The 144,179-nt window shown below is 40.7% G+C and overlaps 1 protein-coding gene across 1 annotated transcript; it reads right to left on the bottom strand.

The window, feature by feature from the left end:
* Nucleotides 1–33,314: 33,314 nt before the first annotated feature.
* Nucleotides 33,315–87,417, bottom strand: LOC126336738 (hemolymph lipopolysaccharide-binding protein-like). The gene is made up of 5 exons (XM_050000734.1): nt 87,309–87,417; nt 64,310–64,473; nt 64,100–64,235; nt 53,667–53,921; nt 33,315–33,810 (listed from the first exon to the last, which is right to left on the bottom strand). Exons 1-5 carry the CDS (start codon nt 87,400–87,402, stop codon nt 33,638–33,640), a joined length of 822 nt encoding a protein of 273 aa, XP_049856691.1. The 5' UTR covers nt 87,403–87,417; the 3' UTR covers nt 33,315–33,637.
* Nucleotides 87,418–144,179: the final 56,762 nt, after the last annotated feature.

The raw sequence follows: 144,179 nt of genomic DNA, 5'->3' as shown, positions 1-144,179 counted from the left end.
AGGTTGTACTAAAACAAAGTTAATCATGGATAATTAAATCATAGCGACAGGATGGTTCAGTTGCAATAACATTAAATATTAGTATGTTTATTCAAACAGATTAGAACAACAAAAGTTCAAGAATTTATAAAACAAAAAATTGAAGACAGAATTAATAAACAAGTTTATAGTTTTATTGAAAAAATTAAAAGAGACTATTCTATCAGTATAATCTAAAGATAATTCAGTTGTGTTTGGTGACATCACTGTAGAAAATCAAATTATTGTTAGAAATTATTTTACTAGAGGTAGACATAACGGTATAGATTGCTTTTACATAGCTCAAAAATCTTCAGAAATACCAAAATCACTAGTAAGAGACAATTTAAATTTTTAGTATATTCGCACAAGATGATTTAAACCATATTTACCATGATTTTTTTCATGGATATTTAAAGTTTGATAATTTTAAAAAAAGTGTAGTAAATGCAGCAATGATGAACTTGGTTTTTTCACAATAGATATGTCCAGAGAACCAAATGAATATGTTTGGTAATAACATACAACATTTCTTAACAATGTAAACAATAAACATTAACATTAACATTAAACAGAAACATTAACTTTAACATTAAACAGAAACATTAACTTTAATATTAACATTAATATTAAACAAAAACATTAACTTTAACATTAAATTTAACTTTAACAGGAATATTAACTTTCATATTTTCTTTAACATTAAACATAAACATTATTATACATAAACATAAACTTAAACCTGAACATAAACATGAAGATTAACATTGAACATAAACATTTATACAAACATTGAAAGTTAAACATTTAACATTAGGAATTACATATAAACAGTAACATTGAACATAAACATAAATATAAACATAAACATAATTAATGTTTTTTTCATTAATAAATGTTTGCAAAATATGATGAAGAAGTTGTTAAACCAGCTAAACAAAAGGGAAACAAATTTGAGAATTAAAAGAAAAATTTTAGATTTGGAATAAGATACCAAGAACAGAATATGGAAAACATAAAAAGGAAGATTAACCTGTTATTGATGCTATTGAAAAAGTAAAAGAAGGTAGTGGAAGTTTAGGTGACATTGTTTTAAAAGCAACTAAAAAAATATGTTGAAAAACAAATCAATCCATAAAGTCATCATGTAGAAGATTTTTGAGATGTAACACAAATTAAATCATTAAAAGATTGGTTTGATGATATTTCGTGGAATATATGACTACACATTAAGAGAAACAGAAACTAAAGACATATTAAATTAATACCAATAAGAAAAAGAAAGCGAAAAGGTGAATGAAACTACAAAGATAAATGGTAGTTAAAGAATGTTAAAGTCTATAAATCAAGTGAAGTTAATGTATTTGGTGTAAAACCTATTGGTATGTTTAAATATGTTGGTAATTTCCCTGTTGAATTCAATGGTGATAAATCGACAATTGATAAAAAAACATGTGAAGGTACAGACAGATTAATAGAACTTTTAATTTAAAAAAACATATTACTATAAAATATTTAAATGAAATGTTCGATGTTGAAGAATTATCAAATTATAGAGATATATTATTAAACGCAGGGGCGTTATATCCTGATAATAACCCAAATAAAATAAGATCAAATATAGGTAATAAACATGAATATTTAATTAAATCAACTGTTGATTATTTTTTTCCATAGTTAATAATACAAAGTACAGGATGACTCTTCAGAAGTAAGTTCTCCTGAAAAAATAGGTAAATGTTTAGTTAAAAAATATACATATAAAGGAATCAAATATATTTGAATGAATGATGTTAGACCATAAATTTATTGTTGAGAAGCAATTCTTGGTGAAGAACTAGAAATAAGAGTTATCATGATGAAAAAGTTAGTAATGCACAAATGTTAACAAACGATTTTAGTGATTTTATACTAGAATGCACAAGGAATTTCATATTTAATTAGATTTGTGAATAATCTCCTAAATACATTTTGGAATAGTGAAATATATGGAAGAGGATTAGTAAACATTTTAACTAGCAATTTACTATATGAAATCCATCTTCCAGGTTATACATTTTATGGTCCAGAAGAGAGATTAGTTAAAGGTCATAGAGGTAAAAATACATTAGATGAAGCTTGTAAAAAACATGATATTGCTTACAGAGGTAACAAAGATTTAGAAAGAAGACATATAGCTGATAAAGAACTATAGTTATCTACATAAGAAAGTATGTATCCTAATGAAGCTTCATTTGGTCAAAAAGTTGCAGCAACAGCTGTTAGAAAAATTATGTATGGAAAATGAAAAATAGTTATGGGAATTAATGTTGAATACAATGGTTGGGGATTATAAGAATTAAATATAATTTTTAAGCCCTATAAAAAACTCCACAAATTTTTAAACTAAATAAAATATCTTTATAAAATTTTTAACTATATAAAATTATTAGCTCTATAAATAAAAAATCTATTTAAGAAATTAATTATTAATATCTATATGAAACGTTTTATAAATTTTTAATGTCTATAAATAATTAATTACATAAAAATCTTAACAAAATTTTTAAATATATACCAACTCTATAAAATATTAAACTATATAACTTTTTAACTATACAAAAAGTTTTTAACATTTTAATCTATATAAGAAATCTTTATAATTTTTTTCCAAATCTTTATTAACATAAATATTAAGGTAACTATACAAATAATTATATTATGTTACCTAACAAGAAAACTAAAACAGAGTCAATTAAATTAAAGTTAATAATCAACAATGAAATGCAACTGAATCATTTTAACTGAACCACAAAAACGTAAGAAGCAGAAGAAACGGGTGAATATTGACCTATTGCTTTAGATATTCGTCTTGAAAAAAATTAAATATATGGTAAACACATCTAGAAGGTGGATTTCATTCACTATTATCAGCTGGATGACCATGTTTAACATTTGGTTCATTAGCTGTAGGAATTGCAAATGCAATATTAAACAAACAGAAAAATGATGAATAATTTGAAGAACAAAAAAACTTATAAATGTAGAGAACAGCAGGTAATAGAATACAGCAAACAAAAAGGACTCAAAATTTAATAGGCAGTTATCTTAATGGATTAAGTAACTTTGATATAGAGAAACGTACTACACAATTAAAAATTAAACACTTTTGTGGTGTATACATGATTCATGAAATACTAAAAAAACACTAAAAACTGAATGTGGTATAGTAAATTTAGATACATCTGATAATCTTGGTACTGATTAGACTTGGTGGTAACATACCAAAACAATTTGATAACTATTTAGGAAAAAATGAACTATACTATAATACAGAAAGAATACATAACTTTGAAGAACTAATATGTGGTCACTTATGTTTATTTGTTTTAAAATTGCTTTCTGAGAATTAGAACAGACACATCTCTCTAAACAATATACTGAAGTACTTAATACACTTAAAATCAATTCAGAGACAATTCAAAATATTATTAATCAACTTCAATCACTAATAGAGTCACAGAAAACTAATTTAATTAAACAATTTCGAAAAAGAATTTAACGCTATTTAAAAAATAACTAAGTGTGATATTGGTTTTAAAAATTGTAGACTTGTTAATGTAAATGACCCAAAAGGTGTAGTTACAAAAATACTTAGAAAAGAAATATGTTACATAACAAGAATACACAACAAAACTAAGTAATTATGATACTCCAAAGGAGTTTGATGAACAAATAAAACAGAGTAATGAAAGTTTTAAACAAAATTTAAGAAGCATAGTGACATAATTCAAGATTTACTTTACTAAAAAAAGGAAATGTTGTTTCAGCTTGTTTCTAAAAACACAGATTTAACTCCATACTTAGAACCATTAAGTAAACTTATACCAAAAATAAATGATATACAAATTTTTGAATTTACTTTTATAACACATGGTGAACAAAAAATTCATTATTCCGGTTACAGATTTGTTTTTTAAAAGTACTGGTTGCTCAAAAACTTTAAAAGAAGAAAGGTAAACAATTTTATTTTAAACGGTTGCAGTTTGGATATTTCACACAACAATTGGAAAAATAAAGATAAACTAATTTACAAGGAATTGATTACTATTCAGTTTTACCAAACAATTAGTTTACAGATAAATTAATTTAACAATCAATTAGTTTTTCACCAGTTACTTTTTTAATGAAATATGTTGGGTATTTAGTTTAACAATCCATTGGTTTGACAATAAATTAGTTTAGCAATATATTAGTTTTTAACAATTAGTTTTAGAAAAGGATTTGTTTACTATTGAATTTAACAATCAATCAATTTAACAATCAATTAGTTTAACAACCAATTAATTATTAAACGATTAGTTTTTTAAATGAGCTACTTTACTATTTACTATCGACTTTAGTACTCAAATAGTTTACTATTTACTGTAACAATCAATTAGCGTACTATTTATTTTAACAAACCATTAGTGTATTATTTTGTTTAAAAATCATTTTATTTTTAAATAATTCTTTCTTTTAAATGAAAACGAATACTATTTAGCTTAAGAATCAATTGGTTTTCAAACAATAGGTTTTTAATAGAATAGGATCACTTTTTAGTTTAGCATTAAAATTGTTTTTATTTGGTATAACAATAACTTAGGTTAACATATAATTAGTTGTTGTACAATTAGTTTTTAAACAAATATTATTTAAGATTTCAATTAAGTAATATATAATTCTGCTTTTTATCTAAAGTAGTTATTAATTTCCTTTCATTTGTACCTGGAGCGAGTTTTTCTTCAGGAGCTAATGGTAAGTCGTTATGTAAATCATGTAATTCTTTAGGATGGTCTAAATCTACTTCAGATATATTACCAGTTTCAATATTGTTTGAAATTACACTTATTTTTGTACAATTATATTATTCGGTTCATCCCATTGAAAACCATTTGGTAAATATTATTTTATACATAACCATATAGGTTGTTAGGATCTACATATGTTATATAATATGATATATCTTAATTATTAAAATCTTTTAAATACTTATTATTTGCTTTTACAGTTCTTTAACAAGATTGTGAAATTCCTCCTCTTATTTCTCTTCTGTTAGATGAATGTAATAAATATATATTATTTCAAGTAATTTTCAACATTGCATCCCAAGATAAATCTGGTGCTTAAAATACCAAGTAGGATGTAGATCATAAGATTGTGTATCTGTTTTTCTGAATTTTTCAAAACATCTCTTAACAATATTACATCATTTTTTCAATACAAATCACCAAGATTTTTCATATTGAATTTTTCCCAAAATTATTTTTGCATTGTGTAATCTTCATCAGTTATGTTACAATCACTTAATTTATAGTAAAATTTTTCTTTGTTGGTACCTGAGTTTCTACACATTTTTCCTAACAGTCCATGGAATCATATGGAGAAACACCTTTCCTAATCACTACATTAAATAATGCTGGAGGAAAGTACTATTTAATATTTTCTAACTGATTTTTCTTTAAATTTGTTGAAAGTTTATCTAGTAAAGACGCCATAGATCTAAACATATCAATGAATATCATTTTTAAATGTTTTGTACATTTACCAAAACTAATGTATTTCGTTTCATTACATGGTATTAGTTCTATTCCTTCTTTATCATAAACTTGTTCATTTACAAAACGATTTGAATCGTAACTACATAAATTATTTGAGTAGCAACAAAATCGGTTTGTAATTCCATATTAAAATAATTGTGCAATGGAGTAATGTATTTTTCAGTTACATGATCATGATGACGAACCTTTTTATTACTTTTTGTATAATGATATTTACACAATGTACAAACTTGAGAATTGTTATATATTTTGTTTTCTTCAAATGTAACTGGTTTCATTTCTTCAGTTTTAGAATAAATTTTCCCAATTTCTACTACTTCTATTTCTGTAGACTCAATAAATTTTTTTATGACGATTTGGTCAACAACAGGATATTTATACTTTCCATATGTCTATGTAATGTAGTAACAAAATCCACTAGGTGCATGTTTTTGATATTTCATTGTGTATGGTTCTTTTAGATTTGATTCACAATTGTTCATATTTAAAATTAAACTTACAAAATCAGTATAAATTGCAAATGGAACTCTTGTGTATATTGATAATATTTAAAATATTAGTTGTTAGAGCACTTGCCTGCGAAAGGCAAAGATCCCAAGTTCGAGTCTCGTCGAGCACACAGTTTTAATCTGCCAGGAAGTTTCATATCAGCGCACACTCCGCTGCAGAGTGAAAATCTCATTCTGGAAACATCCCCCAGGCTGTGGCTAAGCCATGTCTCTGCAATATCCTTTCTTTCAGGAGTGCTAGTTCTGCAAGGTTCGCAGGACAACTTCTGTAAAGTTTGGAAGGTAGGAGCCGAGGTACTGGCAGAAGTAAACCTATGAGTGAGTACCGGCCGTGAGACGTGCTACGGTAGCTCAGTAGGTAGAGCACTTGTCTGCGAAAGGCAAAGGTCTAGAATTCGAGTCTCGGTCGTGCACAAAGTCTTAATCTGCCAGGAAGTTTCACACTCCAGATTGGTTTTCCAGCAGCTTAACCCAAAGCCTCCAACCTGTTTCCAAAGTCTTCCCAAGATTTCTTTTTGGATGCTGCAATTATCTGTTTGGATTTGTTTCTTTCTTCAACATAACTTTCTCTGTCTACCTGAGTTCTAGTATATTGCCATTTTTGATATGCCTTCGTTTTCCTTTTATAGGCTGCCTTTACTGTGTCATTCCACCAAGCTGTTTGCTTCATCCTACCTTTACACACTACTGTTCAAATACATTCTTTACCCACTTCTAGTACTGTGTATCTGCGCCCTTTCCATGCCTTTTCCAATGACTGTAATTGACTATATTTAACTAACTCTTACCTTTCTGAGACCAGTGTTACGTACTTGTGCCTGATTTCCTCATCCTGAAGTTTCTCCACTCCTCTCCTCCTACATATGGACCTTGACCTCCTGCACTCTCGGCCTCAAAGCACCAATGTCACTGCAGATTAAACAGGGATCAGTGTCATCGAAGAATCCCCTGTATACACATGTGTCCCTTACAGCCTTTCTGAATTCCTGATCTGTTATTATGTAGTCAATGATAGATCTGGTTCCCCTGCCTTCCCAAATATACCGGTGAATGTTCTTATGTTTAAAAAAGGAGTTTGTGATTACTACGCCTATACTGGCACAGAAGTCCAAGTGTTGTTTCCGGCTCCTGTTGGCCTCCATATCCTCTCCATATGTACCAATAACCTTTTCATACACTTCTATACGATTTCCAATCCAGGCATTAAAATCACACTGGAACAACAGATCAAATAGTCTTCATGGATTTAAATTTTTTTTGTTATACTCCAGTCAAGAAATGGTTAGGATCAAGTAAATCTATACTATATTCAAAATTTATAATTTGTAATCCGTTTTCAAACGCTTTTTCAAGTAAGTAAACCTTAATTGTATTTCTGTTTCTTGGTTCCTCAAACAAATCATTAAAAAATGGAAATAATACTTCTTTAATAGTTCTAGTTTTAGGTTTTCACAATATATCTGTAGAAAATTTAAATATTGTTTTTAATGGTTTATCTTATTTAGTTAGAGAAACGACAGCAATATTATAATAAGGTAACTGTTTCCAAAGATTGTTACTTACTTCATGTGTAGAATTTCTAGCAATATTTGGATGATTGTCTCTTACTTCAGAAGTACAATTTCTAACAATAATTGAAAAACATTTAATAATAAATGTAATTAACTCAGCTTTGCATAAATTTGAATAGATTATAAATTATTTATTTTACATAATTCGACAACACTTGCAACAGTTAATTGCTATAGTTCAGTTGCAAAGTATGTTTCCATTTTGCTCTTTTATTTATAAAAGAAAGTCATTAGGTTAGTAAAAAAATTTTTAATACTACAGATAATTATTTAATAGATGGATAAGGAAAAATTATTTAATAGATAATTAATCAAAAACAGAATAAGTTTATTATTTAGTTTCATAATTACTTCTTAGACAATGGTAAATTAGTTTTTAGAAGGAATAGTTTGCTATTTAATTTAACAATCAATTAGGTTTTTACACATAGTTTTCAAACAATTAGTTTTAATTATTTCTGGAAAGTAAAATTATCAGTTGGTGAAAGTTTAGATTTCACAGGAGACTCATGTTGAACATTTCCAATTTATATATAAAATATTTATTAGATTTCTTAAAAGTAAATTTTTATAGTTTTTACAGTTTAAATATATAATAATCACCATATTATGCTGCTTCATCTTGATCATCAAACAATTCAATTATGTTATTTAATTTAACTGTTTCTGGTGTTTTATTTTTAATAATAATTCTATGAAATGTACAATTTTCTTTTTCCCTTAACAATTTATACAAAATATGATTACAATTTGTTTAAACAAACTGACTTTTATATTCATTAATTAATAAAAAGGGCAATCAAGGTCTTCAGCTTGGTTAGTTAGTTTATAAGTATCTTTTGTTTTAGCTTGCGCTTTGTTTTGGTTATCCATTTATAAGAAATAATTTTTATTGTTTGTGTAAATAATAAAAAAGTAAAATTTTCAATGTATCATTTATTTATTAGTTCAAAATTACAAATTAGTAAAAATATCTTGAATAAAAACTACAAATAACAATTTTTTTCTGTAGGAATGGAAACTACCTTATTCAAGAACTTCAACAATATAGCATTTTTGAAGAAATTAATAAAGAAAGTGAGCTAGAGATAAATGTTTTATGTAATATTACGAACTGTGAATGTTTAAATACCAGATATGGAGACCAACTCTGTCTAGAGCTCAATAAAGATTTTAAGATTTTTTTAAAATAATTTACTTTTGTTTGTAAATACATTTGAATTATTTACTTACATTCACAATTTGATTTTTTAAAATATATTAGTTTTTATTAACTAATAAAATTTATTTATTTACTTACATTCACAATCTATTTTTTAATTGATTTACTTTGTTAACCAATAAATTTTAATTAATTTACTTATGTTCACAATAAGATTTTTAAAAACAAATACTTTTGTTAACTAATATATTTTAATTAATTTAGTTATGTTCACAATGTGATTTCTTTAAAATGATGTACTTCGTTAGCTAGTACATTTAATTTATTTACTTACATTCACATTGAAAATTTTTTAAAAATAACTTACTGTTGTTAACTAATATGTGTTATTGTGTTACAATCATGTTTAAATGCAATAATTAAGTTAGAAATCAGTTGGTTATTGGAAAAATGGTTATTTATTTAACATTATAAAATCGGTTTAGTTAATTAAATATACCGAATTTTAAAAAATGTGTTGTTTTAGTTATGAAATACAGAATTTATTTTAAAGTTGTCCTGTTGGCCTAGAAACGGTAAAAAAAACTGCTGCTACATCAATACAGCTGGTTGTAAGCTATTTCGCCACCCACAGAGAGAAAGCCGAACCTGAGCACTTGTGAAGAAACAGAGCGCCATTCAATATTTCAGCGTGTAAAATGACCCATCATGAGGAGACCAAAAAGCAAGCTTTCACATTGGAGGTCCTATGCCAGATTTCTCAGTAAGGAGCCGTCTGATGGACACTGAATTGGAAGCTTTGTACTTTTAGTCCATTGTGGGAATAATGTTACAAATACAATTGCTGCAGGCTAGAAACACAAATATTGTTATTAGTGGACAAAGATTTTCAGTGGAAAGTCTCACTAAGAGGAGTCGTGGCAAGTGGTAGAACACTTCCCCACGAAAGGCCAATGTCCCGACTTCGACTATCATTCTGGCACACAGTTGTAATCTGGTTTATGACTGTCATTATGTCCGATTATGCTGACTGCCTATTGCCTCATGACTGTTCGTGAGAGGGCCTCAGACTATTTCCTAGCCTGAGAAGCTCCCATGCGCAGTCAAAAATGTTCAAACGTGTGTGAAATCGTATTGGACTTCACTGTTAAGCTCATCAGTCCCTAAGCTTGCACACTACTTAACCTAAATTATCTTAAGGACGAACACACACATCCATACCCAAGGGAGGACTCGAACCTCTGCTGGGATCAGCCACACAGTCCATGACTGCAGAGCTTTAGACCACTCTGCTAATCCTGCATGGCCATGTGCAATCCAAAAGTATCCTCCTCTTAGAGTAATAGTTCCCTTTGTGTAGTGCACCCCTGACACACCAAGCTGCTTCTATAATTCTGCAACCTACATCGCAATTGGCGAAATCTACAGACAATACCGTCACAGGATAGACAGAGCCTTATTTTGAGACCCTCCAATCCGCTCCAAGAGGATGGACCCCAGTCAATTCTGGAAACGTTGCTGCAAATTGTTGACTCAACTTGCACCCCACATGCTAGTTCATCAGCCTTCATCACGTCCACCTGCTGTGCATTTGAACTGAGGGAGGCCTCAGAACGCAAGCAAACGACGTCATTGGTGAGTATATGAGGTACAACTTTCAAACGACTGCACCTTGCTCACTTGGTAGCTCCTTTCAGATCCTGCTCCACATCTCAATGACATTCTCTAGAAGACATAGAGAGCCGCAATGCTGAAACGGGTGCCACAACACACCTAACACTAGAGCTACTTCTGTCTCATAAATAGTAATTAGCCCCTATTATAGTAATCCTCTGTATTAGCTTCACAAAACCTCTTATTTCCTACAGATATGATAACTTGGATTATCTTTTTGAAACCTAAATCATATATTATACTGAGTAGTGTAAGAGCTCTGCAGCACGTATTTCCCACTGAGTCTCAAATAGTGTGCATTTTTGGTCGTGGAGACAAAACAGTGACCTTACTCTGTGCATGTTGTCCTTTGGCAGAGCACGTGAGTTTCCTCTTAGTGACGATGGAATGATCGGGACTAAAACCATTTTATATGTAGTGGATGCAGTGCATCTGTTTCTGTCTAATCCAGACAGTCGGTTACTTTCGACAGTCAGTCAACCTCATATTCTACACTAAGTCATAGCTACTCCTCAACTACTGATTGCTTCAGAAAGAGGGAACTAACCAACGAGCAGTAGGTCACCACAGTGGTATTATCCTCGGATTCGTCATACTCATATAGGTACAGTAGGGAGGAAGGAAGCCATGACTGGTGCCTTAATTTATTTTGCATGCACCCCACATAATAAGACTCGTATTCGCTACGTTTCTGATCTGTGTTGGCAAGTGGCGGCGTCATTTTGCTTTGACCTGTGTATTGCAGTATTCCACTTCTCGTTATGGTTCAAAAGGAATCGCTGATTTAGCTTTCTTATTAATGAGGCACCAGTAGTTGCTTTTCTATATCAAAGACGACCTGGTGCGAGTTTTTTGCTGTCTTAACCACTATGTGTCGCAGCCATCTCATAGACATGCTCCTGCCTGCTGCTGCTATTGTTGCCGTACTTTCCATGGTTGTTGTATAGCTCATGATAGTGTGGCAACAGCTTTGACTACTGCGGCGCCAGAGAGGGCATCTGGTCCTAACGTCACATAAAACATGTTTTGATAAACTCTAACTAAAACAAACTGGGCAAAACCTGAGTACAATAGAGCCCTTCATTGAGCTGGGATGAACACATTCGAAAAGAAGAAGAAGACCTATGGAACGTATCCTGAAAAGGGGTGAGTCAGACAAAACCAGGTCCCATAAATTAAAATTGCTATAAAAACGTATCTATTACCAATCGATCAACAAACCATAGTTATCTACGTTTCTGACTTATTTGTTATCAAGAAGTTATTACGTTCTTACTTTAAAAGTAACACACAATTTTTTAAAATTTTTTCGTTCAGCAGGTGCAAAAACCCAGTTTTACCCCATGGGTTGCGTAAAATCAAATATCCATTTAAATCAATACAAAGCAATGTATACTAGTGAAAACTTTTATTGAAAACCTTTCAACTCAATACAAATTCGAAATTGTCAATAAATGTAATACTTTACACACCCACAAGTTCAATTACTAAATATTTCAGCCTAAAACACACTCCTGGAAATTGAAATAAGAACACCGTGAATTCATTGTCCCAGGAAGGGGAAACTTTATTGACACATTCCTGGGGTCAGATATATCACATGATCACACTGACAAAACCACAGGCACATAGACACAGGCAACAGAGCATGCACAATGTCGGCACTAGTACAGTGTATATCTACCTTTCGCAGCAATGCAGGCTGCTATTCTCCCATGGATACGATCGTAGAGATGCTGGATGTAGTCCTGTGGAATGGCTTGCCATGCCATTTCCACCTGGCGCCTCAGTTGGACCAGCGTTCGTGCTGGACGTGTAGACCGCGTGAGACGACGCTTCATCCAGTCCCAAACATGCTCAATGGGGGACAGATCCGGAGATCTTGCTGGCCAGGGTAGTTGACTTACACCTTCTAGAGCACGTTGGGTGGCACGGGATACATGCGGACGTGCATTATCCTGTTGGAACAGCAAGTTCCCTTGCCGGTCTAGGAATGGTAGAACGATGGGTTCGATGACGGTTTGGATGTACCGTGCACTATTCAGTGTCCCCTCGACGATCACCAGAGGTGTACGGCCAGTGTAGGAGATCGCTCCCCACACCATGATGCCGGGTGTTGGCCCTGTGTGCCTCGGTCGTATGCAGTCCTGATTGTGGCGTTCACCCGCACGGCGCCAAACACGCATACGACCATCATTGGCACCAAGGCAGAAGCGACTCTCATCGCTGAAGACGACACTTCTCCATTAGTCCTTCAATTCACGCCTGTCGCGACACCACTGGAGGCGGGTTGCACGATGTTGGAGCGTGAGAGGAAGACGGCCTCACGGTGTGCTGGACCGTAGCCCAGCTTCATGGAGACGGTTGCGAATGGTCCTCGCCGATACCCCAGGAGCAACAGTGTCCCTAATTTGCTGGGACGTGGCAGTGCGGTCCCCTACGGCACTGCGTAGGATCCTACGGTTTTGGCGTGCATCCGTGCGTCGCTGCGGTCCGGTCCCAGGTCGACGGGCACGTGCACCTTCCGTCGACCACTGGCGACAACATCGATGTACTGTGGAGACCTCACGCCCCACGTGTTGAGCAATTCGGCGGTACGTCCACCCGGCCTCCCGCATGCCCACTATACGCCCTCGCTTAAAGTCCATCAACTGCACATATGGTTCACGTCCACGCTGTCGCGGCATGCTACCAGTGTTAAAGACTGCGATGGAGCTCCGTATGCCACGGCAAACTGGCTGACACTGACGGCGGCGGTGCACAAATGCTGCGCAGCTAGGGCCATTCGACGGCCAACACCGCGGTTCCTGGTGTGTCCGCTGTGCCGTGCGTGTGATCATTGCTTGTACAGCCCTCTCGCAGTGTCCGGAGCAAGTATGGTGGGTCTGACACACTGGTGTCAATGTGTTCTTTTTTCCATTTCCAGGAGTGTACTTAAGAAATCAATTAGGCCAATTTTACTTTATAAGTTAAATTGTTCATTTTGTAATATTATAAAATAAACATAATTGGAATATTTAAAAAATCTTCAAGTTTAATTATTAATTTTGATGTACTGAACAAATTTTGCAAACAAAACTTAGCCCTAATCAGCTACAAACAGAAGTCACAAACAAATGTGTCATCCTCTTGTTCGGTGTTGGAGCACGCCTCATATACCCAACTATGACAGGAAATACACTTAATCCATCCTTCTTTCGAACGAGACTGTACATGCAACTCGCTGCAAAATATGCAAGCTTCCTTAGGGTTGCATCCGTCTGATGAGCTGGAACTCTCATCAAACATCTTCTTTGATTTTTTCGCCAGGCTACATGTTGATGAGATTGATTACTTCTCCACATACATTATCATTTTGGAACCACTGCCTCTCTGAATTTTGTTTTAGGTCTACTAATAGATATAGGCCTACTAGGGTTGAAAATGTTCTTTTAATTTTTTTTCTTCTCGCTCTTGTCCCCTTTCCTGACCTTTGTGTGCTGAAGAAGTGAGTATTGCTTTTTTACCTTTTTTCATATTGGTCTGTTGGTTCTCGCCTCCAAATTTAGCTTTGGAGGAGGCAATAATAGCTTAGGAGACATGGATGGAAACGATGACACTCCTGAACGTGCAGCAACTTGTATATCCTTTGGGTTTTGCTGAGGAATTTCTAGTTGGCTGCCATCAGCCTCTGCTACTGTGAGCTGTTCAGTGAGTGCTTCTGGAATCTCTTCTGCTTCTAGGGATTGAGGTGCCTTCGGCGTTTCTATCTCAGTTTCGCCAGCCTCTACAGAGGTTTGCAAAAGTTGGTGAGGCACATCTGGAAGAGGCGCAAACAGATAATCTGGGAAAATATGCCTGTTAAAGGGCTGTATACCAGTCCTTTCAAAGCCTGACTGAGCGGTGAACTTGTAAAAGCACCTTTGAATAGTTTTCCTATTTCTCAAATAGTTACTGGTCTACCATGGTTTGAAATCATCCACTGTCTGATCTCTTGGTCGTAGTATGTGGTGAAGGGGGCCATGAAAGAAACATAGAGGTGTTGAAGACGGTGGGCTGTGTGGGGAAGGCACAAAAGAATTACGTTATGTTGCCTTGCTAATTCAATTAAATCGATACTCTTAGTATGTGAGATGTGACTATCCAATATTAGGAGGACGGGTTTTTCTTATGAAGGATTTTCAAAATGTACAAACCGCTGAATGCATATCAAAAACAAATCTTTGTTTATCCTGCAACTCTCATGGTAAGCTGCGAACGCTTCAGGTGGTGCGTCGTCCTTCAGAAGGGGTTTTCCCTTTTTCTGGGGTATACAGTCATCGGTGGCATGATGTTTCGGGATGTACTCATGTGTATTTCAGCTGTGAATAAAAACACTACACTCAGCTGAAGAGATAAAGCCAACTCGGTTTTTACTCTTAAGGGCTAAAACTATGGATAGTTTGTTGGGCACTGTCAAAATAGACGTTTCCTCATCATTGTATATCCCTGTTGGTTTCATTTTATGCTAAGTAAAAATTGATTCCAATAGATCAAAGAAAGATTTTGCAACTACCCTATTGAATCCCTGCACTCTAAACAAAGAAGTTTTTTTCTGGATTCCTCGAAGACAATTGTGGATGTCATTTCAAGGAACTATACATCCACTCTTTTCCAGCCCTTTTTCTCAACTGGTTAAAAGTGTTGGGTATCTCATTTTTTCCGCAAGCTCAAATGCAAGTCTACGAAGGTCATGTACAGTGACTCCAAACAAGGTTTCTTCAAGAAAAAGTATGTTGTTAACTGGCTCTCTTTCTTGTTCTTGGGAAAAAACTGTTTTGAACCTGCCCAGTGCTTTTACCGCTAATTCCTCCGAAGACAGCTGTTGAAGACGAACTTTCTTCACTCTATCCTTTAGTGTTGACTGTGGAGCACCAAATAATCTAGCAGCTTTCTTGAAACTCATTCTTTTAGTTAAAACCTCCTCAGTTGTTGCAGTCATGAATTACAAGCTCGAGCTCTGTCTCTGCATCTTCCTCTGATAACTCCTGGGTATTGCTGACTGACAAACAAAACAATTTTTTTTTTAACCAGTTGAAGAATACAAGTGTATTGTTTAGGTTAGGTAGGCAAAACTGCCTCAGTCAAGCAGTTTTTCAATGTTTCTTTAAGAATTCGAACATGTTTCGAGAACCTGTAGGCCTACAGATGACAGTTTTTCTAAACATTACGCTTATTTGTTCAAGAAGTAGTGTTAAAAAGCTTGAAAGAAATTATAACCTAAATTAAACAGTTAAATGAATGGAATTCAATTACATAACACTTCAATTGCGTATTATTTCAATTACATATGCACTTAAATTATTTACATAGCCTTCATAGTGCAAATATAACCGAACAGGCCTTATGTACCTATCGTGCATCTATTGAAGAGAATGGGCCTATATTTTTATTCTTATGTTTTTTTTAATTTATATTATCATGACCAGTAATAACAACAATCACTTAGCTAAGTGTTCTTTCCATACAACATGTTTTAACTGCTATTTCGTAATCAAAAACATAATGTTGTATTACTTCTGAGGTGTGGGGCAAAACTGGGTACCACATAGCTAGTAAAACTGGGTACCCTTGTGAAGTGCCAGGGTGGAGAAGAGTTTGTGTCTCTTTAGTTCTGACGAATTTTGCAAGAGAACGAGACATGCACTTAAACCCCTCCTTACATACCATCTAGTTAACTATGCAAACACGAGAATGAAGGGTAATGATGGTCAACCCTGCTAGTTGGTAAAATAAGGAGTGTTCACTCACAATAATTTAAAAAAAATCGTAATCTACTCAGAGGAAAAGAGAACTTTATCATAATAAACAACAGGAAATTGGATCCTGCATATATCTACTCGCACACAATGATATGTGGCTTATATATTACCGTGAGATTTATTATACATCGGAACATAAAGGCACATGATTATCGATACAGACAGTAGGTTAAATGATAGGGTATTCTGTACTATTATGCGAATAAGAGTTGCCTCGAGAACAAGGGCTCCTACTCTCTGTGATGCAGTAGCTTGATGATAATGGCTGGAGGTCCTATCAATCAAATATTACTCTCTCGACTATATTGCAGCATCGCGATTAGTAGTGAGAGCTCACTTGGGATCACATGCAGAAACAAGAAAGGGGGACTTGTGGCAAAGCGAGCCCGTGTGCTACTGAGGACTTCAGTATAAAATTGATAGGTCCTACAATGCCGGAGCCGCAGAATACATTACCAATCCTGAAATTTGTAGCAGGTCGTCGGTAGGCAGCTTTCTGATGTAGGTGCCAACTTCTGCTGTGCAGGAACTCTGTTTCAACCCCTGGCCTCGAAGGTTGTCCGAGAATTCTAAGTTCTGTCGAAAAGAGGTGCGACTAAGTCGCAAGACCATCCGATTCTGACGAAGATCAGATCCCAAATACCTGTGCCTGCACAACGCAAGAGTGAAGCCAACATTGCTCAACTCCCTACCATTCTCTAAAACCGCGAATCAGCATTCAATTCTGATTCCAGAATTCCCTCACACTGTCTCAGAACATCATTCGCGCCAACAGCGACCGTTCCCTCCAATTTCCTGCAGGGCTTTATGACGTCAACACGCCTCAGTTTAAGTTGACCAATCATGCCCTAGCTATTCAGCTGAGGGCACTGAACTTGCCGTTTGACCGGCTACCAAAACAACTTGCCTAGACCACCGGCCATCCGCCGCCATACAGTCGCAACCAGTAGGGCACGGTCCACAAGTATTCTGAGAATCAAGAGGACAGTGCAGTCAGTCAGTGCCAGGAGTCTTCGTTCCGGATGCCATGGAACAGTAAACACATAAACTGCATCGACACTCAGACATCTCGCAGGTCGATTCGCCCTGCATAAAATAGGCGAAACTCGACCGACGTCAGTTATTACGCCAGGCGCTTAAGTGCAGCCCCCAACCGGAAACGCAGTGTGCCACATAGTCCAATGCTCGCTTCGCACGGGCCACCCAGGGAAGTAACCCAACATGCATAGGAATCAAGTGGAAAGTATTTTGAGCTCTCAGTACAAGTACTCTCATTACAATGACCATATTAGGTCTGTTACCGCTGTGCAATGACATAGAACATTAATAAAATCCATGAAAATGAGGGGTGACATGCAAAAGAGCGCAAGGAACCTTTCGAACCTCTGTCACTTTAGATTATCTTTGATAGTGTTAGACTCACTTGACAGAGGTAGTGTGTCTATGACTCAAAGAGTCTAAACAGTTTCCAAAATATCACAACAAATTGGCAGATTAAATTTGAAATTGATAATAAAATGAAAGGTAGAATTTTTCTTATGACTTTGACAACATCAGATTGACGAATAAGTCACACCCAGCACAGATTTACCCTCAGGGAGCCCACTGTAATTCATGGACATACTCACACAGTCATACAAATGTTGAACACACCCCAAAAAATGGTTCAAATGGCTCTGAGCACTATGGGACTCATCTGCTGTGGGCATCAGTCACCTAGAACTTAGAACTACTTAAACCTAACTAAACTAAGGACATCACACACGTCCATGCCCGAGGCAGGATTCGAACCTGCGACCATAGCAGTCGCACGGTTCCAGACTGCGTGCCTAGAACCGCGAAACCACCGCGGCCGGCAACACACCCCAGAAGGCCAAGTTCGAAGCTGCAATAAAATGTTGACCTATGGGATCTGCAAGTTTCTCATTAAGGAAACATTTAAGAATTAGCTACCAGTGCCCAACTCAAACACACACATACTTCTGTATGAAGCCAAGAAGACAAACAATATTTCTATGCTTTGTGGTTGGAACAATTAACCACACTCACGCCGTTTCCCTGAATAGAAAGGATGATAATTTATCACAGTGATTGATTGACTGATAGTCCATTCACAACTAACCATAATTGCAACCGAAGATATACTGCTCACGTACACAAACAAAAATGTGTCACTGTGGCATTTTATTGTGCATATCATTTTGTAACCATTGGCATATACATAAGAAATTTGTAAACATAGTGACAATTGACAGGCAACAACATAAGTGAGATAGAGAGATATAGTGTACACAAAAGAAACAGAAATTTTGTAAGTATACCTGTGTGATGATAGATTATGTAACATAGTGTGCATCACAAAGAAGAACTTGTTCCAAAATGACTTGGTGATAGGGAACCAGGATACCTTGAACACGAACATTTATATTAAAAAAAGGAAACTAGAAGCTATAAAACAAAACAATATACACATTGTCGAAATTGTATTTCCAATTTCTAGTCTCTGAAATAAAGTTTGAGAGGCAAAAAAATACAATGTTTTCATTAGGGGCACGAATTTTACTATGTTCAGTCAGTTGTCTGAGCGAAAAAAAATTAACCATAACATCCTTCACACGCTAACATCACACAACGAATCACTCAACACATCCTTCCCTCTTTTCATAGGTGCTGTAAGTCGACAGTAAGCTCTTAGGGTTGTAGGACAGCCTATTGTTGACTTGCAGTACTGTGCGGTATGATAGCAAGCACGTGTACAGGCTCTGATTGCCATTGAGGACTGCAAGATTCGAGACACATCCATGGACAGGTAATTGGCTGTCCGAAGACAGTAACACTTGGTCTTATCTAGACCAAAAAACTGCAGTACAGGATACTACTCTGAGAGTAGCTGCAACACTCATGGAGTCATCTGATGGAGGTTGATCGATAAACGTGGCCAATTGCTCGGAATTGCTCTCTGTGGGCGATTATCTCATCAGATAATCACGACAAACTGCACTCAGATAACACCCAGCATAGAACTGCTTTATGCATGCAGTCCGGCCTATTACAGTGAGTTATGCGAACTCGTGTTGGAACTGCAAACGGCGTCCGTCATAAGTGCTTCCTGCCGCCATTGTTAGAGCATACTCTCAACGTCGGGCACCTCTTCCGCAGTGGAATCCCCATTTCTGCGTCACCGCTGAGTGGCACCGTGCTGTCTCCCCGACCAGCCGCTAACGAGTTCGCCTATCCCGGTGGGATTCCGATGGTTATGTCCGCCCTCAGCTGACCCAGAGCTGTCCGCCATGTGAGCCGCCACCTTACTTTCACTGGGCTGAGAACGTAGGTGGCTCCCGCCCATGAGCCCTAGCATAGAGGGGGGGGGGGGGGGGTGTCATGACTGACCGCTGCCTCCCTCAGATTTCTCCCTGCCGCTTGGGACCATTTACTCCACACCGACAACCTTTTAGTGTCAATTCTCGTCCAGCAGTCACTCGTTGTTCCCAGAACCTGCAAAATACTTAAATCCTTTTATAAAGTGTGCCTGCCCAAAACTTTTTACAAATACAGCATTAAAAATTTGTCTCTGATAGCACTTTGTACATTCAATAAAAAATTAATAGAAATGAATACTTACTTGAATAAAACTATTACACTAACTCAATGTAAAAAAATGGCTCTGAGCACTATGCGACTTGAATTCTGAGGTCATCAGTCGGCTAGCGGTCGCTCGGTTCCAGACTGTAGCGCCTAGATCCGCACGGCCACTCCGGCCGGCCAATGTAAAAGGTCTTATACTCTGCTGACAATAATTACCGTAGTATTACATATAAAGAATAGTGACTTCACCTATGGGCCCATTGTTAGTACTAATGTGTGTGTGTGTGTGTGTGTGTGTGTGTGTGTGTGTGTGTTTGTGTGTGTGTGTGTGTGTGTGAGAGAGAGAGAGTGTGTGTGCGCGCGTGTGTGTGTGTGTGTAGTTATTGATTCATTAAGATAAAGAAAAGCTGAAGTCCGCACCCATATCCCTAAACCACCAATGTAATCCCAACTATAGCCTACTCATCACTGGAGCATACTCACAACTACGGATGACAAAAAAATGGCTCTGAGCACTATGGGACTCAACTGCTGTGGTCATCAGTCCCCTAGAACTTAGAACTACTTAAATCTATCTAACCTAATGACATCACACACATCCATGCCCGAGGCAGGATTCGAACCTGCGACCGTAGCAGTTGCACGGTTCCGTACTGCGCGCCTAGAACCGCGAGACCACCGCGGCCGGCACGGATGACAATTTAAATTTGCTAGCTACGCTATCTACAGGGGCCACTGCACATCCCTCGCTGTCTCTGATGCCAGAGGCCTCGAATGGACCCTGAAACTGCTCAAGACATGGCGGCGGCACACATACACAATGAATACATATTAGATGAGATAAACTCATCTGCAATTGCAGTAGTAATGGAAATTAATAAAAACACTACATGTAACTTATCGGCTACACCCGTTTACAATACATACGCCCCCGTCATGCCCCCTGAGACAACTCGATGGATGTTGCCGTCTCTGGCGTGGCCTATACGATGATCGGACGCTGCTCATCTGGATGTAGTGAAACTTACGTTGGAAAATTTACACACAAAAACACACGGAAGACTTCGCAAGTTACAATGCGAAGACTCTACCTCTGTAAATAAGTTCTTATAAATATCATACTTTTGGACTACTCTTGTGTGCTAGATCTCACACTAAGACACCAGTTACCGGACTTGTTGAGGAATTCCATACCTTCTGCATTACACCGCTCATACGATAAATACCGACGACCGTACACGTTCAGAGACGTGACGTACCATCGTACGAGACACTCTCCACACTCCAGAAAGGTTACGCCCAGCATCAGCGGCATGGGTGGGCACAGTTGCCACCTTTGTATATCCACCTCCGAATCCTAAGACTATGGTGCAACGCGCTGTGGCGTGCCCAACACGCCAACGAAAGGAACAAACGAAGCCTCACTCAAAAAAGGTGCAACACTGCAATTGTGTGCCCACTACGCCAGTCACAAATACCGCGAAAACAAACAAATGGTGCGAAGCTGTAAGGCGTGCCCAGAACACTGTCGATGTGCAGCCAGTAACTCTTCCTCAACAAAGACACAGTAATAGGTGTGGCGTAAAGACAAAACACACATGAAGATCGAGTCTGTGTTACCACTGACTCGAAAGAGTGGTGGCACCCCAATGAACGGAACCATCTACATCTGCAGCTACATGGATACTCTGCAAATCACATTGAAGTGCCTGGCAGAGGGTTCATCGAACCACCTTCGCAATTCTCAGTTATTCCAGTCTCGTATATCACGCTGAAAGAACGAACACCTATGTCATCCCATACGAGCTCTGATTTCCCTTATTTTGTCGTGGTGATCGTTCCTCCCTATGTAGGTCGGTGTCAACAAAATATTTCGCATTCGGAGGAGGAATTTGGTGATTGGAATGTCATGAGAAGATACCGTCGCAAGGAAAGACGCCTTTCTTTTAATGATGTCCAGCCCAAATTCTGTAACATCTCTGTGACACTCTCTCCCACATTTCGCGATAATACAAAACATGTTGCCTTACATTGAACTTTTTCGATGTACTCCGTCAGTCCTATCTGGTAAGAATTCCTCACTGCGCAGCAGTATTCTAAAATAGGACGGACAAGCATAGCGTAGGTAATCTCATTAGTAGGTCTGTTACATTTTCTAAGTGTCCTGCCAATAAAACGCAGTCATTAGTTAGCCATCCCCATCCATGTGTTCCTTCCAATTGTTCGTAACTGTAATACCTAGATATTTAGTTGAATTTACGGCTTTTTCATTAGACTGATTTATCGTGTAACCGGAGTTTAACGAGATCCTTTTGAGCACTCATGTGGATGACCTCACACTTTTCGTTATTTAGGGTCAACTGCCACTTTTCGCACCATTCAACTACTTTTTTCTAAATCGTTTTGAAGTTAGTTTTTATCTTCTGACGACTTTATTAGTCGATAAACGACAGCGTCATCTGCAAACAACCGAAGACGGCTGCTCAGACTGTCCAGTTACTACCAACTGTGACCTCTCTGACAGAAAATCACAAATCCAGTCACATAACTGAAACGATATTCCGTAAGCACGCAATTTCACTACTAGCCGCTTGTGTGGTGCAGTGTCAAAAGCCTTCTTGATATCCAGAAATACCGAACGATCCGAAATCCCTTATCAATAGCACTCAACACTTCACGTGAATAAAGAGCTAGTTCTGTTTCACAGGAACTAAGTTTTCTAAACCCATGTTGACTGTGTGTCAATTGACCGTTTTCTTCGAGGTAATTTATAATGTTCGAACACAATATACGTCCCAAAATCCTGCTGCCTATCGACGTTAACGATATGAGCCTGTAATATAATGGATTACTCTTACTACCTTTCTTGAATATTGGTGTGACCTGTGCCGCTTTCCAGTCTTTGTGTACGGATCTTTCGTCGAGCGAACGGTTGTATATGATTGTTAAGTATGGAGCTAATGCATCAGCATACTCAAAAAGGAACCTAACTGGTAGACAATCTGGACGAGAACACTTGCTTTGATTAAGTGATTTAAGTTGCTTCACTACTCTGAGGATATTTACTTCTACGTTACATATGTTGGCAGCTGTTCCCGATTTGAATTCTGGAATATTTACTTCGTCTTCTTTGGTGAAGGCATTTCGCAAGGCTGTATTTAGTAACTCTTCTTTGGCAGCAATGTCCTCGATAGTATCTCCATGGCTATCGCGCAGAGATGGCCTTGATTGTTTCTTGCTACTAACATACTTCACATGCGACCAAAATCTTTTTGCATTTTCTGATAGGTTTCCAGACATAGTTTCGTGGTGGAAACTGTTATAAGCATTTCGCATTGAAGTCGGCGCTAAGTTTCGAGCTTCTGTAAAAGATCATCATTCTTGAGGATTTTTAGTCTGTTTAAATTTGGCATGTTTGTTTCGTTGTTTCTGCAACAGTTTCTAACGTGTTTTGTGTTCCAAGGAGGATCAGCTCTGTCGTTTGTTAATTTATTTGGTAGAAATCTCTCAATTGCTGCCGATACTGTTTATTTGAATTGAAGCCACATCTGGTCTACACTTATATTATTAATTTGGACTGAGAGGAGATTGTCTCTCAAGGAGGCGTCAACTAAATTTTTGTCTGCTTTTTTGAATAGGTATATTTTTCGCTTATTTTTCGAGGATTTATGGATTACGATATTCAATCTAGCTACGACAACCCTTTGTTCTCTAATACCTGAATCGGTTTTGATGCTCGTTATTAAATCAGGATTATTTGTTGCCAATAGATCAAGTGTGTTTACGCAAACCTTTACTATTCGCTTGGGCTCATGAACTAACTGCTCGAAATTATTTTCCGTGAATGTTTTTAGCACAATTTCGGGTGATATTTTATGCGTACCTCCGGAATTAAACATGCATTTTCGCCAACACATCGAGGGTAAATTAAAGTCACCATCAACTATTATCGTATGAAACCAAACTTTTCTTTGAACCTTTCAGCAACTGTATCATCTGAACTGGGAGGTCGGTAAAAGGATCCAAGTATTATTTTATTCCGGTTGTCAACAATGACCTCTGCGCATACTAATTCACAGGAAGTATCTACTTCAATTTCGCGACAAGTTAAACTACTTCTAACAGGAACAAACACGCCACCGCCAATCGTGTTTAGTCTATCCTTTCGGAACACCGTCAAGTTCTTCGCAAAAATTACGACTGAGCTTATATGCGGCTTTAGCCAGCTTTCAGTGCCTATAACGATTTGAGCATCAGTGCTTTCTATTAGCACTTGGAGCTGTGGTACTTTCCCAACACAGCTACGACAATTTACAACTGTATCTACGTTCTTCCTGTGTTCAGCCTGCTCCCTTTGTGACTGAAGCCCTTCTTGTGCTTTCCCGAGACCGTCTAACCTAAAAAACCGCCCAGTCCATGCCATATAGTCCTTGCTACCCCTGTAGCCGCCTCCTGCTATAGTGGACATCTGACCTATTCAGCGGAACCCGAAACCCAACCATCCGTTGGCGCAGTGGAGGAAACCGCAGCCTACACGGTCGCAGAACCGTCTAGCCTCTGATTCAGACCCTCCACTCGGTTCTGTATCAGAGGTCCGAATCGGTCCTGTTGACTATGCTGCAAATGGTCAGCTCTGCTTTCATCTTGCAAGCAAGACTGGCAGCCTTTATTACTTTTGTTAGCCGCTCGAAACCAGACGGAATCTCTTCTGATGCAAAGTAACACACATCATTGGTACCGACGTGAGCAACCACCCTGTGCTCTTCATGACATCCGGGAGGACCCTCTCCATATCTGGAATGACTCGACCCGGTATGCACACGGAGTGCACATTTGTTATCTTACTCTCCTTGCCAGGCAAGTCCCAAAGGGGCCCCATAACGCGCCCAACGTTGGAGCTCCCAACTACCAATAATCCGAGCCTCTGTGATTGCCCGGATCTTGCAGGCTGAGTGGTTCCCTCTGAAACACAACAGGCGACAGCATCTGGCTCAGCGACAGTGTCAACCACAGACAGCACCTGAAACCTGTTTGCAGTGTCAACCACAGACAGCACCTTAAACCTGTTTGTCAGACAAACTGGGGAGGCCTTACGTGTGGCCGTCTGGGAAGTATTTCGCCGCCTGCTTCGCCCTGGGGCGACCTCCCACTCGACCACAGATGAGGGATCAGCCTCAGTGTGAGCAGTAACTGGGTTGGCCACCAGTGGGGACCGATCGGAGGACTCAGACGTGCTGGACATCTGTTGGATCCCCACAACCAGCCGACAACAGTGGTGCCCATCCACTGCAGTTTCCAAATGTGTAACCGAAGCCATCACAGCCTGAAGCTGAGAGCGAAGTGTCACTGACTTGGCTCGCATCTGCACATGACAATCGCAGTCCCTGTCCATACTAAAGACCGTGGAAAACTAAACTACGCAGATAAACGGACTATTGGCCCGTGCTGCGCAACACTACTGTAGACCCTGAAGGAAATGCAGGAACTGTGTCAAATAATATGCACATATTGAAAAACCTAACTACCGAAGCACTGAGGTGAAACTAAATAATTCGCCCCTGATTAGGAAACTGTAATATGTCACAAAATCGGTTTATTTTTCAACGCAAACGAGAACGCGAGAACTGTGGGTATTAAATATTAAATTTACACGCAGAAACTAAAGAATCTGAACTATTAAAGCACACACATGATATAATAAAATTCGCTCCTTTTTAGGAACTCGTAAATGTCGCAAAAGCCGTTACTTCCCTGTTGCTGTGTCTGTCTCGGTCGGCTACTACAGCCTGTCTGAAAGTCTGGAAAAGTGAGTTAGACCGACACTTCGCCTTCAGAGTTAACCATTATCGCGCAAGATCATATGTCGCTTCGTAGCCCCTTCAAGTTACACGTTATACAATATAAATAAAATTAAATTATCACACCTAATGTCCAACATGTGCACAACATAAAGATGTTTTCTAGCCCAGCCTTTTTCCTTTTGTTTCACACACAAGATTTATTCCGCTAACGGCTTGATGTGGGACATGTGGTGAGTACCCATGGATTTCTTGCCCTTCAGTGTCTGCAGTTATTACGTGTTCTAGTGGGCGATTCTTTTAACCCTATAGGGCCCATTGTACAGTAAGAAAAACGTTTGGCATTTCTGTTTATTCGAAATCCGAAAAGATTTCACCAACACTTTTTTCTCTATAGAAAAACTGCATTTGCGCGCTCCTTACATTTCAACATATGCACAAGGCTCTGTTCGAGTATTTGTGTGGATTTTCCGTGAGCTGAATCCGCACGGTCCTGGCTTCAATCTCGCTCTTCATTTCTGTTTCAGTTATTGGAACTCGGGATAGGACCACATATTTCGATTGACTCATCCCAACCTTCGTCTGAATCTCTGCGCATCCAGTTCGTGTCGTCCCGAATTTTGTCTCCCATAGTCCTCCCTCCCAGATGTTCCACCACGTTCGTTTCTCCTGTCATTGTTGATGCTATTGCGCGGTGCTCCACGAAAGTCACCATTGTAATGGTTATATTACCCTTTCCTTCAATCATGCGCTGTTTCTTTTTCAAAAATTAACTCCAACTCTCGTAGAAGGCTTTCGAAGGTTCCAATATTCAATACGTACTTTCCTACAACCGCTTGCTGGTAGCTGCTTGGCAGTTTCGCGAAACAGAACTTAATTATTTCATCTTCACTAAGTGGTACATCAAGAAACTGATTCTTTTTAATTAAAGCCTCAAAGAGCTGCGTGGGGCTGTTGTATCCTGACGGCTCCAGATTTGGACACAAAATTATTTCTTGTTTTATTCGGTCTTGTATTTAGCGCGATCAATACGTACCGAGAAACGCGTCGGCGAATTCTTGGTTTCTTCGACATGTACCCGCAACACCGCACATTTCCTCAGCTGCCGTGCCCTCGATGTGCCCGCAGATAAATATTAATTTTGCTGTCAATGGCCAAGATACTGGTAGCGTGTTACAAAATTGTGACAGCCAAATTTTTGGGTGAAGCGAGCCTCCATTATCCCGGAAATTATGAAATTTGAAGACCGATAAAGAGTGTTTGTAATCTAACTCTGATCCCTCTTTAACGTTTCTATTGGTTCTAGTATCACAACCGCCCGTCTGTTCGACGCGAGTTGACATCATCCGGTGCATACGGTGACCACAGAGTCCTGCCCCGTAATGATACTGGAACTGAGCGTCAGTTGTTCCGATCGGGCTGTCATTTTGCGTCCGTTCGCTCCCTAGGCTGTAGTGCGCGCTTGGTTGTCCACTATGACCAAAATGGTACAGAAACAGAGGGTGACAGACTGAAGGCCGAAATACTAAACGTCTTTTTCCAAAGCTGTTTCACAGAGGAAGACTGCACTGTAGTAAAATGGTACATATCGAAATAGACGACAGAGGGACGGAGCAAAAATTAAAATGGCTCAAAAGAGGAAAGGCCGCTGGACCTGATGGGATACCAGTTCGATTTTACACAGAGTACGCGAAGGAACTTGCCCCCTTCTTGCAGCGGTGTACCGTAGGTCTCTAGAAGAGCGTACCGTTCCAAAGGGTTAGAAAAGGGCAAAGATCATCCCCGTTTTCAAGAAGGGGCGTCGAACAGATGTGCAGAACTATAGACCTATATCTCTATCGTCTATCAGTTGTAGAATTTTGGAACACGTATTATGTTCGAGTATAATGACTTACCTGGAGACTATAAATCTACTCTGTAGGAATCAGCATGGGTTTCCAAAAAGGCGACCGCGTGAAATCCAGCTCGCGCTATTCGTACACGAGACTCAGAGGGCCATAGACACGGGTTCACAGGTAGATGCCTTGTTTCTTGACTTCCGCACGACGTTCGTTACAGTTACCCACAGTCGTTTAATGAACAAAGTAAGAGCAACTGTGTGATTGGATTGAAAAGTTCCTGGATAAATGAACGCAGGATGTCACTCTCAATGGAGAGAAGTATTCTGAAGTAAGAATGATTTCAGGTGTGCCGCAGGGGAGTGTCGTAGGTCCGTTGCTATTCACAATATACATAAATGACCTTGTGGTGGATGACATCGGAAGTTCACTGAGGCTTTTTGCGGATGATGCTGCAGTATATCGAGAGGTTGTAACAATGGAAAACTGTACTGAAATGCAGAAAGATCTGCAGCAAATTGGCGCATGGTGCAGGGAATGGCAATTGAATCTCAATGTGTGCTGCCAATACTCAGAAAGAAAGATCCCTTATCATTTAGCAACAATATAGCAGGTCAGCAACTGGAAGCAGTTAATTCCATAAATTATCTGGGAGTACGCATTAGGAGTGAGTGAAAATGGAATGATCATACAAAGTTGATCGTCGGTAAAGCAGATGCCAGACTGAGTTTCATTGGAAGAATCCTAAGGAAATGCAATCCGAAAACAAAGGAAGTAAATTACAGTACACTCGTTCGCCCACTGCTTGAATACTGCTCAGAAGTGTGGGATCCGTACCAGATAGGGTTGATAGAAGAGACAGAGTAGATCCAACGGAGAACAGCGCGCTTCGTTACAGGATCATTTAGTAATCGCGAAAGCGTTACGGAGATGACAGATAAACTCCAGTGGAAGACTCTGCAGGAGAGTCGCTCAGTAACTCGGTACGGGCTTTTGTTGAAATTTCGAGAACATACCTTCACCAAGGAGTCCAGCAGTATATTGCTCCCTCTTACGTATATCTCGCGAAGAGACCGTGAGGATAAAATCAGAGAGATTAGAGCCCACACATAGGCATACCGACAATCCTTCCTTCCACGAACAATACGAGACTGGAATAGAAGGGACAACCGATAGACGTACTCAAAGTACCCTCCGCCACACACCGTCAGGTGGCTTGCGGAGTATGGATGTAGATACCTTGCGCTGAGCCGGTGCACGCTGGGCCGCCGTCCGGCGCCACACTTTCATGTCCGCCAGTCGTCGCTTTTGGACGCCATGTGCCATTTTGTACTCGGCGTTCCAGGCGTGCTACACGTTTTTCTACGCTTTCGCATCTTTGCGTGGTATCTGCAACGCGTTCTTCAACGCTTTCCATTATTTTCGTAGTACTCGCAAGTGCTTCCTTCCCCTGAGCTTGTATCATATCAGTTCCTACCACATTGACGTGTCCAACTCGACGAATGATTCTTTCCCGGTTACTTGCGATTTTTGCCAGTTTTTTGGCGCAAGCTGCTTCTACTCTTGCTAACTCTGTATCCTTCTTGGCTTCAACGGGACTTTTCTTCGCCTCGACAATCGTCTTACCGACCACAGCTGTTTCACTCTTGACTTCGTTCACAACCGCAGGTACCTTGTTCTCTACTTCGTCCATTCTCCTTTCTAGGTTATGCTTTATGTCCTTTACCGCTCTCAAAATCCCTAGTAAGTACTTCTTCGGCTGACTATGCCCGTCTTCAAGAATTGGTGATTTTACTCTAGACACTTAAGCACTGTTATATTGTCGTGGCCGAATTTTCCTCGGTGTGTTCTTATATATATATATATATATATATATATATATATATATATATATATATATATATATATATATATATATAAGATCCTCCACATGTCTATTCACTTCTACCTCCATTTCTTTCTCACTCATTTCACTGCTCATATCCTCCTGCTCTCGGTCTGCTTCCGATTCGCGTCTATTGTCTGTGTTCCACACCTCCCGTCCCGTAGGAAAACTCAACATTTCATCTGGCAACTACCTTGATCCTGCTCCAACGTGTGCAGTCTACTTATTTGAGATGCTTTCGACAACAGTCGCGCCCCGCTATGAGTGAACATTCATTCACGGAACTTCATCAACAACAAAAAATGTAACAGCCAACACCGTGTTACTAGAGGAGACCGAAAGGCACGCGATTTAGCTCACGCAGGCTGTCGTGAGGTCTGGAACAGGACAAGGAAATTAGAATTTAGAAAAACGCACGTAGCTGGTGGAATACTTAACTTTAATCCATTAATGACGAACGTCGGTCTTGACGGTACATGATTCATAATATCAATAGTAACTAACAATGGCGCCTTGCTAGGTCGTAGCAAATGACGTAGCTGAAGGCTATGCTAAACTATCGTCTTGGCAAATGAGAGCGTATTTTGTCAGTGAACCATCGCTAGCAAAGTCGATTGTACAACTGGGGCGAGTGCTAGGAAGTCTCTCTAGACCTGCCGTGTGTCGGCGCTCGGTCTGCAATCATTGATAGTGGCGACACGCGGGGCGGACGTATACTACCGTACCGCTGCCGATTTAAAGGCTACCACCTAGCAAGTGTGGTGTCTGGCGGTGACACCACAAAAACCACATACAACCTTTGACCAAAAAGGTCCTATAGTCCACTCATAGTACTAAAAAAATTGAATTTAACCTAAAACTGTCGGTAAGACAACCCCTCCAAAATAATTTCAACGCTGAAGCAACGCTGTCAGTTTCAACGGAACGTGATGTGGTACATCACCCACTTCACACAAAAAGGAAACAACATGAAATTACAAAATAAATAAACAAAATCAATGGCTACTACATGCACGCCGCAAAATGTTTCTAACGCGAATTCTAATCACAGTAAAGAAAATTAGTTGTGATGTTTTTCTATAATCAGAAAAGTTATCGTTCAAGTTCTGACAGCGTCTCAGCGGTTACAGGAAATAACCGAGGCAAGGGTCGCCGTATTATGCGAGGTGTCGCGGAGGAGAAGAGTTGTATCTCTTTAATTCTTACGAATTTGACATGAGAACGAGACATACCCTCGACCCCCTCCTTACCTGCCACCTAATTAATTATGCGCACTTCGGTAACAACGGGAAATGATTGTGGACCCTGCTAGTTGGTAAAATAAGGAGTGCACACTCACAATATTTTAATAAAAATCGTAATCTACTCAGAAGAAAAGAGAAATTTATCATAATAAACAACAGGAAATCGGATTCTGCATATATCTACAAAATGATATGTGGCTTAAATATTGCAATGAGATTTATTACACATCAGAACATAAAGACACATGATTATCGACACAGACAGTAGGTTAAATGATAGGGTATTCTGTACTACTATGCGAATTAGAGTTGGCTCGAGAACAAGGGCTCCTACTCTCTGTGAGGCAATAGCTTGACGATAATGACTGGAGGTCCTAATCAATCAAGTATTACTCTCTCGACTATATTGCAGTATCGCGACTAGTAGTCAGAGCTCACGTGAAACAAGCGAGGTGGACTTGTGGCAAAGCGAGCCCGCGTGCTACTCAGGACTTCAGTATAAAATTAATAGGACCTACAATGCCGGAGCCGCAAAATACCTTATCAATCCAGAAATTTGTAGCAAGCCGTCGGTAAGCAGCTTTCTGATGATGAAGGCCTAGACTTTAGGTGTGCATTAACTCTGTTTCAAGCCCTAGCGTCGAAGGTTGTCCGAGAATTCTGAATTATGCCGAACAAAGGTGCGACTAAGTCGCAAGACCGTCCGACTCCGACGAAGATCGGATCCCGAATACCTGCGCCCGAACAACGCAAGAGTGAAGCCAGCATTGCTCAACTCCCTACCATCATCAAAAAGCGCGAATCAGCATTCAGTTCTGATTCCCAAATTTCCCCTCACTGTCTCAGATCACTATTCGCGCCAATAGCGACCTTTGGCTCCAATTTCGAGCAGGCCTGAGTTTAAGTTGACCAATCACGCCTCTGCTATTCAGCCGAAGGCACAGAAATTGCCGTTTGAACGGCTATGCAAACAACATGCCTATACCACTGGCCGTCTGGCGCCAGACAGTCGCACCCAGCAGGGCACAGTCCACAAGTGTTCTGAGAATCAAGAGGACACTGCAGTCAATTGTGGCAGGAGTCTTCGTTTCAGACTCACCGGAATGGTAAACACATAAACTGCAGCGACACTCAGATGTCTCGCAGGTCGTTACGCACTGCATAAAATAGGCGAAACTCGACTGACGGCAGTCGTTCCGCCAGGCGCTTAAGCCCATTGTACGACCCTCTCAGTATTCAGAGATATGTAGCCCCCAACCGGAAGCGCAATGTGCCGCGTCCTCCGTTGCTCGCCTCACACAGGCCACCCAAGGAAGTAACCCAACATGCATAGCAATCAAGTGAAAAGTATTTTGAGCTCTCAGTACTAATACTCTCATCACAATAACCATATTCGGTCTGATACCACCGTGCAATATCATAGAACATCAATAAAATTGATGAAATTAAGAGGTGACATGCATAGCAATCAAGTGAAAAGTATTTTGAGCTCTCAGTACTAATACTCTCATCACAATAACCATATTCGGTCTGATACCACCGTGCAATATCATAGAACATCAATAAAATTGATGAAATTAAGAGGTGACATGCAAAAGATGGCATGGAAGCTCTCACCCTGTTCTGACCCATCCTCAGATACCCGGTTTGACCCAACAGCGACTTGATGACTTGAAAATGGAGTCACCAGCTGCAGGAGTATGAAAAGAACGTCGAAATATGCAATTAAATATACGTAATCAAGATATGCACTTACCTCTATCTTTAGACAATGTTATACTGCTTCAGACTCATTAAACAAACAGAACAAAATTGAAAAATTTACAGCTTAATACTTTAAAAATTCAAAAAAAAGTAAGAAAACGTGCTTCTCTGCTGATGTTGTTCTCTCCAACTGCATGAAATGGCTGCCGCTATTAGTACCAGTGTTCAACCGCTAGACAGAAGCACCCGTCACAAAATTTGCGAGGTACCCGGTTCGACCCTCCTACCCAGTTTTTTTTCGGTTCTCCGCTACACGAGCTCATGTGATTACATCTGCAAGCACCGAGATGGACGAAGTAGCTCAGATAACGACCGCCTATCGCGCGCGATTGCTTTATTGTGTTAGCATTTGTAGAATTTTTACCAGGTGTAAGCAAATAGCTTTCTCTCGCTATCTATACTTCAGTGAAAAAGATAAATATTTTCTTCCTGTGTGTGACAGACTGCATTAAACAAGATATTGCCGCTACATTCCACTTTAGAGACATTCAGTAGCAATTTCAGAATTATTCTGACTGTAGAGATCTAGGTTTTCTAATATTATGCAAAGCGCATGCTGAGTTGGAATAGTCGCCGTCTTCTTTACTACTTTCACACCGCAGACACTAATGATACTTGGTAGGAATCCAGTCTAACATCAATTCCCGTACACATATTTCAAATTGCGAGTGTTTGTAGTTATTGGCACACAGAATTATTACCAATGTATAAAAACAAACAAAAAACATGACAATGCATTTTTTCTATGCGTTATTGGAGGATTAATTGTACTGGCTGATAGCAAGAATGTGAGTTATAGTACACGCTGCCAACTCATCCACTGAAACGAACGCTTTAATAACGTAAATTTGCCTTGTTTTGACATTCTAAGTAGAGTTTGAATACGTAGATAATGAAAGAATAAACATGGGAATAAAACTTTTAATCTAACATGGGAGGTAAATACACCCAAATGTCAATTTAAAACATGAGAGTTTTGATACAAATTATAGTGATAACGAATGCAGGTTCCACACACGTTATCATTGGCTCCTTACAGGAATAATTAATGCCAACAGAAATAAAAAACATTTTTATTTTATATTTTGCGTTGTAACTTCTTCCTATTGGTGAAAAAAGAAATCTGACTCGCTGTTTGTTTCCTCCATAATTTGCAACCGGTCACAGTTGTCGAAGTTTCACCATTTCACCGCTGACGGCAGAATACGAAAGAGTGAGTCCCTAGAAGCACTAGAGACTCTGCTCGCACACAAATAGCCTCTCCGCGTTGCAACTGACGTCGTTGATGGTTCCGTCGTTGTAAATAGTCCCACAGTCCTCGCCTTCTGGAGAATCGGGGAGCTCTACGTTATTAGGCTCACCTTTTTTCCAGTTTACGTGGCCACTCGATCTCAAAGGATGACCTGGAGCACAGAAAATAATCACTTCATTCATGTACAATGTACTATGTGGTTAAATGTTAAAATTGAGCAGTCAGGAAAAAAACTCTTATGTCTGGTTATAACAACACAACTCTGTGGATGATCATACAGTCTGTTTGAAGAAGAACTACCTAGTTTTAATGTGTCCTAGAATCTGTACAAAGTGTCTGTGGTGTTTGATTCATCATCTCTCCAAGTTTGGCTCCACTGCAGTTGGCAGGCCTGCTTGACCTTGACATGGAACCAGTTCTGTTTCTTTCCACTGTTCCTTCAGTCCAGTCCAGGCTTGCGTGCAGTGCAGTGCAAAGCAACTCAGCAACAATGTGTACGTTGAGTCTACAATTCATCTCAGTGGAACAGTTAATCGTCATAACTGCAGAATTTGGGGGGGGGGGGGGGGGCAGAGCATCCACATCAAGTTATTCTGCATCATCTCTCCCAAAGTTAATATCTGGTGCTGTTTGGTGGAAGATCATGTGATTGGTCCTTTAATTTTTGTAGAAAAAACAGTGAACAGGGACGTTTACTGTGACATGTTGACAGAGAATGTCTTTCCCTAAATGGTCTATATTGAGGTGGAAAAGGGGCTTGTGTTTTCCCAACAAGATGGCACCTCGCCTCATTACAGTAACCATGTGTGTGCAGCTATTGACACTCGCTTTCCAGGAAGGTGGATAGGCAGGCCTGACCCAATACCTCTTCCACGACGGAGCCCAGACTTAACCCCACTGGACTTTTTCTTTTGCGTCCATACAAAAAATGTTGTGTACAGTGAAAAGGTCAGAGACATCAATCATTTACAGGAAAGAAACGGCCGTTGGGACAGTTACACATGAAATTTGGTAAATACGTGGCGAGAACTGGAATATCCTCTCAATGTGTGCAGGGCAACAAATGGATCCCAGGTTGAAGTCTACTAACATTTAAAAAAAACTTGAAGGAATACTCTTTCATGATACTCACTGACGAATTTTTTCATTAACTTCCCCATTAAATTTATACTTAAAACTAGAGAGTTCTTTTACAAACATCCTGTAATGTTCTACGTGTTTTACGAAGTTTGTTTTATTAGTTCTGCTGAATATTATTCTTGTAAATATGTTGTCAAGTTACAAAGGCCATTTGTTACTTAAGAAAGAGAATACGCATGGAGTGTTGACATTTTGTAATTAGACACGGTGGTCCAGTCAGGGAAAAGGTATTGTCAATAAGTATAATAAAGTGTAAATGCATTATCGTTGAACGTGCGAGCGCGCCAAGAAAGTAGCAGTTCGGAGTCACAAGGAGACCGTTGTTGTCGTTGGTTGTGTGTATTCGTCGGTGTGGCTATGCAAAAGTGCGGAGATAAAAAGTCTGTTTCCGAGGCGCAGAGCAGCGAAAACTGAAATGGTTGTTGTGGCGGATGTTTAATATGGACAAGCTATGTGCATGGCATTTATTGGGCACAGTACAAATGCAGCAAGAGTAATTCACATAACGTCAAGTGTGGGCCCTTGTTATTGGCTAATGTATGGCAAGAAGATCAACCTGTGTCCCATTTTACCGCTAAATGATGCAGCTCGACAATTCAAAATCATGAAGTGAAGTAACATCTAGACTTTTTATAACTAAAATTGTAATAGGCTGGCCAGCATAGTCGGAAGTTTATTGCTTAAATAACATTGTTTTCTTGCATATTGTCATGTAAATAGTTTTCCTTAGTCCTTAGCCAAGTATAATGCATCGCATCCCTTTGTACGAACCGAGATAATCAGAAAATGAACTGAAAATGAAGTGAACATTAATTTATTAGATTATCGAAACGTAATTTTTCCAGCTTTTTGACAATTATGTAATAATGTAATCTTGGGCTGCAGTACGAATAACGTTACAATAGAATAATGCAAAAGCCAGTATTAATTGATTTGCTAAAAATAGAGGAATTTTCCCCATAAAAAATTGATAGCATGGACACTGAATTTCACTGTCAAAGCACAGTCTCTAATTTATAGCTTGCGGCATAATTTATAACTTTTATTGCAGAGAAATATGGAGTAACTGCTAGGTAAATGGCAGTCCTTACCAATGAGTAAATTCAAATAATCTTTCTGCTTGCTACAGTTACGACAGTGAGTATTATGGTGAGTAAAATTAAAATTTTCTGTCCACATCCAGTAAACAATCTGATTTAATTCAGCCTAGAAAATTAATATATGTTGTATGTTTTTGCTATTTGATTATTATTTGTCTACTGTGACATGTGTGGCGTGAAGTACTCTAAATATTGCATTAGGTAATGTTCCTACGTCATGACGCCAATAACTGTTCTTACATAACATTCCTTACGAGTACAAAGTTCAGTTTCAGTTTAATTGTTCTCGTTCCAGTGAGGAACTGGAGATCTTTGGTTATTTTTTATTAATGACATTCTTTGAGAACTTTTTCCCAAATTTTCCACTAACTATGTTAATTAAAAATTAGTTTACTCCATAAAAATATATAAAGTTAACCGAACTTTGCTTGTAATCGTAATTCCTGAAGTACTGAGCAGTGGCGATTCGTTTATAACTTCATCAGCTTCAGTCGATGTCGCATTGTTCTTTGGAGTAGATGCCTTTTCCCCAAAGATGAAATGAAATGAAATGTCGCCCAGCTAGGACCTCTCGCCCGGTAGACCATTCGCCTGGTGCAAATCTCTGTCCCAGCCCAGAATCGAACCCGGGCCCCTTTGCATAATATTCCGTCGCACTGATCACTCAGCTACCGGGGCGCACACAGTGTGGTAATGTGCAGCTGGATAGGTGAAATCCTCTGGATTCAGTATGCTGCCGCATGATAGGACAGTGTAGGTGTGAGTATTCTGATTGTACCAAAACTACTGTCAAGTGCTTTTTGTGGTGTACCAAATGCAATTTGACATTTTGATTTTGAATCTACGAATACAGCCAGTACATTGTTGGTGTCCTAGTAATAAGTTATGGGGTCTTATGCTTGTCTGCATTTTCATAGCCATTCCTCCAACACCAACCTCAAACAAAATCTTTGTCGGTCCATTATGGTCGGAGGACATCGGCTGGTATATAGTTTTCGATTCAAAAAACTTCACCAAAAGCCGCATATTTCGCTTTATTTTATTTTATATCTCAAATGCTACCAGTTTCGGCAGGTCAATATTGACATCTTGAGGCCCCTGCATAACAAGGGGTATACCTGTGGTGATATAAGGGTATACATTTCAAGTTTACAAATGACAGGTATTCATAATAGCTCTTAAACTTGAAAATAATGGAAATAATAACTTAAAGTCCTTTCTGTGTGTACATCCAGCGCAAATATGCTGAAACATTTGTATATATTGGTAATAGCATTAAACCAAACCTCTCTTTATATGTAGGACAATAGATAAAAACATGTGTACACATTTGTTATTCATAAAACTATTTTACGTGACAGATGTACTATGGATCATGTAAAATCATTAAAATGATCAGCACTAGACAGCATACATTCAAGAGCTCCATACAAACAAAACACTTCATTCTTTTAAATAATGATAAGGGACCTCCTAGTGTATATGAGACCCAATAATTCATTTAAAGTAAAATGTGACATAATAATATATGAATTACAATAGTTCGCATATTTACAGCCTAGGCAATATCACAGATGGTAAGACAAGTAGTTGTCACAGTATCAAAAACAACTTAACACAAAACCCAATGAAAATCAACATGTTAAGGGAAAATAGCATGCATAGCGAACAGCACGATTAACTACAATTATTTATTCTTTTATTTTATTTACCTTCTATTCCTATCCGTATCCACATACCTTATCGCTACATAACTTGTTAGTCTTAGTATTTAGATGGTTTCTCATCTACAGATAGGTCAAGTTAGGAATGCTTTATCCTCCCAGTGATATCTTCATGGACTCGCCCTGCTTAAGGAGGATTGGCTTTCTTAGTTATTTAGTTCACTGTGGTAATGCCAACCTGTTCTGAGATATAAATTAAACCAATCATATATTTTACTGCGAGTTACTGTAAAACTTAGGCCACCAGTTATTTTTCAATATCTGTAGTGTTCGCTATGCATGCTATTTTCACATTTAGAAACCAGATTTGTTCTGAATCACCTAAATTAAGTCGACTACAGTCACTTACCATTGCCTGTTAATGTTCACCTCATACTCTGTTTTCAAAAAGCTACCCATTTCACCCAACTGCTCCTTCACGTCCTTTGCTGTGTGTGAGATAATGACAGTAACATTGGGAAAGGTCAGAACTGTAATTCCCTCTCCAAATATTTCCTTACTTGCCCTTATTGCTTGCTCAAAGTGCATGTTGTGTTCCATTAGGGAAAATGCTATAACCTTGACTCACTCTTTCTCCACCGTTGATGAGGTTGACGACCTTCGACTCTTATAACTGCAGTCTGATTTGTGTGCAAGTTGCAAACAACCTGTTATCATTGGTGCCTTCAGAATTTCAAAGAATGTATTTCTATCAACATTGTCAAAAGCTGTCCCTAAATCTACAAACGCTGTAATCGTGATCTCCCTGACGTCGGTTAAGCCCAGTATTTTTTTTCATTTTTATGTAAATAATTCGTGTCAATATATTGCAAGTGTTATACAGCGGAAATGTATTACGGACGAATGTAGCGTGTTTTCAGTGTCCTCTCTAACCAGTCAAAAGCCAAAGCAAGACAGGCCAGTATTCCGTGTCGCAATCAAAACGATAAAGAGGCAGAAAGCTGACATTGTGGAAAGCAGAACAAAACCGCAAAAAATTGCCTCACTTTGCGCTAGTGAGACGCCCAAGTTGTAAACTCAATAGCATGACCTCAGCAAAGAGAAGATGTCATTCATTCTAACAGCACAGTTTGATTTAGCAAGAAAAATGTGGTGTCACAAGAACTCTGATATAGTGGAAAGGAAACAATCAGAAGCCCAGAAAGCCATTCTCGTGAAATAGAGGGATGGTCAAGACTAGTGGTGAACTCAGAAAAGTAGTCCACATTTGGTCGTCGCAAGGTAGGCATATTGTCATTGCCTCAGACGAGCAGTAATACACAGGCTTCCAAGACTTGGCATCTTTTCGTTGCAGTATACCAGCTACTAGGCCGAGCCTGTGATATGCTGCTAGCATTCGCCAAGATGGCTTCGGTCTTCGAAACTGCTACCTATTTGGTCTGCTGCTCTCATTATGTTAATTGAGGCTGATGAGGGGAGAAAGGAAAGGGAAGGGAAGGAACTAATAATATCAGCTGCATCGAAACAGACACCAAGCACTCATATCATTGATTCACCTCGATGGGCAATGAATCCACCAACTGCAGTGCAGGTGCACAATTAAGTTCGATTTCCTGTGGGAATCTCAAAGTAGTGAGCATGGAGTATGTGGATGGGGACTGCGAATACCTGGTGCTGGTTGAGAATGAGGGTCTGCTGGGGAGGGAGGCGACTCTGACCAATGCATTACATACTAAGTCCGGAAGGTGCAGTGGTTGACGCAACTGCCAACTAAGGAGAATGTCCCGGGTTCGAGTCACGACATGGCACAGATTTTCACTCATCGCTGCTGATTCCACATGATGTCCCGAGGCAGCTGATACCATTAGTTCCTTCCCTTTCTCTTCCTTTCTCACCGCTCCAGCCTCAATTTGCATAACATGTATCACAGCTGCAGATTCCGTGTGGTGTCTGTTCTCACAGAAATCTAGGAAAGAACAGACACTACACATTCATACTCCTCTCGCACTCGCTTGCTGTGAGTTGTCGAACTCACAACCACTGATGAGAGGACTAGGAGAATTCTGCCTGAAGCCTCTTGAGCCACAATGTTGGTGTTTGCCACACAGACCATTTGTCGCATTACATGGAAATGAATGAGATAGATGTAACAGTGGAAAATTGAAGAACGGAAATGCAACGGGAACAGACAATATGAATGCCGAATTGCTTAAATACGGAGGTCTTTAACTGAAGGAGCGCATGCTTCCTCTCATTAACCTGCATTGGACAACGGTTAAGGTACCGTAGAGTAGAATATGGCCAAAACATTCTCGATATTCAAGAAAGACAACAGAAGCGACGCAAATAATTACAGAGGAACTGAATTTGTTAATATAGGCTACAGAATTTGTATCAGTATCATAAATAACAAACTGTGCCATACTGGTGATACAGTTTTAGTAGAAAAAGAGAATGGTTCTAGGAAAGGACGATCCTGCACTGATGGTATTTTTATTAAAAAACAATGGGTAGAGAAAAAGAAAAAAAAATTAGATTACAGATACCACATAGCATTTTTGGATTATGCAAAAGCTGTGGCAGATTATGGAAACAAGAGTCTTACCATCTAATTACAGCTGCTAAAGCAAAGATGTTAAAATTATAATCGAAAATGAAGATAACTTGCCTCTACAGTTAACAACAACACAGGGAATTATGTGGACTGTCTGCAATTCTACTAAACTTCTGCATGAACGACCTGGTCAGAGCTTGGAAACAAAGCATAACCTATGGCATTAAAATAATCGGAGAGAAATATTTTAATATCCTAACGGATGAACAACGTCCGAATGGTTCAAATGGCTCTGAGCATTATTAGACTTAACATCTGAGGTCATCAGTCCCCTAGAACTTAGAACTCCTTAAACCTAGCTAACGTAAGGACATCACACACACCCATGCCCGAGGCGGGATTCGAACCTGTGACTGTAGCGGTCACGCGGTTCCGAACTGGAGCGCCTAGAACCGCTCTGCCCCCGAGACCGGCCCAACGTCCGAATACTGCGTCATGAAGGAAGTGGCCGACCTAGAGATACGCCATAACTAGCGGATCGACAATCGTCAGGGAAATACTCATAGCCCACGATTTATCATTATTACCGATCCAACGTGCAACAGATGCTTGAGTGTCCACAGTGGCCGTTAGTAGGTAGCTCACAGAAACGGGGCTGAGATCATGGCGCCCCTTGCACCACTTCTTTGCACCAACACCCCTATTACAGTGGTATCGGACAAATTTGGCCTGTAATCTCACTGACTGGCGTAGTCCTGTCTTCGATGAAGAGTTCCACTTCGAACTGAGCCCCAATGACCAGCGAAGAAATTTCTGGAGACATCCCAGGTAGCGGTGGAACAAAACCTGACTCGCCCACCATACGATCCGAAAACAGGGGTTGTGGTCTGATGTGTCGCTTCATTTCATAGCAGGAGCCCATTTGGTTCTCATACACTGCATCTTTACAGCGGAGCGTTACGTCGACGACATTCTACGCTCCATTTTGTTATTCTTCATGTCAGGCCATCCTGGGATTACATTTCAGTAAGATAATGCCCACATACACAGAGGTTATACTGCTTATGTTCGTGCTTGCCAAACAATACTTCGGACTGCAAGGTCATCGCATCTTTCGCTAATTGAGAAAGAATAGATCGTAATGTGCGGTGTCATTCAGCCAGCTCGAGATTTTGACGACCTAAGGCGCCGAATGGTCAGAATTCTTCACGATATCCCTCAGTAGGACATCCAACAACTCTGTCAATGAATGGAAAGCCGAATAACCGCTTGCATAAGGGCCACGGATGGACCAACTCGTTACCTGATATCGATTTCCGTCCCATTCGGATAAATCCTTCGTTGTGTGTCACTTTTTTTTGTCTTAGCTTGTTAAGGGGAATAATTCGATCTGTTGCGGAGCTCACGAGTTAATTATCATCGAAATTATCCAATCAGACTGTTGCACGTGCGAGTTCAAGCAGCCCGCCAGAGGTGTTGCCAGGGGCCCTGTTCTGTATCGTTCATATCGATCGGTGTAGTTGGGTTGATTCGATAGTGACGTCATTTTCGGTTCTTTATCGAAATATCGTATTCAGTAAGCTTCTGAGACCTGTTATCGAACGGTCCCCCCCAATTGTACCGATAGGTTTTGGATTTCGGTATGGCCCTGTCGATCGGTGAGCTATGGTTTATGAGCACCTATAATTTGTTATTTTAAACATATGTAGCGGTTTTAGCTTTGGATTTAGTGATTCTGTTACTAAAGAAACTCCAGAGGACGCATCCAGTTGGAAAGTTAGTTCATAACAGACTATTTTCCTTTGTTAGAAATATGGTTGGGTTAGTTTGTTACTGTGAATAATTACATCCAAAAAGAAAACGTTTTCGGTCAATATTCTCTCAAAATACGTGTTATTTTAGTGCAAATAAGTGTTTAAAGATCATTAAATAGCAAGAAATCGGCTCTGCTTACGTATATTACATGAGTGTGAACTGACGTTACTAGTGACTTTGTGTACTTTTACCCACAAATGGTTTAGTTAGTGACTATCGAAACGTGTTTACAACTCTCAAGTAGCAATGGAAAGAAATTATGTGAAGCCTGATATTAGAAACCTTCCAAACTATTACGCATTTCTGACTTACGTAGCATCGTTTGGCAACGGTGAGCCTACGTTCCTTCACAATAGTAGACGAATTCAGCCATGCGTATCTGTTGTCTAGCATAGGGAAGTGGATGGCGCGCGGGACTGCTACATGTAATGACATGGGTTCGCGCACGGATGAATGCAAATTGTTTTTTTCCTCTCCATATATGCAACACGTTCTGGGACATTGTTATAGTTGTTAGTTAATATTTTTCTGTAATATTACTTACATGTAAGAGCGCACTTTCTCAGTAATGTTTTAGTGATTTCTGTGTGTTTAAAATACGAAATATGGAACTGTTGGAGATGAAATCGCTGTGAGTGAAACAACCGACAGTGACCTTTATATTTTTTCTTGTCAGAAATAATTCACTATATTTTTCCGAATATGTAGCGATTTCAGAGTATGCGGTTAGACAGAAATAATAAGAGCACAACTTAAATTACTAGGAATGTAACTAGCAGGAGTCATCTTCATAATCTTGCTTGTCATAAGTTTTTATCTGCAATCGACTCTTCAACAACAGTAAACAGATATGAAAGATCTCCGCCGTAATATTTTTAGACTGTAGCACCATATACGGAACATTTTCATTCTTGAGATGCATGTTATAAACTTCGGTGAACTGCAGGAGGTCTCGAAAACCGGTTTTTTTCAGTTTTGTCTTTAAGACCGAAATCTTTGACGTATCATATAGGGAAATAGGCTACTTAATTATTTGGATCTCTAGGAGCGAGTTATAACCACATTCTTTTTATCTTCTTATTCTTTGAAACTTCAATCAATTTTTCGGGTGTTTTTATAGATGTATCAGTGCAATGTGGTACTACACACTATTCCTAACGCATTTTCCGAAAAGTAAAATCCAAAACACGATGTCAGTGTGAATGAGAATAAGATGACGTAATGCGGAATATACAACAATGTGCAGAATATAGTCAAAAACACTAACGTTGTTATGCATGCATGGAAACATGCTGTCAGGGAAACTGTAAAAATTTCTATGCATTTCAGCTGAGAATCATTTTCGTCCGACATTTCCGCTGGTATTTTAGCAACACTTCGTACCCCCAAAACCCAAGTTCGATACTGCGAAGAATAGTGCGCCTGTGTCATCTGCTAGCCGCGTTTTGTTCGTGGCACTGTGAGAGCTACAGTGCGCATGCGCGGATCTGCGGCCGCTTGCTTTTGATTGGCTTGCGCGACGCGAACCGACAACAGCGCTTCGGTTCTCTAGACCCGAACGCTATCGCTACCGAAATGCATAATGAATAAAGATGGGACTCTAATTCGAGTACTAGACTGGTCAGTGCTCTTGAGTACCTAAACGATCGGCACAGTGGCCGAAAAATACAGAATAGGCACCCAGATGTGTTCTTCGTTTGATTTCGTAAAACCGAACAACTGGGCCATACTGGAAATGGGAAGGCAACAAGGGTAGAAAGTGAACCAAAAGCTCAGCAGTCTCGTGCACTATCATCTGCGCCACAGGTTCCCAACATGGGGGTAATTAACCATGAGGGGTAAAACGAGAATTTCTGAGGGACAAATAAACCCTGAGGGGAAAAACGAGAATTTGTGAGGGACAAATAAGAAGTGTTCAACTGAGTTTCGGCCATGAAACTAAATCCTTAAAAACCATGTCTGTTATTTCTAATTGTGAGACTGTAATTGTGATTAGATAAGTTACTAAAAATCCCTTTTTCTAAATACTAGCATTAACACGTAGCACAATGTGGAGGGGATTAAGGCTTGTGGAACGAATTTATGAACAAAATTTTACTCATTGAGTCCATTCACAACATACATAAATCTTACAATGCATTTCAGACAGTAAAATGTAAACTTATACACCACAGCATAATATTAATACGTGAACAAGAAAATTAAAATACCAATTTTAATATTAATGACACAAGCAGGACAATGAGACTTAAATAATTTGAAAGATATTGTGACACAGAAGTGTACCAAAAAAAATGTGTTTAGTTTCCTTTTAAGAGCGATAAAGGGAAGCAGATGGTTTCGTATTCATAACTCTGTCATGCATTAAAATTTCCAATACGTGAGCATCGAAAATTTAGGTACTACCAACTTCTGCCCTGCATAATGATCACTTGCTACTATAGAAATGATACCCGAAACGACGTTTCGTGAAATCGTATTCTAGGGACATTCATGTTCACATGGTTCATTTGCATTAACACACACATACAGGGCAGCCGCAACTCAACAGCAACTGGGTCGATTTTATTTATTTATTTATTTATTTAACCTGATCAGATTAGGGCCACCAGGCCCTCTCTTACATCGGACCAGTGTTCCACACATGCAGCATTTCACACATCAGAGTTACATCATGACCATAGTTTAAATGAGAATATTAGCTTACTCTAGTGACAATATGAATAAAGAGTAGTGACTAAGACCTAATAAAGTAAATGCGGCAGTATTTTTACAACAGGTGCTATACATACAGATTATGATAAAAGCAATAATAATAACAGTAAAAAAATCAAAAAATAATGACAAACATGAGAAGGATTTGCAATAGTAATGAAGGTTTGTGCAGATGTGTGTAAAGTAGATGTTTACTAGTTTAGCGTGTTTTGGGGAATGGAGATTTAAGGAGGGGGAAAGAGGGAAGTCATGAGGTGAAGTGCATTCATATACAGAGGAAGGCATTACTGTTGCTTAAGTAGATACGTCATTAACTGTTTTTTGAAGCTGGACATGCTTTTAAGTTCTCTAACACAACGAGGGAGGTTATTCCAGAGTCGGATTCCCGCTACTGTAAAGGACTTGGAGAAGGTGACTGAGCGATGCAGTGGAACGGAGACGATTTTATTATAATGGGAATTTGTGTTTCTGTCATGTTGTTCCGACATGAGCGTTAGGGACGAGGAGAGATATGAGGGACGGTTTACATTTATAAGGTAGTAGATGAGACAGAGTGTATGGAAATCTCTGCGTTTGTCTGCACGCAGCCAGGACAATTTTGCATATGCTGGTGAAATGTGATCAAAAAGTTGAACGTCACAAATATATCGGACACAGGCATTCATGACCAGTTCTAGACGTCGGGAATTTTCCTGAGAGAGGTCTTGTAGGATAATATCGCTGTAGTCAATGACTGGGAGTATAAGCGTTTGTACTAATTTCTTTTTCAGATCGAAAGGGAAGAGTTGTTTTATATTTTTGTAGGACATGAAGGGATGCTGATGCTTTTTTGCACACTGCAGATACGTGCTCTGTCCAATTTAGATTTTCATCTATTATTAGTCCCAAACTCTTTGCTGAGGGAGAGAAGTTAATATTTGTTCCATTTAGGATAAGAGGTGGTACGGATTCCCGATGTTTTGGGCTAATGAGCTTAGAGTGACCAACAAGTACCGCTTGGGTTTTAGATGGGTTTAGTTTTAGACCTATGTCCTGTGCCCATTTTGACAGTGCATCGAGGTCAGTATTGAAATTTTCAATAGCTTTCTTGAGATTGCTTGGTTTCGTACTTAGATACAACTGAAGGTCATCAGCATACATATGGTATTTGCAATAGGTCAGAACCGATGACACATCGTTGACATACAGAGAGAAGAGTATAGGACCTAATACTGAGCCTTGGGGAACGCCTGACACTACCTGCCGCCATTGTGATTTTGTATTCCCAGATAGGACGTGTTGACGACGAGACGTCATGTATGAGCGAAACCATTGCAGTGCACTTCGTGAGAAATTTAGGCCGCTAAGTTTGGCCAGTAAGATGTCGAAGTCGACAGTATCAAATGCTTTTGATGGTGCTATCTGCAGTGAAAATCAGAATGTTGTTAACGAAGTCTGTAAATTACGTTATATTTAGGCGTCGTTATTTTACTTACTTCTCTGTATGTGTAGCTTTGCGGTCATTTGCCGCCTTTACCAGAAAATGTTGAGTAAGGTCCTGATATTTAATTTCTTCTTTTTGAACAATTACGACTTCCACGTTCACTTATTATATGGAAACAGTATTTATGCCTAGAAGGAGAAAGTTGAAGGGTTGGACTGAAAGATAAAGAGCCATAGAAATTTTTTGTGTAGATGAAGTAACAGGAATAATGTCGGCAGTGATAATTATAATGCTATTGTTATTTTCAAAGATATATTTAAATGTTCACTCAATGTAATTGTAAACAATTTTTACGGTTATAAATGTGGCTCGATGAATTTACAGTGCGGTATTTTGTACAGCGAAACAATTCACATCTGAGGTTACTTTAAGCGATACAGTGTCATTCCAATTGTGTTGTCATAAGTTAAAAGTTAATTTGCCACTGTTGAAACAAATTTATTTTTCAACTCACTTTATCAAAGACTCACTTGAAATGCTCCAAAAGTTAAAGACAAATCAAAGAATTATTTCAATATTCGTAACTACAATGCAGCATTTTTTATGGTCTGTTCTAAGCCTAAAAATGCAGAAGTAGTTTTACATGCAGTATATCATATTCAAGCTACGCAAGAATTATTTTATCATTGATCAGGTCCAGTGACTTCCAGTACTATCGTTCTCCATGTTACGGCCAGTTATATTATTTCGACATTGACACTCTTCATTCACCCTTTCTTAGTCTTTCTTCATAGCGTTCATGTAAGAACTAAAGTTTTGCATGTGTTCAGGTGAGAACTAAGAATTCACGTGAATAAATTTCAGTTTGTTAAGCAAAGATATTGAACGAACGGTACTCGACAAACACAATACGTCGAATTTCGACCACAGGTGGTATTTCTTTTTCTTTTGGGGGGAGGGGGGGTACTCAGTCTTCTGACTGGTTTGATGGGGCCCGTCTCTAATTCTTCTCCTGTGGCAGCCTCATCATATCAGAGTAGTGCTTGCATCCCACGTTCTCAATTATTTGTGGATGTATTCCAATCTCTGCTTTCTTCTACAGTTATTGCCCTCTACAGTTACCTCTAGTACCATGGAATTCGTTCCTTGCTGTCTTAACAGTTGTCCTAACATCCTGTACCTTCTCCTTATCAGTGTTTTCCACATGTTCCTTTATTCTCCGTTTCTGCACAGAACCTCCTCATTCTTTTCCTTATCAGTCCACTTAATTTTCAACATTATCTGTAACACTCAGGATAAGAATGTCATCAGCAAGTATTATCATTGATATCATTTCACCTTGAATTTCAATTTCACTCCTGAACCTTTGTTTTTATTTCCATCATTGCTTCTTCGACGTCTATATTGAACAGTAGAGGTGAAAGACTACATCCCTGCCTTACATTGTTTTTAATCCGAACACTTCGTTTGTGGTCACGCACTCTTATTATTCCCTCTTGGGTCTTATTCATATTGTATATTACCCATCTGTCCCTGTAGCTTAACCTTATTTCGGACATATTGCACCATTTTACGTTGCCGAACGACAAATCCTATGAATATGTCATGATTTTCCTTTAGTCTTGCTTCCATTATCAACCGTAACGTCAAAATTGCCTCTCTGGTGTCTTTACCTTTCCTAAAACGAAACTGATCGTCTTATAACACATCATCAGTTTACTTTTATATTCTTCTGTATATTAATCTCGGAAGTAACTTGGATGCATGAACTATTAAGCTGATTGTGTGATAATTCTCGCATTGTTGGCTCCTTCAGAAGTCGAAATTGTGTGGATAATAATTTTCTGAAAGTCAAATAGTATGTCGTGAGACATACATTTTGCGCACCGACGTGAATAGTCGATTTGTTACCAATTCCCAGAATGGTTTTAGAAATTCTGATGGAATGTTAGGTCCCTTCTGCCTTATTGATCTAAAGTACTCGAAAGCTCTTTTTAATACTGATTCTAATACTGGATACCCTATAGCTTCTAAATAGACTAATCAATCTTTGTTGACTTGTGTTTCTGTATTCCTAAATTTCCGTGAACATTTTTGTACTTCCTTCTATCCTACATTAACTGGAGTACGTCTGTTACCCATAGTTCCTTCACAGTTATCATCTTGGTACCATTGTTTTTCTGTCTAAGGGGATACAAGTATACTAAAATATATCATTAAAATGCCGTGTCTGAGTTGTATACATTTCCACCAGAAATTGCTTCATTATTTACTTCACAACACAAATCAAATTAATTGGCACTGCAACGCAACAGTAACTATGTAATGGCTACTCACTGCTGTAGGGCCTGCACTGTATTATTATTATTTCTTTCCTTTCTCAGACGTTATGTCTGGTTAAAAATGCAAAGTTATACAGACGTTGATCAAGCGTGACATCCTTTTAACTGTACGGTATATGTTACATTGCATTTAGGAACTTTCGGGTAAATGAAGATGTATCAATAATTACATATACACTCCTGGAAATGGAAAAAAGAACACATTGACACCGGTGTGTCAGACTCACCATACTTGCTCCGGACACTGCGATACGGCAGTACAAGCAATGATCACACGCACGGCACAGCGGACACACCAGGAACCGCGGTGTTGGCCGTCGAATGGCGCTAGCTGCGCAGCATTTGTGCACCGCCGCCGTCAGTGTCAGCCAGTTTGCCGTGGCATACGGAGCTCCATCGCAGTCTTTAACACTGGTAGCATGCCGCGACAGCGTGGACGTGAACCGTGTGTGCAGTTGACGGACTTTGAGCGAGGGCGTATAGTGGGCATGCGGGAGGCCGGGTGGACGTCCCGCCGAATTGCTCAACACGTGGGGCGTGAGGTCACCACAGTACATCGATGTTGTCGCCAGTGGTCGGCGGAAGGTGCACGTGCCTGTCGACCTGGGACCGGACCGCAGCGACGCACGGATGCACGCCAAGACCGTAGGATCCTACGCAGTGCCGTAGGGGACCGCACCGCCACTTCCCAGCAAATTAGGGACACTGTTCCTCCTGGGGTATCGGCTAGGACCATTCGCAACCGTCTCCATGAAGCTGGGCTTCGGTCCCGCACACCGTTAGTCCGTCTTCCGCTCACGCCCCAACATCGTGCAGCCCGCCTCCAGTGGTGTCGCGACAGGCATGAATGGCGGGACGAATGGAGACGTCTTCAGCGATGAGAGTCGCTTCTGCCTTGGTGCCAATGATGGTCGTATGCGTGTTTGGCGCCGTGCAGGTGAGCGCCACAGTCAGGACTGCATACGACCGAGGCACACAGGGCCAACACCCGGCATCATGGTGTGGGGAGCGATCTCCTACACTGGCCGTACACCTCTGGTGATCGTCGAGGGGACACTGAATAGTACACGGTACATCCAAACCGTCATCGAACCCATCGTTCTACCATTCCTAGACCGGCAAGGGAACTTGCTGTTCCAACAGGACAATGCACGTCCGCATGTATCCCGTGCCACCCAACGTGCTCTAGAAGGTGTAAGTCAACTACCCTGGCCAGCAAGATCTTCGGGTCTGTCCCCCATTGAGCATGTTTGGGACTGGATGAAGCGTCGTCTCACGCGGTCTGCACGTCCAGCACGAACGCTGATCCAACTGAGGCGCCAGGTGGAAATGGCATAGCAAGCCGTTCCACAGGACTACATCCAGCATGTCTACGATCGTCTCCATGGGAGAATAGCAGCCTGCATTGCTGCGAAAGGTGGATATACACTGTACTAGTGCCGACATTGTGCATGCTCTGTTGCCTGTGTCTATGTGCCTGTGGTTCTGTCAGTGTGATCATGTGATGTATCTGACCCCAGGAATGTGTCAATAAAGTTTCCCCTTCCTGGGACAATGAATTCAAGGTGTTCTTATTTCAATTTCCAGGAGTGTATATATATACGTTTAGATGTAGCTGTATTTCGTTGATGTACTGGTGGATATTGTGTGGTATGACTCCTGTAGTTGATAGTATAATTGGTATAATGTCAACTTTATCCTGATGCTACAAGTCCTTGACTTCCTCAGCCAGTTGGATGGATTTTTCAATTTTTTCTCCTGTTTTCCTCTGTATATTTGTCGTATTGGGTATGGATATTTGTTGTTAATTTCTTCTTTTTATTGTTATGTGGTGTTGTTTTCTCTGTTATATATTCGTTCTGTTCCAGTATAATTTGTATTCATCATTCTCCAGTACATTTTGTGGTGCATTCTTGTATGTGGGAACGTGTTTTTTATTAGTTTATGTTGTATGGCAAGTTGTTGATGTATTATTTTTGCTACATTGTCATGTCTTCTGGTGTATTCTGTATTTGCTAGTATTGCACATCCACTTGTGATGTGATCTACTGTTTCTATTTGTTGTTTGCAAAGTCTACATTTATCTGTTGTGATATTGGGATCTTTAATAATATGCTTGCTATAATATCTGGTGTTTATTGTTTGATCCTGTATTTCAATAATGAATCATTCCATCTCACTGTATATATTGCCTTTTCTCAGCCATGTGTTGGATGCATCTTGATCGATGAGTTCCTGTGTTCGATGATACAGGTGCTTGCCATGTAGTGTTTTCTTTCTCCAATTTACTTTCTTTGTATCTGTTGATGTTATGTGATCTAAAGGGTTGTACAAATGGTTATGAAATTATAATGGTGTAGACGATGTATTTATATGAGTGATTGCTTTGTGTATTTTGCTAGTTTCTGCTCGTTCTATAAAGAATTTTGTTAAATTGTCCACCTGTCCATAATGTAGGTTTTTTATGTCGATAAATCCCCTTCCTCCTTCCTTTCTGCTTAATGTGAATCTTTATGTTGCTGAATGCATGTGATGTATTCTATATTTGTGGCATTGTGATCTTGTAACTGTACTGAGTGCTTCTAGTTCTTTGTTACTCCATTTTACTGCTCCAAATGAATAGGTCAGTATTGGTATAGCATAAGTATTTATAGTTTTTCTTTTGTTTCTTGCTGTCAATTCTGTTTTCAGTGTTTTTGTTAGTCTTTTTCTATATTTTTCTTTTAGTTCTTCTTTAATATTTGTATTATCTATTCCTATTTTTTGCCTGTATCGTAGATATTTATAGGCATCTGTTTTTTCCATCGCTTCTATGCAGTCGCTGTGGTTATCCAATAAGTAATCTTCTTGTTTCTGTTTGTATTCACCATACATGTCTGTTCTGTTGCGCCGGGTTTGACCATATGTTGCTCCAGTAGTGTCCCATGTCAGTTATGTTTGGTGGATTGTCTGTTTTAAAGTGTGTGTTATCTATTGTCTGATAAAATTTCTTTTGGTTTGTGTTGAATGTTTGGTTTTGTTTCCTTCTATTTTCACTCTTTTTTTGTCTCTTCTAAGTCGTTTGGCCAATGCTTGTAATTTCTGCTACTTTTCAGCTAATTGTTCTATCGCTTCTTGTTGTGAGATTTTACCTAACCTTTTTCGTTTTTTGAGTGATATTTCATTTCTTATAAATTGTTTCAGCTGTCCAATGTCTTTTCTCAGTTTTTCTGTTCTGATCTGTAGTCTGTGTTGCGATGCTGGTTTTGAGCGTTTGTTCTGTGTTGGTTGGTTCTGATCTCTGCCTAGTGTGTATATTTAGTGTAGTGAGTGCTTCTATATAAACCAGTAGTTGTAACTCTTCCAAAGTTGTATTTTCATTTATTTTGTAGTGTATGATTGTGTTAATAGTTGTTATTGTTGTTTCGACTTGTGGGTTATTTGGGGTCTATGCAAGAATGGTCAAATGTCTGTATTTGTGTCTTTGTGTTCTATATATGTCAGCTGAAATTTTTCTTTTATATCTAACATGTGTGTCACTTTGTGTTCTATTTGTGCTTTTCTGGTGGTTGTCTTAAGATTTCGTTTTCCTCTGATTGTTTAATTGATGCGTGTTGTTCTTTGTTTGTTTGCACTGGTATGTTCGAGCCCATTACTGTATTTTCTTCTTCTTCTGATTGCACATTATTTTGTTCCAGTATTTGTTGTACTTGTTGTTTGATGTTTTCTAATTCTGGCTGGGGTATCCTGTTATTTTAGATTATTACACAGATCTGATCAGCCAGTCGTTGCACTGTTAAGAATTTTAATTCTGGGTATATGGTAATAAATGTTGTGTATACTTGTGATCTGTATGCAGCTGTGTTGGTACCAAGTTTGTTGCTTGGTAATAAGAGAACATGAGGTGTCCGCTAACTTCATCTGACCATCTCATCCTCTGTCTTTGTTTTCCTTCTAGAGTGGTTGCAGGAAGCATATCCTGCAAAACACCACTATCTGGATTTAAATCACTTTCCGTGTGGCTAGCAATGTCGTTATCATTGTGGACGGGCTTAGGGTTCAAGCGTTGATCACAACCATGACAGCGCTTGTCCGAGGCTTCATTAGTTCTCTCCTGAACCAACTGATCACACTAAAAGTGGGGTTACGCCTATTAGTGGTTTAATGTGTTCGTCACCTGGCAGAACATACCGGAGGCCTATTCTTTTACCGGGCATCCACGGGTTTTATTATTATTATTATTATTATTATTATTATTAGCGACACTCACAGCCTGAAATTGCCCAATTTCTGCCAATTCAGAAGTAAGGAGTCCAGCGATCAAGGAAGAAGTTTAGTGCACATATTTTAAATTGGTTTACTTTAAATGGGGGCGGGTGGTGGCTGAAGCAAGAGTTGGTAGAGAGCGAAGGGAGTGTTAACTTCCTTTTCCGAGATGGATTTCTAGGTAACAATTGCTATGCGCAGTAAACTATTTCATCAATCTTTAAAAAAGTGATATTAGATACTGTATAAGAAGTACCAACTGTCTCTTTCACTCATTAGTTCATACAATAATGAACATCAACAAACACTAAATATCATTTATCCTTTATCGTTTGCAATTGAACTGTTCAAAGTAAGGTTAGTTAGTGCTAATGTTGGTGGTTGATAGTGGTGATGGTATGGTAGGGAGATGGATGTACTAGCTAATATCTGACTGCACTAAGAGCTAACGCTTGAGAAAAATTGAGAACCACTGATGTACGCAATCAGAACAACTTACATTAATTTTATCTGGCAGGCCGCTTGAATTTGCTCGTAAAATGGCCTTCTTGGCTGACTTCAGAGCCAACTCGGAAACGGCGCAACGTATCGAATTTTTTTCTTAACAATAGCCTCTCAGCCCAATTTTCTGTGCAACACCCAAACGAGCTTTCTGTACTGTTTCTGACCATCCTGTCTGATGAAAGAGAAAATTAGAAGTCCTGATGTTTGGATGCTTCCTGAGGCTGTACGAACCACACCTGAAGCCACCAATAGGACGTCAACCCCTAATAATCACTCCTGCTGTGTTCGCCATACGCTTAGCTACTCCAAGTATTATTAGCAGAAGAAAGAATGCCGTGGAAGGAGAGAGTAGAAATTTGCTCAAATATTGGCCCTACTTTGGAAATTGAGTACGAAAAACTGACTAATGTCTTGTGTGAGTTTCGCTTTGCTTCATGTTAGAGTACTGACATACGAATCTTCCCAACGAGCCTCAATTTGTCACTTACATATGAGTGATACTTACCCAAGACTGTGAGGTATTGCCCTTCCTTGAACATATCGTGGAAACCGATGAAAGCATCGAATCTGTTTTTCGAGTGAGCTCTCATCACTTCCCGTATAGCATTTTCTTCCGCTTCAGAGTTCACGACGGCGAGGTGCGCTCCTTCCTTTGCGCATGTTCTCCGAGCATTTTCCCAGTTCGTTTGCAAAGTGTGCAGCTTGTAGTATCCAACATTTGGAAAGAATTTGTAGTCGGCACCAACACGGGCAGGTGGTTCTGTCCGTGATATACCAAATATTACATCAGGTCCATGAAACAACAGCGAAAATAAAGCTAAACATACATATATATAGGTGAACAACAGGCTAGAACAGTAACAGTGTGCAGTCTTGTAGGTAGGCCAGAGAATGCTGCTATCGAATAACTCTGCGATGTGGCTAATTAAATTAATATACAGTGTGATCAGAAACTGTCTGCAAAGCTTGTAAGGATGTTGCAGGGCAGGTTTCGCTGACAAGTAATTGTTAATCAAATGTTTCCATACGTTTTGCTGGTAATGAGTCAGCACTAAATTTGTTCAATCAGTCCACTGTGCGCTCAAATTCATTCAGCCCTCCGGATCAGAGTTGTAGAACTGTGGTAGGCTACAGTAGATTAGCATAAGTAAACGTAGACCTCGACGGTTTTCATAGTAGCTTTGGTCGGTTAATGTGTCCGTTCGAAGTGTTGCATACCTATTGGGCGTTAACTCATAACGCTCGCTTTCCGTGTGCATGCGATCAGTGCCTTAGTAGAGTCCCCAAGAAAGCGGAAGCGGTGAATCGTCTAAAAACTGACTGAGGATATGTAAAGAGCTGCTTAATCTATGGTACATCTTTGCTACATAGTTATCCTCCTGTTTCTTACTTTAAAATGTTTAATTCAGATTTCTTTCGAAATTTGTTGATCTCTGCCGTCAAACAGAGGGAAGTTGTGGTAAAAATTTAAAAAACGCAGATATATCATATCGCGCTAGGATACGCCCTTTCGTAAAAAAAGGTAATATAGTGAAAAAAGCGCAAAAGAAAGCAGTATCAAACATCGCTTCAGTACTTCGTCGATTTTACATAAACCATGTTTCTGTTATTCATAAAGAAATTTCACATTTATCAATAACAACGGCAAACTATTGCCTTTGATCATGATGGAGAACATTCTATTGAGTACAAAAGAACAATAATTATTTATATATAGCTTACATTTCTGCATGTAAACTGTACTTGCATCAAAAGTAGTATGATTTGTTACGTAAAAACACATAAGTTACACGATCAACCAATTTATATTGCTTATAAAAGGAAATTTTTTGTTCTGTAAGGATCTGAAATACAAAATGTACTAACACTACACAATGTGCTATTCTAATTTCGTGCAAAACTAACAACAAAACAAACAAGAAAAACAAAGAAAAGTTGTCCCTCTGGTTTCTCTCTTACACACTTATTTTTCTTTTCCTACCAATTCTGCCAATACTATTGGCAATCGTACAATTTACTACTCCATTTACGCACTCCACCAAAAGCATCATACCTTAGATCTGCTATAGCGCAACTCTACGCCAGTTACAACAAGCGACAAATGCTCTCATTGCCTACATGATAGCGCACGAGAGTCCTCAGCTTTTAGCTCAGGTTCGTTCCATACTACCGTCCTATGACCAGTTTCTGCGTCCCTCACTTGTTCGGTTTTAGGAACCTGAATGAAGAACATGTTTGGCGACACTGTCTCTGGTGGGCCGTTTGAATCTGCTCATCTAACGGCCTGACTGCCTGACTACAATGGAATTAAGTACGGAACGGCGCAACATATCGATATCCTTTTCTTAATAATTATTTCTCAATAGAGAATACACTGCAGCGCTGTCACAAGCTCTTCAGATTGTTTCAGACCAGCCTGTAAAGGATGGTACGGTTGGAAAAATGATAAAACTCAATATTGAGCGGAAGATATAAATGCTCATCAAATATAACAAAAAATAGTTAATATGCTCGTGTAAAAGTTGACAGTATTTATATATCTTCATTAATATAACACTAAGCATGTAAGTGATTACTTTGCGTGAGAATATTACCTGCAAGGTACACTCATTCCATATACTCCACCCAGGTGTAGAGGCACATAATCAGTACAAACATTATGCCTCAGCGAGACGGTGTATGTAGATTTTATTGCGTTTGCCGTGCTCATAGAGAACCAAGACCTTGTTTAAATACACGGAGATCGGCATAGCTCAATGAAATGGTCATAGAATTAGCCTTCAGTCCTTCTTCCTGTTTTTTTTTTAATTTGACTACAGTGCAATATTTTCAGACAGAACAATGTGATATTTGTTAAAACACTGAATGTGTTAATTAAACTTTCCCAATTTAATTAATTTTCCCAATTTAATTAAACTCCGCCCCCCCTCCCCCATGAACCATGGACCTTGCCGTTGGTGGGGAGGCTTGAGTGCCTCAGCGATACAGATTGCCGTACCGTAGGTGCAACCACAACGGAGGGGTATCTGTTGAGAGGCCAGACAAACGTGTGGTTACTGAAGAGGGGCAACAGCCTTTTCAGTAGTTGCAAGGGCAACAGTCTGGATGATTGACTGATCTGTCCTTGTAACAATAACCAAAACGGCCTTGCTGTGTTGGTACTGCGAACGGCTGAAAGCAAGGGGAAACTACGGCCGTAATTTTTCCTGAGGGCATGCAGCTTTACAGTGTGATTAAATGATGATGGCGTCCTCTTCAGTAAAATATTCCGGAGGTAAAATAGTCCCCCATTCGGATCTCCAGGCGGGGACTACTCAAGAGGACGTCGTTATCAGGAGAAAAAAAACTGGCATTCTACGGATCGGAGCGTGGAATGTCAGAACCCTTATTCGGGCAGATAGGTTAGAAAATTTAGAAAGGGAAATGGATAGGTTAAGGTTACATATAGTGGGAATTAGTGAAGTTCGATTGCAGAAGGCACAAGACTTTTGGTCAGGTGACTACAGGTTTATAAACACAAAATCAAATAGGGGTAATGCAAGAATAGGTTTAATAATGAATAGGAAAATAGGAATGTGGGTAAGCTACTGCAAACAGCATAGTGAACGCATTATTGTGGCCAAGATAGATACGAAGCCCACACCTACTACAGTAGTACAAGTTTATATGCCAACTAGCTCTGCAAATGACGAAGAAATTTAAAAAATGTATGATGAAATAAAAGAAATTATTCAGATAGTGAAGGGGGACGAAAATTTAATAGTCATGGGTGCCTGGAATTCGATTGGAGGAAAAGGGAGAGAAGGCAACGTAGTAGGTGACTATGGATTTGGGCTAAGAAATGAAAGAGGAAGCCGCCTGGTAGAATTTTGCACAGAGCACAACTTAATCATAGCTAACACTTGGTTTAAGAATCATGAAAGAAGGCTCTATACATGGAAAAACCCTGGAGATACTAAAAGGTATCAGATAGATCATATAATGGTAAGACAGAGATTTAGGAACCAGGTTGTAAATTGTAAGACATTTCCAGGGGCAGATGTGGACTCGGACCACAATCTGTTGGTTATGACCTGCAGATTAAAACTGAAGAAACTGCAAAAAGGTGGCTATTTAAGGAGATGGGACCTGGATAAACTGAAAGAACCAGAAGTTGTACAGAGTTTCAGGGAGAGCATAAGGGAACAATTGACAGGAATGGGGGAAATAAATACAGTAGAAGAAGAATGGGTAGCTTTAAGGGATGAAGTAGTGAAGGCAGCAGACGGTCAAGTAGGTAAAAAGACGAGGGCTAGTAGAAATCCTTGGGTAATAGAAGAAATATTGAATTTAATTGATGAAAGGAGAAAGTATAAAAATGCAGTAAATGAAGGAGGCAAAACGGAATACAAACGTTTCAAAAATGAGATCGACAGGAAGTGCAAAATGGCTAAGCAATGATGGCTAGAGGACAAATGTAAGGATGTAGAGGCTTATCTCACTAGGGGCAAGATAGATACTGCCTACAGGAAAATTAAAGAGACCTTTGGAGATAAGAGAACCACTTGTATGAACATCAAGAGCTCAGATGGAAACCCAGTGCTAAGCAAAGAAGGGAAAGCAGAAAGGTGGAAGGAGTATATAGAGGGTCTATACAAGGCCGATGTACTTGAGGACAATATTATGGAAATGGAAGAGGATGTAGATGAAGATGAAATGGGAGATACGATACTGCGTGAGGAGTTTGACAGAGCACTGAAAGACCTGAGTCGAAACAAGGCCTCCGGAGTAGACAACATTCCATTGGAACTACTGACGGTCTTGGGAGAGCCAGTCCTGACAAAACTCTACCATCTGGCGTGCAAGATGAATGAAACAGGCGAAATACCCTCAGACTTCAAGAGGAATATAATAATTCCAATCCCAAAGAAAGCAGGTGTTGACAGATGTGAAAATTACCGAACAATCAGTTTAACAAGACATAGCTGCAAAATACTAACACGAATTCTTTACAGACGAATGGAAAAACTAGTAGAAGCCGACCTCGGGGAAGATCAGTTGGGATTCCGTAGAAATACTGGAACACGTGAGGCAATACTGACCTTAGGAATTATCTTAGAAGCTAGATTAAGGAAGGGCAAACCTACGATTCTAGCATTTGTAGACTTAGAGAAAGCCTTTGACAATGTTGACTGGAATACTCTCTTTCAAATTCTGAAGGTGGCAAGGGTACAATAAAGGGAGCGAAATGCTATTTACAATGTGTACAGAAACCAGATGGCTGTTATAAGAGTCGAGGGGCATGAAATGGAAGCAGTGTTTGGGAAGGGAGTGAGACAGTGTTGTAAACTCTCCCCGATGTTATTCAATCTGTATATTGAGCAAGCAATAAAGGAAACAAAAGAAAAATTTGGAGTAGTTATTAAAATCCATGGAGAAGAAATAAAAACTTTGAAGTTCGCCGATGATATTGTAATTCTGTCAGAGACAGCAAAGGACTTGGAAGAGCAGTTGAATGGAATGGACAGTGTTTTGAAAGTAGGATATAAGATGAACGTCAACGAAAGCAAAACGAGGATAATGGAATGTAGTCGAATTAAGTCGGGTGATGCTGAGGGAATTAGATTAGGAAACGAGACACTTACAGTAGTAAAGGAGTTTTGCTATTTGGGGAGCAAAATAACTGATGATGGTCGAAGTAGAGAGGATATAAAATGTAGACTGGCAATGGCAAGGAAAGCGTTTCTGAAGAAGAGAAATTTGTTAACAACGAGTATAGATTTAAGTGTCAGGAAGTCATTTCTGAAAGTATTTGTATGGAGTGTAGCCATGTATGGAAGTGAGATATCGACGAAAAATAGTTTAGACAAGAAGAGAATAGAAGGTTTCGAAATGTGGTGCTACAGAAGAATGCTGAAGATTAGGTGGGTATATCACATAACTAATGAGGAAGTATTGAATAGTATTGGGGAGAAGAGAAGTTTGTGGCACAACTTGGCCAGAAGAAAGGATCGGTTGGTATGACATGTTCTGAGGCATCAAGGGATCACCTATTTAGTATTGGAGAGTAGCGTGGACGGTAAAAATCGTAGAGGGAGACCAAGAGATGTATACAGTAAGCAGATTCAGAAGTATGTAGGTTGCAGTAGGTACTGGGAGATGAAGAAGCTTGCGCAAAATAGAGTAGCATGGAGAGCTGCATCAAACCAGTCTCAGGACTGAAGACCACATCAACAACAACATAACAGCATATAATTCCTCCATTATTACACTCCAAAACGTAAGGTAAAAAGGATTATAGTCGTTCCTGAAGTTAATCATCAGTAGACAGAGAAGTGGAAGAGAACTGAATACTTGATGTAGCAGGCGAAGTAACTATGTATCATTTCTGTCTCTCTCTTCTCGCTGATCTCATAGAAGAAGACCGAAACACAACTAAAATATTATCACCGTCTCCACACTATATAGTAGTTCTCTGACACGTACTGCGCAAAGTACTGTCAAGCATGATGTGTCCCATTTGGTGCAGCACTGCTGTTCCCATGAACACTTTTCTATTCATTTGGTGCAGAAAATTCATTCTCCCCTAGTTACGTTTTGATAATCGGAGAGATAATCAATAATTATAAACACTACTGGGAAATGCAGTTGGATTCACTTAGTTTTTTGCTGTATTGTTCCCCTATCTGACTGTTTTTCGCGTCTGGATTAAAATAGTGGAAATAGTAATACAACCAGTTGAAAGTTTCTTGACACTGTGAAACTATTCTGAGAAACTCGTCTAGAATTTTCGTTTAGTCAACATGAAGGATGTCACCTTTGTTATGTAAATCTTTCTCAGTCGAGTATTTCCGTCATCCTTTTACAGGTGCTGACCTTTCCTTATTCATATAGTGTCAGATGCGCCATAGACTTTTCCACTTCAGTGGTCCAATATTAATTTTTGCACCAACTTCACGTAATCAGCTGTCATGTAAGCTTTGTACTCCCATTCAACTTGTCCCTCTTACACAAATCTGTAGCACTTTGCCATTATGAAGTAGAAGATAACAATCACGTCTTCACCAACAGGAGAGAAATATCATCTGGCGACAAATTAAAAATAACAGAAGTATACGAAGACGCGGTTTTACAGTTTATTCATTCAACAAAATTACTAGAACACTACTACTTAAGTAAAAGCATATTCGTCGCAGAAAAGTTGGCTCTTTCGTCACGTACTTTCACTACAAGTGCAACATAAATACATCGTAATATTTCATAATGTGAATATAATTTTGGCGTCGATTGGAGAAATTTTTACTCTGTTGTTTCATGAGAGCTATTTTGGAAGTACATTTACCTTTTTTATGAACTACACTACTTGAATACTGGCTAAAAAGAAACGAGCAACCAAGTCACTAGTTTCTCAGCTACTTGTACCAACCCAAAACTACGAATTTTTCTTTTTTAAAAAAAGCCTAGGAATATGTAGAGATTGTTGGACCGCTGACTTTCAACATTCATATCCTTCGAAAACTCCTCAGTAATGAGAAACATTTAAGACATCCGTTTGCATCTTTACGTTTGTTTATTTGTTTATTTAAGGGATTACATTTCACTCTGCATGAGGTACTATTATCGTTAGTCAATGTGAGACACCGCAGCTGTGGAAGAAAAATGTGAAATTGCGTGTAAAAGTTAAGGACGAAAGTAACTTGCGCCATGTGCCACTGCCAAGCATCATAACTCTGTGAAATTTGGACCATACATAGGAAGAACTGTGCAGCATAGAACAAAGGAACTGAAATAAATTCGGAATGAGAGGAACAAAAAAGACACTTCCATTCCAAGACAATATTTACAATGAAGCCATCACGATCTGTGATGGGTTCCTGTACATTACAAAACGCGTTTGTAGTCACCATGTACGGCAAAGCAAGCTCTGCATCGTGTTTCCATGCTGGGAACAAGGTTGTTAAGGTCTTCTTACGGTATGACGTTGCATTACTCCATCAGTGCGGATGACAACTGCGTTTTGACAACTGCGGGGTGATCGTGATGCAAGTTTACGTGCCACAGCAGTACGTCACCTGTCGCCTTTAACACCTGCCTCATCAGGTTAAAGTCGGGGGAACGTGCAGGTCAGTCTACCCGCCAAATATCATTTCGCGCCAAGAGCTTCTTCACCTGCGCTGTCGACGCAGTCGCGAATTGTCATCCACAAACATGAAGTCAGGACCGAATGCATTGGTGGAAAAATGCACACGGCGTAGGAATTCAGGGTAACGTTTACCGGTGAATGTACCGCGTTCAAAAAAGTGGAGATCAATGCGTCCTTCAGATACTATGCCTCCCCACACAATAGCACTCCGACCATCAACAGTATCGTGTTCAAATGTGTGAATTCTTAAGAGATTAAACTGCTTAGGTCATCAGTCCCTAGACTTACATACTACTTAAACTAAGTTAAATTAACCTATGCTAAGAACAACAAACACACCCATGCCCGAGGGAGGACTCGAACCTCCTGCGGGAGGAGTAGAGTAAATATCGTGTTAGACAGCTGTCCTAGGTGCCTTACATCCCCTCATATGCCAAGAGGTGAGAATACGTAATGCAATCAGGAACTGATTTACATGTCTTATGATACCTGGAGATGGTAAGAGCACTGAAACGTGGCGGTGAACTACAGACACGGAAGAAAATCGCAACACCAAGAAGACGCTGTGCGACGTAGACGAAATGTCCATTCCAGTTTCGGGCCACTCGGGCTAGTAGCGCCACTACCACGGTGAAAATAAGTTTCTTTTGAATACACGCGGTAACCGCTGTGAGCGTGTATTACCTTTGAGACTGCATGTGATGAAACTTCCTGGCAGATTAAAACTGTGTGCCCGACCGAGACTCGAACTCGGGACCTTTGCCTTTCGCGGGCAAGTGCTCCACCATCTGAGCTACCGAAGCACGACTCACGCCCGGTACTCACAGCTTTACTTCTGCCACTATCTCGTCTCCTACCTCGGTCGGGCACACAGTTTTCATCTGCCAGGAAGTTTCATATCAGCGCACACTCCGCTGCAGAGTGAAAATCTCATTCTGCATGTGATGAGATAATGTTAGTCAAGAACGCCTTGAAGACGACAAACACGTCATTATTTATTTGATCGAGGCCGTGTAATAGGGCTACGAGAAGACGGGTGTTTCATTTACGATACTGCAGAAAGACGTGGCAGTAATGTAGCCACTGTACAAGATTGCTGGCAGCGGTGGTCACGAGAATGTACTGTCGTAAGAGACTGTGCTCCGAACGGCTACGTGGCACTACCGAGAAGGAAGATCGTCGTGTTCAGTGTATGCCACTGATGCGTAGTACTACATTTGGAGCGGGAATTAGAAAAGCAAGTGGCACCACAGTGACACAACGAACTGTTACGAACCGGTTACTTCAAGGACAGCTCAGAGCCCAGCACCCAGAAGTATCCATTCCACTGACCCCACTAACATCAGTGGTTTAAGCCAGAGCTCATTGGCAGGGTAACATCTGCAGTGTTTTCCGATAAAAGCTGGTTCTGCCTCGATGGGAGAGACGGCTGTGTGTTGGTTAGAAGGAGGCTAGTTGATGGCCTGGAACCAAGCTGTCTGCATCCTAGACACATTGGATCTACATCTGGTAGACTGGGATGCGATTTCGTATGGCAGCAGGAGCAGTCCCGTGGTTATTCCACACATCTGGCCGCAAATATGTACGTCCTTCTATTGATTCGATCTGTCGTTCTGCCATTCATGAACGACATTCCCAATAGGATAAAGCTCGCCCACATACCACTGTTGTAGCCCAAAAAGCTCTACAGAACATCAACATCTTGGCTTGACCTGCTCGATCAATAGATTTGTCTGCAATCGACCACATATGGGACATCATCGGACGAAAACTCCAGCTGTCATCCACAAACAGCTCTAACCGTCCCTATGTTAGTGTAGTGTCCGCCCCCGGTAGCTGAGTCGTCAGCGCAAAAGAATGTCAATCCTAAGGGACCGGGTCAATGCCCGGCTGGGTCGGAGATTTTCCCCGCTCAGGGACTGGGTGCTTTGTTGTCCTAATCACCATCACGTCATTCCCATCGACGCGCAAGTAGCCGAAATGGCTTCAAATCGAAAGACTTGCACCCGGCGAATGGTCTACCCGGGGGGAGGCCCTAGTCACTTGACTTATCCAATTTATTGGCCTAGCCACTGCAATAGATGTAGAACTCCATCCCATATACTGGCATCCGGCACCTGTTTACATGCTAGCATTCAAAATTCGGCGCTTACTCCGGTTATTAATGTACCAGCATTTGAAATTTGCATTGGCTTATCTTGACTTTACATTAATCTGTGATCTTCCAGTGTTGATCACTTAAATATGTTATGCAGATAAATGTATTTCTCTGCTTTAAATACTTTTTGGTCTTGAAATTTTTTTTCATCAGCGTATTAAGTTTTTAGAAGGAACAAAGTTTCCTTTTTACACGCATTCGCCGAAGAGGTCGTCAGAGATGGTGCAGAAATTGTGATTCCGGTGTAGAAGGAAGGAAAGCGGCCCTCCCCTTGAATGAAACCAACCCGGAGTTTGCTTCAGACGATTCAGAAAAAGCACAGGCGCCGGTTTGAATCGCAGTCTTCCTGAATACGTGTAAGCAAGAAGTGCGAATAAGACGGTGATGAGCATGGGATGAAATGGAAACCAAAAACGTCAACGAGTAGCACAAGTATTACTCACTACAGTGCTACAGAGCAAGGAAAGAAGCAGCAACAGAAACGAGATAAGTATGCATGAAAGTATTTCAGGATTTCAGGGTAAGTCTTTGATTCTCATCGAAACAAAATTTTCCTCCGTTTATTGGTCTTCGTTGGCACTCGGAGGTGAAGCTACACTTCACTAAAACGAAAATTTGAGGGAACTCGGAAACCCCTTTGGTGATATTTAATACTGACCTACAACAGTGAAAACTGTCGTCAGCTTTTCGACGTCACCACAGCTTTGACGGGTAATGCCGATGTAGTAATGAAGTGGCCTTGGCTCAAACCGCAGCTCGCTGATATCTCGTCTACTTTTGCGGATGAGAGTCGCCTGTAACAGACCACACAACTGATGAGTTTCTCTAGTGTGAAGGTAGTGTTAGCGACAGAGGAGTCTACACCCACCTTGGTAATCCAGTGGCCCGTAAGGTTGCGCAAGCTGCTCGTCCAGAGGCTAACACCGCTTGCAGAGGACGACACACAGTTGTCTGCGAGGAGCTCTCGAGGCGATGCCATAATGAGAAGTGCCACCGGAAGCTGCCAAATGCATTCCCAGACCATATTGCCCACTACAAAATCAGAAAGAACACACTTCGAAGTACCCTGGCACGATACAGAGGTCGATTCGAAAGCACGATGCCTGACAAAATACTTGAAACATGGTCGAATGTCATTGTAACTGTATGTGTACGCTCCATCGTCGGGTGTGTAAAATGTTGCAATTCACTGCGACACATTGAATGGTCAGAAGAACACATAAATGATGTTCGTGTTGTGTGTTCTAACCAGCCTTGGTAGGGTACACACTGAACTGACAAAATTCATGGGATGCCTCCTTTTGCCTGACACAGTGCAGCAACGTGACATGGCGTGGAGTCAACAAATCTCAGGAAGCCATGCTGCCTCTATAGCCATCCATAATTGCCTGTGCAGGGTTTTGTGAACGAACTGACGTTCCGATTATGTTCCATAAATGATATATGGGATTTATCTTGGGCGATCGGTGGCATGGCGCATTGTCACCAGGAGAACTTCCATCGCTGTTTGGGTACATCACTTCCATGAATATCTGAAAATGGTCTCTAAGCATCCGAACATCCAGAGGACCCAGACCATTCCATACACACACAGCCAGCACCATTGTCGAACCACCACCAAGCCTGACAGTGCCTTGTTGTCAATTGCGGTCCATGGCTTCATTGAGGTTCGCGAGTTTCGAACCTTACAACCAGTTCTGTAGGTAATGTCGTGCTGTTGGTAATGTCGTGCTGTAGGTAATGTCGTGCTGTTATAAAAGGCACTCACGTCGGTCGTTTGTTGCCATATCCCGTTAACGCCAAATTTCTCCGCATTGTCCATACGGATATGTTATTCGTACGTCCCACAATGAACTGTGCGGTTATTTCACGCAGTTTTGCTTGTCAAAAATGTTCAAATGTGTGTGAAATCTTATGGGACTTAACTGTTAAGGTCATCAGTCCCTAAGCTTACACACTACTTAACCTAAATCATCCTAAAGACAAACACACACACCCATGCCCGAGGGAGGACTCGAACCTCCGCCGGGACTAGCCGCACAGTCCATGACTGTAGCGCCCCAGACCGCTCGGCTTATCCTGCGCGGCTTTTGCTTGTCATTTAGCACTGACAACCCTACGCAAACGTCACCGTTCTCGGTCATTAAGTGAAGGGCGTAGGGCACTGTGTCGTCCTTGGTGAGAGGTAATGCCTGTAAGTTGGTACTCTTGGCACACTCTTGACTCTGTGGATCGCGGAACACTGAGTTCCGTAATGATTTCCGATATTGGACGTACAATGTGTCTAGCTCCAACTGCCCTTATGAATTCAGAGTCTGTTAACTCCCGTCGGGTGACCATAATCATAACTTTTTCGCATGTATCATCTGGGTACAAACGACAGCTCCGCTAATGCACTGCCCTATTACACCTTGTGTACGCGGTAATACCACCATCTCTACGTGTGATATCGCTGCCCTACGTCATTTGTCACCTTGGAGCATAAAGAGCGTGAGCAACGTCCGATGCTGCGTGAGCAGTTTGAAGGACACGGATATACTACGTGCTCCTGTGAGAAAGCGTTGTCGGCACCTGACTGATTTTTAAAGCTGTGTCATTGTGGGTCTCAACTCTATCGGCTGGTCGAATCGTGCGATATCCTGATTGTAGCGACACTCGCATGTGACAGTGGCCCGATATTGGACTTAATGACAATGTGAGGTCAAGCAAAATCGTCGTCAAGGTTCTTATCAAACACGTCTGACAATCCGAAGGGAGGATCACCGTATTCTGTACCAAGGACATCCGCGCGTGTCTTCCGAGAACGTGTAATGGTCTCCCTGCAGTATCCTTCCCAAACGTTAGTTGGACACTCGCAGCAGCCGAAACAGAGAATTATCTTTCCATGCGTAGACTCCCATTAAGAAACAAGGAATTATGTTCCCCTGCGTAGACTTCCATTAACATCACAACACATGTGGCTGCGCCAGGAGTGATGCCCTGGCGGAGAATCACGGACTGCTGATGGATGGTGATGTAGTGTGTTACCAATGAATCGAGCTTCTGCACGACCATCGCTAGCGAGTATTGTTGCGAGCTGAGGATAAATTCCGTTTTTGCAGTGTTTTAGAGAGACAACATGGTGTGGAAACCATCAAGTTGGGTGGCAGGATACGGCTTGACTTCATGTTACGGTTGGCTATAGCTGTGAGAACTCTGGTGGCACAACTGTACGTCATGGATATTTTGGGTCCTCGTGTATTACCTCTCATGCTACCGTAATGTGGCGCCATTTATCAACAGAGCGTGATCTTGTACTTCGACGTCTCCAATAGAACATGTCTGGGACCAGCTCAGACGTCCATTCCCCTTAACTGAGACGTACATTCCGTCCCATGATCAGTATGCAGAATATCAAGGATCCGTTTCATTACTTGTGGGACAGCTAGCATTATGAGACGACGCATTGGCTTTACTAGACCGTTTCCAGACGAATCATAGCATGCATCTAGATCAGAGACGGTGTAATATCATACTGGTAATACTTGTACTGCCAATTTCTTTCTCGACTTTGTATTCACTGAAATAATCGCACAAGCCCTTTCAAGCCGTAAAATTTCAATGTGTTGTGTCTCCTCCTTCGGGAGTTCAACAAGTTCTAAGTCATTAAATGTCACATACATGAGTAAACCGTATGTTTATGAAAGTGCGTTTCTTCATGAATCTTTAACTTAATTTACAGTCAAAATAGCACATTTGAAAATATTTTGTAAGTAGAATCACTTTAGAACAGCACAGAGTATCGTCCCGTGATTGCCCCTACGTTTCTATGTTAAAAAGAAGACCTTAAAGAGTCAGGCAAATGGTAAATCTGTTTTGTGGTCGAGACACATATTGATTTAGCGACAATACTTTCCCGCTTCTTTTCTCAAATGTAGCTATTACGGCCGTATTGAGGACTGTCTGAGCATGCATTAATTTATCCAAGAAGAAGGGTGGAGGAGAGGAAGACTTTAAAATTACCATTCTCATAAAAGAGAATTGACTAGTTACGAGGTGTAACATGTCTAAATAATTAAATTTTACAGTTGACTCATTAGACTTTTCAAATCCCAGACAAATTATCGTCAAGAATGGTGCAGAGACGTCTACAATGAATAAAAACTATGTTCCAGATTTAAGGTGGGCGGGGAAGAGGAAGACTTTGAAATTACGATTCTCATAAAAATTAGTTGGCTAGTTACGAGGTGTTGGCATATCAAAATAATTAAATTTTGTGGTTGACTCAAAAACTTTTCACATCCCAGAGAAATTATCGTCAAGAATGTTTCGGAGACTTCTAAAATGAATAAAAACTATGCTCCAGATCCCAGGTGGGGGGATGCGGACAAGTACTGCTCCCTGCCCCCCCCCCCCCCCCTCTTTCCCGACTCCCCATCCTCCCAGTCTCTCCCGGTCCCACCCGTCCAAAGACACACACACACACACACACACACACACACACACACACACACATACACACACACAAAAATTGTTGACGCCTCTTTGCTCTATGACACCAGTGAGTCTTGTAGCTCATAATGACCAGGAAAATGTGGATCACACAAAAGTGAGGTTATCCATAATTCGACAATATTTTGTTTTCTTGCCAATAACGGATGGAAACAAAGAAAATACGGATTTTATATTTCCGTCATATTCACACCATGGACCAAAATGCAGAAATGTGGCACATTTTTTTACATCACCGAGCATGGAACGGCAGTATTGATGTTAGGCATCTCGCTTTCTGGAGCAGTGGGTTCGAATCGTCGTCTGTGATCTTGATGTAATCCTTCTGAATTTGTTTAAAACGAATGAGTCGAATGCCGACAAGGTACTTTATAGCCAATATCAGTTTCCAACCATGGCAGCATCTTGAACGAAACGTCATGTCATGCCACAAATTTCTCTCTTTCATTTTAGTACTGAAGAGTATTCACTTTCGTATGATCAGTCTGCTCTATGTCCGTCTTTTTTGGTCCATTCACACATCATTTACTCAATTTGTAAAGAGCAGCAGGCAAGTGTCAGATGAGTTCTTTATTACTCGTGAATATTTGTAGGCTTTCGGCGAATGTTGCTTCCTCGTTATTTTATCTGTAATTCGTTACCTTTTTCCACGAAGGCACTGACCGTGTTGTCCGACAGTGGGATAAAAGTATGAATGGTTATGGCGATTACTTCTGAGATGATAAAAAGATTGCTTAATCCTTTCAATTTATCTCGATTTCATTTAAATGCCCCCTCCCCCCTCTATACACTGAAAAATCCAAACATATTACGAAAGTGTGCGTATGACATGTATATGAAAGTATGAATGTTCCACATGTCTTTTTAGACCTTTCGATCGATTCAACCAAACTTGGTACACAAATAACTTACTGTCTGGAAAGAGCCACCGTTGTGGTAAGAACCACGTACCTCTCAAAGGGGTGGAATTCGGGGGAGAAAGTATAGCTCACGACGAACAAATAGCTAGAGTAAATTCATCCATTACGTGAGAATCGAGGCACTTAGTGACCTGCAACCAACATTACACATAATTTCAAAATTTTACAAGACTTTCTCTCTGACAACCTCTAGAAATGTTCAACGGTAGAGAGCTTGCTCTCGCTAGGTTTTCAAAACTTCCCTGGTCTCGCCACAGCTTAAATTTTGAATATGAACCGTCAGCAACAGTGGCTGAGAACTTATGGGGTAAGAACTCACCCTCACTCTGCCAACGGCAGGCAATGGAGCGGACTGAAGTATAGGGCACTCTCTTGCCCTTGTGGTGGGAAGCGGCCCCTAAAGCAGGCAGAATCAAAAATGATCAACGCCATGAGGAAGTAGAAGGCAGAGGAAACCACTGCATTACAAGCACGTAATGTGGCCTGTATTTGGAAAAGTGTCATGGCGATCTCTCCATTGGTATGATAACATACATGTTCCCACTTTGGATCTCCTGGAGGGGACTGCCAAGGGAGAGGCGACCATGAGAAAAACATATAATAACGAGCGATAAGAGCTGAGGTTTGAACGTGGTAGGGAAACTATAAAATCTGAAGAGAGAATTGGTTAAGTTCAATCTAGATACAGTGAGGCTCATTGAAGTTAAATGAGGATAAGAGAAGGATTTATGGTCAGACGTTTATAGGGTAATATCAACAGCAACAGCAAAATGTATAATGGCATGGCAGTAGACCATATTTTGAATAGGAACGTAGGGCAGCGAGGGAGTTACAGCCAACAGTTCAGTGATAGGGTTGTTCTCATCAGAATCGACAGAAAAATAACACCGACAACGATAGTCTGGGTACCTACGTCGGCATAGTAAGCCAAAATTGAAGAGATTGAGAGTCTATATCAGATTAATGAACGCGTAATCTAGTGCGTAAAGGAAATGCGAACCTAATCATCATAGGGGATTGGTATGCGGTTGTAGGGGAAGTAGTGAAAAGGTAGGATTGCGAGAGAATGTGGGAAAATTTTGTGGTAAGCTCTTATGAGACCAAACTGCTGAAGTCATCGGTCCCTAGACTTACAGACCGCTTAATCTAACTTAAGCTAACCTACGCTAACGACAAAATACACACCAATGCCTGAGTAAGGTCTTGAACCACCGACGGGGCAGCCGAGCGAACCGTGGCAGAGCGCCCTCAACCGCGCGGCTAGTCCCCGTGGCGGAGAATTGTAACGTTTCCCCAAGTGTTAGCAGATTTCGTGACTGTGGGTTTTCACGCAGTGGGGCTGAGACGATTTTATCGCTGACAATAGACACTGTGATTACAATGAAATTGATTTCTATGTAATTGTATTATCTATGTAATGTAAGTGAACAAGGACTCGCAACTTTTTTGTTCGCTCTCTTTTTTTTCAGCCAGTGTCTGCTACGATCCTAAAATATATTGCTTGGTCTATATTACGTAGAGATTTTGTTATCTGTGCTCATTTTGCATAGTAATACCTATTGAATTTCGTCGTGCTTATTATTACAACTAGTGACACCTTTTTTCCTCAGCTTTTTTCCATGAATTTGTTAATTAAATGTGGCTTTCATTGTGTGAGGATGTCTGTTAGTGGATGACCGAGTATAACGACACCAATCAGTGTAACACGTTTGGTTTGCTTTCAGAATGGAACCTGAATCTAAAATTTCACATTTTACAAAACGAAGTCCGGTAGCTTTTAGGCGTAAATCACGTCCCAAAATTATACTCACCAACAGACAATCCCGGCAGAAGAGCCTAACCTAAAAGTATGGTGGTAATATCTGGCGAATTGCAGTCAGATTTCAATATTTAAAAATATTTTTTAAAATAATTTTTCAAGTACGTAATTTTCTTCCTTTAATTGACGCCTCATTTATCCAAAGATAACTTTAATTTGATTCACACTTGCATTTGAGTTCAAACGTTTTGAAGCCCAGAATAATAAACAATTAAATACTATATTCAAAACCCAATAACAAATAAATAGTAATAAAGAGCCACCCTTAAAGAATGTGGGCTTGGTACTAGGAATGAGAGAGGAGAAGGCTAATTGATTTCTGCTATAAATTTCAGATAGTAATAGCAAATACTCTGCTCAGGAATCACAGGAGCATGTGGTGTACTTAGAAAATAGAGGGAGATACCTGAAGACTTCAGGCAGAGATTCTGAAATCGGATACTGAATTGTGAGGTGTACCCAGGAGCAGATATAAATTCAGATCACAGCGGAGTAATGATGGAGAGCAGATTGAAGTTTAAGATACTAGTCAGGAAGAATCAACGCTCATGGAAATGGACTACGGAAGTACTAAGGAATGAGGAGGCACACTTGAAATTCTCTGAGGCTGTATATACTGAGATAAAGAAAAGTTCCATACGTAGTTCAATTAAAAAGGAATGGGCGTCTCTTAAAAATTACAGTCACGGAAGCTGAAAAGAAAAACGTAGGTACATAGGAGGTAACTATGGCTAAAACGAGAAATACTTCTATTGGTCGTTGAAAGAAGAACAATGATGTTAAGGAAATTCAGAAATAAGCAAATACAAGTCACTTAGGAATGAAATGAGTGGGGAGTGCAGAGAACGTAAGGCGAAATGGCTGCAGGAAAAATGTGAAGAAATGGAAAAGGGAAACGATTGTTCTAAGGACAGCCTCAGTATATAGAAAAGCCAAAGCAATCTTCTGGGCATTAAAAGCAACGATCGTAACACTGAATCCATTACCGGATTCAATATTGTATTACTTACTGCTGCATATTTTTTAGAGTCTGTATGCACTTTGTTGTTGACACTTGGAAGTAATGCGATAGGTGTAACCTTCTGAAGAAGGGCACCGAGTGTCCGAAACCGGTAGGAAAATTAAACTCCTTTTATGCAACTAGAAGGTTATTATTTCATTATGGACACACAATCCTTGGCTGTAATGTGCCTTCCGGAGTAACCATAGAACCTAGGCCAGCCGTTGTGGCCGAGCGGTTCTAGGCGCTGCAGTCTGGAACCGCGGGACCGCTACGGTCGCAGGTTGAAATCCTGTCTCGGCCAGGGATGTGTTTGTTGTCCTTAGGTTAGGCAGGTTTAAGTAGTTTTAAGTTCTAGGGGACTGATGACCTCTGAAGTTGAGTCCCATACTGCTCAGAGCCGTTTGAACGACTTTGAACCATAGAACTCATGGAGTACCACGATATGGCTGCTCAGGTAACTACGGAATCCCCGCCATATTTTGCTCTTGAGACGTTGGATGGGAGGCTGATAGAGTGAAACAAGACCGATCAGTCCTAATTTCATTTTCGTTTTAATGGTTTCAGCACTATCTTTTCCAGTTACCGGAATTTGGATCAGTGATACGTGGCTTTCAAATTCCAGATCACCTTGCAGTTCCCTCTTATGGAGCCCTATTCGTTTCGGTTTAGTACTGGCAAGGATCACGAGGGCGACATTCAATTCTGCATTGGCTTTTACTGCTATCGTCCTCTTTATTTTTCAACACTATCGCCTGCAATGAACGTCTGTCACGATACTCATCACAAATTATCACCACCGTTTAGACTTAGCGGATGAAGTTTTTCCGCTTTTCCCGTATGCTGTATAAATCTTGGTTATGGTGCTCCTTGAAACACCAAACGCTTCCGCTCCCTTGGTTACGGAACCACCTGCCATACGAGAAGCAACACTTTGCTCAAGTTCGAATTCCATAAATTGTGACATAGCACTACACAGATAACCGTTCTGACCACGACTGACGCCTGCATCGTATTGAGCACTTTGCACACGTGCCGTTCGTGCTTAAATACAGCAGCGCAACACCCAGCCTAGGCTAGGCATCTGCATTTATGTTCACGCATGCATGTCTCGAGGTGTTTCTGTATTTCTATCTAATCTCGCTATTTAAGACACGTCATTCGGAATGATATGCTCATGGGTATGAACTGATATTACAATGAATGACATTATATTTTATGGGAAACCGATTTTTTATAATGTTTTTATGAACTATCCTTCTCAGAAGTATTCAAACTTCATGAATTGCTTACCGCCTGATTTGTATACAAGACTCGTAACGTAACTCTCTTTTGGGAAGAAAAAGGCGTCATTTTGGAGCATTACATGCCTAGAGGGACCACTGTCACCAGTGCATCATACACAGATCTCCTAAAAATCGTCTGCGACGTGCAATCAAATCAGAGCGACGTGGATTGCTACTAGTGGTGCATGAGTGGTTGCGCGGACCACCAAAAGAATTTTTATAAAGGAATTTATGCACTTTGTAAGCGCTGGAGGGCTTGCATTGAGCGTGGGGGAGACTATGTTGAAAAGTGATACAGCTTTGTGCCACTTCTGCACAACAAAAATATTTTTTAAAAATATTTAAGGTTTTTATTTGACTCACCCTCGTACATAATATTTTGAATGAGAATCTGGTGTCTTCAGTTTCCAGCAGAGCGGCCAGAACTAGTGCCAGCAGAACTTCCTCTGCCTCTACAGAAGTGTCGTAAATCACGACATTAAATGATATCGGGTCATCTTCTGACGTAGTACACGTGAACCTGTCTACCCTGTTGCATACCAAGACAAGCAGTTCTGAGACTTTTCTCTTTATCTCAGCAGTGCCTTGTTGAAAACTTTGCTCCATGCCCTCGTGGGGTCTGTGCCGCACTAAAACCCTGCCATACGCTGTTACCAACCAAATAGGGACTCATCTGACAAGACTACGGGTTTCCATTTGTCTAGGATCCAAAGACACTAGAGAGGCAATTCTGACGTTGCAGTTGATAATGGAAGCAAGGCTGAAGAAAATTCAAGACACTTTCATAGGATTTGTCGATTTGGTAAAAGCGTTCGACAGTGTAAAATGATGTAATGTGTTGGAAATTGTGAGGAAAATATGGGTAACCTATAAGTAGAGACGGGTAATATACAATATGTACAAGAACCAAAAGGCAATGATCAGAGTGGACGGCTAGGAACGAAGAGCTCGAATCAAAAAGGTAAGACAGGTATTTCGCCCCTACTGCTCAGTCTATACATTGCAGAAACAATGATGGAAATAGAAAAAAGGTTCCGGAGTTGAAGAGAATTTGAGGTGAAAAGATATAAATTGTTGATGACATTGCTATTCTGAATGAAAGTGAAGAAAAATTACAGGATCTGCTGAATGGGATGGACCATCTAATGAGTACAGTATATGAAATGAGATTAAGAAAGTCGAAGAAAGACGGACATAATGAGAAGTAGTGTAAATGAGAACAGCGAGAAACTTAACTTTAGGATCTATAGTCACGAAGTAGGTGACGTTAAGGAATTCTGCTACCTAGGCAGCAAATTAACCAATGATGGACGGAGCAAGTAGGACGTCAAAACCAGAGTATGACTGCCAAACAGAACATTCCTGGCCAAGAGTAATCTCCTAGTATCAAACATAGACCTTAATTTGAGGAAGAAATTTCTGAGAATGTACGTTTAGAGCATAGCATTGTATGGTAGTGAACATGGCCTGTGGGAAACTCAGGACAGAAGACAATCGAAGAATCTGAGATGTGGTTTTACAGACGTATGTTGAGAATTTTCGGTAGTGGGAAGGTAAGGGATGAGGAGGTTCTGCGCTAAATTGGAGAGGAAAGGAATATGTGGAAAACACTAGCAAGTAGGTAGGAAAAGATGATAGGACATATGTTAAGCCATCAGGGAAGGCCTCCCTGGTACTAGAGGGAGCCGTAGAGGACAAAAACTGTAGAGAAAGACAGAGATTGGAACACGTCTAGCAAGTAATTGAGGACGAAGTTTGCATATGCTACTCTGAAATAAAAAGGATGGCACGAAAGAGGAATTCGTGGCGATCAGAAGACACATGACACCAAAGAAAAACGTTCAACCGATAAAGTCACGAGCCAGGGAGAAGCTCTGAGGCGGCCGAGGTGGCCAAGCGGTTCTAGGCGCTACAGTCTGGAACCGCGCGACCGCTACGGTCGCAGGTTCGAATCCTACCTCGTGCATGGATGTGTGTGATGTCCTTAGGTTAGTTAGGTTTAAGTAGTTCTACGTTCTAGGGGACTGTTGACCTCAGCAGTTAAGTCCCATAGTGCTCAGAGCCATTTGAACCATTTTTTCCCTTAATTCCCGTGATCTGGCCATGATCACGTTGGAAAACTTTTGACATGAATCACCTGCGTACAAATTACAGCTCTACCATAGCGCTGCCCGTTTATACCTTGTGTAAGCGACACTACCGGCCTCAGAATATTTGCACATCGCTATCCCAAGTATTTTGTCAACTCACCTAATGTGTCTGTAACGCAATGGTTCCCATTACCTTCTGCATTCTCGTGCCGTTGACCACAGCTAGCCCTTCCGCATTTTAGAGGCATTTTCCCAGTCCAAGGGCATGACAGTGGCCTTAAATTCTGACTACTCCTCCGCCCACTTGACAAGGTTCCCATTGCTCATGATTTTTATGCGCAATGTAAGCAGTGACGAGGTTCGATTCTGGGAAGTAGAACGTTTTATTGTTTACCAAACACTCTACCCCTTGACAACACCTGTCAGAGTCTGCAAAATATTTACGTCATTCAATCTTTCTTGTACACATTTGCTATTCTGAGACAAAACCTACAATAGGTTCTAAAAATAGTTGAAATTGATGATGCCGAGTGGAGAGGCGTAATGGTAGGACCCAAGACTCGTTTTTCTGAGGAAGCAGTTCAGTACCACGTCCACATATACAGATTTAACTAAAACCAAGGTTCCTTCGTAGAGACACGGCCGACATTGCTGCCCGTCGTTTTCCTATATCAAATAAGACCGTCGTCGACGATACGTTAAACCTTAATTTTCCTTGTTTTCCATTGCTGCTTGTATTGTTTTAGGATAGGTTGTTTGTACGGTTTTCTGTTGCCTAAGCAAATGGGTCTTTCGGAACAAGACAGCCTTTACGTGTATTACTTCCATCTCACATCAAAGTTATCATCGTTCTTTCGGATGAAAAAGTGATGTGTAACAGCCTTATGTGGTCATTTGACTGTTAGTGATCCGAAAAGTACTGTAGTTAAGCAGAAGCCGAAAATTTATAATATGTAATTGAATATTTTTTACCAAGGAAAAGGTAAAAAATATTGCTACAATTTAATTTCAAATATGAGGGATGTAAATGTATATACTATGGATATAGAGCATGAAATCGAATCGCTCTAGTTCTAGAAGGCTCCAGTGACCCATGGGGCTCCATAGTAAGCCGCAGCGAGTTTGCAGCACAATTGACTTGGCTGTTCATCATAACTTACAAAAGATCCCTTTAGCAAAGATGTGACATCACACGTCTCATCTATGTGAAACATTACGCACCCAAAATTACTTGCACTATGTAAATGTCCACAGACTCGGGAAAATAGTGATCATGTGAAACAGAACTAACGAGGAAAACACAGCAAATGCCATCAGCCGATTTCGCAGAAACGCCTCTCAGTGCAAGAGGGGTCAAGATAAGCGTGTCTCGGCTTATCCGTAGGTACTCAAGCGTTTCTGAAAAACGACGGGCAAAGTTGGAGATTTAATTTTTGTCTTTCATTTATCTAAGCAAGTCAGTAGATGTTTACTAAATGAATGTTTTCAAATGTACAGTGAAATAACGTTGCCCTTATGCATCTACTAATTGTATTCAAATGATGACTAATAAATGAATGAGAACATTATTTGCCATTGTTTTCGGTGGGATTCCTGTAGTGTATCTTGGTTCACAAATAACTGTAAGCGCCAGTTCTCGTTAAAGTGATCCATTATGTATGGTTTGTCTCCAGATTATTGCCAATGTGTGAAATCTTCAGCAATATTAACGACGTCTCCTCCCCGACTGAGATTCATACGAAGGAATATTGCTATGGCAAAACTGCCATCGTACGATGGTCGACGTGTTCGGAATTTCTGTCTCGAATGTTTCTACGAGCGGCATCATCCACGGGAATTGACCAATTATTCCTCAGGAATACACATAAGAACAGAGTAGAGCTATTAGAATTAATATAAGAAATTACATAAGAATGAAATATAAGAATATGAAAATTTAAAAAGACTGTGACGCTGAAAATAACATACACATAAATAAGATGTAATAGATGTATGAATGACACTTATAGTAAATCGCTGTTGTAATTTTACAATTAATATAACGCCCTTGTATCCCCCATCTCCATAAGAGACATTCGTCTAGTAAATTCTAGACGCATACGTAGATAAATAAGAAAATAAATAAATAAAGGAAATAAAATAAAACGGAAAAGTAATTGACTTGCGAACACAGGGCGCAAAACTGAGCGTCCGCGACGCTATCCACTGCACCAACATTCCAGCTGAAAATTTCCTGTCATAGAAGTCGTCTGTATCACTACGAAACCATTGACAATAGTTTCCTCAGAAACGTCGAACATCAACGGGTAAGCCGATACACGTGTTCGCTTATTCCATAGAGCTAAATTTCTGGGAAGCAGGGTTTAGGCAATCTTCTGATAAGTGTCTCTACATGTAGTATCACACCCGTATAAGGGTCATGGTTGAGTTTAGTCGATTTGTATACACATTGGTACACCTGGGAATTTAGTTTATTACGGAGTTTAGTTTATGAGAGAAAATTCTGTCTCACTTGACAAAAAGCAAAATTTACGATTTGGGTTTCCAATATAGCCCATTATGACGTTTCCCAGGATCAAGAGTTAATGTAGTATACTGTTAATGTGCTAGATGTTATTATCTGGAAAGCCCTACATGTAGCGATACACATGATAATACTGACGTCTAATCCTCGTTCTGAGATAAATATCTTATTCGTTATGGAGGGATGTAGATTCAATTTTTCAGGCAAACAAGTGGGTAGCTACGGTTTACAAAGCAGAAGGCAACATCTTCATGGTCCTTCTGCCATCCTATAGTGTGTGTGTGTGTGTGTGTGTGTGTGTGTGTGTGTGTGTATTGGGTGCAGTGCTTGGAGCTAAGGAATAATGTCTGTATGTCGTGTGCAGAGACTAGTGTTGAGAAATGAATGAACTGTGTAACATTAGCTTCTTACGTTACGAAAAGACTTCTTCGCAGTAATGTATATACGAGACACTGTTGTTCACCAGGGACAAAGCGAAGTGTGCTGGTATGTCTTAATTGCTCTGGTCAGTCCTCGGGAGTATGAAGGCTCTAATCACTGCTAGAGCTTTCTGATTCAGATGTTCAGCGATTTCCCAAATTACTTCAAGCAAATATCGGGATAGTTCCAACTATAAGGTCACGGTCAGCTACGTGTGTCGATATTGTCAGAGTAGACCGTTAAGGGGAGCCGGAGGTGCCTATGCTGCCCATGTTAAAATCACTAAGTTTGAGGAACATTTGTGAATAACCTACCAAATAGAAGAATTTGAATTTTTTTACGTATAGAGTGGTTTAGTATTGCAGTTATGACAGAGGGATTTTGGAGCATCTTTTCTAGTTTCCTTCCAATTATTTTTAATGACCCAAATTCTTTTTACAAATAATTGCTTTGTAATTAAACTGAAATGAAACTACTGAACATATTGCCAAATGGCTGTGTTACAATGTACGTTTGACCACTAGGAGTGTTGTATAAAAATTTCATCCCTCTAGCTTGAGTGGATTTTGAGAAAATGTTCCTTATATTCGAAAAATTGTAATTTACAGGAAATGGCTATCAAAGTTTATCAAACATTCCTGCACTATAGGATGGATTATCAGGGTCTTCTTCTTCATCCTCCAAAAGCTTCCTCTTCTGTCTTCTTTTCTGGCCTGTTGTTCCATCATACTTCATATGCATTTCTCTTCTTTCTGCTCCTCTTATCCTTTCTCTGTCAATATTTATCAGTGCTCGTACAGTGTTCACCCCAGCTGTATATCCTAATGCCTTCAGAACTTCACACTTCACACTGTTCCCTTGGTTGTAGGTTACTATTGCATCATAAATGCCAAAGTACAGTGTTTTTATGCTTACAAACACCCTTTTAGGAATCACTTTCCAAATCAAATTGTATATGCTCTCATTAGGATTCTGCATCTTACCATATAGACATTTGTGTGACAATTCTGGCTGTGCTAAGTCATGAAAAATTGCTTTTATTGCATTTATCACAGCTGCTGGCAAACCATGTTTGTGATCATAGTCCTTTTTTCCAATATATTTGCACTAGGAATCTTTTGGGTACAGGCTGTATTCAGGGTATTCATTGGAAGAGGCAGTATGAAGGAACAATGCCCACACTGCTTTTCGCATGTCACTAACATTATTAATATTTTGCCTTATAGCATGCCCATAGTATCTCTGTAGACGTTCAATCACCTCATCAGTAAGCCTGCCTCTCCCTCCTATTGTCTTTCAATCACTGAGCTTACTTGAACCCAAAGTTTGTTTGAGCCTTCAAAGCCGTGCACCCATACGTTTTGCACATGCCCAATGCATTGCAACTTTTCAACTACAAATTCATTTCCATATGGTTTCAGTTCCTCTATAGTCTTGAAACTTTTGGAGTCACCATCCCCAAGGTAGTATGTGTACCTAACGTTGTATCTGGGAACTGAACGTTCAAAAATTTGTTTCACTCCATCCCCTTCCATTGCTCCACTTGATCCACTAAAATTTGCCTCACAGGTTCCACTGTGCTCTCCTTTAATTTTATTTTTGCACCTACAATGTTTTCATAATATTGCAACATCTATCACTTTTGCACTATCACCACAAGCAGCAGTTACAACCCCATTCAGGGATTTATGACCCCTCTTTTGCCAGGAACCATCTAATGCCAATGCCAAATCCCTAGAACCACCGTTCATTTCTACAGATTCCTCCACTGCTTCCTTCATGGTTTTCAAAGCCACATCTTCAACAGAGGATCCTACCAGTTCAGAGTAGTACCCAAATTTGCTTGGAGGCGATGGCAAGTTCATAATACCACAAAACAGTTTACTAGCAGCAGACCCTTTTCCAGTGGATCGAAGACCATACACAAGTCGAAAATTAACATCAAACACTCTAGATCGTCCATTTTCACCATAGAGACTGGCATGTGAATTGTAGAAAGTCACTTGATACTTGCAACATGCACAGATTATCTTCATCTCACAAGCTAAACCAAAGTGCTTTGTTATCTCTAGTCCCACTCCTACACTTGAACACATTTTGCACAGAACACTTTCTTTCAGCACAGAAGATAATAATCCAATATTTAGTACTTCGTTAATGTCATCACTGTCACTAACATATTCACGAAATCTGTCACTTCCACCAGTCAGCTTCTTGCTAGAAGCTGTCACAGGGCTATGGGCGGCCATGTGTTGCTTAGCAGAAGAACGCACTGTTTCAGTAATTGTGGAACTGAAACTTGGTATTAGTGTTAATTTTCTTTTGCCTACGTTCTTCCTCTTCTTATATATACGGTTACTAATACGTGGCATCGTAACGTGAACAACGCTTTACACAAGAAGTATAATACTACCAACAATAGGCGCAACACTTAAATAATTAGAAACGGTAAACAGCAAAGAGACGATGTTCCACGCTGTTAACGCTTCGTTTGTCACAGAAAACAATGTAGCCAACCCTTACACACTCGCGTTATGCGTAACATAAGGCGCTGTATGCGTAACAGGCCGAGAAAATCCCAAGCAGTTCGCCAGGAAGTCGCGAGAGGGTGTTAAGATGCATTCAGCGGCCGCCCACTTCCTCTGCAGGCGTGGGGGAAAATGGTAATAACTCCACTTCTAGGGCGCGTAGAACAATAATTCAAAGTTTACATTAAAGAGGAATGTTCCAATTAATTATCGGAAGCAAAAAAAACGGAATTTTTTCGATTTGACCACCTCCGGCTCCCCTTAAGTACTTGAATGACTCCTCATGAGAATCTTTGTTTCGTTCTGTAGCTTTAATACCACGTCATGTCAAATATCGTTATGAAAAGGGTCCCAAGATCAATAAAACTACTACAACTTCATTTTAATCTCCCAGCATATTACGTCACTGCAAATCTCATAGATTTCCGATTTACGCTCTTGTATGTCGTATTCCAAACATAAAGAAATGTGTAATCACGTCTGAGGTCTTCCATTGAGACTCAAATGAAATTTCACAAATGCAGCTATCAAATTAAAATATATCCGCAAAATAACTGTTACGAGAACATCAACAGACGGATAAATTTACAAAAATCTTTTAAGGTGTATGTCGTAACTGCGCTCGAGTTTATTGGATAAATATCACAATGGAAAGGTCAGTTCATATGCTGATAGGCTTGTTTGCCTTACAGGTGAACTAGTGCACAGTGGTACACATACCCAAAGACGTCCGCAAAAATCAGAGAAGCGAAGTTCTTAATCTCATATATAATACTTAGTAATTTTATAAAGGTAGATCTTCTGCGTAGCACTGTGCTATAATGCAACAGTAATTTGGTTTTGCAGGGATAAGCGAGAGAATGGGTAAAAGTAACTCAGTTACGCCAGGCACTAGCCATGAGCCTGCTGCATCAATTAGAGCGGCGTTGAACATGTTTTTCTTTCTTTTTGTAACAGGAGAATTAATTTTCTGTACTTTGTAGTGGAAAGTGTTAGTGAAGACATAATATATTCGGAATGTTATACATAATAAATTAATTTTTATAGGTATAAACATTCACATCAAAACTATCTTTTAATTAATCTTCAGCAATAATATTGAGTTGATGTGTAAGTTGAAAGCCGACTGTTTTATTTGCCATTATGGATTTCATGAGGTTTTGACTATAAATGTAAAACAAATTGTGGATTTGATAAATGTACTCAACCTCCGTAGTATCGATATAACCATTTCTGCGTAGGTATTTTTCTGAGACCACATATCTTGGCAGAGAGGTTAGTTTTACTTTATCAGAGTAGCAGTCAGCGTGCGTTAGACAGTCTGGATATGTGCTATATTGAGAAGGATGGAGGCTGGCCTGCCTTGTAGTGGAGGCAGCATTGTTTGAAATCATTTTGTATTAATTTACTTTGAGGAATAATTTTGGAACTGAGTTGATGTCAATGCAACAATGACAGCAGGGAAGTTTTCTAAGGCAATCTAGTTTTTTTTATATATTCGTAATTGTGCAGTTTCTTATTCTTAGAACATTGTCTATGGTTAAAATTTACTGTAAGAAGTTTTACAGCGAAACACTTGGATTTGTCTTATAATTATTCATGTCGAGGAAAACAGGAAAATTATTGAGAAAGATTTTTTATAACTTGTCTAACTGTGAGAAATTTACGGAACAGTGTATTGTTATTAATGAAGCATAGTTATACTCGAAATCTTTGGTTTCGTTTAAGAGTCGTTAAGTTCTCTTTCTCTTTTTCATCTTTAGCTTCATGAATGTGTCTTGTATACTCACATTGCAGATCGCGAGTTGTGTGATCAAGAAGCCTTTTTATGAAAAGTGATAAGATACGGTCTTGCACTACACTTTGCAATTATGGCAAATTAAATTTGATTCTTGACAGTTTATAATAATAGTGACAAGTTGAAGAACAGATGAATGTATCATGTACACAGGTATGCCAACACATTTAACTATCAAAATTCATGTCGAATGAAAAGTGCAGTAAATGTCGGAAATTATTTGTGAAAATATCAGTTCAGAGGTTTCATACAAATAAAAGATATCAGAAAAGTCCAGTCTTGTAAGCTATCAGGCAGTTTATCATAAAGTCAGATGCTTTAATCTGTACATTCATTTTCTCTGTAATTACAGTAACAATTCCGGTATTGAGATTGTTTACAAGAGATTACCTATATTCAGCTCCGAGATTTTTGTCTGAATCATTTTGGTTTGTAGTCAGACAGCACATGCAAATTTCTTTGGAAACAGATTTCTCTCTCGCAGGCAAATTGTTTGTTTGAACTGAGGGGCCTGGATTTCGCATTGTGTAGCAGGAGCTCCATACACTTCCATTCAAAATCTAATTTTCACACAGTTCTATAGTCCTGCACTGAGATTTACATATTTAAATATCAAAATAAGTTTTACTAGTTTTTCAGATATGAACCAGACATGAACATGAGTTTAGATGCAAATGTTTTTACTCTATCTTTTCACCTGGCGACCCTACCAGGATGTGTAGTTATAGGGTAGTCTGCTGATTTTAGCAGTTACATGAAGTTTTGTGTTGCAACCGTAAATTAAAATTCCAATAAGAGACTTTAACTTATCAACTGCTTCCAAGATTTGAGAAGCAACAATTAAAAGTGATTACATGCAGCACACCATTATAGCAACATGGCTGTTTTGCATAATTATTACCAGTGAATAATTTAGATTTTCTGGAGAACAGTCAAAGTTTGAGCATAATTAGAGTTTTGCGTAATTTCTGTGATTCTGAATACCAATTTGTGACATTCTTATGTGCTGAATCTTGAAGTGTTATATGGCTCAACAGAGAGTGATTTTTTATGGTGAATGTAACATTGTGTCCTTAACTGAGGGGAAGGTGTTTCAATGCACAGTGACATTGTGAGAAGCTTAGTTTTGCATTTGTTCAGTGAAACCTGTCAGTGGTAATTTAAATATATTTTGTTTTGATTAACATTTGTAGGAAGTTATTTTTAGCAGTTATCTGTTTGCCATATTACTCTAATTACTTTAAACTGTCAAACCTTACCAGAGAAAGGACAAATGCTTAGCTGCAGCTGATGTAACTTTTGGTGAACACTAATTTAACTGAAACAGAGAGGACAATATCTGAGAGTATCGATCAAAGTAATTTTTTGGTATCAGATGAAGAACAAGAGAGTTCAATTGGGGATTCTGCTTTGAAAGCAGAGGTTGTAGGTTGTACCTTGTCACAACAGTCAGGTTCTGTAGAAAAAGACTCAGGTTTTACACCCACAACTGTTTACCAAGCTGACACAGTCCCTACCCCTTTTGTAGTAGTGCCAAAGATGGGAAAAATTTTGTTGCAAAATATCCTGAAGCTACTATCAGAGGTCTTGGAAGAACAGGACAAAACGTTAGAGGACTTTGCCAGAAATCTAGAAGACATTAATAAAAAATTTAGACATGCACTTTTGGCTGATTTAAATGATAAAACTGGTCAGATTTAACAAGATGTATCTGAGGAGTTCAATCCTATGTTCGTAGCCAGTGATAAAAGTAATTAGCTATGAGCTTTTTGTAGTTTGTTAATAATCTTTCAGAACCCTACTGTACTGATGCCATCTTGAAATGTCTGAAAATAGTTTTATGAAACTAACTATTGTCAGCCATGGACTACTAGTAATATGGAGAATTGAACTGCAAATTCCATCTGAATATGCATATTGGGAGAAACAGGACACAATGAAAAGAATGATAGACAAAGGGTAAAGTATGGCATTAAGGTAAAAAAAAATATTGAAATCAATAGATAAGAAAAATGTGCTAGTCTTTTATCTATAGTTATGTGATGATTGGCTATTGATTTATGCTATAAAGTAAATTATATGTATGCTGAGCAGTAATGGAGGAATAACATGTACTAAATTATGATGGATATGTAAGTAGAGAGATGTTTTCAAGAATAGGTATTTTAGGGAGGCAATGAGGAGTATAAGGTGAGGTTATTTCGCTAGTGATGATGTCTATGGATTTTGTATGGGTTGTTGTTTCAGGTAGCCAGTGAAAGGCATAACAAGATTTTATCTCAGTAATGATGTATGTGGTTTAATATTAACTTCAGAGGTATGCTGTGTAGCAGTGGAAACAAGAAACAAGATATACTTAACATCAACATTTTCTTTCAGAACTGTGCTCTGTATGTATGTCTTTATGAAGACTTCACTCAACAGAGGATAGAGCAACTTTGTCGTTGACAACTCAACTATTAATTTTCATGGACTTGCTACAAATTAATATGTTACTCACTTATCACCAGAAATGACAATGGCTTTGTAGTTGTTATGATACCACGTTATGATACCAGTGAATTTTGCAAATGCTGAAATTCTGTTACGCCCAAGATTTTTGCTCCATTAGTATAGCATGTTGACTGATGCATGACTGACATTAATAGTGCACTATTTAAGAGGATGATCGCCATAGTTATTCCTAATGTTGTAATATATAATACATAAGACAGTTAGCATTCTTGCCAGGCAGATGCTTGGATGTAACTAGAAAACTGGATACAAATCTATTCATTTATGTAGTGTACTTTAACAACAGAGATGAACACTTAATGTACAAAAATGATGATCAACTGTATACTTTTTTAACCAATGTGTTTAAAAACATCATCAGGACTTTACTGACAGGACTTATATATACGATTGATATGATACCCAGGTTATAAGATAACCAATTCTGTTATATACTTAGATAAGTATTTTGAATGAGACACTAATGTATGGAGTTACACGGTTTTCAGGACAATTCATTATGGCATTAAGATCCAGTTATCTAATTCCTTTGTAAATTTGTGTCATGTATTCCAGATATGAATGGGAGATGATTTTGGTTAGTGCACAAACACAACACTTAATGGATTGAGTGCACTGGATAGTTTTATGCAATGTACTGTGGCACTAAGATTGTAAGTAGGCTGTTTAGGTTTTCTTATTGGTAACGCCACATAGCGCTCTGTATGAAAAATCACTGTCTGTGCTGTGCGCAGACTGTGGCTAGTTTGCATTGTTTTCTGCCATTGTAGTGTCGGGCAGCGGCAGCTGGATGCTAACAGCACGTAGCGTTGCGCAGTTGGAGGTGAGCCGCCAGCAGTGGTGGACGTGGGGAGAGAGATGGCGGAGTTTTGTAATTTGTAAGACTGGATGTCATGAACTATCATATATATTTTGACTATTAAGGTAAATACACTGTTTGTTCTCTATTAAAATCTTTCATTTGCTAACTATACCTATCAGTAGTTAGTGCCTTCCGTAGTTAGAATCTTTTATTTAGCTGGCAGTAGTGGTGCTCGCTGTATTGCAGTAGTTCGAGTAACGAAGATTTTTTGTGAGGTAAGTGATTTGTGAAAGGTATAGGTTAATGTTAGTCAGGGCCATTCTTTTGTAGGAATTATTGAAAGTCAGATTGCGTTGCGCTAAAAATATTGTGTGTCAGTTTAAGCACAGTCGTGTATAAATTGTTCTAAGGGGACGTTTCATAAGGTGAGTACCACAAGATATCACAACTTATGAAAGATTAACAAATAGAAACACTTCCCAATAGGGCAGCTACGCAGCTGTGATTGTAGCTTTTGAAATACTGGGTTTTCTGTGGAGATGGTTGTGGCAGGTGTAGCAGGACACTTCATCCTCCCTGAGCCTGTCTGGATAACATACTTATTTTGAGCCCCCTGGGCTGTCAATGGCCTAACTGAAGGAAGAGTACTGTGCTCCCTGAGTCTGTCACAGTAATGTTCTGATGCTACCACGCTGGTACAATTGCAGTAAGCGTGTGTACAACAAGACTGTAATGCCGGAGGCATTTTCATGTTATATTCTCCTCCCATTGCATGTCGTATTCCTCATAGGTTTTCCACATAATTTTGAACAGACAACTCTACACATTTTTGTATCATGTGTATATCTTTCTTGCCCTATTGCAGTAGGCAACACATTTGAACAGACAATTATAACTACTTTGTAAACTTTTGTATCATTTTAAGGGGGAACGTTGATGAAATTGACCATGAATGTCAATTTTCGATTTATTTTTTTATTTGTTAGTACAACTAATGGCCAATACGTTCCCCAAGTTTAAATGTTGAAATCGGATCCCAAGTGCCTGAAAATCAATTAAAAGTGTGACAACTCCTCCCTGTCACTCCCACATTTTGAAGCAGCACTTCAATACCAGCTCAGTGACCAACGATTCTGTGTATTACTCTCAACCAAACGTGTGCGGGATACATTTAGAAGGCCGTGACACATACTATTTGGTTTTACAGATCATCTTTGACTCTGTTCCGCATTTTATAAACAACAAAAAAAACTAGCTGCATCGTTTATGACGGAGCAATCCTTTTTTTTTCCTTGCCTTGTAGTACTGATGGGGATTTATACAAGTGTTTGATTCTTTCTTCATTCAGTTATGCCACGTTCACAAAGAATGTATAAAAAACTGGATAAACTGCGTTTGAATAAGTTAGTGAACGAAAGACGTGGGAAAGAATGACAAACCAGCAATGAGGCTACGTCCGAAGTAAGAACATCAGCTGAAAATGTGAACTCGTCTTCTATCAGCTACAAGAGAAAAATTGGTGAGGTGAATGGTGCATACTAGAGTGAATTTAATATACTCTAAAATCAGCATCATATTCTGTTGAAACAAACACTTTAATTACTACTGTTTAATTGCTTGATAAAGGTTTGGTGCGTAACAGTACTGCCACTTCACAAAGCTGACTTTTACTTACAATAACGAAGATCAGTGACACTGTCTCCTACGGAACAGAAACGACTGGGCACCTCCGTACTCAAGTGTTGGACTAATCGTTGTGACCTCACCATGGGTCAGTTCCACTTCGTTTCGAGGAAAAGCTGCGTACACGGAAAGATACAAATAAACACAGATAAGAATAAGGACGATGAAGGAGACTCTTGGTTGTCCAGAATTACTTTTATTTTTTTAGCGGCCGAAAGAGTAATCTTACTACCAGTACTTAGTCCGAAATGCTGTCTGTTTGGTACACGCCTGGTGAACGTAGTACTGTTACATCAGACATGAGAACAGAGTAGAGCTCCATCTGCGGATTCATCCGTTTACGTTCCTATCACATAAGCGTTACTACCAGACGGTGTACATACACTCCTGGAAATTGAAATACGAACACTGTGAATTCATTGTCCCAGGAAGGGGAAACTTTATTGACACATTCCTGGGGTCAGATACATCACATGATCACACTGACACAACCACAGGCACATAGACACAGGCAACAGAGCATGCACAATGTCGGCACTAGTACAGTGTATATCCACCTTTCGCAGCAATGCAGGCTGCTATTCTCCCATGGAGACGATCGTAGAGATTCTGGATGTAGTCCTGTGGAACGGCTTGCTATGCCATTTCCACCTGGCGCCTCAGTTGGACCAGCGTTCGTGCTGGACGTGCAGACCGCTTGAGACGACGCTTCATCCAGTCCCACATGCTCAATGGGGGACAGATCCGGAGATATTGCTGGCCAGGGTAGTTGACTTACACCTTCTAGAGCACGTTGGGTGGCACGGGATACATGCGGACGTGCATTGTCCTGTCGGAACAGCAAGTTCCCTTGCCGGTCTAGGAATGGTAGAACGATGGGTTCGATGACGGTTTGGATGTACTGTGCACTATTCAGTGTCCCCTCGACGATCACCAGAGGTGTACGGCCAGTGTAGGAGATCGCTCCCCACACCATGATGCCGGGTGTTGGCCCTGTGTGCCTCGGTCGTATGCAGTCCTGATTGTGGCGCTCACCTGCACGGCGCCAAACACGCATACGACCATCATTGGCACCAAGGCAGAAGCGACTCTCATCGCTGAAGACGACACGTCTTCATTCGTCCCTCCATTCACGCCTGTCGCGACACCACTGGCGGCGGGCTGCACGATGTTGGGGCGTGAACGGAAGACGGCCTAAAGGTGTGCGGGACCGTAGCCCAGCTTCATGGAGACGGTTGCGAATGGTCCTCGCCGATACCCCAGGAGCAACAGTGTCCCTAATTTGCTGGGAAGTGGCGGTGCGGTCCCCTACGGCACTGCGTATGATCCTACGGTCTTGGCGTGCATCCGTGCGTCGCTGGAGTCCGGTCCCAGGTCGACGGGCACGTGCACCTTCCGCCGACCACTAGCGACAACATCGATGTACTGTGGAGACCTCACGCCCCATGTGTTGAGCAATTCGGCGGTACGTCCACCCGGCCTCCCGCATGCCCACTATACGCCCTCGCTCAAAGTCCTTCAACTGCACATACGGTTCACGTCCACGCTGTCGCGGCATGCTACCAGTGTTAAAGACTGCGATGGAGCTCCGTATGCCACGGCAAACTGGCTGACACTGACGGCGGCGGTGCACAAATGCTGCGCAGCTAGCGCCATTCGACGGCCAACACCGCGGTTCCTGGTGTGTCCGCTGTGCCGTGCGTGTGATCATTGCTTGTACAGCCCTCTCGCAGTGTCCGGAGCAAGTATGGTGGGTCTGACACACCAGTGTCAATGTGTTCTTTTTTCCATTTCCAGGAGTGTATTTATACTTAGGCGTCCATGGCTTGGATTCCATTACTTGACTTTTCCTGGCATATTAGTTAGACGAAACGTAGTTTACATGAAGTTACGTTGTTCTGAAAGCGAAAAAATGTTTCACGTTTTCGTATAAAGGCTTTAGTTACTTTCTTCCTTTAGTGGACACTCGCAATTCTGAGATGTAATTATTTGCTCAGTCTGTCACTCCCAGATGTTCAAGTAGACCATAGAAAACAAAGAAGTATGAGCAATTTTCCAGAGAAGACATCGTTGTGTCAGTTATCGCATATTATCAAACAGTATGTTTGTACATGAAACGTAGCAATGTAACTTGACCTCACAATCAGCTCAAAATACGAAGAGACTACGTTTATGCACTTTTGGTCGATATTCATATACTGTAAGTTTCTAATTCTCGCCATGTTTTAACGGATTACGACGCCAAGATACACAGCACGGAATAATATCAATAAATTTCACGGTGTTGGATTAGGAAGGCCTGGATTATTTCAACCAGTTTGCTAGTAAATACCCACTGCAATTAACAGACTTGACATTAAAGGGGGCCTGATTCATTTTCTTCTATTTTTGAATAATAGAATGATTACGAAACGACTGATGATTAGTTTAAATGGTTTTAACAAAAACCTGTGCAAACTAATTTGATCTCACTAAATAGCAACATAATTTCGAGATACATATTCTCTCCACAAGTCCACACTAATACACTCTAACCACTAGATTAAAGTGAGTTCATTGATATGATGGACTTAAACCGTAAGCTGCAGCATGGCAATCCCAAAACGTTAATTTATATGAAATACTGATATGCAAATGTAATGAAGAAAAATCATGTAGCAGCATAAAACAACCTTTTTGGTGAGAATGTGAACGGATTCTATTCATGCAGTACTACTTTAGATGGTCTGCAAAATAATCTTCGGTACCCACACCCTTTTCCTCGTTTACATGTGGAAACATGCAACTGGTTTTGCTGAATGAAATATCTGTTCCAATATCTCTACCTCATATTTGTCATATTCTGCACAACAAGATCACTCTTTCGGAACGACACAATTATCACCCATTGCAACGCATAAGTTTAAAATTCTCCTCGAAAGTGCCTACGAAGTGTCACTGTGTCCACCCAAAAGCGTGACGGCCTGCGACGTCACCTTTTGGACCGTCAGTGTTTCAAACAGGAGAGTATCGAGACAAGCGAAGAAGGCTCACAGCTCAGATGTTCATGTGGGCAGTAAGGTGAATTAATGGTCTCACATTGGCACCAGATTTCACCACAGTTCTGTCCAATGTCACTGTGGCCGACATTTAAGACACGAAAAAGCCGCTAGGGCTGGCGTAAAGGGTGCCAATAAAACCAACCCTTTCTCTGGGGAATTGATTCCCGCATATTTCACAGCTGAAAACGGCAGTCTGCAGTGCGCTGAGCACAAGGAAAATGTTCTTGACGATTTTTAACGCTTCTGACACACTCGGACGTTTTAATCTTTCTCTAACGTCATCGTGGGTCTACGTCCCTGTTTAATGTAATCGCATCTCTTTGGGGGCCAGAACTCAACCACTAGAGGAGTTTAACCGCATCACCAGGTAGAAGGGCAAGCTACCACCTGATATCCCCATAAAAAAGAGCTATCTCCAGGAAATGACTTTGCCTACCCTATTTCGACATCACTCAATCGACTTTGAATGGGCGTTCCTCTTGCAAGCCCGACAGGCGAAAATGGGGCATTCTTCCAGCTGATGGAGATACATCCTGCGAGTGCGGAACAACACAAGACCCGGCCCACCTGCTAATTTGTCCTCAACTTGAACAACCCTACACAACACAGGACCTGATAGAAGGTAACAATAAGGCCATCGGAGTTGCTACCTTCTGGAAATGCTGACACGACACGGAAATATGTGAATGAATTGTCTCTTTGGAGTGCAAAACGCATTTGCAGTTTTTTCCTCTCGGTTACAGGTTAGAACCACTACGGACTGTTTAAAAACAAACGTTGAATTTTCGCGCTCCTGCTTTCCGCCCTCCTATGACGTGGTAACGCTTGAGTGCAACATTAATATGTGTGTGAATAAATGGGAAACAGTCCCTGCGATGCCCCAGTTCGGCAACAACCTCGGTACCATGCTTGCAACTTTGTCTAGCACGTTATAAATGTGCACGTCAGAAACTCTTGACGCCAATTCAGCTGGCGGCTTTTTCCAGCGCTTGAGGGTAGGCAATTCACACACAAGGGGTGTCGAATGCGTTGCCTAATCCTCAAGTGCTAGGGCAATAATCAGGCAGATTTGTTAAAAGAAAATATTTTAAGATACATTTCTAAAGCGCTGCCCAAAGTTGCGTGGGTGGCACCGAAGAAGTTTGCGAATTGTGGGATTGGGGAGAAAGGAACTTAGGGGGACAGTTTTGGCGTTTTATAGACGCACGTGTTAATTTTGCACTCGCATATGATCATGCCACAGGGAGACGGAAAGCAGAAGGGTTGAAAAAGCCTAAGTATCCTTTCCTACTTTGGATCACACTCAAATTTATTCGAATGGTTTTCAGTGGTCTCTAGTGGTTCCAACTTCTACATGAGAACAAAAATTGCTGTCGCGCTGCACCGCAAAGGGAAGCAATCACTTTCAATGGAAATACAAGCCACAATGTCCTTAGAATGGTCTTATTGGCGCCATTTATGCCACCCCGTGTGGCTTTTCGTGTCGATTCTGATCGGTGGTGTGTCTGAAATGGTGTCTGTGATGAGCTTTCCGTCATGTGACACGCTCATGGTGGCGATGGGCAGAATTGTGGTGAGATTTTGCGACAGTGCGACTATATTAATCCCTCTTACAGCTCGCATGAACTTTCGATTTGTGGCGTTGTTTTCACTTGTCTGGACACCTTACGATCCGAAGTGTCGCATGGCTCAAGGGTGACACCGCTGGGCGACATGCTTTTGCAACATTCCAGAGGAAGGTTGGAGGCACCTTTGAGCCAATAATTCAGGAATATGCGTCTGCAATGAGAGGCAGTTACGGGGTTTCCAAAAAGTGATCTGTTTATTCTGTCGCGCAGTGTGGAGTTTCCTTGTGAGCTACAGCGTTATCCTGATGGAAAACCGTTCTGTTTGCTTTAGAACCCAACATATACCGTAATGCAGGAAAACAACAGCAAAACATCATTTCGTATAATTTCAGGTCTTCAGCTTTTCTTCCGCGGTTTTGCAATATATGACAGTTCAAAAATGGATCAAATGGCTCTGAGCACTATGGGACTTAACATCTATGGTCATCAGTCCCCTATAACTTAGAACTAATTAAACCTAACTAACCTAAGGACATCACACACATCCATGCCCGAGGCAGGATTCGGACCTGCGACCGTAGCGGTCTCGCGGTTCCAGACTGAAGCGCCTAGAACAGCTCGGCCACACCGGCCAGCTATGTGGCAATAGCGGCAACCCGTGGTATAGGTGGTAGGTCGTATCATACAATAATGTTCGGCGTTTGTAGACATAACGGCATCATATTATTAGTCGATTTGTGATTACATCATTAAGTTATTCTCGACTGCATATCTCAATTTAGGAGCCCAGTAGTCGTATCAGCGGGAAATTTAAAATTTCTGCTTTACGAAGAAGACATCTGGAGCTGACGCTCATAAAATGCTGGGTGAGACCAATGGTAAGGCACAAATTAGTAATGAACGTATAGAGAATGGTTTCAGCCCTTCAAAAACGGTGATTTGCAGGTGGAAGAGAGAAGGTTTTCGAAGCTACTGAAACCGAATAAATCACAGGAGATCGTTGTCGAAAGCAACAGAAATGGGTGGAATTTAGTGCAATCACTCACGATCCACACAGCTGGAAAAAGGGTACAATGTAATATTTTAATACAAAAAATATTGTTGATAAAAAATTGTGAACATCAAGAAAGGGAATAATTGAACGGTCGCCAGCCAGGTAGGACAACGAATATCCATAATCTTAAGAACGGTAGTGGCAAAGAAAATTAAGCAAATAATCTCTGGCGTGGCACCAGAAGATTAGCCATCTTTTTACACAACACAACAGTTCACGAGAAAATAAATGAATCAGAAAGCACAGAGTTTCCAATTACTCATATGAAATACTAAATTTTGAAAAAAAGTTAAGCGGAGTTGCTGGTTAAATAAATGACTGACTGTAACTGAAATCTTTTTTCGTAAAAAGTGACTTTCAGTAAACTCAGCATTAGGTAATGCAAAATTTGGAAAAAGGCAAGCAACTTACTTTTAATTATTGAAGGATTAAATGGAATTTACTATAAGCAAATGAGCTACTGATTTACTTTTAATATAAAAATAAGGTACGTACCAAGCCAGCAGAATTTTTTCGCTAAGCTAAATAAAGAATAAATGAAATAGTGCACTCTTAATTTGTGCTGTATCGTTAGTTATTAGTTTTGTCAGTGAAATTTTACCTTACCTTAATTGAGTGAAATTAATACACAAAATTGCAAAATAGTTAAGTCTCTGTTTTGCAGTACAAGACTGAACAGTTAGTGAGGCAGCAGAATTTAGATTGAAGCTTGAAATTAGCCAATAAACAACAATATCAGTAAGTACGAGTAGTAAATCAATTTTCGTATTTTTGCTACACTCGGTGAGGGCATGGAACTGTGTTTGGAAATAATGTCTAAGGACGATGACAACACAGGTGTCCTACACGTTTTAACTACTGCAGGTTGTTATTGACGAAACTTATTGTAGTTTGTGAAAAATGTCACTGAACTTTTAATAGCCTTACCTATGTCTTGAGCACACCTTTATTTTTAATCAACCTTACACGTTTCGACTTTCCGTCGTTCTCAAAGGCATAGCTATGTCATTCATATAAAATCATTAGATACATTGTATCATATAACTGACATACCCCTGCTTTTCGAAAATGACGAAAAGTCGAAACACGTAAGGTTGTTGAAACATTAAAGTGTGGTCAGGACATAAGTAGAATTATTGAGAGTGCATCCAGATGGCTTCGTCGTCTCCGGCATTGTCATTCAAGCTGCAAATTCCACTGGATAATGCCTGTACAGTATTAGTTAACAGTGTTAACGATGTTGTAGCTGCGCGGGCGACGAAGAAAGTAACCGCCGACGATGCTGTGCTGCCGCTATTGCTGTTGCTGCTCCTGCTGCTGCTGGTGGGCTCCAGCGCCACGGATAACTATGGGGCAGGCAAAAGCTAGAATTGCAGCTTCCTGCGCCTGTTCACTCCTCCCGTTCTCTCAATATTCGCGGGTTAACGAATTTCGAGCGCCTACACTGGCGCGATAATAGCTGCACACCGCCTCTGCAGCAGCGCCCAACAAACATTTCCGTTCTCTTTCATAACTCGGATGGTCTACTTCCTCTCTGCTCGAAGCACGACAGAGACTCTCCATATGCAAAGATAAACAACGGCACACATACTGCCATTTCGTCTATGCTAACGATACATTAAAATAAAGTTCCCTTGGCTATTACCCAGGAAGTTAGAATATTTCCATTGTAATTACCATCAATTATACACAGTAAGAAATTAAGACATTATTACATGCATTACATATTGATTGAGTTTCTATAATAAAGCTTCCACATTCAGAATCAGAAGTAGAGTACAAGTTATCAACGGATATCAAATGTCGAAAAATTTTCCATGGTATGGAACATATTTTATCTACATTTTCCATGTTACATGCTGAAGCTGAAAAGAAGGCTATCAATAGGTCACTCAGAATATGGAGGAAGACACAAGTCTTAAAATCACTGGGGACTGGAACAACATAGTAGGTGAAGGAATGAAACACAGAGTGGAGAAAGAGGGACTGGAAGCATACACGAGACAGGAGAAAGACTCGTTTATGTGTTCATTAACTTCAGCAAGCATTAGCAGCACACTGCTCAAGAATCTCAAGATGAGAAGGTATACTTGCAAGAGGCCGGACGGCACACGAAAGTACCACCTGGATTACATCACTATGAGGTAGAGGTTTCGAAATCATTTGTTGGATTGCATGGCGTTCCCAGAAACAAATATAGACACAGATTACAGATTAGCGATTATGAAGAGCGCATGCGAAGAAATCTTGTATAACAGAAGATATAATTTAATAAAACATTGGAAGAACGAAATACTAAAGTTTTTATGAAAGACGTGGTATACACCAGTACAAGAGTTAAGAAGTAGATCAATAGGAAGTACAGGGGTGTTAAATCGAATTTGCGTAGAGAAAGTATAAAGAAATCGATGAAAAAATGCTGATTAGTAGCAGAACAATAAATTTCAAGTAAACCTTCAACTTTAAGAATGCGTTCAGGTTGAGGTTAGTGCCACGCGACAAGCACAGGATACGGTCGGGGTTGCTGTCCAGACCATCACTGATGCAGGAACTGATAATTGTTAAAGGAAACTCAGGATAGGCCACGATTATTCTAACAGAAACCTACGGAGAAGTCTGACGTGCGTGAACAATTTCAGAGACGAAATAATCTGAGACTGTTCCGGATGCTGAAGCATAGCAGAAAGAATACTGACCAATTAGTGATGAATCTTGTGAGCAGAAAGCTTCGCCTGAAGGTGACACTGAATGACGTTAACAGAAGTCATAGAGTGGGACATAGGACGCAATGATCTGCAAAACCTAGGCCGATAATAGTGAATTTTATGTCGTACAGGAAAAAGATTTGAAATCTTCACAGCGGAGAAGAATCTCGTGGAGTCTGCCAATACGAGAAGATCTCACGCCTGAAAATTTAAAAATTATGAAGAATGCCGTTTTGAGACCTGGCCTATAAAACGTATGGACAAATGATAATAGGACAATGGTGAAGACCGAAACACCAAAAAGATCAGTTTGCAATGCAAAGGGACTCAAAATCTTTGCTTTAGGAGCTAAGCGCATGTCAACTCTTCCTGATGCTAGTATGTGTGTTTGTACTGAAGATTATATTCAGCAATAACATAACTGTTTCTTTTACTTCAGTACTACTTTCTGATATTAATTGTTTCTTATCTGCTTTGTCAATTATCGTGCCAACTTAGTCGTACTTCCTCCGCCTTCGCAAGCTGAGTGGTCAGGGCGACAGTGTGTCAATCCTAAGGGCCAGGGTTCGATTCCCGGCTGGGTCGGAGATTTTCTCCGCTCAGGGACTGGGTGTTGTGTTGTCCTAATCATCATCATTTCATCCCCATCGACGCGCAAGTCGCCGAAGTGGCGTCAAATCGAAAGACTTGCAGCAGGCGATCGGTCTACCCGAAGGGAGGCCCTCGTCACACGACATTATTAATACACTCCTGGAAATGGAAAAAAGAACACATTGACACCGGTGTGTCAGACCCACCATACTTGCTCCGGAAACTGCGAGAGGGCTGTACAAGCAATGATCACACGCACGGCACAGCGGACACACCAGGAACCGCGGTGTTGGCCGTCGAATGGCGCTAGCTGCGCAGCATTTGTGCACCGCCGCCGTCAGTGTCAGCCAGTTTGCCTTGGCATACGGACCTCCATCGCAGTCTTTAACACTGGTAGCATGCCGCGACAGCGTGGACGTGAACCGTATGTGCAGTTGACGGACTTTGAGCGAGAGCGTATAGTGGGCATGCGGGAGGCCGGGAGGACGTACCGCCGAATTGCTCAACACGTGGGGCGTGAGGTTTCCACAGTACATCGATGTTATCGCTAGTGGTCGGCGGAAGGTGCACGTGCCCGTCGACCTGGGACCGGACCACAGCGACGCACGGATGCACGTCAAGACCGTAGGATCATACGCAGTGCCGTAGGGGACCGCACCGCCACTTCCCAGCAAATTAGGGACACTGTTGCTCCTGGGGTATCGGCGAGGACCATTCGCAACCGTCTCCATGAAGCTGGGCTACGGTCCCGCACACCGTTAGGCCGTCTTCCGCTCACGCCCCAACATCGTGCAGCCCGCCTCCAGTGGTGTCGCGACAGGCGTGAATGGAGAGACCGATGGAGACGTGTCGTCTTCAGTGCTGAGAGTCGCTTCTGCCTTGGTGCCAATGATGGTCGTATGCGTGTTGGCGCCGTGCAGGTGAGCGCCACAATCAGGACTGCATACGACTGAGGCACACAGGGCCAACACCCGGCATCATGCTGTGGGGAGCGATCTCCTACACTGGCCGTACACCTCTGGTGATCGTCGAGGGGACACTGAATAGTGCACGGTACATCCAAACCGTTATCGAACCCATCGTTCTACCATTCCTAGACCGGCAAGGGAACTTGCTGTTCCAACAGGACAGTGCACGTCCGCATGTATTCCGTGCCACCCAACGTGCTCTAGAAGGTGTAAGTCAACTACCCTGGCCAGCAAGATCTCCGGATCTGTCCTTCATTGAGCATGTTTGGGACTGGATGAAGCGTCGTCTCATGCGGTCTGCACGTCCAGCACGAACGCTGGTCCAACTGAGGCGCCAGGTGGAAATGGCATGGCAAGCTGTTCCACAGGACTACATCCAGCATCTCTACGATCGTCTCCATGGGAGAATAGCAGCCTGCATTGCTGCGAAAGGTGGATATACACTGCACTAGTGCCGACATTGTGCATGCTCTGTTGCCTGTGTCTATGTGCCTGTGGTTGTGTCAGTGTGATCATGTGATGTATCTGACCCCAGGAATGTGTCAATAAAGTTTCCCCTTCCTGGGACAATGAATTCACGGTGTTCTTATTTCAATTTCCGGGAGTGTATTAGTCTTACTTCCAATTCATTTAGCAATTTATTATCATATTATTATTGATATTCATAATTAGAGCCATTAATTTTACACTCTGTTTTTATTACATTTATGCTGCCTACATTACTTTTGTGCACAGATTATTCTAGCTCTGTTTGGTGAGTTTATTCCTCTGTCAACACTTGGCTGTTTAAGAATTGTTGCAAACTCCGCACACCTTGGCTACGAAACCTCCCTCCTTCCTGACATTACCGGTCACTTTCACTTCTTGTAACATGCGCTCACCCACTTCAGCGTTTTCGTACGTTTTTTTTTTCCCACGGAAGCGCGAACCCAGAGTCGCAACTGCCTATCACCGGCATCCTCGAACGGTCCGCACCTGGGTGCACTATGCATCATGTTGCACCCGCGCGGATGTCCTTTCTCTGCCAGCTCATCTTGTTGAGTTCAGTCATATATTTCAGGACATAGACATTCATGTAGTAGTTGGGTTGGAGATCTGGCTCAAACTAAGTACTCAAATAAGGCCATTAATTCTAGAAGGCGACATCCTTCAAAGTCATGACAGATGTGACAGACGAAGGGTGTAGCAGGAGTGTATATTCGGTCTGATTTATCACCTGTTGTGTTATACATATCCAGCAACAATAATGAAGAGAAAGAAGTGGAATACATGTATACAGAAATGAAATTTCCTGACATAAAGTGGTTGATATGTGGCCTCTGCGAAACTCCTAAATTAGGTGGGTTTGCCTTTGTGGAAACTGTTCTTTCTTGTCTCGAATCCACTTATGAGTGTATAATTATAGCTAGTGACTCTAACATAAATTTGCTATACAGCAGTCCTTCCAACGAGAAATTCAGGCGTATGTTTTCCTCTTGAAATGGGTCGCTACTTCAGTTTGCTACAACCCATCATATGAACAGCAGTCACACTCTCATAGATATATTTGTAACGAAATCCACAAACAGGGCAATTTATACCTCCCAATTATCTGCACCTGGCATGCCTGTGCCTTCACTTGCATGACATACCAGAATGTTGTATAATGAAACCACAGGTGACACATAACGAGGATTCAAGCACATTAATTTATCTTCACTTGCAACTGAAGTGCAAGAATTAGTTTGAGAGACGTTTTCTATTCCATTCTCGGACATAAAGGAAAAGGTTTATGAATTTACAAACAAGCTTACTCAACTTTATGACAAATATTCTCTTCTAAAGATCGTAAATGTGAGAATGAAACCTGCTATGCTCTCCTAAAGATCGTAAAAGGTCAAAGCAAGCCTGCGCCTTGGATAACTGAAGAATTAAAATAGCTCATGAATAACAGAGACAGTGCAAAGCGGACGAACACCTATGCCTGAAAATCACTGTGTTTGCAAGCAGAAGCGGAACAGTCATCAAGTTTTGAGAAATGATAAACTCAGGCGTGTCCATACATTAACCGACAGCAAAAAGAGACCAGCTGTTCTATGCAAAACCTTCTTTGGTGTTGGTACAGACAAAGTAAAATGTACACCTTGAAATGAAACTGCTATGCAAAAACAAACATGATTAATTAATTAACTTGCTCTTTGACTTTTTGTTTTTGACAAAGGTAAGACAGGTACTCCATTAAAGAATTCTCTTTTGAATTTTTTTGTCTAGCTACATACATTATAAAAATTTCTACCTGTCTAATACAAACAATCTGTGAAAACATTTGACTATAGATGAACGTATTTTCCTTCGTGACTGAACGGGTTAGGTACAGAATGAGTTGGCGGTCGGAGGCTTCTGCTTCTCCGGTTCTCAGAGAACCCCAGGCAAAGTAGGAGAAAACTGGTACAACTCGTTGTGAAGACGCCTTGTCCATTAGCAGCTGCAATATTCACAGTTGCCGTAGGATTTTCTTTTCTGAAAACACTAACAGAATGATAAGGCTGAACAGCAGTGGCAGTATAATATCTTCTTACTAACAAACTGGTCGCTTAGAGAAGGTCTTTAACATACAAACTGACGACGAAATATTGCAGATTCACCCACTATTCTTAATTCGCGAAGAAATCACTATGCATTGTATTGCTAAACACGCTAATGGTTTTTATGAAGGTCAGAAGATCCAACATCGAATAAAGGTTCACAAAGATATTTACCTTCTTTTTGTCCACAAATTCAATTTTTATTCTTGATAATGGTGATTACATGTTGACCTCTTCGCTTCAAATTACTTTTATATGCAAACTTATCTGACCTCAAAAAGGCACAATGTCCAATCGGCATATCTTATCCCCAACAATTAAAAGAAAACATAGATGCTCCTCTTTTTTTCCAGCAAAGAGCACTGTCGTCAGACCAAAGAGCGTAGTCGTATTATGAGCAAGCAGTAAAGCAAACAAAAGAAAAATTCGGAGTAGGTATTAAAATCCATGGAGAAGAAGTAAAAACTTTGAGGTTTGCCGATGACATTGTAATTCTGTCAGAGGCAGCAAAGGACTTGGAAGAGCAATTGAACGGAATGGACAGTGTCTTGAAAGGAGGATATAAGATGAACATCAACAAAAGCAAAACGAGGATAATGGAATGTAGCCGAGTTAACTCAGATGATTCTGAGGGAATTAGATTAGGGAATTAGACACCTAATGTAGTAAAGGAATTTTGCTATTTGGGGAGCAAAATAACTCATGATGGTCGAAATAGAGAGGATATAAAATGTAGACTGGTAATGGCAAGGAAAGCGTTTCTGAATAAGAGGAATTTGTTAACATCGTGTATAGATTTAAGTGTCAGGAAGTCGTTTCTGAAAGTATTTGTATGGAGCGTAGCCATGTATGGAAGTGAAACATGGACGATAAATAATTTGGACAAGAAGAGAATAGGAGCTTTCGAAATGTGGTGCTACAGAAGAATGTTGAAGATTAGATGGGTAGATCATGTAACTAATAAGGATGTATTGAACAGAATAGGGGAGGAGTTTGTGGCACAACTTGACAAGAAGAAGGGACCGGTTGGTAGGGCATGTTCTGAGGCATCAAGGGATTACAAATTTAGCATTGGAGGGCAGCGTGGAAGGTAAAAATCGTAGAGGGAGACCAAGAGATGAATACACTAAGCAGATTCAGAAGGATGTAAGTTGCAGCAAGTACTAGGAGATGAAGAAGCTTGCACAGGATAGAGAAGCATGGAAAGCTGCATCAAACCAGTCTCAGGACTCAAAACCCCAACAACAAACAAGTCGTTGTGGGATGAACCAGATTGAAGTAAAGTGATGTGTGATTTTGATTTATGTGGACGGCCACTGAAGTGATGCCAGGACGATGGTGACGAGTTGCGGTGGAGACGTAAACGAATGTCTGGGTGATGCAGTGGTGTTGAAAAACAGATGGAGGTGGTGGCGAAAGCTGCAGAGATGGATGCATCGGTAGCGGTAGCGCCGGCGTGTGGGGCGCTTGATGGATGGTTGGTGGCGGCGAGATAGAAATAGCAGCAGTGACGATAATCCACAAAATAAGCTGACGAGGAACGTACATCCACACAAATAGAAGTGATCTTGTAGGGGCAAGTAAACTGCAGGTATCGATATCAAACTCCTTCCATTTTAAGCAGGAAAGTAAACGAACACATACATAGAAGAAGTCTCGGAGACGCTAATAAACTGCACATAGGAACACATATTGATGCGAAGCATAGAGGAGTAACCCCACCAGTCTACACGGACACTGAAGTAGGTGACGACAAATAGGGTATAGCGCTGAAGAGTACCCAAGCCGGTCTATCTCAACAGCTGCCGGAAGATGCACGGCTATTTCTGTTTCCCTTATTTTCATTTCATTCCCTCACCCCTCATGGGTGGGTAATGGGCTGTCAACAGTACAATAATCCGTCCTTCAACCAAGATCACTTTTCAAAAATACAACGAAATGAGTTTGTTACTGAACGAGAAACGTTACACGTTGTTCTGAAAACAACGAGTATGATGAATTCTGTTGGCATCTGCATAAACACATTAGGACCGTTTTCTTTTTTAAAATTAGAAACCAAAGGACAGACAGCTAAAAAACCAAGACAGATACATATTGAACACACATTGCAGAAAGGTGAAATTCTTCTCAGAAAAAGCAGTGCCTTTTCACATAAAATCTGAAGGACCTGCACTGGAAGGGAAGGATTTTGGGAGTAGAGGATTTGTTCCATTGGGTTCAGGGGCGTAGGTAGGAAATAATAAGGAGATGCGTTAGGTAGAAAATCATAGATATGAAGTTAGGTGTTAGGGTAGACAGTGAGACGACGAAAGGTGGGGAAAAGGAAGTTGCTACGTTGGTAGCGTAGCATTAAGAGAAAGTGGATACGGCTGGATGGAGAAAGAAAAGGAGAAAGGAACCCCAACATGAAGTGAGCTAGTTGAGGAAGAGTTAAGGTTGGTGAGAGGGCTAAATATCAGAGCGGATATATATGTCATGAAAATATTTGACAATTTACAATGTAAGAACGAAATTTATTGCAGGTTTTGTTGGTCTTTAAATGTTTGATAATCTCTTGCTTTTTAATATTTTTAGCGTCAGTCGTACACAATATATTTTGAATTTATTTCTCATTAGTTAAAATATGCGGCAATATGAGTACATCCTTCCTTCTCTATATCTAAGGCACTTCATCCAAAATCATGCTTTTATGTTAATTGTGATGGACGTCTCAACAGATAATACTGTAACAAATTTCAGTGTGTATAACAGGCTACTACAGGTGTTCACCAAAGCATAATTTTCATTAAAATGTTTTACAGTATTTTAAAGAGTATTTGACTTTGTTGCGTAGATTAATTTCATAGTTATGCAATGTCTTGTAGTTTTCTGGCATTGAATTTGTTTTATGACAAATTGTTAATTTTAATAAACATTACTTAGTTTCAATTCCTTATTTTTAAAACGATTTGATACAAAAACTGTACCGGTAACTTTGGATTGGCGTTAGTGATATAAAAGGTGTTCTACCCATATGACTTAACCTGTGGCTGCTTGTATTTCTCTGTAAACAACAGCCTCAGTTAGAATGTAGACACATACGTCTTAAAGTAGTTGTCACAAGTCTGTCAAGTCTCTATGATTCAGTTTAAATGGTACGTCATTTAATATTTCGTCACTACTGTTGTACAATGCGGTTTAACTTACATAATTTATATGCTGATTCTTGTAAGTTTTCTTGTATTTTCATAACACTGGCTATAGCTATTCGACTGCTGAAATCAAGGTCTTCAATGAAAATACTGATTGGATTTAAGACTGGAAACGTTTGCAATGAAAATACTAATTGGATTTTCGACTGGTTGCCTAATTCTTTTCCCTTTTTCAAGTGGCTAAAGAAGTGCAATATGTACCCAAGGTATATGAAACAGGGAAATTACCCTCAGGTTTCAAGAAAAATTTGGTAACCACCGTTCGAAAAAAGGCTGATGCTGACAGCAGTGAATATTAACAAATTCCCAGTTTATTATGTCACAGTTGCAAAATCATGTGAAATTAGTCTTTCTCGCTGCTAACTGGTACTGCAAAGCCTGAACACTCACATAAACAACTTCTTCTACTCCTTCCCCTAACACCGCGTTGCAGTCCTCCTAGTTATTAGGTTTTCATCACCATTTACGTACTTAATTACCGTTAAATACAGTCGTACAAGTTCTCTGCCTGTTCATGTTCTGCTTGTACTGTTGTATTGCACAACATCTATACCCATTTCTACGGAATCGTAGTTAAACAGGGAAACTTTTATTGTGGTTTGATAGCTACGAGGGGATCTTACGAAGGATTATCAACAATACCCAGTTTCAAATGGATGTAGGTTGTAATAATTTTGTAACATGAAGACGTCTGAACAAGTTAGACTAAAGTGGAAGCTGTATTGAATAGTCTTCGTACTGGAGGCCACAACAACATAGCTCCCCTAGAGAAGTTTTGTTAACGAAAATGGATCAAAGCATGACTCCTGCTCTGTTTACTTACGTCAGACGTTCACAATAAATCATAAGTAAGATCACGGGAACATCGTTGTCTTCTCATACACAATGACCGGTGGTAAAATACACTCTAAGATAAAAAGAGTCACTCACCTTGAAAGAATTGTCCGAACGGGACATAGATCGGTATATATGATTTAAATGCACAGGCAAACAAATGATGACACCTTCAGAAAAAATATTGTGATTTATTCAAGAGAAATTTCTCAAAAGCTGTGCAAGTCAATAACGCTTTGATCCACCTTTGGCCTTTATGCAAGCAAATATTTTCTTTCCATTGACTAACAGAGTTGTTGGACGAACTCCTGAGGTATATCATGCCAAATTCTGTCCAACTGGTACGTTAGGTCGTCAAAATACCGAGCTGATTCTAGGATTCTGTCCATAATGTTCCAAACGTTCCCTGTTGATGAGAGATTCGGCGACATTGCTGGCGACGGTAGGGTTTCGTAAGCACAAAGACTAGCAATAGGGACTCTCAGTGTGATCTAGCGAGCAACGAACTGATGTCACATCCCAGGCTACGGCCGGCCGCGGTGGTCTCGCGGTTCTAGGCGCTCAGTCCGGAACCGAACGACTGCTACGGTCGCAGGTTCGAATCCTGCCTCGGGTATGGATGTGTGTGATGTCCTTAGGTTAGTTAGGTTTAATTAGTTCTAAGTTCTAGGCGACTGATGACCACAGATGTTAAGTCGCATAGAGCTCAGAGCCATTTGAACCATTTTTGAACCCAGGCTACGACTACTGGCTGTTGGGCCATGTGGTGTGCGACGACAGTCAGGTTGGAATACCACCGCCGTCCAGGGCGTCTCGAAACAAGTATTGGGCCTGAAAGTTCATTGACTAGAGTAGAATTTTCTTCAGTCGTGAGTCCTGCATCAACTGAACTCCGGTGACCATCAAAGACATGGGTGGAGACGCCCATATTAATGTGTGAGACCAACCTGACTGTCTTCCGCCATAAAGCCCGAAAATCTGAAGTGATGGTCTGGTGTACCATTTATTGTAATAGCAGGGCCCATTTGGTTGCCATCTGCGACATCCTCACAGCGATGGGTCGACGATGTTCTACTTCTCATTTTGTTGCCCTTCATGGCAAGCCATCCTGGGATTACATTTCTGCAAGATAATGCCCGCCAGCACACAGCAAGATTTTCTGTCGCTTGTTTTCACAGTTGCCAAATCCTATCTTGGCTAACATGGTCGCCGGATCTCTCCCCAACTGAAAACATCTGGAGCATTATTGGCTCGGAATCTAACGACATAATGCGCCAGTTGGACGGAAGTTGGGACGACACTCCTCAGGAAGACATTCAAACCCACCATCAGTTAATCTTAAACTGAATAACTGTTTGCATAATCACTGATTCTGATATCATAAAATGCATATACTTTTTGTTTGTATGAAAGTCCCACCCTGATGCCAAGGAAAGAGCAAGGATGACTGAACTCGTCATCATAGTTCCCTGAAAGTTAAAAAATAACTGAGCCCTCAGAAGCTCTGGCAGCGAACAGAATGTCATACCCTGGCGGCAGCAAATACGACTGAGTCATCGGCACTGCATTATTCGTCATGGCCTGGGCATCATATAGTTAATCGAGCTGTTCGATGATGAAAATCTGGTTTGGCCAGGTCTAAATGGTGCTGCTGCTCGTTGACTTTTGGGTAATAGGAACACGACCTGGAACAGCTATTGTATTTTGCTATGGTTTGGTATATAGAGACTGGAGACTGGACTGGTGTCGTAATGCAGGGGTCTACCGACACAGGTGCGCTTCCTACCACTCTCCACTGCGCTCAATGACCAATGCTGCACGACTGTAGCTGTGTCTGATTACAGCCCTGGGCTCCAACTTCTGCCTCAGGTTCTCCTACAGCAAAATATTTATTACAGAGTTACTAGTCGCTATTTATACGCGATAAAATGTGATAAATATGATTAGACTTCTGAGATAATCACTGTGCACGTTGCCCCACTAGTTCCTCACGGTAAAAGCGCAAAGATGTCAATGGTTACCAAATCCATAGATGCAGCTGTATTAGTGGATATGTTTGTTGGCATAAAGTACTTTTATGCAGCTCCTTCTGGCAACCAGATTTATCCCTTTGCATAAATAATTTTTGAATATGCACTATTTATTTCTTTTTTCCAAAATGTCCATACACATGGTGTATGTACTGTAAAAACTTTTGTATATAGGATTTATGTACACTCGACCGTACAAAAAGCTTGCCACTCCCACATTCCAATACGTAGGGTACACCTGACTGTATGCAACCAACACAGCACAGCTGTGTCGCCGGCCCTCAAACCCTCTGCAGAATAGCTGGGAGCACCGCAAGAGACTAATAGAGAAGAGTGCACTTAATGGCAGGCAGTCCAGATGTAAACCAATAAACGTCATACAACAAATATTAGAAAACACGTTATAAGAGATGAGATAGTCGCCAATTCTTGTAAATTAAACTTCATTACAATAAGTGACGCTGCAGAAGTTTTATCACACTCATTACATGCCATGAAAGGTCTTTATTCCTAATCTGAATTACATCGCACTGTCAAGGAAACAAAGTTTGTGTGTCTGACCGAGACTCGACCAGCCATAAAGAGAATTAATAAATCGAGTCGTTCACCAGTATTACTTTACAAGGCTGAATCTCCGAATCTAGAAATAAATGACGATATACACTCCTGGAAATGGAAAAAAGAACACATTGACACCGGTGTGTCAGATCCACCATACTTGCTCCGGACACTGCTAGAGGGCAGTACAAGCAATGATCACACGAACGGCACAGCGGACACACCAGGAACCGCGGTGTTGGCCGTCGAATGGCGCTAGCTGCGCAGTGTCAGCCAGTTTGCCGTGGCATACGGAGCTCCATCGCAGTCTTTAACACTGGTAGCATGCCGCGACAGCGTGGACGTGAACCGTATGTGCAGTTGACGGACTTTGAGCGAGGGCGTATAGTGGGCATGCGGGAGGCCGGGTGGACGTACCGCTGAATTGCTCAACACGTGGGGCGTGAGGTCTCCACAGTACATCGATGTTGTCGCCAGTGGTCGGCGGAAGGTGCACGTGCCCGTCGACCTGGGACCAGACCGCAGCGACGCACGGATGCACGCCAAGACCGTATGGTCCTACGCAGTGCCGTAGGGGACAGCACCGCCACTTCCCAGCAAATTAGGGACACTGTTGCTCCTGGGGTATCGGCGAGGACCATTCGCAACCGTCTCCATGAAGTTGGGCTACGGTCCCGCACACCGTTTGGCCGTCTTCCGCTCACGCCCCAACATCGTACAGCCCGCCTCCAGTGGTGTCGCGACAGGCGTGAATGGAGGGACGAATGGAGACGTGTCGTCTTCAGCGATGAGACTCGCTTCTGCCTTGGTGCCAATGATGGTCGTATGCGTGTTTGGCGCCGTGCAGGTGAGCGCCACAATCAGGACTGCATACGACCGAGGCACACAGGGCCAACACCCGGCATCATGGTGTGGGGAGCGATCTCCTACACTGGCCGTACACCTCTGGTGATCGTCGAGGGGACACTGAATAGTGCACGGTACATCCAAACCGTCATCGAACCCATCGTTCTACCATTCCTAGACCGGCAAGGGAACTTTCTGTTCCAACAAGACAATGCACGTCCGCATGTATCCCGTGCCACCCAACGTGCTCTAGAAGGTCTAAGTCAACTACCCTGGCCAGCAAGATCTCCGGATCTGTCCCCCATTGAGCATGTTTGGGACTGGATGAAGCGTCGTCTCACGCGGTCTGCACGTCCAGCACGAACGCTGGTCCAACTGAGGCGCCAGGTGGAAATGGAATGACAAGCCGTTCCTCAGGACTACATCCAGCATCTCTACGATCGTCTCCATGGGAGAATAACAGCCTGCATTGCTGCGAAAGGTGGATATACACTGTACTAGTGCCGACATTGTGCATGCTCTGTTGCCTGTGTCTATGTGCCTGTGATTCTGTCAGTGTGATCATGTGATGTATCTGACCCCAGGAATGTGTCAATAAAGTTTCCCCTTCCTGGGACAATGAATTCACGGTGTTCTTATTTCAATTTCCAGGAGTGTATTTAGCACTGCACCGGGAACCCCAGGAAGCTTGTATTACCTCTCAGAAGTAACCACGAAAGGTATGTAAAAAAGTGAAATGCACAAGTGTGAAACGCCATAAAGTAAAGCTCTCGTGACAGACGGGTGCAGAAGCCAGTACTTATATGAATTGTTAACTAAGTGCAGTCGTATGTCAGACATTAAAAATGCTCACCAATAGCGAGATATTGGAACATGAAGCGACGAAAGAATCCCTGGAGTGGATTCGAAACCAGGACTTTTCGCTATTGTCTTATAGCTACGAACAGACATTAAATATTTACTGTTTCTTCGACAGTAGTGGGATGTGCACAGATTTGGCTCCAGGTAACGCAATGAATATTGTTGTGCTGCACGTGACTTCAACCCCATGCATATCATCGTTTTTGACCCCACACAAAGTGTCAACTGTCATGTTCTCTTCACTAGTAGCATCGAGCCGTTTACAGAAACGAGCTGGAGGAGTTTCGCGTTGTGACAAAAAAACGAAATGATGGGCCAGTATCATCTCGAAAGGTTCAAATCCCGAGAAAATTGGAATCGGTACTCGAATACCAAACCAGTGCCAATATATTCAAAACTCAAAGTAATTGCAACTAAGAAATTAATGTCCTATGATGTTACATGAGGATTGATTCGTGAACTAAAATAACATAAATAGTCTAAGAAAGCTTACTAGAGACATAGTTTCTGCAAGCAGCGACTTCCACCTCTGACAGCCGAAACTAATCCGACTCTGTTCCAGTCTGTAGCGAATGGATATGTTTAACGTTGATTTGGTGCCATGGCACAGTCCTGCGTTGTTTACTTTGCATTACTGGAGCTGTAGATGTATGTGTACGATTGTGGCTGTTAGAACTCGTAACGTTCCAGAGGTCGCACAGCACGACAGTGTCATCAAGGTCTTCAAGAGACGTGGGAAGAATCGGCATTGCCGTACAGAACAGTTGCATCGGGCAGGTCGTCCTAGCGTCTCTGAAGAAGAAGTGCATTCTGTTGCCGCGTTAGTGGACGTTGATCGACACCATACGATTCATGAGCTCGTCCACGAAACTGGATTAGTGCACACGACTGTGCTTCGCATCCTGAAGGATCGTCTGGGCGTGCGAAAAATTGGATCACGATGGGTTCCGCTTGACTTGCAGAAATGGATGCGTTACGACGCTGCTCAGACGCACTTGGATCACTATGAGCGCGAAGGATAGGCTTTCTTACGCCGTATCATAACACTGAATGAGACGTGGGCCACATCGTGCGAGACAAAACTGAAATGCCAATCCAACGAATGGCGTCATTATGGGTCGCCGCGAAAGTCGAAAGTGCGTCAGATCCCCAGTATGGTGAAAGTTATGGCGATTTTCGTGTACGAATGTGATGGTGATTACGTTCCTCCACGGTAGACCGTCAATGCACAGTATTACTGTTCGTTTTTGGAGCATGACCTGCGACCAGCTTTGCGACAGAAGCGGCGCCACTTTTTGCGCAACCCACCCATCGTTTTGCACGACAATGCACGGGCGCATAGAGCGCAAGCTGTGGCTGCTCTGTTCGGTCGATGGGACTGGGAAGTACTGTACCATACACCAAACTCCCCAGACTTAAGTCCTACTGACTTTGATTTTATTCCGAAGATGAAGGGACCACTCCGTGGCATTCGCTTCAGAACTGTTCCAGAGATTCGACCGCTCCATTCACACCATCAACAGAACAGGCTCTGCTAACGGTATACTACGCCTTCCACATCGCTGTCAACGGATTCTGCATATCGATGGTGACTACTTTGAAGGACAGTAACAGGTACAAACATGTAACTCTTTTGTATCGGTTGTGAATAAATAGTTATTGCTATTTAAGTTCCATCTTTCGTACTCTTATAGTAACATGACATACAAAATCGGAACAGAGCATCTTAGAACCTAGTATTATATCACAAGCAACGTTACACAATGTTATACTTGTTAATTCGATCGCAGAAAAGTCCGCTGGACATCTTAGGCTCTATGCCGGGATGCGTCGAGATAACTTGAGCGGACGCCGTCGGATGTTGTCTTTCAGCATCCCTAGAGATGTCAGTCGATCACGATACACTTGCGACTTATACACTTGCGACTTCAGGTAACCCCAAAGCCAATAATCGCACGGACTGAGGTCTGCGGACCTGGGAGGCCATGCATGATGAAAGTGGCGGCTGAGCACACGATCATCACCAAACGACGCGCAAGAGATCTTTCACGCGTCCAGCAGAACTTTTTTTTTATTCTATTAAAACCCCATCTCATTCCAAGCATGTGTGTCAATTTTTACCTCTCTATCTACAATATTCCGTGGTTTATGAAGTTTTCAAATTTATACTGACTTTTTGATCACCCGGTATTTAAGGAGTTCACCGTAAACCTAAATCAGTGTGGCCGGATGGCGATTTGAAGTATCGCATGGTAACTTCATACGGAGAAGCTAGTCTGTAAGTTCTAACAAAAATTATCTCAATCTATGGCCTGTATACATCTGTAAACATTTTGTTATTGACGCAAATCTGGTGGCACAAAGAAATTCTTTTTTGTTACAAACTGCTTCACAGAGATGTGACCGCAGTTGACATTTGTTTTGCCAACAGACGAATTGCCTTGCATTTACAGAGTAACAAATGTGACTTGAAAGACAGCATTAAGCAGCTTGGTTGGCAAAATCGCCTACTGCACATCTTCTAATCTGTCATCCGCTTGTGTTTAACTTTCTCGTCCCTTATCGATCAACCACGAAGAAAGTTAGTGTTTGTTTTCTTTTGTTTGTTGTGTTTTGGTGATTGCACTTGAAACGTGGCTTAATTACAATTAGAAAGTCGTGACATGCATGGGATCGAAAAACAACCTGCACGTCATCAGACGGTTTTCGCTATCGAGGTGGAATATATTGTTGGGAATTTCTCTGGTATCTGTGTCTATTTTGTTCAATAACTTAGCGGGAAACGCTAGTAATATGCACTACACTAATACAACTGGTGTCCTGTCATAATACATACAACGAATAGCTGTCTTAATTAAACGTGATATCTTCTGTCAAACTCAAGGATCATTACTGGACTGGAACGTAAATACGACAATGTGGTTGTGAGAGTCGTTGCCGAATGAAACACCGTTAACAGAGTATTCAGCGATACGATTTCATGAAGAGATCCATGTTGTTTCAGAACCAGTTCCGCAGTATTTTATGTTTCTTACCTCTAGATCTACTGGTTACTAAACGTAGCGAGACGTCTTATTATGACAAAGTTTCTAAACATGTCGATCTAAGTTCGATATAAGTATTTGTAGATATGTCACAGAGGAGGTAAAATATTACTCTCGCGCCAGTTTGTAACTAAGAGCTACTGTCTCTTACTCTTTACAGTGCGTCGACATTTTCATGGAGGAAGCGACCAACTGGAGCGTTCATTGCCTTCTTATAGCCCTATTTTTGGCTGATACATATAATTCGCAATGTAGTGTACGAGATTAGTTGTAGCTGCTGCGGGAAAGTAATCTTCCTCTCTGTAAAGTATGTTTGATAAGTCGATGAAATACCAAAGTTGAATTCACTCCGAATCTTTGATCGGTATACCACGATGTCAAATGCATCACGATAATTCCCTGTCATTCCAAAAAAAAAAAAAAAAAAAAAAAAAAAAAAAAAAAAAAAAAAAAAAAAAAAAAAAAAAACCATCATAGCGTTACCAGACATGTTCCACTATGCTGTCATGGCCCTATCATAGTCGTAGCAGAACTATTATATTTCTACATGCAATATCTTTCGTGTGTGGACTAACGATTTGGGAGTTCAATGTTTGCATCAACATTGCGGTGGCTTAATTACTTTTCGTACATCGTCATGGGGAGTAGTTTAGTATTTATTATTAGGGAGAAGAACGGAAAGCTGCACAGATCACCGCATACATATGGGAGAAAATAAATGTACTTTACTGAGTCAGAGATCCATTTCATTAACATTGACATGTAGCAGGGCGTGTGAACGAATAATTTGTTTCAGCGTTATGAAAGACTCCAAAATACATTACCTGCTTACATCAAACCATCATGGATTTGGAATGCGTCTTTCTTGTGGGACACTTTATTCGCATAATGTACTCCGTACATGGGCTCTTATATTGGTTCCATATTTACTGAGTTCGAAAAAGGTTTTTGATATCATTCTCGTAAGCGGCCTCCACCCACATTGCTTGAATGGTATTGCTTCAAAATGCATTAAGAAGGAAGATTTAACATCTGATACGGTGTGGCTAGAGACCAAATTCTGAAACATGTTACAAAGTATAAGACTCTCCCCTGTGCTATACCTAGGTAGTTAGTAACATGGGGGTAACATTAGCATGTCATTTCCACAGAATATATTAAGGCTTGATTGCAATATAACGCAACGTATGCAGCTTCTGACTTGGAGCACTTGTAAATCGAGAATATTACATGTTAATAAAAATTAGAACTCTATGTTAGGTACGTTTACTACAGGACAATCAGTTCTCTTTTAACTGATTCTTCAGGTGGCCGGAAATTACGCAGCACGCTTCGTAACCTCTGTCCCCGCAACACAGTGTCTGTTATGATACATCCATTGTTTCATGTGCACTTCTTATGAACCCCATTTCAATCTAAAATTACATACTAATGACTTTGATTGGTAGCGACTGGTACAGGACAAGGTAAATAGATTCATAAAAGTTAAGACTCGTACGCCTTCCTATCAATAACTTTGAAATTTGGCCTGCACCAGCTGGTCGACAGAAGAAATTGACTACTGTGCGCATCATTAGCATTAGGTTAGAGCCACGAGACGGGCTCATAAATGGCAGACTGCTCTCGTTTATATTTGCGAAGAGCGACTTAACAGCGTGCGGTCCGTAGCAAGTGTGACAGTCGTGGATTGCAATGGGCGGAGAAAAAAATTTCGACATCAGTTATGCCGCTGCACTACATTAACAACTTGTCACAAATATTTTTTGTGGAGCAGTTCTGCACCATCGTTTCCGCAGACGAATCTCTCCACAAGATTATGAGGTTCGACGACTCTAACATAACGAGACTGTATGATTATGTAGCCGTCACCATTCACAATCTGCAAGCAGGCTCTTGTTTATTGTTGCACCTACCAGTTGTAGTGTATCTTCGAATTCACGTCGTTAATTAAACATTTTTTGTTACTGAAAATCCCTGTTTGATCTAGTAGGTTGATAAGTTTTCATTTAGTTGCAGAGAGTAAAACTGGCGTGTACCGAGCTCTGTTCGTCGCTGTGATTTTGCACCGTCATGTGGTCACAAATACACTCCTGGAAATTGAAATAAGAACACCGTGAATTCATTGTCCCAGGAAGGGGAAACTTTATTGACACATTCCTGGGGTCAGATACATCACATGATCACACTGACAGAACCACAGGCACATAGACACAGGCAACAGAGGATGCACAATATCGGCACTAGTACAGTGTATATCCACCTTTCGCAGCAATGCAGGCTGCTATTCTCCCATGGAGACGGTCGTAGAGATGCTGGATGTAGTCCTGTGGAACGGCTTGCTATGCCATTTCCACCTGGCGCCTCAGTTGGACCAGCGTTCGTGCTGGACGTGCAGTCCGTGTGAGACGACGATTCATCCAGTCCCAAACATGCTCAATGGGGGACAGATCCGGAGATCTTGCTGGCCAGGGTAGTTGACTTAGACCTTCTGGGGCACGTTGGGTGGCACGGGATACATGCGGACGTGCATTGTCCTGTTGGAACAGCAAGTCCCCTTGCCGGTCTAGGAATGGTAGAACGATGGGTTCGATGACGGTTTGGATGTACCGTGCACTATTCAGTGTCCCCTCGACGATCACCAGAGGTGTACGGCCAGTGTAGGAGATCGCTCCCCACACCATGATGCCGGGTGTTGGCTCTGTGTGCCTCGGTCGTATGCAGTCCTGATTGTGGCGCTCACCTGCACGGCGCCAAACACGCATACGACCATCATTGGCACCAAGGCAGAAGCGACTCTCATCGCTGAAGACGACACGTCTCCATTCGTCCCTCCATTCACGCCTGCCGCGACACCACTGGAGGCGGGCTGCACGATGTTGGGGCGTGAGCGGAAGACGGCCTAACGGGGTGCGGGACCGTAGCCCAACTTCATGGAGACGGTTGCGAATGGTCCTAGCTGATACCCCAGGAGCAACAGTGTCCCTAATTTGCTGGGAAGTGGCGGTGCGATCCCCTACGGCACTGCGTAGGATCCTACGGTCTTGGCGTGCATCCGTGCGTCGCTGCGGTCCGGTCCCAGGTCGACGGGCACGTGCACCTTCCGCCGACCACTGGCGACAACATCGATGTACTGTGGAGACCTCACGCCCCACGTGTTGAGCAATTCGGCGGTACGTCCACCCGGCCTCCCGCATGCCCACTATACGCCCTCGCTCAAAGTCCGTCAACTGCACATACGGTTCACGTCCACGCTGTCGCGGCATGCTACCAGTGTTAAAGACTGCGATGGAGCTCCGTATGCCACGGCAAACTGGCTGACACTGACGGCGGCGGTGCACAAATGCTGCGCAACTAGCGCCATTCGACGGCCAACACCGCGGTTCCTGGTGTGTCCGCTGTGCCGTGCGTGTGATCATTGCTTGTACAGCCCTCTCGCAGTGTCCGGAGCAAGTATGGTGGGTCTGACACACCGGTGTCAATGTGTTCTTTTTTCCATTTCCAGGAGTGTATGTGCTACAGTTCCATTGCACTATAAATAACAAGTTTCGTTAAATTTAGCTGAATCATTGCCTCTCTGAACCTTTTTCAGTACCTAGAGTCTCTCTCTCTCTCTCTCTCTCTCTCTCTCTCTCTCTCTCTCTCTCACACACACACACACACACACACACACACACACACACACACACGCATACACTCACACTTAAGCGTGCGCTCGCGAACGCGGGAAGTAATTACCCCTACATTAAAGTGGAATAACCTTTATCTTTTTCATTTCATTTCACGTAATTAAAGATGTGTATTTCCTTTTGCAGTATTGCTAAATATGTCTTTCAACATTTTTCTCCTTGACTGTGACCGAAAAGTTTTCGTGAGGGGTAGTTATTTCTTCAGTTGCAAAACTTCTGATCGCTAAATGTTGTCTGCATTCCAAAACTTTCAGAAGTTCACAAGTCTGTCCATTACTAAGTACGTTAAGGATCGCGTCGTAAATATTTATTCAACAGCATTTGTTTTGTCTCTTCAGTGATAAAGTACTGTATGATGTTTTTAACCATTGCGACAAGTTAAAATGTGAGATAAAACTTGTGCTGTGATAGCCTGAAAAAGTGTCTTCAATTTGCCAGTAAGAAACCCAAGGCCTAAGATACTCTTCTAGCAAAACGACGGGCACCAAGTTAATGTAAAACAAAAACATGATTACGTCTTTATGTTACTATACATCGAACATTATTAGTAAATAATTTATCTTTCCTTGAAGTTTACAAGACGGATTACATTACCAATCTGTGGTGGTAGAGGAGTACATAATCCGAGTACAAAGCTGCAAGAGTTTTTTGTCACATAATTTTGGAAATAGAGTCGCTTCATCAGGCATTGGCATTAGATCTGAGAGATGAGTGGCATACAAAGAAAAGAAAACCAAATGTTGGATTACACGCGAAAATTAAATTGAAGCAACACCACATAACAGAAATTACATTTGAAAGCGAAAACGCTATTATGGCAAACCAATCAGTAGTTGGCATTTAAATGTTATCTGCAGAAGTATTAGTGATGTTAAAATTTTATTGTATTCACAAATGTAGACATTTCTAACATCTCTAATACTTGCATCTCAACCGTCAAGTCACATTCCCACATACAATATACTATTTATAGTGTTCGTTCTGTCAAACCATGATCTTTATACGACTTCCTTTTCTTAGTTTCGTATTCGTTTTATTTATTTAATCATCAAAAAAGTTTTGCATTATCGGACACATCACTCGTTCATAAATATCGCATATGAACTTTCGAACGCAAACACACACACACAACACACACACACACACACACACACCTTAAATTCTACATTAATATCACGTCGCTCTTCCAGTAGCTCCAAAAACGTTAAAATGGAACCTCAACACCATGTTTTGACCTTTTCTAACAGGAAAATGAAAACACAATTAAATCGAATGCACTACAGCAGAAATTTTCTACGAAAACTGGAATGTACTAAAAGTGTTTCGAACTAGGATACGGTAAACTTGAGTATACTTTGATCTTGTGTTTGCCTGTCCTTTTATATGTGGCAAGAAAAGAAACGATAGAGGCAAAGCGAAAATTTCTGATACATTTATCTAGTATTGTTAATAGGTAGTACGACCAACTAAAACAGATATTTAAAAAATTCATCACGTCTCTTGCTTTGTTGCCATTTAAAAGAAGAGAGCTGATATTATTCGCACTTCGCCAATTCTTCATGAAAGACTGGAAATGTAATGTGGGAACAAACTAAAGTCGAGGAATATCTGTAGAGCAGGTTTCCCAATTGTGTTCTGTGGAACACTGATTTTCGAAGTGAATGAGTCTCCACAAAAAACTACTAATAGCAGTGCCAACTACTAATAACAGAGCATTGCTTTTTCCTTTAGTTTAACAGTACTAACGGTTTTTTAAAATTTTATTATTGTATCTGTGTTATTAATTACGATTTAAAATTGAAGTAATCACTGACTAAGACAAGTTTTCTCATTCTCAAAAAAAATATTACCCTTAAAAAAAAAGATGTTCCATCAGAACCCCAGGAGTTTCAAAGTGTTAAACCAAAGGAAAAGTTTGAAAACCCTTGCGCTAGAGAAGACATTCAGGAGCATCAGAAACAAATAAAATGCTAAATTTTGAAGGCAAGGACAGGCAATGTTGAACTTATTCAGAAACTGATATAGTAAATATAAAAGTGTAGTATTTTCGAATTACATGAACACTATTTACAAAGAGAATATTTCGTTCGTTAAAGATACTGTACAATATGGATATGAGCCTCATTAGTCCAATTACTTAAGCTCTGGAACTTGAAAATACCCACGTTTAGTTAATCGTTTCGAAGTGATAATACTTATTAAATCTTCCCAAGGATAAAAAGGTTTATCTTTATGTTATGGCTTTTGCACTAGGTCTGTGTCTTTCCTGCAGTTCACTTTACCAACCACATCACTCACCTCAGTCCCACTTACGCGGTATTCTTCTTTGCTGTGTAGAAGTGTAATATACTGCCCAACTGCTGACATATTTGACAACATCTTGTACGTCTGAGAAAGTTTCAGAATCACCGACATATTCTAAAACAACGTAATCTTCATTTTGGGATCACTCTGGTGGAGGCAAAAGTAACCCATATTTTGCAAGAATTTTCACCGTTTCACAGAAGCGTTAAATATATTAACCAACCTGTATGTCACACAAACAATACTTTCTCACCTTATTACGTAATACTGACAGCAAGCAAAATTATACTGCTGCATTTTTATTTAATGTGGTATGAGCCCTCCACGCGGAACCTATAGGTGTATAAGAGATGTTAAAAGATGAGTGATCAGCATTGAGTCCAGAGTGCCAACGTGGAACACACAAACTTCTAGATCATTCCTCGTGCATTGCGAATGTATAAAGCCTTGTTCCGTGCTAAAGATTTAATTTAGCAGGGGAAAAAATTTAATTTTTCACGACTAGTGGGTCAAAGCTACCCTAAAATGGCGAAAGTAACCTCATCTTACGGTACTGTAATGTAGCATGCCTCAAAGCAATATGTTAGGACATTTTCTATTTCTTGAGTGTTTTAATAATTTCACAGAACTCAAATGTTGCAGGGTCCTATGTTATGTAGATAACACATCTTTTGTCATCTTGGATAACGAAATGTGAACTGCTGGCAACAGTAGTGAAACCAATTACAGCATTCTATCAGCTTACCGTGTACAATAATCTGCTTGCAAATGGCGAGATGACAGTGACACTGTAAATCCTGCTTGACCATAATCTAAATATGAATTGGAACTCAGCTGTTAAAAAATCACAAACTGTTGCCAATACTGTGGATGGTTACTCGGCGTGGAAAAAGACTATAGATGATATATGTAACAAATTCAGCACAAATATACATCCATTAATCTTCTGAATCATGTTAGTTTAAGACAAATAAGATTAGGATTGGTATCTCTGCATCTCCAGTATGATATCGAGATCTGGGGATGAAGCACCAGCAATCTATACAAATAAGCTTTTTGGCTACAAAAAAGCTATAAAAATGGTACTAGCTAAGATAAACAAGAGGGAGTGTTGTAGAAATATTTTCACACAATTAAAATACTTACCACCTACTCCATCTACAGCTTGCAAACTATGTCCAGAATATAATGTAACGAAGAGTAACGGACGTCATTACAACAGAGGGGGGAGATGAAATTTGAAAGAATTAAGAAAAATCAGTAACATAAAAGCAAGAAAAAGCAGTCCACATAAAATAACGGAGATTTTTGCAGCATCTGATTTTAAGGTAGCTTATGTAAATTCCTCACATAATATCCTGAACCTTTGTTAAAATAGAAACTCTTGAGTCATTAAGAAGAAGATCAAATTACATTATCCCTTGTAAACCATTATTTAGCTTGTTTTTAACAGAAAAGCGATAATTTCTGAATCTTTGTTTTTATGTGAGTGTATGAGGGTGGTTTGATAATTCTGATCAATTTTTATGAAATAATTGAACATATTTATTGCGCCTTCACGGTTAGTAAGCTTGGTTATTGCAAGGATCGTTTAAAGAATTTCAGTAATGCTCTACGCACTGTTAATTGTTGACAGCTATCTGGATTAGTCAGTGTGTCGACAGAAATTGTAAATAGAGTACACCGAATTTTATGCTGTTATTAAACATCTTCATTTGAAAGGTTCCACTGCCGAACAAATCAAAAGAGCACTGGATGAAGTTCACGCGTACACTGCATCATAGTTGAAGAAAATTTACTTTTAGATTAATGAATTTATACGTGATCAGACAAGCACTGAAGATGATGAGCGACCCGGCAGTCCAATTAAGGCCTTTAGAATAGCACAAGCGGTGCAACATTTCAACTCAATGTCTGGCAACGTTTAAGCGAATAATCCTCATAGATTACTTGGAAAAAATCAGAATGATAGCTGAACTCTACCACGCTTCATTGTTGGATCATTCGAAATTTGCTTTGAATAAAAAAATACCACGCAAAAAGACTCTCTATCATCTGGATGGTGCACCATCGCATACACCAGCGATAACAATTGCTAAAGTGCATGAAATGGGGTTTGAACTGGTTCCTTACCCACTCTATTCATCAGACGTGTTCCCAACTGACGACCTTTTGTTCCGCAACTTGAAACTTTGACTTGTTGGGAAGAAATTTTCCTCAAATGACGAACTGATGGTTGCAACGAGTATTTTGCAGATTTTGACAGAATCCGTTTTTTTTTTTTATTTGATGAAAAAGCTAGAGGATCGCTGGACTAGGTCTATATCTCACAAGGATATCGAGAAGGAAGGTGAGCTGTTTTCCGAACGATCATTTTTCCAGCTTTTTACGAGACTTATTTAACCAACCTCGGATACATATGTTGTTTTACTGATAAGATAAGCACAGTTAGTAGTGATTTGTATCCCTCCATGTATTTGTTAAGCTATGATAATGCTCAAAAACTGATTGTTATGTCGACGGAAAATAAATGAATGTTGTTGTTGTGGTCCTCAGTCCAACGACTAGTTTGATGCAGCTCTCCATGCCACCCTGTCCCGTGCAAGCCTCTTGATCTCCGAGTAACTACTGTAGTCTACATCCTTCTAAATATGCTAAGTGTACTCTTGCTCTCCCTCTACGATTTTTACCCTCCACGCTTTCCTCCAGTAATAAATTGGTGATACCTTGATGTCTCAGAACGTGTCCTACCAACCGATCCCTTTTTCTAGTCAAGTTGTGCCACAAACTCCTCTTCTCCCCGATTCTGTTCAGTACCTCCTCATTATTTTCGTGATCTACCAATCTAATGTTCAGCTTTCTTCCGTAGCACCACATTTCGAAAGCTTCTATTCTCTTCTTGTCCAAACTATTTATCGTCCGTGTTTCACTTCCATACATGGCTATGCTCCATACAAATACTTTCAGAAAAGACTTACTGACACTTAAATCTATACTCGATGTTAACAAATTTCTCTTCTTCAGAAACGCTTTCCTTGTCATTGCCAGTCTACATTTGATATCCTCTCTACCTCGGCCCAGTTATTTTGCTTCCCAAATAGCAAGACGCATTTACTACTTTAAGTGCCTCATTTCCTAATCTAATTCCCTCAGCATCATCTGATTTAATTCGACTACTTTCCATTATCCTTGATTTGCTTTTGTTGATGTTGATCTTTTATCCTCCTCTGAAGACACTTTCCATTGCGTTAAGCTGCTTTTCCAGGTCCTTTGCTGTCAGTGTCAATGGCAAACTTCAATGTTTTTATTTCTTCTACATGGATTTTAAGTCCAACTCCAAATTTTTCTTTTATGTCCTTTACTGCTTGCTCAATATATAGATTGAATAGTCCGCCCCCGGTAGCTAAGTGGTCAGCGCGACGAACTGTCAATCCTAAGGGCCCAGGTTCGATTCCCGGCTGGGTCGGAGATTTTCTCCTCTCAGGGACTGGGTGTTGTGTTGTCCTAATCATCATCATTTCATTCCCATCGACGCGCAGGTCGCCGAAGTGGCGTCAAGTCGAAAGACTTGCACCAGGCGAGCGGTCTACCTGACGGGAGGCCCTCATCACACGCCATTATTACAGATTGAATAACATCGGGGATAGGCTTCAACCACGTCCAACACCGCTCTCAACCACTGCTTCCGTTTCATGCCCCTCGACACTTATACCTGCCATCTGGTTTCAGCACAAATTCCTGTTTTTGACCTCTACCGCCATGAGAATTTGATAGAGAGTATTCCAGTCAACATTGTCAAAAGCTTTCTCTAAGTCTACAAATGCTATAAACGTGTGTTTGCTTTTCCTTAACCTATGTTCTAAGGTAAGACATAGTGTCAGTGTTGCTTCACGTATTCCAACATTTCTACGGAATCCAAAGTGATCTTCCAAAAGGTCGGCTACTGCGAGGTTTTCCGTGAATAAAGGAACAAAATAAAGGAATATAGTCACCACTAAGCAGTCGAATAGCATGTGTCAGTAGTGGGGGAAGGCTAGTGGCGTCATTAAGTACAACCTACATTAACTTGTAGCACCATGATAGAAACTGGTGCCACCGGTGTCTCGGAAGTATCTTGCCACGAACGTGGATGAACGTGGCTCCAGGACGTCTCGTTGCCTGGGCCATACTACCTTCCATGCGTGGACTAACTGATGACTTCCGGTTGTCGAACTGAGTGAATGCGTCATACACTTGGCAGCGATTGGCGAACACCGCCGGCGGAGACGAACGCCTTATCGCGTTCACTTGAGATAGCGGGCAGTCGTCAAGGATCCTCCAGTCGGCGTGGACCGTCTTTAGCAGGTACTGTCCGCTACGAGCTCACTTTCTTATAAACGAATCTCGTACCACTCCCGAAATACGCTTAAAGACATTTACGAAGCAGCTAAGTATGTCCCTACTCGCTGACTGCGGCTCGTTTTCTTTGCTTTAGATTAGTATGACAGAAGGTGAGTGGCGTCATGAGATAAAGACTGAGTTGCCGGTTCGAGGTTAGGCGGCGTGTTTGCTCTTCTCATTGCGTAACAGCGAGATCCGCGTAGTTGACGGAGCACACGGTCAGTGCTTACTACCTACTCATTCTCGGGCGCCTACCATAGAAGACGCTGTCACATCAGAGCCAGAAAGTGCTTCGCTTCTTATGAATATTTTCACACAAAATTATCTTTGTTACTTATGCTTGTGACACAAGAAACAACGAGTGAAAACGTTTTGCGAGACTCAAATTTGCTGTGTATTCAGCAGCAAAACTTTTTCGGCATTATCGTGAATGGGAAATACACAATATATTATTTTATTCGCATTCAAAAGCTCACAGGGAAATCATTTTTTTCTCTCTTCAAGCCTTGCTCCACTCAAAGTTCAGTTGTGGTACAACAATGCCTTTTTCATTCTTCTTTCGTCGATTCCCGCCGAGTGGACGATCCTATTCTCATATGTTATTATTATACATTGAGTGTGAACGTTTTTAAAATGCCACATTCAGTTACAAAAAAGCACAAATATACAATCAAAAAGAATCATCCGATTTAAAACAAGTCACGACTATTATGTTATTTGAGATACGTGTGTGCACAACGTACTGTTGGAAAGAGCAAACTCTGGAGCTTTACATGGTCCCCGCTAGGTAGAAGGAACATGAGTCCAGATATAGTAAAAATTAGTCGGGACAGCAAAAAGCTTTTGTGTTCTACGTTTTGCCCAGTGCAGACCAGTAACAACAGTTCAGCGTCACCTTTGTACTAGGTATTGTGTGGACCCTCCTAGAGCGTGAAGCATTAGACGATGGCATGAACAATTCCGGAAACAGGTTACTTGTGTAAAGCGTAATCACGGGACCGTCCCCGAGTGTTTGGCAGACGTCGAACGCATCCGCCACTGTTTCCCAATGAGTCCGCAGAAATCTGTTCGCCTTGCCGCTCGACAGCTCAACATGCCCCCTCCCCCTGATATCCATCTGGCGTATGTTGCATTGATTTCACACATGAGACCATACAAAATTCAGCTACTACAAGCTCTTCGTGAAGGTGACAAACAACAACGTGTGGATGTTTCCAGAATGAATTTTCACTCGGCAGTGGAGTGCGCGCTGATGTGAAACATCCCCCAGACTGTGTGCAAGCCATGTCTCCGCAATATTATTTCTTCCACAAGTGCTAGTTCTGCAGCATCGCAGGAGAGCTTCTGTGAAGCTTGGAAGGTAGGAGACGAGGTATTGGCGGAACTTAAGTTGTCAGGAAGCGGCGTGAGTTGGGCTTGGGTAGCTCCGATGGTAGAGCGCTTGCCCGCGAAAGGCAAAGGTTCAGAGTTCAAGTCACGGGCGGGCACACAATTTTAATCTGTCAGGAAGTTTAACAACGTGTGGAGTTTTGTGTTTTCGTTCTTGGTAAGATGTAGGATGACAGTTTTCTTTCACGCTTGGTGTTTAGTATTGAGGCAACATTCCGTTTAAATGGAAAGGTGAACGGTCACAATGTGAAAATATGGGGTACGGAATAAGCACATGAAGTTGCACACCATGGGGGGGGGGGGGGGACTCTCCAAAATTTAATGTGTTTTGAGCAGTTTCACGGGAAAAGGTGTATGGTCCATTTTTACTGGCCGGGAGCACTGTTACAGGAAGCACATATCTCGACATGCTTGGGGGCTTCCTTTTCCCACAGTTCAGGACTGATTCGAATGACTTCACTTACCAATAGGATGGAGCACCGGCACACTGGCATCTGGAAGTGCGGAAATTTTTAGAACAAAGGATTACTGATCGATGGATCTGTCGCACTCGATGAAATGACTCAGCCTTACAATACTGGCCTCAAAGCTCACCGGACGTGACTGTATGTGACTATTTCTTGTCGGGGGGGGGGGGGGGGGGGTTATAAAAGACTCTGTTTACGTGCCTCCATCACCAGCAAAAATGAATGAACTGAGACATCGCTTAACAGCAGCTGTGGAAGCTCTAACTCAAGACATGTTCGCTGCAGCGTGGAACCAATTTGAATACCGCATTGGCATATGCCATTCATCTCAAGGAGGGCGTATTGAACACCTTTGAAAAGGTATGAAAAAAAACTTTTTGAGTTTTCCGTTCATCGAAAAACGAAATTCGTTGCACATGTTTATAAGTTTCACAAATATAGACGAGCCAAACCGGGTGATTCCTTTTAATGCACCCTATATTACACGGATATTTTATTTCTGTGTTTAATATGGTGCTATGCTTTAGGAGACACAGCTCATCGTTAGACGACGTTGAGAATTCGTAAATAAATGAAAATCCAAAGTTTACAGTCAAAACTTCAGGATTTCAGTCATGTGAGTGCAGTTGAGCTAATTCGGGTGTCACCTCTGGTACGTGTAAGTTTGCTAATCGACGGAAGATGAAAAGTTACTGACTACTTCAAACGTTGTTACTAAATAGTGGTTATATGGCAAACATTTTCTTTCCTTATCCGTTTGCCTCCTCTACTGATGATGCTGAATGCTGGTGGAGTACTTCCTGGTGAGGTCGACTGTAATTCAAACACTTTGAAGATTTAATATTTCTAGCAACTCTCCATCCTTTCTCTTCACAATGAATTCTATGCTTTGTTGTGTCACTGAGATCGTAAAACATCAAATACGGTACACAATCTTCGCCGATGTTAACGTATGTTTGCCTTACACTGAATGCACAATTTACTTTTAGTCAGCATTTTTTATTAATGTTCCTCCCAACCTAATACACACTTGCTATAACATCTACTTTCATATTTTGTGATCAAAATTTATTCTGTAGGCATGGATTACGTGTCACTTTACAGGCTAGCAGATTTTTTTTAAATTCTTTCTGGGATCTAAATTTCTCTTTCTATCTACGAAAATTTTTCCTCATCTCCTCCAAGGAATATCATTCACATGTTCCCTGCCCTTATGGCTTATTAGTTGGTTCATCTCAATATTCATATCTATAAACCAATAATGCAAGACAAAGATGTTAGATCATGCCAGACAATAAACATCCATCTACAATTTTGATAAACTTTCTTTCGGATGTTCATTGCATGATTCTAATTAAATGGCACAAAAAACTCTCGGTCAGTATATACATAGCATAAATTTTCTTTTCCTACTTTGTCATAGGAGTATTAGTTAAATCAAAACTATACACGATATACCTTTTGTTTCGCATTTATTTCAGGTATAACTGTCATATTCTGATACAATTAAATTCTCCGTGAGGCATATGAGTTTCAAATTTATCTACGAAAACGTTAGAAACCGAAGAAATAAATTAAAATTTGTACCACCGCACCTGTATTACCTATACAGCAGTGGTGGTGCAATGACTTGCATACCTGCTGAGTAAGCACGGAGATTTGGGTTCAAGTCCTGGGTGTGACTCAAATTTAAATTCATTTCTTCTTCTTCCAACATAACTGTCATATAGACCATCATATTTTCTACTTTTTGTTCCAATTCTGGTTCTTCGTACCACAAACTTTTCACATTCTCTTCTGGTATAACACTTTTCGTTCCTCTTCTAAGATGAACAGTTGTTGCTCAGTTGTTGTTCCTTTGGCTATAATCAGTCCACATGTTGTTGTTGTTTCGGTCTTCAGTCCAGGGACTGGTTTGATGCAGCTCTCCATGCTACTCTATCCTGTGCAAGATTCCTCATCTCCCAGTCCCTACAGCAACCTACATCCTTCTGAATCGGCTTAGTGTAATCATCTTTTGGTCTCCTTCTACGATATTTATCCTCCAAGCTGCCCTCCATTACTAAATAGGCCATTCCTTGATGCCTCAGAATATGCCCTACCAACCGATCCCTTCTTCTAATCAAGTTGTGCCACAGATTTCTCTTCTCCCCAGTTCTATTCAATATCTCCTCATCAGTTACGTGATCTACCCATCTAATCTTCATAATTCTTCTGTAGCGCCACATTTCAAAAGCTTCTATTCTCTTCTTGTCTAAACTTCTTATCGTCCACGTTTCACTCCCATACGTGGCTACACTCCATACAAATACTTTCAGAAACGACTTCCTGACACTTAAATCTATACTCAATGTTAACAAATTTCTCTTCTTCAGAAACGCTTTCCTTGCCATTGCCAGTCTACATTTTATATCCTCTATACTTCGACCATCATCACTTATTTTGCTTCCCAAATAGCAAAACTCCTTTACTACTTTAAGTGTCTCATTTCCTAATCTAATTCCCTCAGCATCACCCGACTTAATTCGACTACATTCCATTATCCTCATTTTGCTTTTACTGATGTCCATCTTATACCTTCCTTTCAAGACACTGTCCATTCTGTTCAACTGATCTTCCAAGTCCTTTGCTGTCTCTGACGAATTACAATGTCATCGGTGAACCTCGAAGTTTTTATTTCTTCTCCATGGATTTTAAGTCCAACTCAAAATTTTTCTTTTGTTTGCTTGCTCAATATACAGATTGACTAACATCGGGGATAGGCTACAACACTGTCTCACTCCCTTCGCAACCACTGCTTCGCTTTCGTGCTCCTCGAGTCTTATAACTGCCATTTGGTTTCTGTAAATATTGCAAATAGCCTTTCGCTCCCTGTATTTTACCCCTGCCATTTTTAGAATTTGAAGGAGAGTATTCCAGTCAACATTGTCAAAAGTTTTCTCTAAGTCTACAAATGCTTGAAACGTAGGTTTTCCTTTCCTTAATCTATTTTCTAAGATAAGTCGTAGGGTCAGTATTGCATCACGTGTTCCAACATTTCAACGGAATCCAAACTGATCTTCCTCGAGGTCTGCTTCTACCAGTTTTTCCATTCTTCTTCTTAAACTGATAGTTTGGTAATTTTCACATCTGTCAACACCTTCTTTCTTTGGGACTGGAATTATTACATTCTTCTTGAAGTCTGAGGGTATTTCGCTCACCAGATGGTGGAGTTTTGCGAGGCCTGGCTCTCCCAAGGCTGTCAGTAGTTCTAATGAAATGTTTTCTACTCCCGGGGCCTTGTTTCGACTTAGGTCTTTCAGTGCTCTGTCAAACTCTTCACGCAGTATCATATCTCCTATTTCATCTTCACCTACATTCTCTTCCATTTTTATAATATTGTTCTGCAGAACGTCGCCCTTGTATAGCCCCTCTGTATACTCCGTCCACCTTTCTGCTTTCCCTTCTTAGCTTAGAACTTGTTTTTCATCTGGTTCTCTTTTCTCCAAAGGTCTCTTTAATTTTCCTGTAGGCAGTATCTTTCTTATTCCTAGTGATATGTGCCTTTACATCCTTCATTTGTCCTCTAGCCATCCCTGCTTAGCCATTTTGCACTTCCTGTCGATCTCATTTTTGAGAAGTTTGTATTACTTTTTGCCTGCTTCATTTACTGCATTTTTATATTTTCTCCTTTCATCAATTAAATTCAATATCTCTTCTGTTACCCAAGGATTTCTATTAGCCATGGTCTTTGTACCTACTTAATCCTCTGCTACCTTCATTATTTCGTATCTCAAAGCTACCCATTCTTCTTCTACTGTATTTCTTTCCCACATTCTTGTTAATCATTAGTTAATGCTCTCTACAAGTCTGGTTCTTTCAGTTTATCCAGGTCCCATTTCCCAAATTCTCACCTTTTGGCAGTTTCTTTAGTTTTAATCTACAATTCGTAACCAATAGATTGTGGTCAGAGTCCACATATGCCCCTGGAAATGTTTTACAATTTAAAACCTGGTTCCTGAATCTCTGTCTTACCATTATATAATCTATCTAATACCTTCTAGTATCTCCAGACTTCTTCCATGTATACAACCTTCTTTCATGATTCTAGAACCAAGTGTTAGCTATGATTAAGTTATGCTCTGTGCAACATTGTACCAGGCGGCTTTCTTTTTCATTCCATATTCACCTACTATGTTTCCTTCTCTAACTTTTCCTACTATCTAGTTCCAGTCACCCATTACTATTAAATTTTCGCTTCCCTTCACTATCTGAATAATTTCTTTTATCTCATCATACATTTCATCAATCTCTTCGTCATGTGCGGAGCTAGTTGGCATATAAACTTGTACTACTGTAATAGACGTGAGCTTCGTATCTATCTTGGACACAATAATGCGTTCACTATGCTGTTCGTAGTTGCTTACCCGCATTCCTACTTTCCTATTCATTATTAAACTTACTCCTGCTTTACCCCTATATGATTTTGTATTTCTGACCCTGTATTCACCTGACCAGAAGTCTTGTTCCTTCTGCCACCGAATTTCACTAATTCCCACTATATCTAATTTTAACCCATCCACTTCCCTTTTCAAATTTCCTAGGCTACCTGCCCGATTAAGGGATCTGACATTCCACGCTCCGATCCATAGAACGGCAGATTTTTTTATTCTCCTGATAACAACGTCCTCCTGAGTAGTCCCCGCCCGGAGATCCGAATGGGGGACTATTTTACCTCCGGAATATTTTACCCAAGAGGGCGCCATCATCATTTAACCATACAGTAAAGCTGCAGGCTCTCGGTAGAAATTACGGCTGTAGTTTCCCCTTGCTTTCAGCTCTTCGCAGTACCAGCACAGCAAGGCCGTTTTGGTTGGTGTTACAAGGCCAGATCAGCCAGTCATCCAGACTGTTGCCCCTGCAATTACTGGAAAGGCTGTTGCCCCTCTTCAGGAACCACACGTTTATCTGACCTCTCAACAGAAACCCCTCCGTTGTGGTTGCACCTGCGGTACGGCTATCTTTATCGCTGAGGCACGCAAGCCTCCCCACCAACGGTAAGGTCTATGGTTCATGAGGGGGTGGGGGTGGGGGGGGCCATGAGTCCACTTGCCCAATACGAAAAATATTATTATATACAGTGTGTTTCACGATGAAACAAACATATCATAAAAGGCAGCTCACAGATCATTCGAAAGTATGTTATAAACATCGATGTGTTTTTAGTTGTTGATTAGATACAGTCATACAAAACTGTTATGAATGGAATCGTTTTAAGTAATATCGAATTAAGAAATCTTTTCTTTTGTGTTTCACAGTTAATATCTCTTTATAGTTTCTGTTCGAATATTCCACTAATAACTTCAGTACATTGCGTAGCTCACTAAACCAGTGTTTTGTTAATTCCCCGGGGCCTATAATAATGATTAGCATCATAATACCTACCTACATATGGTGTATTTGTCGTAAGTATAGACACGAGTTCTACAAGGAAAATGACTCTAATACACAAAAAGGAACATTACAAATGACATACGCTAATTTATTATCAACAATGTCCCACTGTCTAATAGTTTTAAATAGTTGTATCTAATACACATTGAAGAATGTAGTATATGCTTATACAGGATATTCTCTTCAAAATGGCCTGTACCATTGTACTAGTATGGCTTTCGTTCTTTCCACTGATTACTATTCAAACCAACGTGTGTACGAACCAAAATCCATGTTGTCTTTTGGCACTACCAGCAAAGTTACAATTAAGTGCGCAAATACTTCTCTAGCACTGGAAGCAGAACAGAATAAAGCGAATCATGGTCCATGTTTGTCTCTGTTTTTGGAGTGACTCGCAGAGACATAAATGCGCTCTTGTTTTCTATGGATAACACTTCATCGCTTCATATATCTGCTATGATAAATCCCAAAAACCATTGCGTAAGAGTTTCTTGCTTTCTTCATTATGATTCGGTGCATGTCACTGTCTCGGACTGACACTAGTAGGGAATAAAGGTTGCGATATGCGAATTACACGAAAACTGATAGAGCGCGAAAGATTCGAAGAACTGCTACAGCTCTGTGTTATCAGCAACACTGTCAAGAGACGTGTTATTCATCCTCCCCTTATCGTCGACGAGGAAAATACAAAAGGCCTTCGACACAACCACGAGCGAAAGTTGAATGTAAAGCTTTGCTTTTTATAGTTACTCCTCATTCTCAAGTATAAGATGCACAACGCTATTAAAAGCATGAAACCTGAAGTTTTTCCATAAGGACCTAGTTTTGAAGATTTTGATGTATGCTCACGCTTGCAGAATTATAATACGGTAACGGATATGTTTCAAACGGAAAAACTCCAATTTTAGCAATATGTCAGCAGTAAGTCAGAATGGACGCGTAAATGAGTAAATATGAAACAATGATTTGTAGGAAGTTTGTAAGGCCAGTTCAGATCCATGCCATGAGTTCCAGTCGGTACTGGTCCTGTCTAGCCGAGACATATCGTCTGACACCATGTTTCGGAAATAAGCTGTTATATGCAGTCACTACAGCTTGCAATACGGGACGTCGCCTATTTCTTTTCCCATCACTGGCACGGATCTCATCGCTTCTTTCTGTAAGAGCATTTTTCCGAGTGTTTTTGTCGTATTGGCTAACTGTTTCTGAACTGATTAAAAAACAAAATAGGTGTACTATCACCCAACGTATGAAAGACCTGAATTAAAGAGAAAAGATTATACACACATCAAAAAAAAAGTTTTCCAGAAAATTGGAATAGAGATCCACACAAACATCATTTACGCTCTTTTTATTGCTCATGAGACCCACACATTGCATGTTGAACCACCATACAGCGAGATCTTGAGAGGTGGTGGTCAAGATTGCTGTACACAGCGGTACCTCTAATACCCAGTAGCACGTCCTCATGCCTGTATTCGTGGCGGCGTACTATCCACAAGTTCATCAAGGCACTTTTGGTCCAGATTGTCCCACACCTCAACGGTGATTCGGTGTAGATCCCTCAGAGTCGTTGGTGGGTCATGTCGTCCATAAACAGCCCTTTTCAATCTATCTCAGACATGTTCGATAGGGTTGATGTCTAAAGAACATGCTGGTCACTCTAGTTGAGCGTCTTCGTTATCCTGAAGGAAGTCATTCACGATATGTGTACGATGGGGGCGAGAATTGTCGGACAGAGGAAGGCATTCACGTATCGTACTACCGTTATGGCGCCTTACATGACCACCAGCGTCGTACGTCGGCCGCACATAATTCCACCCCAAAGCAGCAGGGAACCTCCACCTTGCTTCACTCACTGGACAGTTTGTCTAAGCGTTCTGCCTTACCGGGTTGCCTCCAAACACGTCTCTAACGACTGTCTGTTTGAAGGCATATGCAACACTGATCGGTGAAGGGAACTGATGCCAATACTGAATGGTCCATTCGGCATGTTGCTGGGCACATCTGCACCGCGCTGCATGGTGTAGTGGTTAAAGAAATGGACCTCGCCATGGACGTCGGGAGTGAAGCTGCGCATCATGCAGCCTAGTGCGTACAGTTTGAGTCGTAACACGACGTTCTGTGGCTGCACAAAAGCATTATTTGACATGATGGCGTTGCTGTCAGGGCTCCTCCGAGCGGTAATCCGTAGGTAGCGGTCATCCACTGCTGCAGTAGCCCTTGGGCGGCCTGAGAGAGGCATTTCATCGACAGTTCCTGTCTCCCTGTATCTCCTCCATGTCCGAACAACATCACTTTGGTTCACTCCGAGGCGCCTGGATACTTCTCTTGTTGAGAGCCCGTCCTGGCACAAAGTAACAATGCGGACTTGATCGAACCGCGGTATTGACCGTCTAGGCATGGTTGAACTAAAGACAACATGAGCCTTGTATCTCCTTCCTGGTGGAACCACTGGAACGGATCGGATGTCTGACCCCCTCCGTCTAATAGGCGCTGCTCATGCCTGGCTGATTGGATCATTGGGCGGGTTTAGTGATATCTCTGAACAGTCAAAGAGACTGTGTCTCTGATACAATATCCACAGTCAACATCTATCTTCAGGAGTTCTGGGAACCGGGGTGATGCAAAAATCCTTTTAGGTGTGTGCTAAAAATACACATACACAACTGGAAGACAAAATACTTGGGGACAATGTTCGCTGCTCACTTGATTATTTTGCAGAAATTCAGAGAAAATAACTTACTGCTAACCTGTAGTCTCCAATAGCAACCATTTTAAGACGCCGACGGAGCGAACTGGCGCAGTGGTAAGAAAATTGGACTCGCATTCGGGACGACCGCAGTTCAATAGTACGTATGATCATGCAGAAGTGCGTTTCATGTGGTTACCTTAAACCATTTATAGTAAATGCTAGGATGGTTCCTTTAAAGAAGACGCAGCCCATGCCTTTTCCCTCTCTTTCCCCAATTTGAGCTCGTGTACAGGATGTTTAATCTTAACCTGCTTTCATTTGTGGGGTTTCGTACCTCAGTCAGTATAAATGGAACCCTTATAGAGTCACATTGTTGTCATTCGGTCTGTCTGTCTGTCTGTTACGATCCATTTGTCCGAGGAATGGGTAGAGGTGCTCTGTAGAAAATCATGATGTTAGGAAGAACTCGGCTCACAGTTGGTAAAATTGTTGTTTTTTAAAACACGATTGATTCGCGGCTTCAAGCCACATCGTTAGGTGATCAATGTTAAAAGATCACAGGCATACTCATCGATTATAGTCGCAAGTTACTATTCAGAGAATATCGTCAATGTTATGGCGAGCGGAAGGTAAAGAAGAAGTGCCCCACTCTTTAAAATTTGCCTGCATCAGTATGACAGCAGGGCAGCTATCTGACTAGGAGTGATGGGTGTGCCTATGATCTTTATAGTAAATGCTGGGATGGTTCCTTTCTTTTCCCTCCTCACCTGATAACGCGGCTTAAAGCCGCGAAACCGGTCGTGTTTTAATAAACAACAACTTTACCAGCTGTGAGCGGAGTTCTTCCTGACAGCATGCCTTTCAACAGCTGCGGTTGCCGGGTATATAAAATACTTAGGAAGTAGAAAGCTATGTCAAATACTAGGGCCAGCGGCCCCTTGCCTGTATGAATAATTTAAGCTTCTGAGATAATGCAATCAAAAGATAAGACACTGTATGTGAGTATTTTGATACTCGAAACCTCACTCACCTGTTCATCCAGCGGTCAGCGGGCTGGCTGCCCTCTGCAATAAAATAAACTGAGTTAAAAAATCAACAATGAACAGAAACAGGTGTCGTATGACGCCCGCCCATCAACCATTCGCGCTCCAGTATCTTTTCTATACACTGATTTACTTTAGTTAATTGTATGTACTAAAATATGTTGTTGCGAACAAATGAGATTAATTATTATTATGCTGGAACTGGCTTTTTATTAAATGAACAGTTTTGTTACTGTAACTCAATAGAATGGACAACATATCCACATCTGCTACAACTATCGCAAAAACGTTCTGAAATTATTTCTGTTAACAAAAATAATGAAGTTACCGTATGCAATGCTTAAAGAACCTCAAACCTAGCAGTGGATTTTTCGTCAACATTAATTATTAATCAGTACCACGGCTAACAAGAAAATGATTCAAATGGCTCTGAGCACTATAGGACTTAATTTCGGAGGTCATCAGTCCCCTAGAACGTAGAACTGCTTAAACCTAACTAACCTAAGGAGATCACACTCATCAATGCCCGAGGCAAGATTCGAACCTGCGATTGCAATGCTCGCGCGGTTCCAGACTGTAGCGCCTGGAACCGCTCGGCCACCCCGGCCGGCCACGGCTAACACTAGAGCATGAGACTATCATTATTAACCAGAAAGTGATTTTTCTATAACTTTTACCAGTCCAGAATTTTTGCATAGCAAGATTTCCTTTTGAAACACGAATATATTTTTACTTTGACACTGTAAAAGTTTACGATATTAGCAGACCGCGTCCGCTCGTGAAACACAACGTAAAATCTGCTGCTTTGTACTCCGATCTCGAACTGCTGTAAGAAATAATTTTAAATTAACTTTTTACCTGACCGCTTATTGCGGTTATTATCAGATTTGAATCTGTCGCGGCGGCGGCTCGTTCCGTAGTGTCGCAGCTCTGCACCACGAACAATACTTAAAAAGCTGAAAACGTCTGAAATAAATGGGTAAAATACCAGGCAAGCTTTCTAATAATACCATGCGAGTTCTGATTAAATAACTATAATTAAAACTCGAATAATAACAAGTTCATACACCTTTCTTTATAATCAGCGTTTAATGGCGTCCTGCTTACAATCTTGACAAATGAAAGCTACCTTTGCGTTAGACTACAACGACACTATTATTCTTACACTACTACTAATACAATGGCTGATTGTCATGAAATCTCTGAGTTTTTCTTTACTAATTCTTTTCTGTGGCGGTTTCAGAACTCGTCAACACAGATATTATTTCATAAATCTAGTACGTAATCCTTTACATATATAAAATATAACATAATTGTCTCTATTCTCTTATTATTCAGAGTCCACAGACGTAATCAGTGTCTATATATAAATAAAATTGTAATTTCATAGTTATAAAGCATGTTTTGCCAGGAAACGTTATAAACCATTCCTAATGCCACGAAAAAAAAAAGAGAAAAAGAAACGGGCAAAGCCTGTGCCTCGAAACCGAAATGTCACTGGATCGAATCCCGGTTGAAGCATGTAGTTTTCTGTCTTAGTTCTAACCAAGTCTTTACCTCTGAAAGATGTAAGGAGTCGCTAGAAACAATACGTGGTTCGGATTCCACATTAAGCAGTGCCTTCTCACTTGGATAACTAGGGTAGTTCTACGAACGAACGTGTTACCAAAGTGGTGTTCAACAGTAAGACTTGCACCACGCCGTTGAGCCTCACTAAATTCTTATTATTATCACCTATATACATAATTACGTTTGTGCAGAACCCTCAGAGTGCAAGCACTACTTACAATTCTGCGGTTTTTTCATTCTGAAGATGTGGAGCGGTTATCTCTAGCGTATTACTTACACGTTATTTGCTAGTAAACTAGAGAATTTTATATTCAATACATTTGTCGGTAAAGCCTGAAGATTTTGTTAGTGCAGTACGGAGACTGGAGGTGACCTGTTCCGCACTGACGGTCCAGCAGCATGACAAAATCTTATAGATTTCAAATTTTCCGTCCACCTTTTCTAAATTTCGGCAGCGTCATAGGCGTAGCAGAAATGCGATCCGTTTTTTCAGGTTTTTTTTTTTTCTTTACCTGTCTTATGCTGTTCAGTGTGCTAACCCGATTGCGCTTCAGAACAATATTTCGCAGTACTATGTTCTGTCATTACGACATGTTTGTCTTCTTTCTATTCTAGGTGTAACATTGTTCCACTTGCACTGAGCGGCCCATTTCTGCTTCGAGGCAGTACTTTAGTAAAGTTAACTGCATCTCTAGCTTTCGTTAGCAATGTGTTCTGTCGAAACCTTTGCTCGGTTACATAGTCCGCTAACTTTTTCAGTGTTAGTTAACGCTGTTTGTTTTCTGTATCTCGTCTGACCTATGAGAACATAGGTTATCCTACAGCTCCTACAGTTGTTTTGTTACTTTGAATGTTTCGCAGTCATTCACCACTTCTTTCACCTTTGGTAACGACTATTATACCGAAAAATGCAAAATAGCTACGAAGTAAAGCAACTATTTTAAGCAGAAGTTTTTCTTACAACTGTCTGAACTGAAGCAAGGCAAAACCATACACCCTCCATACTTAAACATTGTGCGTTTCAGAGGCTGCTATGCTTTTACATCGTTTTACGAAGTCTTTACCTTAAATTTCTGTTGGTGTCGCATCAGTGCTATTTAAAATGCCACTCCTCCATTGATTTAATAAGCACTTAAAGTTTTCCTCACAATGAGCTATCTCTCTATTGGAATTATTTCCATAAATGAGTGTTACATTTAAGCTACATGAATGTCTTTTGAGTCTTATCATCAATAGTAGGGGAGACGACCATTCAGCTTTTAAGTCTCAGCTGCTAGTTGCTAGCATCTCACAATCTTCCTCATGCCAATTGTTTCTTTCTACTTTTTCTTGACTTCCGTAAATGTAAACGCATTCTGGAAAAGTACTGAATTACTGCTCCACTTGTCTGAATAAAGTAACTTGCGTTCTTAAAACTTAAAAATGAGATAGCTCCAGCTATGCACATATTGCATGCCAAGCATGACTATAACACAATATGTAGCTTCATTTATCATCATGCTTGTATATGTTATAGTGGAAGTGGAAGATAAGAGAAGGTAAACCTTCCCTAATGAATGTACACCATCACTAAAATGATCAGTGAGAGCTTCCCATAAACTGCAAAAAACACATCCACTAGTGAAAGTGAACAATCACTGTACTCGGCTAGGGAAAGTGTACAGTAGCATATCATCCGTTAGTGAAGGTGTACCATCGCTGCCCTCGGGTTATTTATGGTGTGTCCAACAATGCTACCACCCATCAGTTTGAATGTGATTGTCGTCAGCATGTTTTTGTTATATTATACAGCAGTGCAGTTATGGTTAACAGTAGTGCAGTTACAGTTTACAGTAGTGCAGGTATGGTTGAATCAGCGAGGTTCTACGAACATCTTATAGTGGAACGGGGAAATCTCAGTTATAATCCTGTCTCCATGGAAAGAGAAAAGTATAAGTCACTTATCAGCAAGGCTATATCACTACAATCTGGACGAAAGAGGGACGGCAACGACTAAAAGTTTTTGAAGAGATAAGAAGTGCTAGAAGTGAATGGAGTAATCAATTAATACACCCTGCAACTGGAGAAGGTAAGATTAAACACTATGTTTATGATGAAGAACTGTATGATATTCTGCATGATGCTCATGTAATGACTGACCACGGTAAGTGTGACCGAATGATGAAATGCTTGAAGTCCAATTTCTGTAATCTGAAAGACAGAGATGTACAAATTTATCTTAATTTGTGTGAACCTTGTTTACAAAAGTTAAAAGGTCAGAAAAATGGAATAGTAGTGAACCCAATGTTGTTCAAGGAGCTTAATTCCAGATGTCATCGACTTCCAATCGCAACCAGATGGAGATTACAAATTCGTATTGATTTATCAGGACCATCTCACTAAATTCGTTGCTCTCAGGCCACTGAAGTACAAAACAGCTGAAGAGGTATGCGAAAACATTATTGACATTTTTATGTTGTTCCGCGTTCCCTCAGTATTGCAGTCTGACAATGGTAGAGAGTTCGTTAGCAAAATAATGAGTGACTTAACTGAACTATGGCCCAATTTTAAGATTATCCACGGTAAACCTAGACACAGTCAGAGTCAAAGCAGCGTAGAGGGAGCAAATCAAGACACAGAAAGTATGCTAACTACATGGATGCAAAAGCACAATACTGCGGAGTAGAGGCGCGCATCAAGATTTGTGCAGCTGATGAAGAATAGCTCTGTACATTTTGGAGTTAAAAGACCTCCGTACGAAGCGATGTTTGGCTGTCCTCCTAAACATGGTTTGTCTTCAACAAGTGAAGCATTGATGAACCTTCACTTGGAGGATGACCTTGAAAATATAATTAATCAATTGAGTGTTAGCAGTGAGACAGGGACTGAGAAGTTGCAGGATAATGATCACAGTAAATCTCCATTGCACGAGAATAACATACCAACAGGAAAGAGGTTGAGAACAGAGAGAAAGAAACTATTCCTGACAACAATGACTACTGGCTGACTGATTTAGACGAGTGCTATTAATAAACACAGAACGAAGCATACAAGTGCTTAGAAGAAAAGGCGCAAAGAATGCGGCAGTGTTCAGATCGCTACTTTCCAACAGTGGAAAAGGGCGGTACTATGAGAGTTCCAGTTCCCGACTTCGATAGACGAAGAGGAGATGCTAGGTCGATCTTGAGTGCTGTCCTCGAGACAACAGCCGATGGCTCCAACCGAATCGGGACGAGAGATGGTGTGCTGAGCCAACAACATGCACAGTAATAGATTGTTCGTTTTTAAATAATTATGGAAGGACGATACGATGCTACTGCGGCTACAACTACAACATTTTGTTTCAGGTCCCAGTTCAGTACTTACCCTCTAAGAATAATCTCTTAGGAAGAAGTTCCACCAGAGAAAACTGTTGCCCTGAGGACAGATGCGACGTCTTAGTCGACGGGAAACGGCCATGGATTCTTCAAATACTGTTGCCAGCAAAACTGTCTGAGTCTGATATGCTTTTGCAAAAACAAAAATTTACTTTGCAACTCAAAGTGCCATGATGCACGTCCTTGCTGCAATAAATGAATTTTGTATAAAACGACGTTGTTTTCAAACTACAGGTGACAAATGCAACTTTCGAAGTAAGACTGTTTTGTTATTAAAGCCATCGTTCACATTCCTTATCTCTAGGCTGTGAAGGTATATATCCACTAGTGATAGTGCACTATCCCTAGTCAATGTGTATTATGTGGACAGAACAAGAATCAGTAATACACTTTCACTAAATGGGCCAGTGAAGGTGCACTATCACCAATGATGGTATACTTTCCCTGAAACTTCCACTTCCACTATAACATGCACATCTTGAAAGCTGTCAGTATGAAGTCCAAAAACTCCTCGGAATTCCGACAGATCTTCCGAACATAGGCGCAAATCGTAATTTGATCTCGGTCGAAGTGCTAGGTGTGAACAACAATGCAATTAGGCGACCACATGGTCATGGTGTAGTTGTATGTATATCAGCGTGTGAAGTGAGGACATGTTTATTTGGTATTCATACATAGTGCTAAAACAAGGAACTAATGGTTTCAGAATGAAAGTCAGAGCACCTTCATTGTAAATGAGACGTTATGCGATCAGGAAATTGTAAAGGAAAGCAAATTGTCATTTTCACAAAATGTCTACAGGTATCACGTACTGATTATATATACGCAATAGTGGTACGCAAACTGAAACTAAGCGAAAGTCCATACGCGCTTTACAGAAACAGAGTTCAAGATATTGGCTGGGCGCTGTATTCCGACATGTAAGGCATTCAGGAAGATAAAACTTAAATTATGATGTATCTTCATTTAGTGATATGTCTGTATCAATTTTTCCAAGGATCATTTTGCAATGATAAAGTAGCTGTCAGCTTAATAAAAGGAAGAACATCATACATAAAGACACAGAAAGATATACACGTGTTTAATAAGGAGAGCACGGCACAGGTGGCCAACTGAGGCCTTCTTTAAGGAATCATTCAAGTATTTTTCTGGAGCGTTTCGGGAAAACTACGATAAATCTAAATCATTTTGGTATGAGGCCTATGATTTAACAAATGAACTACCTTTGACGGGTTAACTAACATACAGTACTCACACACCTGTATATAGTACTTGAAACAAATTGGTTTAGGTAACATAAAAAATAATTATTAGTTGCTCATTTGTCCTAGTGACTTAAAATAACTGTGTACCGTATACCGTACATGCACAAACGCCACTAATTTAGGACTACAAGCATTATTCCATTCGCCGTCTAATGACCTGTAACGAATTCAGTCCACAGTAAAAAATTCATTTCGGGAAACATTATCCTCTGCTTTTCTCCTCATCTAAATTTTTGACGATGTGTGCAACATACACCATATTCCTAACAGGTCTCACGGATGTCCATCGGAGGAATATTTCTGGGTACGTTAGCGTTCTTTTAAAACAAGAGAGTTGTTGTACAAAGACATTTTGGACTTCTCTGAAACAATTGAATTGAGATACATGAAACTGTCAGCTACTCCCAAGAGTAAAGCGCCCTCAATAGCTCTGGTCTTCACAAGAAATCCCCCCTCCCGTTCACCGCCCCTCGCTCTCACCGCCCCTCTCCCTCTCCCCCTCTCTCTCCCTCTCCCTCTCCCTCTACTCCTCCCTCACACCCAACCTTACCATCTCCCTCTCCATCTCTGTCCTCCTCACCCTCCTTCCTCCATCACTCTCCCTCTCTCTCCCTCTCTCGCTCTACTCTTCCCTCCCTCTCCCCCTCTCTGTCTTTCGTTTCAATACTGTACAGTTTCCTTCTCTGCTAAAGGAAACTTATGTTTTGTGTTGCTATCAAAGAACTTTACTGCATTGGATCAGCTGACTTCAGCGATGTGCCATTTTCAAAAGCTTACTCACAGTGTGTATACGAGCAAGCAATTGAAAATAGTACATTGGCGGAAGAGCCTGTAGCACTACGTCTCAAATACTTCGATTTTCGTCTGTTCTGCTTTAGCCACATTCGTGTTTCATCATCATACAAAGCTGGGCTCCCAACGTACATTTTTTTCTCATATTATAGCCTATTTTGTACAGTAGTAGGCTTTTCTTGGGCAGGAATGCCCTTTTTTCCAGTGCTACTCTGCTTTTGATATCCTCCTTGCTATGTTCGTTATAGGTTAACTTCATCTACATTGTGACCATGAATCATAATGTTATGTTTCTCACTATTCTCATTTGTGCTACTTCTCATTACATCAGTAGAACGCTCATTCAGTTCAGCAGATCTTGTAATTTTTCTTCACTTTGACTGAGGATAGTAATGTCATCAGCAAATCGTATCATCACGTCCTATCACCTTGAACTTTAATTCTATTCTTAAACCTTTCTCTTATTTCCCTCACTGCTTCTTCGATGGATAGATTGAACAGTAGTAGCGAAAGTCTACATCCCTTTCTAACACCCTTTCTAATCCGAGCACTTCGTTGTTGGTCTTGAACGCTTATTATTCCCTCTTGCCTCTCGTAGATGTTGTATATTACGCGCCTCTCCCTGTAGCTTACCCTGTTTTTCTCAGAATTTCGAACATCTTGCATCATTTTACTTTGTCCAATGCTTTTTCCAGGTTGACAAATCCTACGAATGTTCCTTGATTTTTTTTACTCTTGCTTCCATCATCACCATAACATCAGAACTGTCTCTCGGTTGCCTTCACCTTTCCTGAAGCCAAAGTGATCGTCATTTAACAGATCCTCATTTTCTCTCCCATTCTTCTGTGTATAATTCTTGTCACTAACTTGAATGCATGAACAGTTAATCTAATTGTGAGATTTTTTAAAGTGCTTTATCTGAAAACTACCTTGAGCAGTTAAACAGAGAACCGACTCGTGGCGATAACATATTAGACCTTCTAGTGACAAACAGACCCGAACTATTTGAATCAGTTAATGAAGGACAGGGAATCAGCGATCATAAAGCGATTACTGCATCGATGATTTCAGCCGTAAATAAAAATATTAAAAAAGGTAGGAAGATTTTTCTGTTTAGCAAAAGTGACAAAAAGCAGATTACAGAGTACCTGACGACTCAACACAAAAGTTTTGTCTCAAGTACAGATAGTGTTGAGTATCAGTGGACGAAGTTCAAAACTATCGTACAATATGCGTTAGATCAGTATGTGCCAAGCAAGATCGTAAGAGATGGAAAAGAGCCACCGTGGTACAACAACGGAGTTAGAAAACTGCTGCGGAAGCAAAGGGAACTTCACAGCAAACATAAACATAGCCAAAGCCTAGCAGACAAACAACAATTACACGAAGCAAAATGTAGTGTGAGGAAGGCTATGCGAGAGGCGTTCAATGAATTCGAAAGTAAAGTTCTGTGTACTGACTTGGCAGAAAATCCTAAGAAATTGTGGTCCTATGTCAAAGCGGTAGGTGGATCAAAACAAAATGTCCAGACACTCCGTGACCAAAATGGTACTGAAACAGAGGATGACAGACTAAAGGCCGAAATACTAAATGTCTTTTTCCAAAGCTGTTTCACAGAGGAAGACTGCACTGTAATTTCTTCTCTAGATTGTCGCACAGATGACAAAATGGTAGATATCGAAATAGACGACAGAGGGATAGAGAAACAATTAAAATCGCTCAAAAGAGGAAAGGCTGCTGGACCTGATGGGATACCAGTTCGATTTTACACAGAGTACGCGAAGGAACTTGCCCCCCTTCTTGCAGCGGTGTACCGTAGGTCTCTAGAAGAGCGAAGCGTTCCAAAGGATTGGAAAAGGGCACAGGTCATCCCCGTTTTCAAGAAGGGACCTCGAACAGATGTGCAGAACTATAGACCTATATCTCTAACGTCGACCAGTTGTAGAATTTTGGAACACGTATTATGTTCGAGTATAATGACTTTTCTGCAGACTAGATATCCAGTCTGTAGGAATCAGCATGGATTTCGAAAAAGACGGTCGTGTGAAATCCAGCTCGCGCTATTCGTCCACGAGACTCAGAGGGCCATAGACACGGGTTCGGCCGTAGTGGCCATGCGGTTCTAGGCGCTACAGTCTGGAACCGAGCGACCGCTACGGTCGCAGGTTCGAATCCTGCTTCAGGCATGGATGTGTGTGATGTCCTTAGGTTAGTTAGGTTTAATTAGTTCTAAGTTCTAGGCAACTGATGACCTCAGAAGTTACGTCGCATAGTGCTCAGAGCCATTTGACCCATTTATTTGACTCGGGTTCACAGGTAGATGACGTATTTCTTGACTTCCGCAAGGCGTTCGATACAGTTCCCCACAGTCGTTTAATGAACAAAGTAAGACCATATGGACTATCAGACCAATTTTGTGATTGGATTGAAGAGTTCCTAGATAACAGAACGTAGCATGTCATTCTCAATGGAGAGAAGTCTTCTGAAGTAAGAGTGATTTCAGGTGTGCCGCAGGGGAGTGTCATAGGACCGTTGCTATTCACAATATACGTAAATGACCTGGTGGATGACATCGGAAGTTCCCTGAGGCTTTTTGCAGATGATGCTGTGGTGTATTGAGAGGTTGTAACAATGGAAAATTGTACTGAAATGCAGGAGGGTCTGCAGCGAACTGACGCATGGTGCAGGGAATGGCAATTGAATCTCAATGTAGACAAGTGTAATGTGCTGCGAATACATAGAAAGATAGATCCCTTATCATTTAGCTACAAAATAGCACGTCAGCAACTGGAAGCAGATAATTCCATAAAATATCTGGGCGTACGCATAGGAGTGATTTAAAATGGAATCATATAAAGTTGATCGTCGGTAAAGCAGATGCCAGACTGAGATTCATTGTAAGAATCCTAAGGAAATGTAATCCGAAAACAAAGGAAGTAGGTTACAGTACGCTTGTTCGCCCACTGCTTGAATACTGCTCAGCAGTGTGGGATCCGTACCAGATAGGGTTGATAGAAGAGATAGAGGAGATCCAACGGAGAGCAGCGCGCTTCACTACAGGATCATTTAGTTATCGCGAAAGCGTTACGGAGATGATAGATAAACTCCAGTGGAAGACTCTGCAGGAGAAACGCTCAGTAGCTCGGTACGGGCTTTTGTTAAAGTTTCGAGAACATACCTTCACCGAAGAGTCAAGCAGTATATTGCTCCCTCCTACGTATATCTCGCCAAGAGACCATGAGGATAAAATCAGAGAGATTAGAGCCCAGACAGAAGCATACCGACAATCCATCTTTCCACGAACAATACGAGACTGGAATAGAAGGGAGAACCGATAGAGGTACTCAGGGTACCCTCCGCCACACACCATCAGGTGGCTTGCGGAGTATGGATGTAGATGTAGATGTGTAATAAAAATTGTTTATAGTACTGAAAATTGTCTAATAAATCCGTAGTTCTTTATATTAGCTATCGTTCACGTATTCCTTACGACATTTGCGTTTTATTTTCTCTATTGCTATGTAACCATGCTGAGAGAATTTGTTTATTCTTCTGCTTTCCAAATGGTCTAACCAACAAATTCTAGTAAACCATCAGGAACGCACCTACATTCTGTTAAACACACCTTCATTTCCGCTGATAAACTACAATTGTATTGGCCACTTAGTATAACTGTCTTTCCAAACTTCTACTGTCCTCAACTGCCTCTTTCATTATTTACTCTTTGTCGTTTCAGACACGCTCTCATAAAAATTTCGTCTTGAACAGCAGAGTTTATTTCAGTTATATGATCATTCACTTTTAACTCTTTCAGCCTTAACTAAATCCTCTCACTGTTAGACAGTTGTCTCCCCATCATCTTCAAGAGATATAAACACTGACTGCCGACAAGGTGAATTACTCTCCATACATGCATAAATCAGTAGAACTCACAAAATTTCAGAGAAGTAGCTGACACTATTTAACCAGAAAGCATCACATGACAGTGGTCGGAATGAACAGTGGAGTGGTTGTGTGATCACACGCTTCAGAGTGAGCAGTATGCTGTCGACTCAGATACATGTAGGATTTCTGATTGTCGTTCGAGTCGACATTTCACTGTAAAATACTGCATCGATAGTAAACACATGCGCGGGAAGATGAGTCACAGGTATTCAGACTCCATCCGCAGCGTAGCCGTGTGACGTCATAAAGGGCGGGGGGCTGCGGTCCCACCTTTGAATCTACCATTACCGCCCCCTTACGGAAGTCTTGAATGGTCTTTTGTTTTATTTCGGTGTCCAAAGGACACCCCATGCCGAATTGTGTACTGATGTTCTCTTTTGTAATTTCTGAGCGATAACTGGGTAATCCAATCTCTCAGTTCAGTATCCTCAGAATTTCTGTTTCATCTAATTTAATGACATCTGAAATATTACTAGCGTAAGCTGTCAGATCACTCAATGCAACAATGTTTATATATTTAATTCACTATTCGCTTTTGGTTAGGGGAGCGCTCACCCACCTCTTTCTTGTTTACTGGATACGACGAAAAGATGCCATCTTTTGTGACAGTTTACACCACAGTTTTGTGGTATAGAAAGGCAGTTTGTGACAGTTACATTTCCCTCAAGGCCAAAGCGGAAAAGA

This window comes from Schistocerca gregaria, chromosome 2, assembly GCF_023897955.1.
Source record: "Schistocerca gregaria isolate iqSchGreg1 chromosome 2, iqSchGreg1.2, whole genome shotgun sequence".
NCBI classification, from domain to species: domain Eukaryota; kingdom Metazoa; phylum Arthropoda; class Insecta; order Orthoptera; family Acrididae; genus Schistocerca; species Schistocerca gregaria.
The sequence above is the reverse complement of the archived record's forward strand: the minus strand, read 5'-3'. Positions and strand labels throughout refer to the sequence as shown.

Coding starts and splice junctions, on each gene's coding strand:
- LOC126336738 (XM_050000734.1), bottom strand. CDS start 87,402: ATGGTGAGGTCACAACGATTAGTCCAACACTTGAGTACGGAGGTGCCC. Junction 64,236..64,309: donor CGGGCCACTGGATTACCAAG/GTGGGTGTAGAC, acceptor GGTCTGTTACAG/GCGACTCTCATCCGCAAAAG. Junction 33,811..53,666: donor GCAATACCTCACAGTCTTGG/GTAAGTATCACT, acceptor TCTGTGCTCCAG/GTCATCCTTTGAGATCGAGT.